Source organism: Lagopus muta, chromosome 5 (assembly GCF_023343835.1).
Source record: "Lagopus muta isolate bLagMut1 chromosome 5, bLagMut1 primary, whole genome shotgun sequence".
Taxonomy (NCBI): domain Eukaryota; kingdom Metazoa; phylum Chordata; class Aves; order Galliformes; family Phasianidae; genus Lagopus; species Lagopus muta.
The window spans coordinates 14,897,936-15,042,114 of NC_064437.1; the positions used below are offsets into that span (position 1 = coordinate 14,897,936).

At 41.5% G+C, this 144,179-nt stretch overlaps 2 protein-coding genes and 1 long non-coding RNA gene across 14 annotated transcripts; all 3 read left to right on the forward strand.

Moving 5' to 3' along the window:
- Positions 1 to 994: 994 nt before the first annotated feature.
- On the forward strand, positions 995 to 7,474 carry LOC125693455 (uncharacterized). Of its 2 annotated transcripts, XR_007377105.1 has the most exons (4): positions 995 to 1,127; positions 1,393 to 1,531; positions 1,816 to 1,919; positions 3,315 to 7,474. It is a non-coding gene; the product is annotated as an uncharacterized LOC125693455 (long non-coding RNA). The 2 variants fall into 2 exon arrangements; XR_007377104.1 differs by lacking the exon at positions 1,816 to 1,919.
- Positions 7,475 to 14,926: 7,452 nt separating this feature from the next.
- Positions 14,927 to 60,935, forward strand: LRRC8D (leucine rich repeat containing 8 VRAC subunit D). 10 transcript variants are annotated; one of them, XM_048944128.1, is made up of 4 exons: positions 14,927 to 15,103; positions 20,484 to 20,553; positions 24,266 to 24,400; positions 55,714 to 60,935. In XM_048944128.1, the coding sequence occupies exon 4, from the start codon at positions 55,716 to 55,718 to the stop codon at positions 58,284 to 58,286; it is 2,571 nt and encodes an 856-aa protein (XP_048800085.1). In that variant the 5' UTR covers positions 14,927 to 15,103; positions 20,484 to 20,553; positions 24,266 to 24,400; positions 55,714 to 55,715; the 3' UTR covers positions 58,287 to 60,935. The 10 variants fall into 10 exon arrangements, with proteins under 10 accessions (XP_048800085.1, XP_048800083.1, XP_048800088.1 ...); XM_048944126.1 differs by lacking the exon at positions 20,484 to 20,553; XM_048944127.1 differs by lacking the exons at positions 14,927 to 15,103; positions 20,484 to 20,553 and adding an exon at positions 23,585 to 23,690.
- A 17,184-nt stretch (positions 60,936 to 78,119) lies between these two features.
- ZNF326 (zinc finger protein 326) lies at positions 78,120 to 99,171 on the forward strand. Of its 2 annotated transcripts, XM_048944135.1 has the most exons (13): positions 78,120 to 78,303; positions 78,777 to 78,851; positions 84,079 to 84,205; positions 86,276 to 86,681; positions 89,296 to 89,494; positions 90,030 to 90,064; positions 90,970 to 91,057; positions 92,513 to 92,627; positions 93,787 to 93,934; positions 94,145 to 94,244; positions 94,790 to 94,920; positions 95,786 to 95,881; positions 98,459 to 99,171. In XM_048944135.1, exons 1-13 carry the CDS (start codon positions 78,288 to 78,290, stop codon positions 98,618 to 98,620), a joined length of 1,698 nt encoding a protein of 565 aa, XP_048800092.1. In that variant the 5' UTR covers positions 78,120 to 78,287; the 3' UTR covers positions 98,621 to 99,171. The 2 variants fall into 2 exon arrangements, with proteins under 2 accessions (XP_048800092.1, XP_048800094.1); XM_048944137.1 differs by lacking the exon at positions 78,777 to 78,851 and having other exon boundaries at positions 78,121 to 78,303.
- The last annotated feature ends 45,008 nt before the right edge of the window (positions 99,172 to 144,179 follow it).

Below are 144,179 nucleotides of genomic sequence, written 5' to 3' on the forward strand. Positions count from 1 at the left end.
CGGGTGGGACGCTTCATTGTGTAACAAACTCCCATTTGATCCAAATGGCAACTGCAAATACACCAGACACTAGTTAATCTGATGTGTCGTGGTAGGAAAGGCTCAGGTTGGATATTAAGAAAAGTTTCTTCTCAGAAAGAGCAGTGAGGCACAGGCACAGGCTGTCCAGGGAGGTGGCAGAGCGAATGTCCCTGAAGGTGTTCAAGAACTGTGGAGATGTGGCACTGAGGGATGTGGTCAGTGGGCATGGGGGGGAGGGGTTGGATCTGAGGATCTCAGAGGTCTTTTCCAACCTTAATGATTCTATGGTTCTGTGAAATGCAACTCCAACTCTGATGATCCATCCAAAGATGATCTCTGCTCCTTCTGTCCTGTTTCCAACACCACACTGGCACGTGTCCTTTGTTGGGGGCACAAACACATTGGGGCCCATCTGGCTGACCCCAGTGGCTCTGCATGGCCACACAGACGCTGCAGCCCACCCTTGGCACTGTGGAGCTATGTGGGCATCCGCAAAGGGCAGAGCTGAAGTCTGCAGGGAAGAGGAAGGAGGTTTTCCTGCTGCTTTGGTTTCTGTTCTTTCTTTTTTGAAAAAATCTCAAAGCTGTCTATTCTTGCTGCTATTCCTCCTTAAACCATTCTTTTTCTCCTCCACTTGCTTTGAAAGATTTTTATTCCCTCATCTTGTTTCTCAGAGCCTCTCCTTTTCCTGGTTGCTCCGTCACTGAGGGTAAAAGAAGTCCCAAAAACAAAAACAACAACAAACAAAAAACCCAGACTTACAGGAAAAGGTCGGCTATTTCTGAACTTCCTCTGCAGCACTTTATTTCTGGATCCTTCTATACCCGGTGCCTTCTGCCTCCTACCTGCGGGGCCTCAACACACTGACATCCCAAGTGCTGTGCCTGGGGGGGGTGGGGAGGGGGAGAGGCACTTACGTTGCTCTTAAAAGCAAAGGAAGAGCCTCAGCTAGCTGAGGAAATGTAACCTCTCCTGGAGAGGTGCCAACCTGGGGGACGGGTTCTCTTCTGAAAGATGCTGGAGACATCTTGTACAAGCTCCCCCTACAAGCACAGAGGAAAATGTCTCCATCAGCTGCCAGAAGGGACTCACGCAGGAGGAAGAAGGTGGGTCTAAAAGCAAGCTCTAGGGGAGGGATGGAGGGCTGCACCTTCCTCCTTCACACTGCAGGAAGAACATCAGGATTGAAAAACAGCTTATTTTTCTCGAAACAAATTGCAAATAACTGGAGGGCTTGAAGTGCCTGATCTATTTATAATAAAGTCAGTGGGAGGTTTAATTTGCTTATTTTCCTAACACTTAATAAAATATCTGGCAAACAGAAGTGAGAAAACCACTTACATTAAAAATTTTGCATTCCCAATTCTTCAGCAAGCCTTCAGCTGCAGTTCTGGTCATCAGTGGGGATCTGGAATTCAGAGTCGAAAAATAAATGCTCCAGAAAAATGCTGTGAACAAAGCTGCTAGGCCTATTTCCTGTCAACAGAAAGCAATCCCCAGCTCTTCCAAGGTAACTTCATGTAACTTCAGCAATTTACTTATGCATTTATTTATTTATTTAAAGGAAGAGTTGTTATGAAGCTCAGCCCAGAAGCTGATGCAGTGCCAGTGGAGCTGATGACGTTGTCAGCCCCAAAATGTGCTGAAAGTCCACATAGGGAAGGAAACATTGTCAGCAACTATTTGTATTCACAGAAGCCTGTGAAGCATTTCAGAGCACTTAAACGAGATTGGGTAGAGGAGCTGTATTTCTATCGTGTGTGTGATTTGTGATTTTCCTTTCCTGTGTACCAGCCACGGCTCATAAAGAAAGAGGGACTTTGCATCAGAGCTGTGAGAGCCGTGCTGCTGCTTGCTCGGTGCTGGAGCAGGCTGTAGGGCCGGCCGTGCTGGCGCAGGTAGGCTGGGTTTCTCAGTCGTTTGTCACTGTCTCTGTGCCCTGCTCCCTTGGGCTGCAGTTTTCTGTGGTCTTCCTTCAGCCAGTGGTTCCCACACTCTCAGCACTTTTGTAATGCAGATGAGCCTCACTCTCCCTCTTCCTTGAACTGCACTGTGCTTGGAAAGCTCTGAGAAACGTTCATCTCCTGAGGGCAGGAAATTCCCAAAGCCCCCTGTTAGCAGCCTATGATCAAATCCTGGCAGGCTCTTCGGCTCTCTGTCCTGCTTTCTCTCACTCACCTGACGTTTACCCGTACTTCCTATTGGTGCTGCAGCAGCTGAAAGGCATCTGGTCAGTGTCAGCAGTTATCTGCCTTTTTTTCTTCCTACTGTGCCTCATTACATATGCTCACTAACTCAATTCTGTTTTGAAAGGAAACATATGAGAAATTGACTGGCAAGGCATCAGCAGCTGCCAGAACTCCAAGGGAAAAGAAATCCATGAGCTAATGGAGTTAGTAGCAACGCAAACCTGGACACGACTACAAACTGCTTCAGCACGTGTGATCCTGAAAAAAGAGAGAGAGGGTCAAGGGAACTGGGAAAGCTGGGAAGAAAGCTGGGGTATTGCCCGTGGTGTAGCACAGCTCAGTATTTCCACTGCCTTTTATTTTTTCTTTTTTTTTCCTTCTTTTTTCTTTTTCTTTGGGGAGGAAGGGAGCAGTGTGGTGGGAGGAGGACATGTGACACAGATGTTCCCTAGCACTGGGGAGACATTTGTTGTTTTAAGACTATCCATCCCTGACCTCAGTGCTGGGGCAGGTTCCTCAGTGTGCTGCAGTGAGGGCCTGGTGCTGCCAGGCAGCCCTCAGGCTGAGGACATCCCACAGGGCTGTGGGAGAAGGCTGGGTGCAGCCTGAGTGACCACAGTCAGCACTCAGAGCCCTGAGGTCTGTCAGCTGCTGCTCACAGTTACAGTTCCTGTGCTCTCCCTCCCCAGCAGCCTGATTGTGTTTCAGCACAGAGAGGTGCTGCTCTTTCCCACCTAGCTTTTTGTCTGGCCAGAATGGAGAACTTGGGTACCTGCAGGCTGATGGCATATGGATGTGCTTCCTGGGACAGCCATACAAATGGTGCAGCATGAGGGATGACAACTCTGTAAACCATTTGGCTGCAAAGCAGCCCTGGATCAGCAGCTCTTGCAGCAGCTCTGTGCTGTGATGCTATTGTGGATTGTTCTTCTTATCTTGCTGATTGTAAAAGCAACAGCAAAGCTTTTCTTAAGGCTTTTTTCTTCTTCTTCCTTTATTTTTTTTTCTTAAAAGAAAACAGATGGTCCAGTGCTCTGCAGGCACTGTGGAGATAAGTGAGTGTCCTTGGCCACAAAATAAAATCTCCTGTGTTTTTTTTTTCAGGTCCCATTTCCTGCAGCACTTGCCTGGCTCAGCGCTGAGTCTGTGCTGCACACTGGGCACAGGGAGAAATCTTTCCTGGTTGACTCTTCTGGACTGACTTTCCGAGGCAGGAGCTGGAAACCACCACGTCATCAGCGTTTCAGCACACAGAGATGCTATAAATCCCAGTGAATGAGGCCCACTGTGGAGTGGTTACTTTCAGGCATACTGCTACCAATCTATCCAGAGAGAGCTGGTCTCTGGGCATCACTGACAGGACTTGGATAACAGAGCAGGAGCAGGGGAGAGATGTACAGGAGTCATTTAAAAATAGAAAAATATAAGTTAAAAACAAACTCTTGGATGTAACTTGAAAAATAAGCTAGTAGGAAATATGAAACAAATGCAAATATCTCCAGGTTTCTAGTTCTTCAAAAGTGATGATGGTTCAGGTGGGTGATGAGAAGCTACAGAACTATTAAATCAAAGAAAAAAAGAGAGTGTACGTACATATGTATGCATTTTGAAAGACTAATGCTGAATTATAAATACTCCTGAATCATAAAATATTGAGCTTGTCAGGGGTTTCTGTTGAAGGCAGAACATCTGATTTCATTTGTTCCCAGCACAGCCTGTATGAGCTATCACATTAAAAACAGAAAAAAGGGAGAAAGACACCACGATATCCTGTAGGCTTAAAATAATAATAATAATAATAATAATTAATGGCAGCTGAGTAATTATTAATGGGAATCTCAGCATGAATGGGTGTATGGAATCAGCTCTTTCCATGCAATCATCAGTAGATGAGCTGCAAGAGGCATGGTTCTTTCTTCTCTTACAAAAGCAGTAATATTTATCATTGTGAAGGCTTATCCATAATGCAGGATAGTGGGGAGGTGTCACATTTGTAGACACAGCCTGAGGAGCACAAGGATCTGCCCAGGAAGGAAGAAGAGCCGCGAGCAGCTCAGGGAAGGTGGAGGAGGAAGCAGCTCTGACAGAATCAGTGACCTGCATTCTCAGACCACTGAATTGCAGGAAGACTTGGAGTCAGAGCGAGCAGACAGCAAATAAAGCAGAAAATCAGATTAGAGTATAATGAGCAACTGAAAGTCCTTCAGCTAGCAGCAAAGCCTTCTGCTGGAAGGAGAGGGATGGCACTGCCTGAGAAAGCAGTCAGCTCTGGGATCAAGCTGGACAACAACAGAGGTGTGTGTGATAGTATCATATGGGCTTCTCTTACTGACTTCCACTGAGTACTGCTGAAAAGAAAATGGTGTGTGGTGAAATCATTAATGCAGGGAGATACGTGAATTTCTAGCAGCAAGTGGAAAACTGAATGGCGCTCTACCAAGCCAAAACCTTACTGCTCTTGAGGGTGTGTGCATATATTTGTGATGCCCAGAAAGTCTTTGAGATGATCCAAATAACAATGATGCCCAAATAACCAAAAGGCCCACAGGAGAGGCTTATGGTGCAGAATCCTTCAGATCTCTGCATTGTAACTGCTGCAAACTCTCATGTGGATGTGTGTATTGACTAGAGAGATTTCTATGTATTTAGCTTCTTTTTGTGGATGCAAAGAGCAAGTCAAACCAAGGTAATGTTGTCTGGATTCAACATGCATCAGATACAGAAGCCATGCTTGTTTAAAGCAGTACCTCGAGGGCAGGTTTCTTTCATCTTCAGTGAGCAGGGTGCATGACTTGGAGCTAAGGACTTCCATGTACAATGCTGCCCACGGCCCTTCTGCCTGTTAGCCTGCAGCTGCACTTTGTCCTGCCCAACGGCCGCTCAGCTCTGGGAGCTGCCGTTAATTTCCCCAGGGCAAGAGAATGCAGTACTGGGTAGGAACAGAAGGTTGATTATGCGTGTCCTGGTTAAATGTGTCCACTGGAGGCTGCTCGTGCTGCTCCCTTAACAGAAAGTGCCTGAAAGTACTGAAGCTGGAGCCGTGCTTGACTGCAGAGAGGATGTCCAGGACTGAGAGATCCATCACTGCCGATGTGAGATGGACAGGCATAACTGAGGTGGGGGACAGACACAGAGTGATGCGCATTGGGAGACCTGGCAGCAGAGCAGAGTGCTGTTAGCAAAGCCTGCTGCAAAAGGCTGCAGGTAGCTATTACCTCATCATGTAATGCTCGCACTAAACGGGGCTGCGCTGTCTCTCAGGTCACTCATGTAGCACCTGGTAATGCTGCTCTGTTCAGCCACAGAATGTTGCCTTTGACAGCACTGGGTTGCACCCCCTTTTCATCTGCCATTCTGCAAAGCATCGGTACACAGAGATAGAAAAAAAGGGAAACAGAGGATATACAGAAGTTCACTACAAGAGAATCAGACTGCTTGCTCAGATGTTTTTCTTCTCCCCCCTCTGCTTCTCTGAATTAACCCTCTCCAGTTGTCTCTATCTCTAGAGGAAGATGCTGGTGTCCAGCGCTATTTTAGACCCCCTAAGGTGCCACTTCTGCCCTCCAGCTGCTGCTTCTGCACTGACTGGTCTCTGGAGGTGCTTTGCTGGATCCAGCAGCTCCGTGCTGCCTAAGAAATCTCAGGGTGCCTCAGGTAGTGCCAGGCACCACTGGCTGCTTAGGCAAATTCTGATGGCAGCTCCTTCTCTTTTTTTTCTATGGCCCTTTCCTGTTGTTTCCTTTTTTCGTTCAATTCGGGCCTCGGTAGCACCCCAGGAAGTGATGGCTGGTGTTTCTGTAGAACTGCAGCTGCCAGCAGTGTTTGTGTTGTAGCCACAGCCACTGCAGCAGTGCAGCAAGTGGAGATAAGCAGTGCCAGCTGGTTGTGGCACAGAAAATTCTCCTTCCTCTCCTTGAAAGGAAAGAGCAGGAAGGAAAATGATAAAGTAGAGAAGCGTTCATTCCAGCTGTGGATTCAACTGCCCTGCACAAGCAGTAATCATCAGCACTGGAGGGCAAAGACCTTGCACAACATCTTTCCTTTGCTTCAGCAGATGTCCAGAGCCCACTGGTGAGTGAGGACAGGGGTCTGAATGGGACAGATCCAGTGAGGATCTCCTCTGAGGGAAGGACTTGCATAACAAGCCCTTGTCACCTCCTTTCTGCTCAATATTAGGAAAATTTTTATGATAAATCCATTAATGATATGCAGTTCTTTCCCTACTGCTCCCCTCTCCCCTTCTGTCCCTGTTAGCCTTTTTAAATGTGCAGCTGCGCAATGCTTTCCCAACCTAAAAAGTAAAATCAGAAAGAAAACAGAGGTTAAAAACCCAATGTCACTCTGCAGCTCAGGCCTGATGTGGCACCAACTTAACAGTGCAGGCTGCCTGTTATCAGTTATAGAAATGGGAAAATGTTGCTTTTTCCAGATCATCATAGTGAATCCTCTGCAGTGCTGGGTGCAGGAGCGCACTGGCAGGGCAGCAATGTCCCCATAAGGCTTTGCCTGCCTGTGCTGCGTGGGGATTGTGCAAAGCTGTGCAAAGACTTATCAGATAATTTGTGAGCAGCTGTGACCCAGACAGAGAGCGGTTGTTTTCCCACTCCTTCCTTGCATCCTGTGAGGGAGATGGGATCCTGGGCAGGGATGTAAGGGGCAAAGAGGATGTCAGCATGCATCTTCCTAAGGAATTCTTCATCTGTTTTGAAGAATTGTTCTCCCTTTTCTGTTAAAGCATATGGTTAACAGAGAAATCAGCTGCATTGTGCCCTAAATCCATGTGGATACTATTTTTTTTCTGATGCAATGAAGCATTCAGTGTATAGCTCCCTATAATGTGGTCTGATAGAGCATCTTCTGTTCACCACTGTGTATGTGTTTCTTTGATTGCTTTGTGACTAATGCAATTGGAAACATATTCCAAACACAATGATGGGAAGAAAGAGAGGCCGAATTTCCCTTCAATGCTTGCCATGTGATTATCTTTACTCGTGCGGTTTTCTGCAATCCTTTTGCATACGCTACTACTACTCACTGAGTTGAGAGTCTCCCTGCCTTTGTGACATTAAAGGAACCATTCTTTCACAGTGTGGGGTTTTCCAGGTTAGCAACAGAAGTAACATTGCATTTCTTAAAGCAGACCTTCTGCAAGTGAGGTTTGTGAACACTGGTGCCATGGGTCAAGGTCTGCTCCACCTCCACAGAGGAAGCAAACCATGGCCATTGACCCCACAGTAACCTGCCTCACCCCCAGTTGCTCTTCCAGCAACAGAGGTGTCTCCAAGGCTCTGTGTCACACCAGCATTCTGGCTGCTGACCTGTGCCCTTCGTGACACTGTGTGAGGCAATGGTTTATCAGAGGCACAGTGAAATGCTGCAACTTACCCTAAAAATTCAAAAGACAGAAGGTGAGCTCCTAAGCTTTGATCTGCAAGTATCAAGACACCAATCTGCCTGTCCAGGTGGAGAGCTCTGTGCTCTCCATCAGTGGTATTTGGTATTTGAGGCTTTTAGGAACCCACACGCCACCTTTTTTTTTTTCCTGTGCAAGCATGAATTGAAACAAGAAGAAAATATCTGTAAGACTTCAGAGAGTGGACTTGGGAAAGAATCCTGAAATACTAAAGAGCAAATCCAGCGCATGTGTATCTGATACACTCTGGCTTTTTCAGGCACTACTGACACCAGCTTCAAACTCTTTTTCAAATGATGAAGCCCTGGAAGGGAAAACATAAGGGTCTGACACTAATGTGATTTGGGGATGTTGTTGTACATCTGGTCTCTGCTAGCTGAGCTGAATGGAAACACCCACTGCTCCTGCTTCTGTTCTCTCCAAGCCCAGTAGGAGGAGGTGAGGGCAAAGCCCACCTGTTGTGTGAAGGCAAGTAACCCTGGAGACAAACCCAATCCACAGCAAGGGTCAGAAGTTAGATGAATTTTAACTCCCAACCTAAGCCATCCTGTGATTTGATGATTCTATGATCTCGTGTCTCCATTGACGCTGGTGCCATCAGTGGTGCCTCCTCATCTTTCTGAGATGCTGCTCTGCTCACTCATATCCAGGAACTCCATACAGGAAGAACAGATTCAAAAAGTGGATGAGGTAAAAGAGACATGGATGAATGAAAGGGATCTTCAGCTTTAGTACAAACCAGTTTATCAAGCTGAGACTTCATCCCAGACCATTACACGCTCAACCAGGCACAGCAGAAATCAGCTCTTCCTTCCTGTTCGTGCAGGCCTGGGCAGAGATGCTGCACGTTGTTCAGAAGAATAAACATCAACCAGCATCACAGACAGCTCATTTCTACCGTCATCACTGATCTCAATCTGTCAACTGCTTTTGCTACTTCTTATTTCTTGGCAAAGACACCCAAGCCAAAGTTCCTTTGGGAGATGCAAACACAATAGAAGGAAGCATTTGCCTGATGGCTGATGTTGCCACAGAGCTGGCCAGCGCACATGGAAGTATTGAATTTGCGATGGAAAACTTCATGGGAAAATTGCAAGGATAAGACCTGCATTTCTAAGGACCCCTCTGCTTCCCAGTGCATGCTCCAATTCTGGCTGGCATCAACCTTTCTTGGCAAAGCTCCCACCTGTAGCACTGAATGATTTTGGGGCTCAGGTAGAACTGCAGCAGTTGGTTGCAGCAGTTCTCCCACTTGCTCTGTTTTCTACTCCTGAGCCCAGTGTGTCACAGATTTCTGAGAGGGATGTTCTGATGTGGAACTTAATTTAAACCCAAAGTAATGCCTGACATCTTCCCTGGGGCTCTTTCTTCCATGCATTTTGGCTTTTCCCTCTTTCACAAGAAACATCCTCATTCAGACACAAGTGGTGACTGCTCAGTGTTTCTGCTGCTTGTTAGTGTGTCAGATCCCTTTGTACCAAAGAGATCCTATCCATGAAATGAAACCCATTTACAAAAGAACTGAAAAATGTGGATTCTCTGAGGGTAGGGACAAGGCTGTGGGACTGTCTTACGCTTTGGTGGATGCATTTCTTTTTCTGTAAACAACCTCTAAGTGGGAGATACTCCACGGTGGAGCCAGCTCTTCCCACAAGAAGAGATGCTCTGAGACCCACTGCATGTGAAGGGCTTACCTGGGTAATATTGTTATGGACCACTGTCAACAGAGGAAACCTACCAAATGTTACCTACTCAGCTGGTATCCACTGGAAAACCAAACTGTTTTTAGTGGGCTACTGTAGATTTGGGAAGAAGTTGTTAGTTTACATATGCTCAGGCTTATTGATCTGTTTTCCAAGCAAAGGTATCAGCAATAGAAGCAAATGCAGATCAGAACCATGTATCTGGGTACAAGAACAGCTCCTTTTACAGCAACATTATGATTAGGGTTATGTTATTTTGAATCACCATACCTGTTTCTCAACTGCTGCTGCACCAACTTTCATTTGCTTTGCAGATGAGCACGTACAGGAAAGTTCTGCATGGTTTTTAAAGAGTAAAGTCAGAAATTCTTGTTGATAGCACAAGGACAAGGCTGCAAACTCTAGAAAGGGCATGCAAGGGGAAGTTAAGGATGAGCTCAGAAGAAGAAACTCCTCAGGAAGCACAGGTAAGAAAATCTATGGAAAAATGAGAGCTGAGAATAACAGCACAGAAGGAGATGGGGTTTATTTCCAGAGATTTGGAAAAAGGGAAGGGAAGAATGTTCAGCTCTCAGTCTCCACCAGACCAAGTATCATCACAAAATGGCATTTGGAAACTAGACAGGTACCACATATTCTCAACTACCAGAATTTGGGAAAGAGAAAGTGATAAAGCTAATTTCAAATGCACTCAGGATGCTGTCCTAAGAGACAGTGAGGATACAGAGCTGGAAATTTGGAGCCCAAGTCTATGGGTAACAGGGCAACACAGTGTGCAAAAAGCACCTAAAGGAGCACTGCAAGCAGGCTTAAAAAGACCCAGTAATTGATCGATCTTGGGGGCCAGGGATATTGCTACGCAACAGCGAAGCGTCGTTGCTGCCTGCAGAACGCACAAAAGCTTCTCAGGCTGTGACAATGGGAATGCATGGAGCTCGGACTACAGCCGTGCGTAGAAAAACCGAGCTGCCAATATGGGCTCGAGAGCCGTGGGCGCAGGGAAGAGTCCCGGGCACGGTAAGTACTGAGAGCTTACTGTGAAAAGACGAGCAAAATGGGAAAGCGCGGGAAAACTGCCAGCGTTTCGCTGAGTTCTCCGATGTGAGCCCGCTACGTTAAGGTTCAAAGTTAGGCAACGGGACGCGGGGCCAGCCGCCCGCCCCCCGCCCTACCTTCCGCAGTCGCGCAGCGCCGTATGCGGGCCGTAGGCCGCCTCGCAGCCGTGCGCTGGGACGGCAGGGGGCGCTCGGGCCGAGGAGTGGCGGCCCGGCCGCGCCGCGGGGCTCCGGCAGGGGGCGCTGCTGCGGCGGGCTGGTCCGAGAGCGGTGCGCCTGGGGCGTGAGCGCTGGGGTGTGAGAGCTGGGATGGTGCTGCGGAGCTGTGAGGAGGGGAAGGGGTCCTGGCGGCTAGGGAGTGGCTGTTGTGTATAGAAAAGTCAAAAGCCTGGGGTTTTGTTTTCTCCCCCAAGGAAAACGGCCTGTGTTGAGCACTGTTCGAATTCATTTCAGAAAATTTCAGTGACATTTTGGAAAGCCAAAGCAATGAATTCACACCAAAATCAAAGCCATACAGCAAACATGCCTTGTAGCTGTGTAATGCACCCGTGCTGGAAGACAATGGCGGCTGTGGCCGCATGTGGGGCGGTGGCAGTGCCGGGCGGCCCCCACGGCCACACAAGGCTGTGCTGTGGCTGTGACACTCTGGCCACAGAGAGCTGAGCCGGAAAATGAATGCTCTGGTCTTCCCATGGCTCCTCACATGGCCCTGGGCTGCGTGCGAGCATTCATGATTCACTCCACAGTCTCTGGGCAACCCAGGGGAGAACCGCCAGCTAGCTGCAGGGCCTGGTGTCAGCAGGCACAATTGCTATGGCAAAGCAGAGCCTTGTTCTGGGCTGAGGCACAGCCAGATCCTCCTTCTGACCTTTTCTGCATGGTGATAACATAAAGCAAGAGGCAGCTGGAGCTGGGCAGGTACGCATGTTGCTGTCCTGTGTGGCTGCACAGCGCTCGTGGGCAGTGAACCCGCAGCCATGTAATATGTATCAGTATGGTGAGAGCTTCTCCTATTATGTTCTGAAGGAAAACAGAGATGCGGTGATTTTAGTCACTGGCTTCCCATCATGATACACGTGCAGTGCTCTCAGATACATGTCTCAGAAGCAGGAGATGAGCAGGTTGCAGAGGAGCGTGCTGGCTGTGGGTGGGAGCAGCAGGGCTGTGTGATCTGTGCTGTGAGCAGCGTGATACTAAATGGACTGTGCATACCTAGCTGGAGGATCTTTAGGGACTTCAGATACTTTGGTTCTGTTGTATTTGAAGAAGTATTGGGAAGACTTTGGGGCTGTAATATCTGTTGTTACTATATTTTTCCATGGATATGGTCTCTAGAATTGAGCAATTGATTTTGTTTGACCAATAACGTGTACATGTAACTAGCAGAAGGTGCTGCAGTGAAAGTGAAAAGATCAAACCCTCTGTTTTGGGCATAACCAGCTTCTCTCATAGCTGGGTTAGCAAATCTGGCTTTTGCATGACCCCAGGCAAACACATACTCAGTTACTGAGGTGGGAAAGGAGCCCACATCCCTACAGATCCCTGTTTAAGCACCTCTGTTTTTAAATACGCTTTCTCTACCTGTCTACAGAATGATTGGAGATTTCTTTTCTCCATGGAAAAATAGGAAGACAGAAAATATGCAGCATGTAAGAAATAAATTATATACTATTTCCTCCCTCTTCCCCCCCACCCCCCTCCCCCTCTCCCCTGCTGTTTTTGCCTGGTCTTTCTCAAATCTTTTTTTTATATTTATTTTTTAATGTTCCAGCAAGGTGAATCCTTAATCTCCAGCCATCTGATTGACTGCAATCAGTCATTTGCAGGCTCTCAGCACTTTCGCCCCACATACGTTCTCTCTTTTTCCTCCTGCTGTTCAGAAAGCCCTGCCCAGCTGCACACCTCGTTATGCCCTGTGGCTATGCTATTTTAGGAAAACTTCTTCTAAAGAAATAACAAAATCAACAGGCTCTAACTATTGTAACTATGGGGCTGGGAAAGTAAAGTCTAAGTGCTAGAAAGGTATAGCAAAGCACTCAGAAGACAACTGGCTTGTCCTTTCTCTAAAGACAACCATCTTCCTAGATCCAAGTAGAGCACTTTAGATTTTGCATCATGTCATTTGTACACAGTGCCTCAGCCATTTTACAGAGAAAGCCAATTGCAGCCTGAAGAGGAAAGAAATGTTCTCCGTCATGATTTGAAGAAAGAAATAACAGACTGAAGTATATTAGGGAGGCAGGGAAATAGCCCAGTGAAAAGGGCTGGGGAAACTGTGCCAGCTAAAACTTCCTTTGAGTTCACTCTGCTAATTCAGGCTATCGTATGTTTTAACATTTATTTCCTATTCAGGCTTCATGGTTAGTGTTTAGTATTTGTGGAAATGAGTGTGGAGCAGGGGTAGTAAAGGTCATAGAAGAAGTTAAGTGCTAACTTAAAAAATGGGAAGAGGTAAGTAGATTAAACAGCCTAATCCAGTCCTGCTGGACATGGACTGATCTCTTTCAGCCCTCACTCCGTAGAGCTGAAATCACTCACCACCATAGAGGTGGGACCTGGTAGCTGCCAACTGGTTTCCTGAGAAGATGCACTTAGATGCCATGCTGACAGGGCCGTGCTTGGCTGAGGATGTGGACCCTGTTGTGGGATGACCAAGTGATGTGCAGCCTTATTCTTGTTTCTGCCAAGTTAAGGTCCTGCTCACATGAGCAGCAAGGCTGAAAGACAGGTAATGGTGCACGCCCACCCCAGGCTGAGCATGGGCAGCTGCTGGGCAACGCCACAGGGGCACAGCGTGCAGCATGCCATCCAAAACAAAGCTCCTGCACCCAAATTCAGACGTATGCTCAGATCAAAATAACAAGAAAGATATTTCATTTGTGAAGGGCCAACTCCAAACCTGTGCAAGAGGAGTGCTGCCATTTTCCCTCCACCGTCTGTGCTTTTCTATCATCTTTTGTGACATGGAGCTGGCTAACTGGTCCTGTAGGAAAACGGGGCAGCGGTGGCATCGAAGCCTCCAGCTGTGGCTCTCCGTATTGTTATCCCCCTCCCCTCTCCCAGATCCCACTTCAGCATGATTCAGAAGGGCCACCAGCAGTAATGTGGAAAACTGCCCCAGAGCACTGGGACTCAAACCTAAGATGAGGGAGAAGACACAGCTGAAAAGGAAGAATGTGGAGAGTTTTCAATTAAAGAAAACGGGAATTACCTTTGCATGCCTATCACAACAGGGGGATAAGACCCCATCAGAAATGTGCTCAGCAAGGTGTCTGTGATTGCCAAGGACAGCAGATTCAGCTGGTTTGGACCAACTCTGGCATTTGAAAAAATCCTTTTTCTTCTGCTTGAATTTCTTTACCAGCTGCCTGCAAGTCAGGGTTTCCCAGCCAGCAGCTCTCACTGTTATCTGTTTTCACTGGCCTTGACGTTTGCCATATCAGAGTGCTTTTCCTCCTCTTAATCTCACATCAGTGGGATCCCACTAGTGCAGACGTGGGGTGGGCTGGGCACCAGGTCAGGGCGACAGTAAATGAATAAGCAGGGAGATGCATTCGCTCTGCTGAGAAAACAGAGAGGTCTGAAAAGCTGACCAAAAATAACACAAGAGCTGCTGATCTCAGAGAAGAAAATAAATGAAAGCTCAAATGAAGGTATTGAAAATCAGAGATTAAAATAAGGGACAACTCATTAGACTAAATTTGAACTGTGCTAAAATTCTACCAGATGAAAAAGCTGCTATGGAAATAGTGCTGAGCAGCTGGGAATGGGATGAGTTGCCCTGGTTTCCTTCGGTCTCCAGAGCTGAGTGCTGCTGAGGAGTGCTTTCACTACAACCCCAGATACGTCTCACAGTCACTGAGATGGGGAGGGCTGATTAAAAAATGCTGCTGCTAGAAACATAAAGGGAGAGGTTCTCAGTCTCCAAGGGGCCATAGAGCTGTTCTGAACCAGCACGCACTGGTTGTTTCCCATCCCCTCCCATTCCTAGAAATCATAGGGAAGGAAATAGAATTTGGAATGTCTGTATTGTTAGCTTTTTAAAAATTCTGTTCTTGATCACGTTCAATAATAATTCAAAAAGGAATGGGTCAAATTCAGTTTTAGTTAAAACAAACAAGCAAGCCAGCGAACCGGTACAGTTCTGGTCACTTCTCAGTGCCCAGCACAGGGCACGGAGCCTTCCGAGCTGCAGAAGGTAAGAAGAGCTCCAATAGTTTTTGGGGTGAGAGTTATTGGCTTTCAAGAAGCTGTAGATGCTAGAAGTTTGTTTGTTTGTTTGTTTTTTAATGACGTTTTAGGAATTAAAACATAGAGTTTGAAAGCGACGCTCTTTCCCTTCCCCGGCGCACCGCAATGAAGTAAGGCGGCGGGGGACAGCTCCCAATCCCGCTTCCCCGCGGACGACCTCCCAGCCGTGCTCCCGCGGCACCTGAGCGCGGCGGGGCCGGGTCGGGGCGGGCCTTCACATGCGCGGCGCCGCGGGAGCCATTGGCCGCCGCCGAGCCGCGGGCGGCGCTGGGGGCGCTGGGCCGGGCTGCCGGCTGCCGGTGCTGTCCGTGCGCCGGGCCATGCGGGTGCGCGTCGCACGCGGGGAGCGCGCTGCAGGGCGCCGCTAGGAGCCGAGCCCGCCCGGCCCGGCCTCCCCTCGCCGCCCGCAGCCGTCCGCATGGCAGTGCGGCGGGAGTGAGCGCCGCGGGAGCCAGCCGGAGCCCCGGGAAGGTGCGTGTCGGCGCTCGGCTCGGTTCGGCGCGAGGGGTCTCTGTCGCTCCTGGGCGCGGCAGGCGGGCGGCGGAGCCCCGGGCGGGGGCGGCGGAGGAACCGCGTGGGCAGCCCCGCGCCCGCCTCCCCGGTTTCCCGGCGCCCCGTTCTTTCTTTATTACCTTTTCATTTTATTTTCCGTTTTATTTCTGTTCGCTGTAATTCCGCCTTCGGAACGGCCGGGCTCTGTCTGCCCCCGTTCCCGCCGACGCCGCGCGCTCCGGGGCCGCACACGCCGCCGTCCCTCTGCCGGGCCCCGGGGCGCGCCCGTAGCACCGCGCGCCGTCCGCTGCGGCTCTGCGCGGAGTGCGGGAGCGGGGCCGCGCCGTGGGGGGCAACGGGGTGGCGCAGCCCTCGCCAGGCACCGTCCGCGTTTTCTTGAGGCGCCCTCTCTGTCCTTCCCCTGCTCCCCTCTCCCTGGTACGCGGCGATACCGATCTCTCTTTCCCCGGCGACCCGTGAGCCGGGCGCAGCCTCGCGACCTCCATTTCCCCCCGGCCCCGTTAGAAGCCCCGCCGCCGCTGCCGCGCGGCGTTCCGGCATCCCCCGGCGGGCAGCCCGAGGGGCGGTCCGGCAGCGCCCCGCGACCCGTCTCCCCCGCGGCAGGTTGCTGGGGCTGGAAAATGGAGGGCGGCGGCGGCGAGCGGCCCGCCGTGCGCTGGGGATGGCTCCGTGCACTTCCTGTAATGGTGGTGCTGAAAGTGATGAGCTGCTCGGCTCAGCCGCCGCCGCGGGGAGCGGAACGTCCTCGCTGCTCGCGCTGGGTGCGTGCCGCTCGCCGGCGCTGTCAGCTGCGGCTTCCAAAGCAACACGGGGAACGAAGGGCTTTCTTGGCAGCGGTGGGAAGCAGCCATCCTTTCGCCTCTAGGACTGGAGGTGGGGATGGCTGTGCCCCCATTAGGGCACTGGATCAAAGCTATCAGAAGGCGTTCACAGACCAGGCAAGGCCACGAGGTCCCCTTCTGTTTCTTTCCCTCTTCAGAGGAAGAAGAGAAAGACGCATTTATTCACGTCTCTTCAACTTGGGAGTAAAGGTTGGTGGTACAGGCAGCATAATTTGCACTTGATTGCCATCTTAAATGAATGCAGCAAGGCTTGCTCCAAGGCCAGGGTCACGTTTGTTCTCTGTGATTTATAAATCCCCTTGGATCTTTTGTTGTTGCATGAAACCAATTTATGGGGCCCTGACCCAGGGATATGCTGCCCTGACTGTATTTTTTGTGCTGTGCACCATTTTCTTTGATGTTTCTGTGCGAGCGTTGCCTTCGTAGCAAACTCCTTTGGAGCTCTGCTTGCATCTTGCCTGGTGTGAAGCTTCTCTGCTATGTCTGCTGGGTCTGTGCTTTTGCACATAATAAAAAGGGAAAATTGAAATCAATGCTGTTATTTGTGAGCGTGGTCACTGTGCTAGAGCTGGCAAGCTCATGGAGCCTACCCACGGAGAGGCCGAGCAGGGAACAGCGCTGAGCAGCGCTCCAGGCTGTGGGATGCAGATGTGCAGAGGGGTGCGGATGTGCAGCAGGTATATGCCCCGGGCCCAGCTCCTCGGAAGGCAGCAGACAGCTCTGTGCTGTGCTCAGCACTGGGGTGGGAATTGAGAAGCAGCAGCACAGCAGCTGAGAATGCCAGTGAAGAAAACACTGTGTGCGTTCCTGTGGTCAGGAGCACTTGCGGCCACGTGTGCTGTGCTGGGTGCGGTTCTGCAAGAAGTGACTGCGCTGAGGCTTCCGGCATACAGGCAGTTCTTCTCACTCCTCCACATCTTCCTATTGCTCCTTGAAATGTGTTCAGGTCCCATTCAAACCCTGCTGAAGGCAGCTAACATAAATGGAACTGAACCAAGCGCAGTGTTGCTGACTGAGGCGCCCCTCGTGTTGCTGGCTGTGTCAGCTCCTCGCTGGGCTGCCGGGGAGGCAGTGCTGGCTCAGCGCCTCGGCCGGGTCTGCCGTGCCTCCCATGCTCCTCTGGCTGGGGACGCTGGCTGATGGCAGGGGACTGATGGGTGTCCTGTGGCTGAGGCTGTTTGATCAGTGGGGCTGGTGATGGTGGTTTTACCAAGAAGTGGTTTAGTCACTAGCAGTGTCATGGCAGATGCCAGGAAACTCTTTTCTCAACTGGTACAAACAGAGGAGAGTTCTGTGTTAGTGGTGTGGTGGTTGGTTTTGTTTTTGTTTTGTTGCCAAATAATGAACTTGAAAGTTTTTTTTCTTTATTTCAAAAGCACAATCTGTATCTTCAACTAATTCATAAAAATACCCCAAATGTTCATAAAACACAGTAAGCAGTATTTACCTTAGACTCAAATGCTACTGTATAAAATGGAAAGAATAAAACGTTAAGTTTCTGCAGTTTAAATTTCTCTTTTATTTTGTTGTATTGAAAATAGAATGCAGCGTTCTCCTTTTGCTTGTTTCATTTTCTTTCTGTTTTATTTGATTTTATTGTTGTTTTTTTTTTGTCTCTTTGCCATGGAGAGGTGATACCATTATGCTGTTGATACATTAGGAGAAATGGAAATAAATTCAAAGTTTCTGGGGAAAATTATGTAAGGATTTATTTGTGCTTTTGCATGACTGACACATTAAACTTTTTTTTTTCCTAACAAGCAGTGAAAAGCCTGTGGACTTCACCATGCAAAGACTTGTGGATATGACTAATTTTCTGCACGTGTGCAGTCTCACAAGCATGCACGCTTGCAGAAAGCTCTCTGGGATCACAGCAGCGTTGCTTCATCTTGGAGTGTTTTCTCTTGGCTGTGATGTCGAGCTGCCATGGGCCTGGACCTGGAAGTGTTTGCCAGAAAAAGGCTGAAACACAGAGAAGGATGCCTGTGAAATACTATTTTCTAGGAACTACCAGCATTGCATTCATAAAAGCTGATTACAGTTTTAAAGCAGTTCCACACCTCTTACCTTGAGGAGGCTTTGAAACACGCTTTTTCAAAGTTTGGCTTTCCTGAGCTGGGGATGGGTTTGGCTCAAGATCTTTTGGTCTAAGCAAATTGAGTGCAATTTTCTTTTAACCATGTAACAAAGAATAGGTACTGATTGCTTGCCAAACAATGTTTCCCCTCAGGGATTCCATACAAATTTAGGAAAGAACAAAGCCAGCATTTCTAGTGTTTAACTTGATGAGAATCATCCTGGGGTTTGGCACATTAAAAAGCAAAGTGCGTCACAAGTCAAGTTGGCACTTTCTAATGCCATCAGTAATACTCATTTCCACATCACTGAACTTGCGCTGCTTCCATCTTTCCCTCACCACAAATCTCTTTAACTAAAAGATTTGAGGCTCTTTTTGGTTATTTCTGTATTCTTTTCAACAATATTCTTCCAGCCCAGCTCCCTCCAGGAGTGGATACAGAAGGCAGCTCAAAGACTGCCATGCAGTGCCTCCCCGAGTTCTCAGGAGGCATCCCTGGAAGGAGGAAGCTTGTTTTCTTGGAGTTACCCAGCAAAATGCCTTTTTCCTCAACACCTAGAGGGAAGTAGTGCTATGGAAGAGAACTTGTATGTGCCAAGAACCTGTTTGCTGGCACTGTTCTAAAAGAAACACCTCCCCTTTTCTTCCTCCTTTTCATGTGTAAACCAGGCTATGAAAGCATGTTGTTCGTGTAGTCTCAAAGCTGCTCCTACCTGCAATTTTCCTTTTTTCCACTTGAGCTCGTTCCTCAGAAGTGGTTCGTACTCGTGATACTGAAGGTTTCTGAAATGATCCCTGTATGAAATTCAGCCACCCTTAGGGAAGGAGGGAACAGTTATTTGTTCCTCAGTTTTTTTTTCCTTGTCTGAGACCACTCGGTGAAGCAGAAAAAATAGCCAGGCTGTAGATGTGTGGCATCCAGCAGTGGGTGAGGGTAGCAATCGCCTTTATTCCCTGCGGTCCTGCATTTTGCATTGTCTCATCCATAGAAGAAATGGCCCAGTTCTTGCGACCCGTCTTATTCCTTCTTAGTGTTAAGATTGAGCTCTCACTGTATGAGGTCTCTCTGTTAAAGAAAGTTGAGCATCTCAGGTGTTTCTCATGGAGGCCTGCCTTGAAGGCTAAGAAGCTGCAGTGGAAGATTTCTTTGACCCAAGAGTCGACATAACAGATAAATGTTATTGCTACCTGTTGTTGTCAAATGGCTCTTAAAACTGGAAAAAAAGGCACAATTCCCATACCGGAGTTTTAAACAGTCATAATATAAATCTCTTTCTCCTCACTTGCTCAGAGCTGTTCTGCCTGGATTGTGTCTCTGTATTTCCCCGATGCTGAGACCATGTGTGGGGCTGCCCCATGCAGGTGTCCCTTGCTGTGTTGGATGCATTACCTGTGTTGCCCCCATGGATGTGGCAGACATGAGGAGATTGTTGGTGGGCCGTGTCCCTGAGTGTCTGCTGGATAGATCCATTAGGTGAAGATTGCCCCAAATACAGTGATTCTTCGTAGCCTTTCCAGGGAAGCAGCAGGGCAGGCTCTTTCCTGCCCCCACACAATTAAATGACTAAAGCTTCAGACAAGATGCAAAGAATGAAGTCCAAGGGAAAAAAAACAAACATGCTAGTCAGCACTGAGATAAGTTTTCACTATAAAGTTGTTTGCCTTGCCCTTGGATTCTGCAGGAGACGGGGCTGCCGCACCTTATATGTTTTCAAGCCTGGCTGATGCTGTAGATGCCAGCATGCCCCTAAAAGCAGTGTTGGTTCGTTGATTTGGTTTGGGTAGGCTTTGTTTGAAGAACTTCATTTTTGCTGCAGCACTTTTCCAACTTCCGGTTATAGCTGTGAGGAGAAAACATTGCAGGTGGAGTCTGTGCGATGTATCTGTTCTTAAGCCATCACAGCATGGGGAGAAAGGGACACTTACATGCTTCCAGTTGGTGTGGGATCTCAATGAAGAATGCCTGTGCCCGCAACTGCAGGAGTTGTGTGCTGGGGACAGAGAAGGTTCAGTAACCTTGTAGTACTTTAAGGTCAAAAGAGACACTGGTCATGCCAAGGATATCTTGTGTGTACCTTTATGTGTGTATGTACAAAGTTGATTTGTGGCACCTTCTGTCAACAAAAGGTATAGGTTGTGTTAAATACAATGATTAAAAAGAACCTTAAGCTTATACAACAGTACTTTGCTAGTCACTGAAAATAACCTTTTGGTTCAAAAGCTTCTTCTCTGCATATTAATATTTTATACAGAAGTATTATGTAACAGACATTTTGTCATCTTTGCAGTCTTGCACAGAGGAACACATTATCCAGCTTGTGTCATTCTGGTTGTTCAGTATAAATTTGCCCACTAAACCAAAGCAAATGTCAATGATTTTTTTTTCTTTTTTCTTTAAATCTATCTTGCATGTCTCTAGGTGGGGTTCTGTGTACAGACCATGGAAAGGGAGGACAGGAATCACGATCAGATGGTCACTGTCTGAAAATGTGAGTGAGAAGTGGGAAAGGTAATGAGTGTGCTGTCCATTCAAGCTCTGTTGTGGTCACAGACACTTTCTGCATGCGTTAGCAATTGCTTTCATCAAGGATGCACAGAGGAACCAGACTTCACGCTTAGTCTGACTGGTGTTTAAAAATACTACCTCACAAATCTACATAGAGTTACTCTTGGTGGCTGCCATCCAACTTACTTTCTGTCTAATTAAGTTAAGAAATAATGCTTGAGCTACCTTAGCCTGAAAGAGGAACTGACAAAAGGAACACGAAACTTCTTCTGCGTTTGAGGTTTTTCTTCTGTCTTAACTCACTGACGTTGTTAGTAGAGGGAAAGGGAAGACAGACTCAGTAGTTCTGCTCCCCACCTCTCCTGTCCCTCTGACAACAACTGCACTGGCGCCTGGAATGAGGAAGCAGTGGAAGGCAGATACACGGGGCTGCAGGGCTGGGTGCTCAGTGTGAGTGCCCCAGTGGGCAGCAGTTAGCAGAGGGTCTAGGTGCAGTGGAGAGGAATGGCTCTTGGGAGCAAGAGTAAGCTGAGAGTGAGACGCAGGTGTATGGATAAAATGGGAACGTGGAAAATGTGGTGGTTTGGATAAGACTCCGGTGGTTGCAAATTATGACTATGTTTTGTATGTTTGGTTTTAGTGTGATTTGATTGAAGATGCACCTAGATTGAAAGGTGAATTAATAAGGGTCCATATTAGCATCAGTTGGTTTAACCAAAATGAGTTTTTTAAAGGAACTGCTGAGCCAGTGTTCTGGTAGAACAAGAGTGGTAGAGCATACTTGAGAACCAGAAAATAGAAACACCAAATAGGTGTTTTGAAACGCAAAAGATAATAGCAACAGTATGGCAAAGGCAAGGAGAGGGCAGAATCATTGAGGTAATCGTGAGTAAATGCAGAAGAAAATCTTGAAGCATTAGACTGTGCATAATCCTCTGCATGTGCAAGGTGTTTGAGTGCTGGTTGTGCTGGGGGTGAGGCCTTCTCCAGCAGCAGTGTTCTGTCTGGGTGGCCAACTTCTGCTAAGAGAAACTAGTTCAGAAGTGTACTGCAAAGCAGTATAGACCTGTGTGTAGACTTACACATCCATTACAGTGTGTTTAACTGGCACCTGAAGGCTTCAGGCTGGACTGATAAGAACTTAGCTTCACCCCTGCCATATCTGTGCTGTGAAGCTGCAGCGTCTGTGTGCAGGGCAGCCCAGAGCTGCAGGCTGGCAGGCAGTGTTAGCAGTGGGGCAAGGACAGACACAGTGTGCTCCTCCATTTCCTTTCCTCCCATCGCTTCCTCCATCTTGGGGCTTCCTCAACAGCTGCTTGCTGACTGAGCTTGTAAGGTCTTGTACTTAGCCTGCTGTGCAGTAAAGGGTATAACACTAGAGCTGCCACTGGCAGCCCCTACTCCTGCTGCCTGAGTTAGTGAGCGGGCTGCCCGCAGTACTAGAGCATCCTGCCTGCTTGCCCAGTGGATCTTGTTTTGCTGAGTCTTAGTTGCCTTCCTGGCTCTGGAAGCAGCAGGAGAGGCATGAAAAAGAAAGGGTGGATGGTGGGGAGCCCCTGAAGTGGAGAGTTGACGTGGGAAACACTGCAGCAGAGCTCAGGTGTGTGGGCTGTGATCTGTGGGGTGGGAGGGTGGGTGGTTCCTCGCCTGGCTGCAGCAGGCTGCTCACCCCACTGCCTGCCTGCTGCCCTGGGCCTTGTGCTTCACCCAAGCACAGCTGGGGAGCGGGTGGGGGCCTCTGGAACAGCGGGGTGGCCTCTGTGAGCTGGAGCGGCTTGTGAAACCTCACTGGGAGATAGCAGCAGAATCTGGTATTTATCTGGTTGGGTTACATGCTGCTTTTGACAATGCTTCTGGAGTAGGTTTCTGCACTGGCTTGGGGGTTTTCTTCACTCGTCGTAGCGTGACATTTTTCCTGTGTGGCGGCTTGTTGTTTGTCTTTCTCATGCAGCAACAAGGGAGGAAGACGGCATTTTAGCCAAAGCGACTGTCAAATGTTGGCTGCTGGTTGGGCACTGGGAGAAGTGTGGAACTGAGAATTACTCAGTTGTTGTGAAACTCAACATCGTAATGAGTGAAACGGCTTCATTTGTAGTTATTTTATTAACTGAGTTATTTTCCCCAAGATCTGTACTTCTTCCCCAAAATACTGTGACTTCTCTCACTTTTTTTTTTTTTTTAACAGAATTCACAATAATTTGGTCTGCAAATGTGTCATCTGATTTCCTTTTATCACTGTGCAAGCAGCGATTGTTTCTCTACTAAGCACAAGAGAAGTAGTGCTTTTATTAGTGGGAAAAGAACGTTTGATTGAGTGACTGCAAATTGGCGCAGCACATTAGCTGCAACGTATAGGACATGGTGCATGGTAGTGGCACGTGCTGTGCTGGAGGTGCCCAAAGGCTGATGGGGTGATGCCAAGTGATGCCTGGTGATTTATGCAGCATTTCCTATTTTACTATTAGTATTTTTATTTCTTTAACCAAAATCTTATTCTTGAGTGGTTTTTCTTGTGATTTGTTTCCTTCCACCTCTCCTCCAGGCATGTTCCAATTTGTGTGTTTCTTTTGCCCTGGAAGGGGAACGAGGCTGGTGGTGGACCACAGCAGGCTTTCAGATTGAAATAGAACTCATCTGCAAGGGCTTTCCTTCTCTTCATGCTTCACTGTTGCGGTCCTGGTGCTTAGCCTCTGCTGACACCTCTCCTTAAAGGCTGATGTGTTTTCCAAAAACACAGTGCTCTTGCTTTGGCAGCAGGAACTGCCTTTGCCTTCTGTTTTCAAGAGCAGATTGTTGCCTTTGGCATGGCTGCAGAGGAGAGGCTGAGGTATGGCAAACCCTTCTGCTATGGATCTGTGACCTCGCAGGAGAGGTTACGGAAACAGCCAAGGGGAACGGCCCCATGGCCATCAGAGCATTCTCTGTCAGAGCTCAAGTACACTCCAAAGGTCTGTCCTGAAATTGCTCGCTGCAGATGTTTGTTCAGTCAGGGCTTTTTTTCCCATGTATTTAAAAGCAACAAACAAATTCTGAAGCCTCTGTTTCTGGTACTGCAAAGAGAGCACATTCTCCCAGGAGACCACTTGGCCACTTCGCAATCCCCAGCCCCTCTGACAGAGGGTAAGGGAAGCCCTTGTAGTTTCTGCCCTGTAATTTCCTGGTGTTCTTGACAGCACCTTCCCTTCTCCTTATGCAGGTCCCCGTGTGCATCAGGGCCTGGTGCAGCAGCTCCCTGCAGGCTGCAAGGTGGGCTGTGCTGGGAGCGCAGTCTCTCTGGGCACTGGCTGGGAGGTGACATTGGCACACCTAGCAGCTTGCTCCATGTTAGCTGATTGGAGGCAATTACTGTAAAATACTTGATTTATAATGAGGTATACTTAAAAAGCAGCAAATGAAAATAAATACTCATGAATAACGTGCCTACACGTGGCTGCTGGCTTTGCTGAACTGCTGCTTTCTGTCCACGGACTCCACTCAGCCTGAGCAGCTGGAGGGGACCAGAAGGTAACTCATTTAGGATATTTCTGAAATTATTGCTATGAGGGTGTGCTTAGCCTTCCCCAGAGGCCAGGGGTTGTGGTAAGAGGATGACTAATGCACCATTTCTGTGCGGTAAAGCTGTGTTTCTGTCCCTCCGCCCCCCTGTAGCTGTACCTTACCTGTCTGCTTTGATTCATATCTGTTTGCTTTTGCAGAGGAAGCATCCGTGGCACTCCTCATCATGAGCCAGTGACCAGCAGCGCCTGGCGTGGTGTCACCAGAGCCTTCTGGAGCCACAGCTCAGCCCAGCTGCAGCCAGAGGAGGGAGGAGGAAAGCACAGCCTGGTCAGGTATGGGGCCGGGAGCGGGACAGGCTGCTAGATGCTGACCTGAAGTGAGGTTGTGAACGATCCTTAATTTAGAAAAATAAAATACGGAACTCTGTTCCTTAGGAGTGTTGCAAATTCACACAATGGCCCAGGAATGACATCTACATCATCCCTGTGCCTGGCATGGGTGTGTACTGTAAGCTCCATTCTGTACTGGATTGGAGGTGAACGTAAACAGACGCAGCTTCATGTTTTCTGGGACATTTGATTTAGATGTTCAATGTGTGATGCAGCCCAGTGCTTGCCAATGCTTTACCAAGGCTTAGTGTGGGTTGGAAAGAATTGGCTGGGAATGCTCATAGTGAGTGTTTCAGTGTTGAAGAGTAATTTCATGTCTTGAAGGACAGAAATTTTTCTTTGTTAAGTGCCAGCTTTCAAGAACCACAAAGTTGTACAGTACAGAAAGGTAGCAGTCTGATGAGTTTTAGTACAAAACCAACTGTCAGCTTGCTAACTGTTTTTTTCCTTTTTTTTTTCTTTCTGAGATTCCCTCAACTGTTCTGGGAAACTGGTATTTATTCTTGTGTGCACATCTTTCAAACTGTCAGGCATCTAGAGGGCTTTGTTAGGCTCATCTTTGATAAAGACAGTCAGAGAAGTTCAAGGTTTCGATGTACTGGGTTTTTTTTTCCTTACATAACTGCACTTTTCAGTTGATGTGGAACTCCTGTTCTTTGGACCGTGTTCTGAGAAGACGTGCATATTCTCTGTGCACATCAGAGATTCAGGAACAGGACTACCACTCGTGCTGCTCACACAATAGTTGGGATGTCAGTAGCCCACAGTTTTCTTTTGGAGGGAAGTATTATTTGAAGAGGCACAGTGATTTTCACCTCGAGTGCTACTTTCTTTCTAGAAATATCAGCATCTGTCCCTTATATTGTCTGAATTTATTGCAGTCACAGGTTGATGTTACTTTTTATTTATTTATCCCACATAAAAAAAGTTGAATTTTGTTTGGATGATCCGTTTTGAAGAATATTCTTAGTATTTTTGGGGTGATTTCCAGCTCAGTCTGATTATATCTTTCCTGGCATGGTTAAAAAAGGGGAGTCTTTTTCTAGCATGCTGTGGGGAAGCCTTCACTATTTTGTCTTGGGAAATAGGAATTAGCATTTATTTGATTCAACAATCAGCTTCCTGTTTCACAGGGAAGAGTTAGTATTTCATTTGCCTGCAAACATCCCTCCTGTGGAGCATCTTTGTCAGGGAGATAGAGGAAAGCTGGTAGTGACTGGGGAAATAGCTGCAAAGCAGGATGAAGAGGGATTACTGAAGCATTACTAGAAAACGTATAGCTATGTGCAAGACCTCATGTACTCCGCAGACAAGCTGACCTAAATTCTGCAGCCAAGCCTTCCTGGTTTTTGTATTGATGCGTTGTGGCAGGCTGGATGGATAACCCGCAGCAGATCTGTGTTTAAAGGAAAAAAAAAAAAAGAAAAAAAGAAAAAGACTGGGAAAATTTATATTTGAGTGTAAACACAGAGATGGCTGTCTTTATGACTGTGCTTAATCTGCCTAACACTTGTGTTGTTTTTTTTGTTTGTTTTTTTGTTATCCATTAGTTCTCTACTCAATTTTAAGTACTACTCATCGGGATGAGACTGTGGTATAAGTATTCTCATTAGGAAGCATGGAGAGGCTCTTTAATCCTGGATTTAAAGTATGTGGATGGTTTTAGCTATTAGAGGCTTTTATAGATTATTTAGCAAAGAAATGCTAGTATGCATCTTATATGAGTATATCCTATCAGTAAAGATGCAATTAACTGACCCAACATTTAGCCATCCCTTGGAGGCTGTGTGGAATAGGGTTAGTATTTGCTTGTCAAAAAATTGAATAGCTTCCACGTATGTTTTGAGACTGTATGTTTATTAGTGAAGGTTATTATGCACAAAAGTACATACAGGAAATGAAATGCCATCTGTGTCAAAATAAAGTTGTTGATTCTGACCTGCATGCAGAGCTTTGCTGCCGTTACTGCTTATGGTAGGGTTGTGACTTTGCAGTTTGGTTTCTACTGGCAAAGACCCGGTGTGATGGCAGTGACTGTTTCCTCCCTTCTTCTCTGGACAGAAGCTATACTGATGCAATACTCTCCTTTTCCTCAGCCCTCCCACATACATGCTTTCTCTACTGTGCCTCACAGCTTCCTCCTGAGATGCCCCTACGGCAACAAGGGACTTTTCGGCTGGTGCTGCTTGAGCTGGGTTTGAGGAAAGGAATGGTTTATGCATGCAGAAAAAAATTTGCAGTCATTAGAAGTCATTCTGCAGTAGAGTATTTGCTGGCAGTTGTGAAGCCTTCCCCTCACCAAAAGAGGAGAGATTCTTGACTCATACAGCTAAATCAGCAAAACACTGGTGTGTTGGGGGCTTTACTGTGCAACTGTTCTGGTCTGGTGACTGGGATCAAGTGTGAGTGTAGTGTATATTATATATAAACTGACATCTGGAAGCCCATTTCACAAGAGCGTAAGCTTTAAGCTCTTTTGAATTTAAGAGGAATTTCTGCAGTTGCAGACTGACGAAGTGCCAGGGGAAATAGTGATATCTTCAAACACAGCTCGTTTATTTTAAATCACATTTCACTGATGTGCTTTTAAAAGCAGCTCATTTGTATGAGCTATTTGTTCTACTCTATACACACAGCAAGTGGCAGTGCCACTGGAAGTAGAAGGAAGGAGGGGACCTGAGGAAGGCAAAGATTTGCTTGGTTGTTTTCTTCCTTTGTTTCTTGCTGCAGCACCAGTGAGCAGGGCACATGTTGTCCCTCTGTGTGGTGTAAAACAGAACATTAGCTCTCCAGAGGCAGGTAAATCGAATGGATTTACTTAGCACACATCAGCTCAGTCTGTGAGCAAACTGTAAGTGCACTGATACCATGCTTCCCATTCAGAGGTAATGTGAGTCAGCGTGCACTGAGCTGCACACCGAGTGCCAGGGTCAGCAGTGCTGGAGTCCTTGGTGCCCTGTGTGCCAGAGCTGTGAGCCTGTGGCAGGAGGGGATGGTGGCAGTGGCTGCTTGCTTCTGAAAGTAAAGGGAACGTGCTCTCGCAGTAGCTTTGACTGTGACTCTCCCAGGGCAGAAATGTGTACTGAGGAGCTGTGTGTTTCTAAGTGACCCCAGGCTCTGGGTTGGGGCTTTGCTGGCTTCCTCACCGGTCTGCCTACTCCTGTGTTATGTGGCCATTGATGTCAGCAATGATGTCGGTGTTGCCCGTGGCCGGTGAGTTGCTGGCAGTGCAGTTCCAGCCAGTTCCAGCCAGCTACTGCTGGGTCACAGCCAATTGCACCGGTTTTTGGAGCCCACGGCGCTGGGCGGTAGGCAGGGCAGCAGGCAGCACGGCCTGGGCAGGAGGAGAGGCCACTGCTCTGCAGGGCTGTGGGGCACGTGGTGGCCTCGTGGAGACAGAGAGCTCGGCTCCAGCACATTGCTCCACCACTCTGCTCCTCAGGGCAACAGGAAATACGGTGAGAAAAGGCTCTTGGGTTGGGATAAGGACGGGAAGACGGCTCAGCAGTTGCTATCGCAGGCAGCGGACTCAGCGTAAGGGAGATTAATGTAATTTATTACATGTTGATAACAGATGAGAGCAGTGAGAACTAAAAGCACCTTCTTCTCATCCACCCTCTCCTACCTCCTGCCTCCAAATGGCACAGGGGAATGGGGAATAGGGTTGCAGTCAGCTCCTAATGCTTTGTCCCTGGTCACTCTCTGCCCGTACTTCATGTGGTGTCCCTCCCATGGGATGCTGTCCCTCCCAAACTGATCTCGTGTGGGCTTCCCGCAGGCTGCAGCTCTCCAAGCAGTTCTCCAGCATGGCTCTGTACCACAGAGCCCATCCTTCAGGAGCGTGCTGCTCCAGCATAAGCCCCCACAGCAGGCTGCTCTCTGTGGGCTGTACCTCCTTCAGGCCACACCGCTGCTGCACCGTGGGCTCTTCCATGGCTGCACATGGAGATCTGCTCTGCACAGTGCCCCTGGGCTGCAGGGAGCAGACTGCTCCTCTGTGGGCCTCTCCTGAGCTGCAGGGAGCTTCTGCTCCATTCCTGAAGCACCTCCTGCCCTCTTCCTGCACCAACCTTGAAGGCTGAGGGCTTCTTTATCCCTCATTTTTTTCTTTTTTTTCTTCTCCCAGCTGCTTTGCTTTAGTGCTGCCATGGTATAGCTATAATACTGTGTCACTCTGTTCACAGCTTTTCCTGGGCTCCTTATAGAAAACTTTTACATTTAAATAAATAATGCATTCCTTAGTTTTATTTATTATTTCAAGTGCTAGAATTTGTTGGCAGTTAGAACTTTCTACTGCCTCTAGTGATTAAACGTAATAAACCTGGCTTTTGCTGTCAAGTTTCCAAACTTTTCATGCATCAAACTTTGCATTTCATGAAGTAACTGTTGCTCTGTGTTTTAATAGAAGCTGTAGAAAAATTTTCTGTACATAGTTAGAATTAGTTTCATCAGTAAGGCATCAACCTCTTTCCCGTGCCCTTAATACTTCCCCAGGAGCTGGACAGAGGAGTGTGAGAGGTAGAGCAGGGAGGTATAGGATGGGACAGCAGTGTGGAGCCAGGAACGTGGGTTGTGTGTTGGTTTGGTGCTGTGGATTCTGCTGTCCTGGGATGTGTACCCAGAGTGAGACAACCTGGCATGTCTGGCTGTTAGCCTGATGAAATAATCAGGCTGCCAAGAAATCCATCATTTTGTTAAGCATCATTGGAGATTTGTGGCGTGTTCATTCCTCTTTAATGCAGCTGATTTAAGATATGCAAATGTGTTTCTAGCATTCTGGCTGTAGTTTTTCTCCTTACAACTCTCGTAATTTAAATTTTTTGTTAGCTTATTTTGCACTCCTGTTCTGTCTGAACCAGAGTTCAATCAGAAGGCAGTATTGGAAGAAGAGTTCTGTTTCTTCCACTAAAACAGTATGTATAGACTGTGGGGGGTGGGAAGATGAGAACTGGTGTTCTTATCCATAAGCATTTAGCAAAGCTAATTTCAGTTGTGACTTATGTCCTTGTTTTAATTACTGAAGTTGTACTGAACAAAAAAGGCCCAAACCTGCTTTTCTTAGACATTAGGCTAAATCCTTACAGTAATATCCTAATGAGGGGAAGAACTGCTTCTGTTTTCCTTGTATATTGGATAGACTTACATACATAGCTAATAGAATTAAGGTGGTTTTTCTACAGTCGTAAGCTTCTCTTGTTTGTGTGGGTTGCTCACATACCTATCTTAGTAGGAAGAGACAAACACTTGAAATGGAAGAACATGATGAGGCAAGGGCTGTCATGTGGTGGGTATATATTTTATGCTTTGCATGTTGAGGCTCTGACCTATAAGTGTTAAGCAATGATAAACTGCAGTAGCTGGCAGAGGGATTTGGTGTGCAAGAGCAACACCTGAAACAACCTTTACTCCTTTCTTTGGAACGAGCCAGTTTAAAGGTTTCTGTTCCTCTAGCAGGGGTTGGACAAGGTGTTAGCCACACACTGCATGGCAGCATGATATTCAGCAGCCAGTCCCTTGGCCTAATGATTGTCAGCAGTCATATGATTTAGTTGCCTGATTTGACCTCTGGTTTTCTGCAATTGTTGCAGTAATTCTTTTGAGTCTGTATTAATTTTTCAGAAGTAATCAATAATAACAAGAGAAGCCATAGTCACTAATGACATCTGAAAACAGCAAAAAAAGCAAAAGACTAGAAAGCCCCCAGCAACAAGTTATAATCCGGTCAACAAGAGAGCTGCATGCAGCAGAACACACTCACTGAAGGGAGGTGGGTTAGGAAAGCCTGACTATCTTAAATTTTTTGAATGAGAACAAAGTTGTGCTTTCTGACTAAGTGCTCTGAGTAACCCTGTGGCTTGATGTTATTTCTAACATTAAATGGCTGAGTTTCACAGCTTGTCACAAAAGGCCTTGGGGCATTCTTGGTTTTCTGAACGATTTGATCAAAGATGATGGAACCAGGCAGGCTAAGGGGTCAAGGCGTTTTAGAAGGAGATCCTATTGAAAAATAACTCAGTGACCTTTTTGAGTTGGAGGTATCCCCAAGATAAGTTGCTTCTGATTGATCTGAGGCCAGGGATATGTGTGGCTCTTGCTTATTGAGTGCACTGAACATGGACTGATGTGAGTAGGGTTAAAAGGCTGTGTGGGTTAGCACTTGTTGAAAGTGTTTTCTGAGTTTGAATGGGTTAAACAGTGCTAGTGGTGTCTCTTGATTTATTTATTTTTTGAATTATTATTTATTTATTTGTTTGTTTTTATTTTGGAGTATTACCTACCAAAGTAAATGTGTATGTAGGAGATGGACATGTTTTCATTCTGTATGACTGGAAGTTACACCAGCAGTGTGTATCTTGTTTTCAGAGCACAGACCAGACCTTAGGAGCTGACTCACTGCTGTTTTGTAAGCAGGGTTCGCCTTTCTTTCATGTGATTCTGCATTTTTCCATTCTCCAGTCCATGGCAATTCAGATCTTCCCTAAGTGTGCTGGTGTCAGAAAGCCTGCTTCCTAGCACAGAGCCTCATCCTGTCTGCGTGGTTTGTACTCAGCCTGATTGATACCATTAAATTTAATATTTGGTTGTTTTGATTCTTTATAGATGTGCCTTTGTCAGGTTGTGCTACAGGGGGTTTTCCCTGTAGCTGTGTAATGTGATGGTTAAGAAATGACTACTAATCATTTGGAGGGGGGAGCGTATTGTAATTAGTTTGTTACTGTTATAGTCTTACTTCTGTGGGTTTGTTTTCGGTTTTCCCTACGCAATGATGGAGACTTTTTGTTTTTCAGACTAAACGACTTGTTTGACATGTATTTTATGTGGGCTGCTGTGCTGGGATACTGTGGGAGGGTGAGACAGGGAAAAATTGAAGGAATGGGGGGGGCATGGCTCTGTACAACTTGAGCGTTCAAGTTACAATTTCTGGTGTGCAGCACACCTTGAATTATGGTGCTGGAGTCCGCTGACTCTCAAAACCACTGAGGCTTATTCTTATGCTGTGGTAGCACTTTATTTAAGGTAGTACAGGTACTTTCCTATGGTTTGTAGTAACATTTTATTGCTTCCCTTTACTTGGTTCAATTCACTTGTTTTTTGGTTTTTTTGACTGGCAGTTTAGAAGTTAAGGTGCCAGAAATCTTCAGCTCTTTCATCTTTTTGTTTAACTGAGAGCTTTTCTTTAAATAGCTGTGCACAATTGTGTAAATCGAGCTCCCAACAGGTGTACTATTCATGTAGATTTGCTAGAGCAAAGTAAGAAGGCCTAATTAAGTGATATTACTGCAGAACTTGCGTGGCTGTGAAACTGATGAGTGTCATGTGAATTTCACATTACTTCTGTATGATTGGAATTGAGAACATCAGTGTGGGTTGCCAGTGGAGATATTCCCAGGGAAGCTATACATGAGAGATGAGAGAACCCAACAAAGGTTTACTTATTTACTTATTTATTCCTGTTCCTACCACTCCGCTGTAGCTACAGCAGTAGGGAAAAATGGAAGCCATTCTGATGGAAAAGGGGTGGAGTGATACCACTTTTCCTGATAGTAGCCCTGAGGCTGTGGAGAGAGGAGAAACTATAGGAAGCTTTTTATTTCCTGGGAGGAGTTTCGCATCTGGCACTGATAAGTGGGACGCCGATAGGAAGGCATCAGGCTGTAGAAGGGAGCACCTTCCTGCAGTGGCTGGACTTCGGTCTGGGTGTTCCTGCAGGAAACTCCACCCTCTCATTCCCTATCTGTCTGGTATGTTTTCTACTTGATGCTGTTCTCTTGTTATTGCTGGCAAAGAAACTCGGTGTGTGTGGGAGATATGCAAATGTGTTGCAACATTCTGATATAATTTTAGCGTAGGAAAAGAGCGAGCTCAGTACATAGGTGTCTCCAACTGAGCTCCAGTCATACAGCTGAGTTTACAAAATAGAGCTGCTAACTCTGAAAAAAGGTTTAGATGGATATGGAGTGTAGGATCAAGCTCTTAATTCTGTAAACATAAAAAGAGACTCCTGTCAAGGCGTGTTTCCATAAAGCTTAAATTCCCCTACAGACAATTGGAACTGTCTGTGTGAGTAAAAGAATGGATTATTTAATGGCATGTTATTGAGGATTTCTGGTGATGTGAATTTTATCATTGCTTTCAGCACATGCCATCACCAGGAGTGTACTGCTTTTGCTGTGAATAACTGAGGCAAGTCTTCTCTTCTCTTGTCTTCTCTTGTTTCTCTCAATGTAAAAATTCTAAGTATTGCTTTTCCCTATTTTTTTTTAAATATTATTTTTAGGATCAATGAGAACATGATCTTTCCATGGGAGAGAGAAATTAACCTCCAAAAATTCTTTCTCATACACAAATTTAAATATTGCTCTCAGGAGAGTGATGTAGCACTGGAATTGCTATCTTCTCCCAACAATTTAGACTTTGGTAAAGAAAATAGATAAATCACTGTAGAGCTTTGATGGCTGAAAAGATTGATTAATAATTAATTTAAAAGCAAAAGACCTTTCCTTTGTGTCCCAGATTTCAGCCGCTCAGAAGATTCTCACATGTAGTTTAGCATTTGAGTGCTGTGGACATGTTTGTTTTGATGGCCTTCCCTACACTGCAGATGTTTTCTTCCTTTGCTTTTATTTATGCATTATTTATAAAGATATAAATGTCAAATTCATTCTGAGTGTTTCAATGAGGTTACGACATCTTGAAAGAGCCAATATGACAGCCATTATTTTGAGTGTGAGTATGAAGGCCTATTCTACTTGTTTTATAACCTTTTTTGGGTGGCACCGGCACACTGGTTGTTTTCGGGATGAGCATAGTCCTGTTTTTCGGTGTTCACCTGCTCTTGCATGCAGTTTCATTTGCTTTTCCTCTCCAAATGTATGTTTTGTCAGATTTGTGTTGAGCTGGACTCCAACAGGAAAACCTAAGTCTGTATGCTGGGTTAGTGGTACAACTGGGGAACTTTGCAGACTGCAGTCACCTGACAGGATGACTCGAAACTGGCCCTTTGAATTCAGTTAAATTAGCTTAAGTAATCTTGACTTCACTTTTTCAGCTGCAGTGGGCCTAAGACAGGGGCTCAATCCAAGCCAATTTGTCGAAGGACAGAAGCTTCAGCATCCTTTTGAAATCTTTTCAGATGTACTCAGAGTGCTTCTACCCCAGGCAACCTTTGATTTGAGATACTCATGTGACTGATCCCAGAAGAGGCAATAAGCTGAGTTTTGTCTTTCTTTTAATTATTAATTGTCCTGTGCTAGGCACTTTTGATACAAAATATTGAATATCTTGTGTGGGTGAAGACATTTGTTTGCTGATGGTGTACAAACTGAAACACTCCAACTTTCTTTCACTTTTACTTATTTATAAATTTAAATAATGAATTAAAATCTGTAATAATTTTAATTTGGGTTGTTGCTATCATTCATAATTTACACCTGAAATGCTTTGTAAAATTCAGTTCAATAGTTCCTCTTGTCATTAAATCCTCAATTATGTCCTAGCTATAGTCTTCTGACCTCAATCCTTTAAAAAGGGGGATGGCTGTCAGATATTTGGCACTGAAATGTAGCTACAACCTTCTGGTGTTGATATTCATGGTAGTGCATCTTGTCAGGTATGCAGGGTGCAGCAACTTCTCAAGGCCTGAGTCTGTGAAGAGCTGTCTAGATCTTCTGGCTTACAGAATGAGAGGCACTTCAGCCTGCTTTAACCATGAACTTTATTTACCTTAGTCAGAAGTTAAGATTTAGTTGCAGTGTCAGATGAATTCTTCATAATGTGCTTTATGTTTCGTACAGCAATACTATGAGTAGGGTGAAAAGGAAAGGGAAAGGGTGCAAGACTGCTTTGCAAGCATAGCATTGGAATTGAACTCCAGTTTGCTAAGAGCAATTGTTTGTCTCAGTAATAAACAACAGCTTGTCTTGATACAAAGTAAAGAAGGAGCTGTTGTGTTGAATGGAATGGAGGTGGGGAAGATGAAGGGATCTTAGCTGCAGGGAAGGATCCTCAATTTTATCTATGAAACTAGAACTTGAATGCCTTTGTGGGTAAATGCCGTGTGCAGGGCTGAGTGGATGTTCACTGGCTGGGCCTCAGAGGAAGGACGGGGGAGCAGTGTGCTCTTTGGGGTTCTGAGAAGCACTGGATGACTTCTTGGCTTCGTGAAGATGAAACTTGCTCTGGCAACAGAACGGTCAGGGAAATTTGACAAGAGGTGAGAAGGGATAAGAGTGTGTGACAGGGCTGTTTTTACATTGTGGAAGGAAGAAGCGAGAGCTGGAATTCACAGCCTGACATTTCTGAATGTGTAAAGTAAACCAAAGGAAGCTGGTGGGTGCTGACCCAGAGCTGATTTGCTCCCGCTTGTCAAGTGATGTGGACAGGAGGACAGCAAGGAAGCATTGGGCTCTGCTTGAACTTAAGGGGCAGCTAATGGTGTGAGGGCACTGTTCACTAAGAAACATCACAAAGTGCTCTGTGCTGCTCTGGTGCTGGTGTCTGAGGCCAGCAGTGCTGTTGTGCTCAGTTCCCAGCTCCAGAGCTGCTTCTCTGCTGTTGGAAATCTCCTAATGCAGAGAAGGCCCTAAACAGTCATAGATGCAATTACTTTTTTTTGTTCTGTTGAATCAGCTCAGAACCCCTGGAAAAATGAGATAGGGGATACAGGGTGACCTGTATCCCTTCCAGACTTTGATTTCTCCTGCCTGCATACTTGCTTGTGGGGAGAGATGTGTGGCTTGAGCAGTTGGATGGCAAGGGGATCCTGTGGCAAAGGGATGAATCTGGCTGCCAAAACCTCCCCTGGGAAGCGGGCCCCACCAGAGGCGCTTACCTGGAATGATTGATCCAAAGAGTGCCTAGCAAGAGTTAACACTACAAAAATAATTGCAGAGGCAATACTTTTGCATTATATTTTGGTAACTTTTATAGCAATTTATCTCCTACTTATTTCACCCGTGAACAGGAAATATGTGAGAGTTTGTTTGATTTTAATAAACTGCAAGTAGTCGGTTCCTGTAAGTTTCCAAGGCCAGCTCCAAGAATGTTACTTGTCATGTGGAGTCACATGAAGCAAGAAATCCCAGACAGTAAGCCTGCCTGTGTTATCTAATGCTTGTCTTTCTCCTATTCTTGTCACAATTGTTGCAGTTACAGTGATGAAAAGCCTCTCTTGATGTTCATTCAGCCTGACTGCTCTTGTATGTTCTGGTGATGGAGGTAACAAAACCTGTGACTTTATCCAGGAAAAAAATAACACTCTAAAATATTCCTTTGGCTTTTCTAATGGAATTGTTTTTCACTGTATATTTCTGTTAATAGCAGTTGGCTTCTAGTTAACAAATACAATGCCCTGTGAAAATAATTGGTTATTAGGATTGGATTGGTTCCTGTGGTGCCCTTAGTGCTGCAGCTTTTGCTGGCTAGCTGTGACTTTGCTCATGTGCACAGCAGAGTTGTTTACATGCTTGGAATATGCTAGAGGCAAGGAGAAAGGAACGGCCTTAATGTGATGGAGCTAGATGCTCTGTGGGGGAGGCCTCAGCTGTTTGTAACAGGATCAAATGTTGGTCAATGTTTTGGGAAGAATGAGGTTACTGTTTATTAGAAAACTTAAGAATAATATATTACATGTTTTCCAGCCATCCTTAAAACGATGTATTTCTGATCCAGTCAATGAACATGTCACTCTTCTGTATTTTTGAACTCTGAGTGTCAGTGGTGTGCAGTAGGAGCATCTATGCAAACCACTCCTTTTTGGCTCTGGCTGCCTCTCGATGCCACCTTTGGTACAGAAACAGGGAGATGCCAGGTTTTCTTTCATGAAAAGCCCAGTGATGGCAGTGTTGAGGGCGTAGCTGGAATGTTGTGACTACTGTTGGGTTTGTTTTAAAGGCAACTGTGAGGATATATTGGCTCTGTAGAATAAGAAAATGGCTATTCTAGCATCAAGCCATCAACGTGAGAAAATGGCTTATCCCTTATTGCAAAGTATAAAAGCTGGAGGGAGAAGAAAGAAGAAACAGCTCTTGAAGACTGGAGAAAACAGCTGAAAACCTCCTCCTCTCCCTCCAGAGCTATTTTTTGTCAGTGACAAAACTGTGGGATGAGCAAAGCTGATTTGTATCTGCAGCAGGTCGTGGCTGTGATCTGAAAATGTATCCCCAGGAAAAACAGCAAGTGCCTGTCTGCGTGGGAGGGAGCACACCAAGTTGAGCTGGCTGGCTCTGAACCCGGAGTTCCTGTTTGCTTTCTGCCATCTTCCAGGTGATGCTTAAAATCTCCCAATAAGGGCCTTAAATCACAGTGCATTCTGTGCTAGGCTGTTCACAGCCCGTCAGCTGTTGCGTGGCAGGCTGGGCTTTCAGCAGGGTAGGTCCTGAGAGGAAGGAGTTGAGAAACGCGGTTTGCAGGGTAGGGCTGGGGATGGGGAAGGAAGGAATGGAGAAATCTCAGAAAACTGTGTCAGAATAAGAGGCTTCTAGAACTAAGGCTAGGTGCCTGTTGGAAATCCCTTCTCTAAAACAAACCTGACAAATAGTCTTGTACTCATTTACCAGAATTCAAGCTTGTTGTTATGGTTGCATGGTTTCTTGCATTCTTAGGCTGATTTGGTGTTGAACCAGCAGCATGGTGCATTGTGTTGTCTGGGCCCATCTCCCAGGGGAGGTATTTTGAATGGTTATTCCCCAGTAAATCCAGTGTGTGGTTCTGGAGTTAAGGGCTTGCCTTCACAGGCCACTGAGAGATTATTCAAGTCTGTCCAAGGTGTGAATTTCACGTGGGTTGCTTTATATCCAAGGCAGAATAATTGAGAGAGTTACTCTGATTCTGAGCAAGAATGAAGCAGTTTAACCAATCCATTTTTTAATTTATATGCTTTTTGTCTCTTAAGAAGTAATCCAAAGAGCTTTGTGCAGACAAAGCCTCAAAGTGGATTGTGTTACACAGGAAGGCTGCTCGTAAGGATTTGGGAAGGTTTATGTGGACATAGGAGCATTACTGCTCAAGAATAGTACTTACGTTTTAAAGGCACTCTGTTCTTTCATCTGACTTTAATATTCAGGCAACTCCTTCTGGCTCAGCTAACCTTAAGCAGAAATTACGAGAGGAATGTGGACTGACTTCAGTCTTTGCAACAGACCTTTGAAACATTGTTATGACTTCTTAAAACCATCATTAACTGTGTGATTACTGATGCTGCCTAATGTTGGGATAATTTGTTGCACAAGGTAAGGACAGGCCTCTCCATTTTGCTTATCAGTATACTGCTGCAGTCTCTTTTCCCCTCCTTCAGCTTCCCTTTCCTTCTGCTGCTTTAGTAGGAAGGGTGAAAGGCTGAACTACTGTATGAATTTTTCCTTTGTCATTTTTGGTTGTTTAAAATAAGCTGTGGTGTCTGTGCAGCAGCACCTAGTTTATTTCCTTTTTGGCTACTGAGTGTGGGCAATTATTAAACATCATAATGAATTTCTGCTCTAACTAAATGCTTATAAGTAGGTGCTTATAGGTGTCATGTGGGGCTCTGGATTATGAGGGAAGTCCATGTGTGCTGCAGCGCAGAATTATCTCTATAGACTATTGCCATGCTTTAGGATTTATTGGATATGAATAGTTAGCATGTTTATTTAAATCAAGTTATGCTGGAGACTGGAAGGTTCTGAATGTTTTTCCTGCTATAGTGGCAATTACAAAACCAAATGTTGTGGTTTCCTTGCTGAATATATTAAGTTTTATTGCCCTATTAAAGACTTGGTCCTAGAGGCTGAGGATTGATTCTGTACTAAGGTTTAATCCACCACATGTGCAAATCTGGGCAGAGGATGGATGCTTCTCCCTTGAGCAGATGAGGAATCTTTCATCTACACACAGAATGTGTGCTTTGTGTTGCCTTTCTTCTCCATTGAAACTGCCACACAGTAGTTTCTGTGGTAGTGCTGCTCTGAGAATAGGACTGAGGGCAGTTCCTTTTGCATCGTTCGTCAGAAAAGCAGCAGATGGCTGCTAGTGTGCATAAGCTCTTAACCTCAGGCTGGTGAGGAAGGGCCTGAATGTGTGTGTTGTCCTCTTTGGTTGACTCATCAAATTGGTGATTTGTTGAATGCCTTACCTTTACAGTTAAAGAAAGTGACAAACAAATACATATATTTTTTTTCTCTTTTTGTAGGTATCTAAAGTGGCTAACCATCAAACCTCCCTTTGTGCATTCTTGTTGGTTTTGTGTTGTTACTCCCAGACTTACTTATGTACAGCATTGATAAACAGAAGCAACCCCAAGGAAATGTGTATTTAATGCCTCAAAAGAGCACAGCTGTCATGAAGTTGAACTTAGTCAATGTTACTGTAGGAAGAAAAGTGTGAATGGAAAACAGAGACCTCTGAGAGTACTTGAAATGACCAAAAAGCTGAAATTCTGGTGTAAGAAAAGAAGGAAAAAACCCCAACCAACTAGGCTAACAGCCCTCTTGCTTCTGGGTACATCTAGACTTTTCAAAACAAAATGCAACAATGAAGGGGACAATGGATACATGAGAATCAATGAACGTTAGAAATCAGTAAGTAAGGGACTTAACTCTGCTTCTATTTTACATTTTAAGCATTAGGAAACATAATTCAAGTCACTTGATGAAGATAATGAAACAGATCATGCAAAAAAACCATATAAATATCCTTTAATACTTCCTTGTATTCGTGAAGGTGCAGAATGTGATATTGTGTCATTCTAACAGAAGATGAGTTTCTTTAAATCCATCATAAGGATTTGATATTCTAGGGATAGAATGCAAATCAGCAGTGCTGCAACTCAGCTGTTAAAAATAGTGTACTGAAAAGTTTGTGGGCCTGCAGACAACAATCTTTTAATAACTATTGACACAGAGGGTCTTAAAATTAACAGTGGCAGAGTAGAGAAGGGGAGGGTAGGTGACTGTGTTAGCTGTGTTCCAGACAGGCTGACGTTAATCTTCATCAAAGTACTGGAAAAGTTACAGCTGTGTTCAGTTGATTAAAAAAACCAACCAAACAAAAAAAAAAAAACAACCCCACAACGTTATACAGTTTAATGCCAATCTACATCACTTCATGGGAAACACATCTTAGTGACATGCTGGAAACCAGATTTGACTTGGGAAAGGGATTTGTGTGAGATGTAAGACAGGTACACCTTCCAAAGGCATGGGATACAGCTGCAGGAAGATGGTCCTTCCCTTGCAGGCCACTGCTGCAACCTGTCTCCATCCTTCTGCTACCTGTAGTTCCCTTCATCAACAACAGCTGGGGTAGCTAGCTCGGACTTCAGTGTCCCCCTTGGAGGCTCCTGTTCAGGCATGTTAGAGCATGTGCTATTTTGCAGAAGTAAATGAACTAAGAACTGACTAACTGGCATTTAACAGTTAGTCACTGGTGGTGAATCATTATCAGATGTGAATGCTTCCAGAAATCTGTCTTAAGGGGTTGAAACGAGGCGAAACTCTACTGAAACTTTTCATCATATGTCTGGAGACAGGACAGGGTCCGTGCTGATACAGCCAGCAGGTCTTGTTGCGGTAGGCAGTGCTGTAAGTGAGGGCAAGGCTGTTTATTCAGAGGATTTTGCACTGTGTGCGTGCGAGTGAGTTGGAGCAGTGGGCAACAGGAGATGAGAGCAGTGCTGGAGTTGTGTATGATTCTAAAGTTGGAGCAGCTTCTTTGTACGGAGCACTGGAACAGGCTGCCTAGGGAGGTTGTGGAATCTCCTCCAGACATATTCAAAATCCACCTGGATGCTTTCCTGTAAGGAAAGCAGGGGCTTGGAGCTACATGATCTCCAGAGTCTCTTCCAACCTCTACAATTCTGTGATTCTGTGGAAGTGTTACGTTAGGCAAGCAAAGATTTTGTGTACATTTTAACTTAGTCTTCAGGGCTAAATGCAGCAATAATAAGAGTGCAGTGGTCTCTGTTGTCCCCTTGGCTTCAGTAATTCATAAATGATAAGTAAGATGTTCCTCATATGCTGAAATAACCAAGCTCCAGCAGGCATTGCTTGGTAGCATATATATTGCACATCTCTATTAATACACGTGAACCATATGCTTGCATAGTGCCTCCAGTAGGTCTTATGTTAGGTGTTCTGAGAGCCATGGAAGAAACTATGGTCCACAAGTGATTATGAAGTTTCTTGACCATGTGGTATGGCATCTGATGGACTCTCATGCCACGAAGTAATTCCTGCCTGCAAGGTGGATGAGCTTGTGTGCAACTCTGTGCAAACTGTGCTCTCCTGCACCTGGAGTTGATCCTCCTTACATATAACCAGATTTGGAATCTTTGTGCTGCTCATCTCTTGTGAGGTAGTATGACTGATCTTTTTGCTCCTCCTGTTGAAGAGCAGTGACAGAGACAAGTAGAATGAATAGAACATGTGTAGTGGGAGGCCTTTGAGTAATGAGATTATAGACAACAGATTTTTTTGTTTTGTTCCAAGTTTTTTTCCATAGTGGATGGTTAACTTCTGGATCTCTCTGCCACGTGATATCATTATGGGTAGGAGTTAATTTGATCCTAGAAAGGATTAGAGATCTCAGAGAATGAAATTGTTTGTTTATTCTGTGAATAACGTGAATTTATAAATTCTTGTTTTAAGGTTTAAAAACAATTGGCAACAATGGGGTCTAACATAGTGGACAGATTATTTTATAACTGTTTACTAGGAAACTTATTTTGCTGTAACATCTGTTTCTAGCTACTCCCAACAACAGGAACTAGTGATTCAGAGATCTGTTTCTAAATTTAATATGAGAAGGAGCATAATGGTGGCTTCAGGAGCACTGAGGGTGTGTGTGTGAATAGGAGCTGGTGATAAAGGCAGAACTCACCCTGTGTGAAATGTGTTGTTGTGCCTCTGATTTCAGGGCACAGATGCTGATACACAAACAGGATACTTGTGTCAGAGTAACAAACTGGTTCTGAGCATTCAGCGTTTTGGTCATAGTATTGTACAGTGTCACTCCATTGTATTTAAAGTAATTGATCTACAGAAAAACTGCACAGTCTTTATTTTGAAGATTGATGTCTTTACAAGTGAATGAAGGAAAGGGAGTGAAGGAACAAGATTTAAGATGTGGAAGGAAGAAGGCCTGGCTGTGTTTTTCGATAAGCAAAAGTCTCCAGATTCCATCATTAACTGCCTCTTACATTTGCTTTGGAGAAAGCTTCTGTCTTTTCTTAAATGGAGTTAAAAATGTTTCCAACTTCATTGCTCTACTTTTTTTTCCTTTATTTTTCCTCCCAAGGGTATATGCAGGCATGCATACGCACAACCATAGCTTTCTTTATGACAATTACATCTGGTAGCTACTACTGGGCAGAAAACCTTGGCAGGCAGGTATAGGTGCAGGCATAATGCCTTGTGAAGGTTTAAATTTCAGCAAATGCAGGACATCAAACTCTCCAGCCTCTCTGTTCTTCCGGGTAGGATTGGTTATAGGAGTGGTCATGCCATTCCTGGCCCAAATGGGATCCGTGAGAGGACTTGCTTTGACAATCTGTGTTAGGATGAAATGAACACCTTAGTAGTAATACCTCCTTGGGCTGCCTGTCGAGCTTGGATTGGTATCCTTTGGCAATCAAGCAGGGAAGGCGGAACTTTGAACAGAGGCAAATACAGCTGAAGTCATAGGTGCTCTGAAAAGCAGCATCAATAATCATAGGCTGAGTGTGATGTTTTGTGGCTCTTATATGAAGGCTGCATTTCTCCCTGTGTACAGTCACTCCACCACAAGTTAAATTCTTTGTTGAAGAAAGCTCTATTTTGAAATGCCGAGTCTGAAGCACAAATGATATGCTGGAGCAAAAGACTCCTGGGGGATTTTTTTTTATGAGATGGATTTTATTTGTTAAATGGGTTTTCAGTAGTTGTTCAGTACGTGCTATTGTATTGCTTGCATGATGTCTTACAGTGTCACTGGTCTGATCTGGACTGTGATGATTGCATGAATTGCATCATTTGCTAACTGTGGAAAGATGGCTGGATCCAAGAGACATTTGTGTGTGCGTGTATTTTATAGTGTAATTGTAAATTGTAAATTAAAGATATTCAGTTAATGCCAAAGATGAGCAGTATTCATGTTCTTGGTGTTCTTGTCTGCCCACAGGAGTTCCAAGAGTCAAAGCAGATCACAGAGGAAGCTGAAGTTGCTTTTGTATTTTGTTTGTGAGCAGGAAGTAATGAAATAAGTTATGTAGTCTTAAGACATCTTGGAAATTGAGACTTTTAAGTGATCTTTGGGCTTCTACCAAGGAACATGCTTCTGGCAATCTGGTTTTGTGTATTAGAAGAAAAAAATAAAAAACCACTAGAAATCCCTTGGCTTTAATTTATAGAGAAATAACTGTACTTTGCTAATATGTTGGCCACGTTGGTTTCTAGCGTATGGTTGTGGCAATTCATAATTTTATACCGTGTGGTTTTCAGTGACTTAAATTACTAGGAAGAAATAGTTTGGCCTGTGTTGATCTGTGAGATGGTGTTACATTTGGCTGGGAGACCTTGTCTAGGAGCTGGAGGATCAGGCCTGTGGCCTGTTGTGGCTTTGACAGAGACAGCTGTCTCAGGGCAGGCTGGTGGCTATAGCCTTGGTGTGTAATAGGAGAATCTGATGGTCCCTTGCTGACCTTTGCCTTCCTCAATAGAATTGCAGCACTGCTAATTGTAAAGCTTAAATGCAAGCTCAACATTGAAAGCTTGAATTTTTCGTGTTAAGCCTTTTGCTCATTGCAGTAAAACTTTCATTTTGATTCTGTGTTATACAGTGAGGGGGTAGAGGGATTTTTATTCAGATCTCTGTTCAAATTACAGCTATTCACAAGCAGCAACTCAGAAGAAAGAGGTTATTGTATGTAACTGGCTAATTTCAAATGTGCCATCATCACATTTCTTTTTGTGTGTGCTGACTGAAGACAGTAAAGATTACTTAATAAATGACTCATTATTACTCTTATTTATATAACTAAGATCCTGTAGTCTAAGTCTGTTGGCATTTACTTCCACGAGAGTTCTGACTTTTGGTGGGGGTTTTGTTTTTGTTTTAAAGCTACTTCACGATTACTCATTTTGTTTGTACATTTTTTGTATGTGTACAGCCAATTGTATCTCCTCTTTATAGGGATGGAAGTAAAGCTTTATTACGATCTATCTAACTTAATTTGACAACACATGAATCAATGATTTGGCACTGCTTCAGCACAAAACCTATGCTGAAGTCTAAGAGATCTTATTCCCAGATTAACCAAAAGTGGAAACCTCATCTGTGCTTTTTGCTTGAAAAGCATGGCTGCAGCCCGTGAGGCCCTTGTGCTGCTGAAAAATATATGCAGCTGCTCACATAGCTAGATAAAGAGTTCTGGTGTGGATGGGGTGAGTGAACACTGTTGCAGGCTTACTTTTGAACCACAGGGAACATACTGATATGAGGAAGAGTTCCCAGCTGTAAAATGTGTGTGTGTATGTAAGTAGCAGAATTTTCTACTGGGTTATGTCCTGCTGTGAAATCTTTGCTAAATCATGTCATGAAACAGTCACGTGATAAGGAGTAATTCCAGCACACTGCTAACATTTTAAAACTCTTTTTGAATGTCTTGATTTGTGACTTTTCTGGTGATCAAAATGTTGCTAATATAGAAGATAAAAGGATTTTGTTTCTAACCCATGGCATAGACTTAAAGGTTCTTCCTTTTACAGCCAGTCAAGCTTGAAACTGTTGCCTCCCTCAATAATCCTGACATGTTATACAATATGAAATGTGGTGCAATTCAACTGAACTTTCGGGCTGTAATCTTTCAGAGGCAGGATACTTGGATTGCACAATGTAAGGCCTTGATACAGAATGGGAAATTGAATCTTTTATACAGTGTAAGTATTAAGTACTAGCAGTGTGTAGATGTTTGTCTAAAAGTTACGATTTTTTTGTTTGATTACCAAGGAACTCTGACCAAGACCCAGGTCTGAGCCTTGCAAAAAGGGATAGGATAAGGAGCACAGAGCATATAGTGCTACTATTGTGAAAGGCATCTGATGCTTGGAGTAATGAGACAGAGGGAGGATGCCCCTCATGAGTCAGGAAGAGGATTGCCATAAAGGTCTGTTATATAAAGAATGTTTTAACCCAGTGGTAACTCTGACTCTCATGTCAGAGCAAGCAACACGGCGAGCCAGTAAGCCTATTTTGGGACAAGGCTTCAACTTTCCACTAAAGTTAAAGAAAGATGCTTGTCTGACTGATAACCAGCTGTTGTACTGGCCTTTCCCTTTCTCCAATTCAAACCAAGAATAGCAGCCATACTGTGCCTGCTTATACGTGATTCAACTTTGGTATTCCTGTAAAGGCCTTGAGGTCCAGAATCAGTTCACTGTGAGCATGGATATGGCTGTGTCCATGTGCAAAAAAACCCTGCAGATTCTGCAGCTTGCAGTAGGGATTGAACCTTCCTGCCAGTATCCCATTGCATGTTGTTACCATGTGTGACAGATGGCATCAGAGGAGCGCCCTGACAAAATGGCGTCTAACTTAGAAGTGCATATGCAAATGTAAATTGAGTTCCTCCATGTGGAAAAAATGGCACCCACTGACATTCCTTGATGCTTATTGGATGTTTATGGAGACCAAACAGTGAATATGAGTGCAGTGAGGCAGAGAGTGTTGCGTTTCAGCAATGGTGGCAACAGTGTGAAAGACAAGCCATGTTCTGGGTGACTGCGCATAGCTGTCACACTACAAAATGAAGAGCATCTTGATCGGCTCATCTATGTGAATCAGCAGGTTACAACCAGGGAACTGTGTAAGGAGCTGAATATTCACTTCAGTGCATTGAAAACAATAGTGGCAACATTGGAATGTTGCAAAGTTTGCGCTACGTGGGTCCCGGGAACGCTCACACAGAAACAGGAAGAATACGGTGTGCAAGTTTGACAGGCCTATTGAACCAATGTGAAGTTGAATGTGACGGTTTCTTGGATTGCACCATTACTGGTATTGAGATGTGATGTCACCACTACAAGCTGGAGTCAAAATGGCAGTCTGTAGAGTGGTGATGTGTGAATTCCCCATTGCAGAAAAATTTCAAGACATAGGTCGTAGTGGGTAAAATGATGTGTACTGTCTTTTGGGATAGGAAATGGATAATCCTTCTGGATTTCCTGGAACTTGAACAAACCGTCATCTCTGACTGCTATATCACAATACTGACCAAGCTGAAAGCTCAAACTTCCCGTGTCTGGCCAGATAAGAAGACAACTTTCTCTTTGCATCGCAGTAATGCCAGGCTCCATATCAGTTTGAAGACCATAGAGCACATTGCCTGTCTTGTCTGCACTGTCCTACCACACCCACCATACAGTCTGGATTTGTTGCCCTCTGGCTTCTGTCTCATCAGGCTGATGAAGGATAGACTGTGTGGGCAACATTTTCTCAGCAACAATGCTGTCATAGCAGCTGTGGAACAATGGGTCACTTCCGCTGGTGCAGATTTTTACGAGCATGGCATGCAAGCTCTTGTTCATTGCTGGCAAAGATGTGTAGTTAATGGTGGTGACTATGTTGAAAAATAACGTCTTGTAGCTGAGAATTTGTTCTATCAAATAAAGTTATTATGCTCTTTATTGTAGTTTCTATGGAAAATAAATAGGAGGCATTACTTTTAGAGCAAACTCTGTGTGTGCGTGTATCTATATATATACATGCATGCATATGAAAAAAGATATGTATATTGTTGGTCAAAGGCAAGTTGTTGCAGAACTTTGGGATAAAGGAAATGGATGGTTTCATGGTTTGGTTTGGCCATGACTGATGATTATGGGAACGTAGTCATATGTATATTATTGCAGTACACCTGCATTCACAGGCAGCTATCCATGTGTGCAGAGGAGATAGTAGGAACATACAAAGCAACTGGCTGGTTGTCCTGATGTTCTTCACTGGATTCATGTTAAAAAAGTACCAGTCAAACATAAGAAATGGATCTGGTGGTATTTAAGACTACTTGAAAAATGTGATTGAGGTCACTGTATGGGCACTTTTTGGCCATTTGGTGTTTACTTCTTGTTGAGTTATTGATTTCAGATGTAAACAGAGCACTGAAGTAACCCCTGCATGTCTCCTGATAGTCACAGGATGCCTCCAGGCTATTTCGTGCTAAGTGAGGTATGTGGCTGTGCCACCCCACCACTTAGGGGGCATCAGGTATGACTGTGTGTGCCTGTGGCACAGAGCTGCATCAGGGAAGGGCCAGACTGAATAATAGTAAAAGGTTTTGCACTTTCACCAGGGTGGTTGAGCACTGGGACAGGCTTCTCAGGGCAGTGGTTGTGGCACCAGCTGCTTGAGTTCAAGAAGCATTTGGACACTGCTCTCAGAGATAAGGTTTGAAGTTTGGATGAAGCCAGGAGTTGGACTCAATGAACCTAGTGGTTGCCTTCCAACTTGGGATATTCTATGATTCTATGGTACATGATTCTAGAAATACTGCTGGAAGTGAAGTTACAGAGCAGTTTTTCTTGGGACAAGTCCCAGGTTGTCACCTTGCACAGGACACAAGACCAGCAAGAGGTTGGTGGCACCTCTCTGCAGAGTCCTTGCATTATGGGAGGCACAGTCAGAGCCAGGACTCTGAGATCAGCCATAAGGTACTAGCACAAGCACAGGCTTTCTGCCTTTGCCCTGCTTTCCAAAATCTTGGCGTGCTGATGGAAGGGCTAGAAGACAATTTAAGAGAGGAGAACCTTCCTCCCAGCTCAGTGTGATGCTAATGCTGCATGGTGAGCTTGCCTTGCTGTGTACTCGAGCTTGCTCAGGGCCTTTTGGGCTCACTGAGAAAGTTACCTGGTTTGGCTATGTGTGGAAACAGTGGCAACAGCAAAGACCTGACTAATGTGTTTTCCTCCAACAAGAGGACTATTTTCCTTTTATTTCAAGAGCAGCTGGAGAGCAGCAGTTATGCTGCTATAAAGGATGAGTAACTTGCCAAAACTAGTTCAGGAATCGAGCACCTGGGGTGAGGGGAAAGCATTGCCTGCAGAAAGTGAAGAGCTGCATCTGTGACCTGATTTGCCCATTTGGTCAGCCAACCAGCTTACACATCTGTTGTAGGAGTCAGTCGGTGGGATGGTGTGTGACTGGATGGCTGTGAAGGCAGCTGCAAAGGTTATTGTGCACATGTGGTCATGGCTGCATTAATGGTGGCAAGGTGCTAGGGACAGGAAAAGAAGCAGGAGTTGTGGAGGGGCATCTTTTCCTGGAGGCAAGTACTTTGTGTTTTCACTTGTGCTGGGCTGAGCAGGTAGCTGGATGTCGCCCTGGAGCAGGAGTGAGATATACCCGCAGATTAGCTGGAGTCACATTTCTCCTTTCTGTATTTTTATGTTGCTTATTTGGAGTTAAATTGAAGTACGTACTCGAATTTTCATTGTCCTTGATACAGCAGAAGCGACTGAAAAAGGTAGGTTTCAAGGGTTGGTACATTTAATGCCTTTTTCTTGCATTCTTTTCTTTCATCATCCTCAAACAGTAGAAAGGAGGATGGCTAAGTATAGAGAAAAGAGGTAACTATAAACTGATTTGTCTGTAAGCATAGCAATGTTTAGCCTTTGCAAAGATAGTGCATTAAATATTAAATTTGACTTTATTTTTAATAACGCTGTTATTTCACTTTTTCTCTGAAAGCCTGGTGGTTTTTGTTTTCTTGCTTTGAATTTTACAGCCCTGAACATGTCATCACTTAACAAATAATCAGTTTTAGATTGTAAGAATTCTGGGGCAAGGGTTGTCTGCCCGCTCGCTGCTGGAGAGCCCTCGGTGCAGAGGTTACAATTTCAGCTGGAGCATTTGGGTCAAACCATAATATAAACTTAGCAATAGTAAATATTTAAATTGGAGGCTGAATGGCTATGTTGGTGCTGGTGATTGGCAGCAGGCAACACAATAGAGCTTTACTGAACCCTTTTGCAGAGCTGGAAGCTTGCTTGTAGGTATGCTGCAGTCTACAAGTCCTTTGGAACATTTCTTTCTGTTTTTAATGCAGCGTTTTGAATGGGATTTGAAAAAAATCCAGCATAAAAAGAAAGGAGGTGATGTGAATCCATTAGCAAAATTTCAAAGTGACAGCCTCCAGGTGATGTGTGGTAGTGTAATTCCTTTTTTTATGCTTAAGTACTGACAGTGAAGTACACACCCTGAATCAAACAATTATGGGACTAAATGGACTTAAGAAAATAACTTACCTCTTACAGAAAGGAGCTTAAGTTTAGTCGAGGGAAAAGAAATATAGTAATCTTAAATCTCTTGGAGGATAAATGCTGGAGCTGAAGGCATTTTGTCCTGGCGTGAAACCACTGAAGTTTCAGCTATTGGAAGCTTGGCAGGAATGTGGAGACGTTAATAAGTCACAATTCATCTCTTGTTAAAGTTCTTACACGAGAAATCACCGTTGTTACCCATCTGACCAATATGCCCAAAGCACAGAAGATTTATTTGCTTGGTAAAGAGCAGGTAGGGATGCAGCAGCCTATCTGTTGCTGTCAGGTGTCTGCCTGTGGGATGGGATGGGGGACGTGGGGCAGGGGGAGAGGGGTGAGAGGCTGCTCAGTGTTTGTCCAGAGTACTTTCTGTGATGTGGCTTTACAGCTACTCCTTGGTTTGAGTGAGGAAGTCACTTCTCCCAGGGGAGAGAAGAAGCTGCACGATGTTTAAGTAGGAACATAGTTTGAATTTTGTCCTGTTAAATGTGCTTTCGTACCCTGGTTCTCAGCTGAGCTGGCACACCTTTGTACAGATCTTGGCAGGAATAGAGGAACTCTGATACATGAGTAGGAGACTGGTGTTACGTGCAGCTTTTTGTGTTTTAATTTGCCTTTCTTTCAGTTTTTTTAGTTAAAGTGTGACCCTCTCCTACATAAATTCTGGCTAATGAAAGTGCCAGTGTGGGCACTTTAACTGCAGTATTTCATGTGTGTGCAAATCATATGTGAAAGTTCTGTTTAATATGTAAACCAGTGAGAGTCTGTGTTTGCTCTTCTGTCTGCAGAGATGAACCAGCTCAGATAGGCAACAATGGACCCTGTGCTTTCGTTAAAGGAACTTTTTGTCTGTTCTTGGCTCTGAATCTCTGTGAAGGTGCTGTAAATGTTCTAGTGCAAGGTCACTGGCACATCTATTAGAACTAAAATAAGGAAAGTATTCATTCAGAATAACTGGTGTTAGTTACTCAGTAAACCTGCTTACATTCTGATGGAAATGTGGTCTGGAAACGAAGTAAACCTAGACTCCTAGGTGTTGTGAGTTAGAGTGGAGGGGTTGCTCCTCTCTGAAGAGGGGCTTTTAAAGCCTGCAGCAACATGAATATCAGTGATGCATTTTGTTTTCTTTGGTAGACATTCCTTCCTAGTCTTTCTGTATGTTTTGGGTATGTAGTTAAAGGTACTAATATCTTCTGTATTAAGATTTGTATCTTCACAGACTGTGGCTTAAAATCACCAAAGGAGCAACTCAGTGCCAAGTTTAATTTCTTACAGCTTTTGAAGTTGCCCCAGTTCCTAGTGAAATCCACAACAAGATGAGACAGACTGGCAGTGTGTGTGGCTGTAGACCAGAAAAGAATATTTTTCAGAGGAATTGTATGAGTCACGGAGTGCTGTTTCTACCTGACATCAAGCAATTTTATATAACAATCTTTGTAGCCACAAGGACATACATATGTAAAAGCAAACTTAACTTATTGATTTGTTTTGTCTTTCAGATTTCTGAGCTAAAAATAAGATTTCATTACACTTTTTGTCTTTTTCTCTCCCAGTTCCTGAAATGACTTTTTTAGGGACTAAAAGCAGTCTGTAGGGACTGGAATCACCAGATGTGCTTTTATTTTGGTGTAGTTTGCTTCTGCATCTTGATAAATTCCCAAAGTGCTCTGGCCAGTAGAAGCACCAGATGTTTGCTGTGTTTCTGCACTTCTGATGGTGGTCAGGAAAGCACTGCAGAAACATCACTGGCAAGATATGAGGATAGCAGATTTTGGAAGGACAAAGGAATTAAACATTTAACACTGAAGTGCAAGCAGCCATTACGGTCTGTGTTGTGTAACTGCTATGTTTTATGTCCATGTGGGTTAAGTCAAAACTATCAATTTGAGTAGAAGTGCTTTGCATTGAACTGTGAGTTTTGTGCACATGAGTTAAGCTGTCTTGTTGGTATTACTGGCTTGGGTTTGTGTTAGGAGTTCTGTGAACTGAGATAGGAAGCATCTGCTCACTGTTCTTGTTCTTAGGTAAAAGAGAAAATGCTTTTTCAAGTTTGATTCCCTGCCTGTCTCTCACTGTTGCCATCACTAGTGATGTATCTGTCTTGGGTAAAAGGAGGGTGGGATTACCAGATGTCCATTTTGCTTTTGCATCTTGCTGAATTCCTGGCATCATGTAAGCGGTGGTGTTTCTAGCAGCAAGCTAGGTTTGGCACCGGTGTGTGCAGCTATGCTAAGGTGTGGTTTTGCCATCATCCTCAAGGTCCATTTGTTACTCTGCTGTAAGATTTCTATAGACAAATGTATACTGCAGACGATTCATGTTCTCCATTAGAGAAGAAATTGCCTGTCAGTGCTCTATGTGCTCATGGACTGTTGCTTGCAGATATAAAAAGCATAAGTTCCTGCTGGGTCCAGCCTCCATTGATCAGTTCTCCTATATTCCTGCCTGTTGCCCTGCTAGGTGGCTTGTTGCAGAATGGTAAGAGTGTATGTGATTGTCAGACCTGAGCTGTCTCACAACTTGTTATGGCAAGCTCTTTGCTGGCTATGCAGAGGGATGCTCGAGGGCCACTCTCATTGTCTGCTCATTTCCTTTTCCTGGCTTCTCTCTCAGAGCCTTTGTGGTTTCTGATGCTACTGAAGTGTGAGCAAGGAGCTCAGTGTTGCTGGACGTTCACCTTAGGATCTCTCTGAGCTTTTCAAGGTCAGACACTGACTAGTCGTATTCTGGAAGAGGCTGAGCCCCTCACCTGCATCCTAAAGCCTTGGGATAAATGTGACTAAAAACTTAAGTTCGCACTTTTGGTCAAAGCAGCTCCTGTCACAGACTTGTTCAGGAATAGCACAGCAGGCTGAATGGGAAGTAGTTCATTTTCTGTGCTCTGTGGAAACAGAACTCACATGTGGCAATTGGCAACTTAATTGTGTTAATGGCCTTTGGGTGCTTTTAGGAGCTACTCAGCAGTGCAGTGTTGGACTTCTGTCTTGAAACTCATCCTTAAACAGACCTGGTGATTTATAGCAAGCAAAGACTGAGGTATGATTTGAGAGTTTATTGTTAGGGAAATTATAGCTGCTAATGCTGCTTCTCAAATACCACATTGATTACAAAACCATCTGTGTAGGAGTGATGTATAGCACTAGACTTCCAAAGAGCTGATAAACAAGGAAGATTGAGTGTAAACACTTAAATAGCAGCATCCAAAAGTAGGTTAGAGTGTTATACAACCAGCTTTGAGGGGCAGAATTTTTGAAGATTTAAAAAAAAAAAAAACAACATATTTTTGTAAATGGGTACTAATTTGAAACTAGTTCTGTGAAGTGAGAATCTTATTTCTGTCTCCAGCATACTGAAGCCTAACGTGTGCATGTGCAGCCTGAGAGGAATTGTGTTTTGTTACTTGTTCATTTACTGTCAATCTGGTCAATATTTTACATAAAAACGATGATTTCCAGTTGGGGAATTTATTTACAGTCTGTGTCAGAGAGATGATATATTTTGTTTCAGTCAAATTCCAAAATTATAATGTGGTGAAGGAGTGGAGGTGCAATTCGGGGTGAAGAAGTGGAGTGAAGGGGTGTAGGGGATGCACTGGTGGTGGGTTTTCTTGTTCTTTTATTTCTCAGTGTGTTTGAATGGTGTTAATCCATCCTCCTCCTTAATCATGCAACTGTCAAATAACAGCAATGTATTTTTCCATACATTTGAGTGTATACATTTTACACATGTAAAAGGCATTGTGAAACCTCTTGTCCTGTTGTTGGAAATCTCCTTTGCCTTTGTTGCATTCTCCTTATTCAATTATCGCTAATGATGCACACAGAGCATTGTGTGGTACACCATCTCTGAGTTCTACCTTTGGATTGAAATACGGTTAGTTTTAAGTCACATAACTCTTCGCATAGCAATTTGCTTAGCCTAAAGTATAAAATGGATAAGTAGGGCAGATGCTGCACATGTCTGTGTGTGCAGGATACATTCATTTAGTTCCTTGTGTGAGGCACAAAGACCGGATGGTGCCATGGTGGTGGTGGTTGCAGCTTGTCTGTGGATCAGCTAGTGCTCGTTGCTCCTGGCTAGAGGCAGTTCATACTGTGTTCACAGCACATCCAGGCCCAACTGGCTGTCTTCATAGGATTCTGCAAAAGTAGAAAAGCAAAGGAAGTAGGAATAGTTGGTAGGAAGAGAGTAAAATATACAGAGGAAATAAGTGGAGCTCTGTGGTGACTTGATCAAAAGCAAGAAAGCAAAGTTATGGGAAAACTTTTCTTCTCCAAAATTTCCTGTGGGAAGGAAGCAAATGATTTTGGACAGGGCACTATTTTTTCTTTACAACTAGAAGTGTGTTGGTTTTGTTTTGTTATTTCTTTTTTTTTATTCTTAAAGAATTCTTGACCAGTTGTGGTGACAAAGCTAATTCAAGAATCTTCTTGTTTCTTGAGACAAAGTGCTCTTGTTCAGAGTCTTGGGAACCTGAGAGTGAAACAAGAGGTTTATGTGTTGTGATTCTGTTTTTATTTGTTTGTTTTAACTTTGAATTTGCTTTAACTTTAAATATGCTCTTAAAACAGGAGGGCCAGTGAATTACAGGGTCAGAAGATGAAGTTTTATCAATAAGTACAGGAAGAAGTAGGATGTAAATAAACATTAAAGTGACATACCAATCTGCTGCTTCCTTTTCCTCTAATTTCTGTATTTAAGCTGAAATATTTGTTAGGAAATAAACCCGACACATTTACTTTGTATTTCAGATTTTATAGTCTGGAGTAAATTAGAAAAATTCAACAGGTTAATCACATTCTGAGCTTTATTATAGCTTTGCCTTATGATTAATGAAAGTTTGACTTATGCACTTAATTGTCACTCTTGCTGATTTAACTTAGCATCTAACTTAGATTGTATTGTGATTGTCAGTTCTCACTGCAGTTGCATCTTTCTGTGATACATTTAAATAATTTCAAACTAAACAAGGTCATTTTAGTTTTAGAGCTCAATATTGTTTTAGCAGTGGAAAGGGAGATAGCATTTCTCTGCTTTGAGAATTTGCATTTTTCCTCCTTAGGAGGTAGGAAGAAGCAGTTGCACTTAGAACAGTTATATTAGCTTATATCAAAGAAATATTTTCTAGAGAGAAACACCTCAGTGGCTGAATGGGGATATTGGATTTGGAGCTAGGGGAGTCTAATGCTATCCTAGAGAGTCATCCAGCTTACAGAACTGGAGACAACGGGTTTTGGAGAAAAGATTGTTTTGCTTAAGTTAGAAGTCTTCCTTATTTTGTGTAGCTGTGCAGCCCTGCATATTGTACTGTAACAGGCTTGACTCAAAATTTGTTCTTACTAATACTGAACTAACGTGCTATTTTAAAAGGAGACTATGTCCCTACATTCCGTATCGGAAACTGAAAGCTTCTTCTCTCCAGGAACCACAGTTTGGAACTAGATCTCTGTGTCTTCTGCTGATGCTCAAGGTCTGTTTGGTGCCTTGTGCGTCATGAGGACGTGATTTTACTGTGAAAAATCAGACGTTTCATCTGCATAGTACTTACTGAGTTGCCTGCTTACAGTTTTTGCACTGATGTTGTAAATGGAGCCCACAGTGGCCTTGAGGGGAGAAGGCACAGGACAGTGAGTCACAGCTCATGCAGTCAACCACAGGCTCAGATTTCCAAGTTTGCCTCTTACTCAGCCATGCCATCCCTACAGCTGGTTGTGAAACCCCAACCCCAATGTGGCACCCATAAAAGGAGGTGAAAATTAGCAGTGAAAAGGCTTCATATCAAATCCAAGGAATAGTCCAGTCAATAAGCTTGAAGAACAGGTAATAAAAACTTAAAATAGTCTAAATTCAGTGTTGGCATAAGGAAAGCCCAAAACAAGGTACTGTATTGGATCCATTGTTCTGAGTACCTCTTAATATTTTGACTTTTCCTGGGCATCTGCAAGTGCTCACCATCACCACACTGTGATAATGATATAAAAAATATATTTTCCCCATAAAATTGAGGACATTGTTTTTCCCCTAAGTAGAAGAGAAGCGATTTACATTAGACATTAAGAGGAAATATTTTTACTCAGAGGATGGTGAGGCACTGGCACAGCTGCTCAGAGAAGCTGTGGGTGCCCCATCCCTGGAGGTGCTCAAGACCAGGCAGGATGAGGCCCTGGGCAGCCTGAACTGGTGGGTGGCAGTCCTGCTTATGGCAGGGGTTACAATTAGATGATCTTTAAGTTTCCTTCCAATCCAAGCTGTTTTATGATTCATTAATTGGGGAAACAATATTTGTATGCATTACCATTTGATCCAGTAACTACATCGTAGCTTTCTCAGTATAAAACATCATAAAAAACATCCTAAAATGAAATTGTACTGGGTTTTCACATAGTAATGGCAAGACATTCTCTTGTGGGTTGATACTTAAGGTGAGGGACTAATCCATCTGGTAGTCATTGTGGATGCTGAATAGCAAGAAGTGGGAGATAGACTGTTACTATGTTAGACAGAAAGAAATGAGAAGCCTTGCTCATAATGGTACAAGATGCTGTGCGAGTCATGACCAATGTGCAAAGCATCTAGCAAGTGCTATCTACTTTAAATACAAGGTACTACAAAAACAGTTAATGGTGAATTTCACATCTTCAAAGACCCAAGCAGTCATTTTTACAGAATCAGATTTTATACAAGGTAGTCAGTTTTTTCTGTTTGTTGCTAATACATATCAGCTACAGATGTCTTAGATATTTCAGTTGCATATACCAGGCCTCGGTGCTTGTACTGTGACGTGATAATCTTTCTGTTTTGGTCCTAAAATAATGACTCATTTCTGTACATATCCCTTGAGAGAAAGGTATTGGGTGAAACGATAGACAACGTGTGATATCCAACAAAATATAATGAAAACTTACATTTTTTGAAGCTTATATGTCCATGGCGTGATTGTTTTTCAAATGGTAAAATAACCTGCTCACTGGTTTCATTTTTGTTTTCTTGTAGGAATGTTTACCCTTGCAGAAGTTGCATCGCTCAATGACATCCAGCCAACCTATCGTATCCTGAAACCATGGTGGGATGTATTTATGGATTATCTAGCGGTTGTGATGTTAATGGTTGCCATTTTTGCTGGAACCATGCAATTGACCAAAGACCAGGTGGTCTGCTTGCCAGTTTTGCAGTCTACTATAAACTCAAAAGCACAACCCAGCACATCAGGGAAGGCTGACTTTACCACTGTTGAAACAACCACTGGTCAAGGAGAAGAAGCATCAACGAGAACGGTTTCTTTTGGAAGTGCCCCTACTGTAACACCTGATGTACCTCTGAGCAGAGCTACCTCTCCTCAGTATCAACCCACTGAATCAAGTCAGGAGCTGAAGAAGGAGCAGAAGGATTCTTCAGGCCGCAAAACAAATTTGGATTTTCAGCAATATGTATTTATTAACCAGATGTGCTATCATTTGGCTCTTCCTTGGTATTCAAAGTATTTTCCCTATCTTGTTCTCATCCATACCATTATTTTAATAGTCAGTAGCAATTTTTGGTTCAAGTATCCCAAGACCTGCTCAAAAATTGAGCATTTTGTGTCCATATTAGGGAAGTGTTTTGAATCCCCTTGGACTACAAAAGCACTGTCTGAAACAGCATGTGAGGACTCTGAGGAGAACAAACAGAGGTTAACTGGTGCCCAGTCCCTGCCCAAGTATGTTTCCACTAGCAGTGATGAAGGAAGCCCAAGTGCCAGCACCCCCATGATAACAAAGTCTGGCTTCAAATTTTCAGCTGACAAGCCAATGATTGAAGTTCCCAGTGTCACTATTTTAGATAAAAAAGATGGAGAACAAGCCAAAGCACTGTTTGAGAAGGTCCGTAAGTTCCGGGCTCACGTGGAGGACAGCGATCTGATTTACAAACTCTACGTTGGCCAGACTATCATCAAGACTTTTAAGTTCATATTTATTCTCTGCTATACTGCAAACTTTGTCAACACCATTAGTTTTGAACACATCTGCAACCCAAAAGTGGAACACCTGATTGGCTACACGCAGTTTGAATGTACGCACAACATGGCTTACATGTTGAAGAAGCTGCTTATCAGCTATATTTCTCTCATTTGTGTCTATGGTTTTATCTGTCTCTACACGCTCTTCTGGCTGTTCCGAATACCCTTAAAAGAATATTCCTTTGAAAAGGTCAGAGAAGAGAGTAGTTTCAGTGATATTCCTGATGTGAAAAATGACTTTGCGTTTCTTTTGCATATGGTAGATCAGTACGACCAGCTTTATTCTAAAAGGTTTGGTGTCTTCTTGTCAGAGGTAAGTGAGAACAAACTACGTGAAATTAGTTTAAACCACGAATGGACTTTTGAAAAGCTGCGGCAGCACGTTTCCCGCAATGCCCAGGATAAGCAAGAGTTGCACCTTTTTATGCTATCGGGGGTCCCTGATGCAGTCTTTGATCTGACGGATCTGGATGTGTTAAAACTGGAGCTGATTCCTGAAGCGAAAATCCCAGCAAAAATCTCCCAGATGACAAATCTTCAGGAACTTCATCTGTGCCACTGCCCTGCAAAGGTCGAGCAGACTGCCTTCAGCTTCCTCCGGGACCATTTGAGATGCCTTTATGTAAAATTCACAGATGTCGCAGAAATTCCTGCGTGGGTGTATTTGCTCAAAAACCTCCGAGAATTGTACTTGATAGGCAACTTGAACTCTGAAAATAATAAAATGATAGGGCTTGAGTCTCTCAGAGAGTTGAGACACCTTAAAATTCTCCACGTGAAGAGCAATTTGACCAAAATCCCCCCCAATATCACAGATGTGGCACCACATCTGACAAAACTGGTCATTCATAATGACGGCACTAAGCTTGTGGTACTGAATAGCCTTAAGAAGATGATGAATGTTGCGGAGTTGGAACTGCAGAACTGTGAACTGGAGAGAATTCCCCATGCCATCTTCAGCCTCTCTAACTTACAGGAACTGGATTTAAAATCAAATAGCATACGCACAATTGAAGAAATCATCAGTTTCCAGCACTTAAAAAGATTGACTTGTTTAAAGCTGTGGCACAATAAAATAGTCAACATTCCTTCCTCCATTACCCACGTAAAGAACTTAGAGTCTCTTTACCTCTCCAATAACAAACTCGAATCCTTACCAGCCGCAGTGTTCAGTTTACAGAAACTTAGATGTTTAGATGTAAGCTACAACTCAATTGCAGTGATTCCAGTGGAAATAAGTTTGCTTCAAAATCTGCAGCATTTTCACATCACGGGAAACAAAGTCGACGTTTTGCCAAAACAGTTGTTTAAATGCATTAAATTGAGGACTTTGAGTCTGGGACAAAACTGTATTACCTCAATCCCAGATAAAGTTGGTCAACTGTTGCAGCTGACTCATCTGGAACTGAAGGGAAACTGCTTGGACCGTCTGCCAGCCACGCTGGGGCAGTGTCAGCTTCTCAGGAAAAGTGGGCTTGTCGTGGAAGATCACCTCTTTGACACTTTGCCCTTGGAAGTTAAAGAGGTATTGAACCAAGACACAAGCATTCCCTTTGCTAATGGGATTTAAGCTGAGGTGAAATGCTCAAATAGCTAACTTCCAAACAGTAAATGCTAAAAAGTGTGGCTATTGTGAGACCATGCGTTTTTAGAAAGCAGATTTCCTTGGAAGGCGAGACTGCTAGTGGGATTATAAGAGGTGTAACCGAGTGGTCAATGTTTGCAGTGTTTTAAAAAGATTATTTCCAAAATTTTTGAGAGGATAAAAAGAACCTTAATAATCTCAATTCTTTTTTCCTTAAATTGTTTGTAACTTGGATGCTGCCGCTTTTGAATGTTTACAAATTTGCTTGCCTGCTTAAAGTAAATGATTAAATTGATGACCTTTTCTTACTATGCAAGTTATTCTTTAAGGTCTGGATTTACTTTAGTGCATTGTGGGAGGAAAAACAAAGATAAGTATTGTATATGGGACGGTTCTAATAGCACTTGAAACACACGTTGGTGTGTTGTTAGTGTTTAGCTACTCTCAGCAAACGAAGCCACCATTTTCCTGCACTAAGGTATGTGGTTTGCATGGGGCCTAATATGTTTGCCCTCGTTCTTCATTCTGAAGGCCTCATGGTTTTGGATGAGATTTGTCTATGACTTAGTGTGACTCCTTCAGAGCTGCGAGGACCTGTCCTGTTCCACGGCTCTTCTACCCCAGCTTCCGTAAGGCTCCTTTGTCCTGAGTAGCAGGGAGTGGTAAAAGGGAGAGTAGTGCCACTGGCCTTCCAAGCTGGGGATAGTTTTGATGTTTGACTGTTCTGCACGATAACTTCTGAGAGTCATTAAACAGCAGGTGACTTTATTGCTGGTGTTTTGCTTCTCTTCAGAGTTTCCGTCTGGGAAACTCGAGACGTTTTACAAGAGTCAGTGATTATTTTGTTTCACAGCCCTTGCCCAGGAACAGGGTTGTCTGCTCTATTTTCCAGACTAATGACAGAGACTTAGAATTACCCAAACGTGATTTAGCTTTATCACCTATTGTAGCATATCTTCCACACATAGACTTTAACTGTAGGATACCCTTACCCCAGCCCTAGTAATTTGATATTTTTGAACATTTATGCACTGTTAGAGAACCCTAAATGTGTGCCAGCTGAGTCATCAAATAAAGAAAAAAAGCAGACAGCGGTGAGTGTGGGATTTTTTTGTTTGGTTGATTTGGTGATGTTGGTTTTTGTTGGGTTGTTTGTTTGTTTGTTTGTTTTTTGTGTTGTTGTTTTTTGTTTTTTGGTTTTTGTTTTTTAAACTGAGATTACATTGCCAGAACCATGAAAGAAATACAATCCATTAAATCTGCAAAATCATCAGTTGTAAATCCTGGCCATTTACATTCCATGTCTGCAGAAAAGAAGTACTATGCTGGGAGATGATTACATGATTACTCATGGTTTAAACACAATTCCCTATTGTAGTGCGGTCAGGACTGAACTAGTCTGATGTTCAAGGGACTGTTCTTCTCACACACAAATCCTCATGCACAGCAATTTTTACTGCAGCTTCACCAGAGCTGCCCTGACTTACACCACTCTTAATGAGGGGATAGTTTAGGCCTAGGGGCATTGAGCAGTCAGAAATAATTTAAATACTACTCTTACGATTCTTGCACATTTTATTGTTAATCATTTACTATCAGTCATGCTAGGATGACTGTTCTCAGCTGTAGGTAGCAGTCTCCGAATACATACCTATGCCATATGTTTATGTGTACCAGGAGGCTGGTTAGTGAACGGTGGTTTTCCCACTTTTGAGGTACGGTCTATTTTCTCCTTGCCAGCTGCTGGTAAGCTTGTGATGCTGACAGTTCTGCAGCACCAAGGCACAGATTTGGCACAACACTTGCAGTTACTGATCTCTTCTGCACTGGGAAATGTTTGTGCTAATTTCAGATTATTTTTTTTTTCGACTAGGAGTTGTTAAGGCTGCAGCGGATTTTTTGTTGTGCTTTTAAGAAACTCTTTCACATGTTAATTTTTTGCACATAGATCACTTTAAAATGGCTGGACTAATAACTCTTAGAAAAACTGGGATATAATATTGGTGTGTGAATTGTATTTGATGTTGACTGTCATTTCAGTTTCCAAGAAATTATGTATAGGAGGGAGGAACAGTTGGAAGATGGCAAAATAATTAAAACGTTTAGAACTATTTCTACATTTTTCAATTTTTTTCCCCTTAATTTAATAGCAGCGTCTCACAGAATGCAGCCATGGGCTGATCCTGCTTTTTTAAAAAGCTTTTTTGGATGTTTCTGATGCTCCTAGTGTCCCTACTGTTGTTCAAAAATAAGCCCATGTTCACTTAATATGAGTACAGTATGAATAAATTAGATCCCTGTATGACTAGTTATTAGCCAGTTGTACTCATTTAGGCAACTTCCTCCAAATAATTGTGTTTTAACTTCAGGCTTGTGATGCTTACTCATCATAACCTCCATTCCTGTTTTTAGGAGAACTTTCTCAGCGTGGGGAAGAACTGCCCATCTTCCCCAGGTCGCCTCCTTCCCCAGTCCTTCCTCTCTCTGTGACTGTTTATAATGTTCCCATTTCCTGCCTGTCAACTGACACACTCTTGCTTTAAGGTCTTGGAAGTTCATCTTTTTTCCATGTAAGGCATGTGAAACATATTTTGCATTTCTATTTGATTTAATAAATAAGATGTTCATATCTTCTTCTAATCTATTATTTCTGGGGGGAAAACATGTTTGCATAGTGAAGTCTCCAATTTCAAGTGTCTTATGTTGAACTTGCTCTCTGGTGCCTCTAAATTTAAGGAGAAGATGTAAGGAGCTCCTAGTAAGTTCTGTAGGTATCACTTCTAACTACAACACATTATGTCAAGAAGGGTGGGATTGTTTCTTCATTACTTAACACATAACTTAAACGAGGTACCACCATTTTTACTTGACTAGCAGATTTTTGCACGGTTTGCACAGTACCTGTGACTCTGGAAGAAAAATGTTTGTGTTCCTTTAGATAAGAGGAAATAGGAGTTGCCTGTTCTGTTTGTTTCCACCTCTGCAACACAATTCTGAGAAGATCCTTCAGTTTTCCAGTAAGTTGTCCTTTTGGAACACGTGCATCCTGTGGCACAAACTGAGATACTGCATTATGAGCAGGCTGGAAGATGTTGTACTAAGCAAAGGCTCTCTGCTGCTAGATAGATGGCTTTGCAGTCCTGAGCTGCTCCCTCTCATCTGGGCTTCCCCATTTGCTACACTGTTGTTCATGTCTGGTCATAGGGGATCCATTCTCCCCTCTTCAATGTTAGTGAATGGACTGTGTTTTAATACAAATCTTAGGGAAATAGCTGTTCTTTCTAACGTCATTCCATGTACACAGAATGTAAAGGTGTTACATTTATGTGAAGGCAATGATTGAACTGTTGTTCTTAAAGTCAGGTCAGGCGAATTAGGTGCTGCTACAGCAGTGATGTTGGCTGTCATCCTGACTCCTTGCAGGAATAATTTTAGATTTCACATCTCCCCCATTCTCAGGACAGTAAACTGTGTGCAGGAACCTGGCAATACTGAGTAAATCTGTAGCTTGTGATCATGCAAAAATGAGGCTTCTGTCAGGTGTGTGGGATGTGAACCTGTGAGGGTGCTAAGGATGAGGATAAAAGCCTTGAATTTGCTGAGGTGTTCAAGTGTGAATGGCAGAGCCCATAGGGCACAGCAGCAGTGAGCTAAGGGTGGCTCACTGGGGCTCGTGTGGCCCCATGTGATGGAATTACTGGCCTTGCAGATATCTGGGAGCACAGCACTGCAGTTCTGTCTGAACTGAGCAGGGTGGCTAAAAAGCCAGAAGAGTGCTGGACCCATGGGAGGACTGGGGACTTCTTGGGGGTTCTACTACGTGGGACTTACTTCTGGTTTTGTCCCCATGTTTGCCTCAGCTGGGGAAACAGGTATCAAAAAGATTCAAGTTTCCTGTTTAAAAAACAGGGATTCTTTAACAATCATTGATTTTATTTTTTTTTTCATTTATTAAAAACACCAGTTATGTAGCAGTGAGGTCATGTAGCATGATCAAATAGGGACAGGCAGTCTCTTCATTAACTGCCTAGCAGAGTCTTATCAATGCATTTCTCATGTGTGATCCCAGAACAATTGATTCAGACAAAATCTCAGAGGTAAGAAATCTCAGGATGTCTTGAAGACTGTCACCCTGCTTCATGCAGAAATACTGTTCCCTAACTCATTCCTGCCAAACATTTGCCAAGACTTAGCAGCAGGTTAGTGATGGTGATTCCAGTAATCCTCCTCCCAGTTAATGCAGCACAGCTGGAACATGAGCCAGACAGCAACTGCTTATGTGCTGTTTGTGCTGAATCAAAAGATAAGAAATGTGTTTACAGAAGTGCAGACCGAGACAGACTTCTGCCTGCATGTGTTGATTGCCAAGCAGCTCAGGAGGACTGAAGTTTGAGATTCCTTGGAAAAGAGCTCTGAAGATGTGTTAGCCCCAGTTTTGTTACAGGTGTAGTGTGAGACATTGCATTCCCAAATGACAGTAAGGCCATCTGCAACCATGGTGCAATGCTGTAATGGCCAGTGAGCCTCACTGCAAGGCAAAGGTTGGCAGCAGTGCCCTTCGCAGCCAGGGTGCTCTCTTTTTTCAGATGTAAATTTTGTGAGGGCCTTTAAATTAAACATTTCTCAAGCAAGTTTGTTTTTGTTTTTATTTCGTTTTTGTTAGGAACATGTTAAGATGGTCCTTAATGTTACCAGTCACAAAAGAATTGAGAAAAAATGTTGTGTTTTTAACATTGACTTTAACCTCTTGTCCACTGCTGTGAGTTGTTAAAATTGCCACCTGGACCGCTGATTAGCTTACATTCAGGTTCCCTGAATGATGGGTTATTTTAGCAGAAATGTTCCCAGTTCAGGCTGGCCACTTGTGCTTGTACAGTGTGTTCAGCACTTAAACCAGTGGCATCAAGCACTGATGTTGCAAAACCCTGAGGGCTTATGCTGTGACCAATTTCCCAGGACAGCAAATAATTTCCCATGCTGTTAGAGGGCGGGAAAGCTGTATCAGTGAGTAAAGTTGTTTCTGTAGCTCGACGAAGACAAAGCTCTGGAATTAAGCTCAGAAACAGATTTTCCAGGCTGATTACAAACAAGCACCCATTCCACGATAAAAGTCATGGGAGATGTTGCATCTGGCAGAGATGCTGAAAATAGCTCCTGCAATTCAGCCGGGCAGAAGTGGCAGCTCTGCAGCAGTGCATTTCCACACAGTGCAGCTGAGGTTGGGGTCAGTAAAACCACAGGCACTGGAGCCAGGCTGCATTTCCTTGCCCTGAAGAGAACAGCCCCTAAACCTCTCTTACAATTGCTGGAGCCAGAACCTTTGTTCTGTCTTGCCTCCAACATCACGTTGCCCCTTGATGCTGGAGGTAACATTGGGTTGCTGGTTTAATAATGACTGTTTGGGAAGAATGCCATCTTCTAAATTAACACCATAGTCTTGCCGGAAGCCTTCCAGCGCAGAGCAGGTCTGTTCCCATAAAATGAACATGTTGTGCCCATAAACTACAAAATTGTGGATTAGGATTGGGTTGCATAGACCATTAGGAATAAATGCATGAACATGCTGCTGTTCTGGAAACCAGTTCTGGGTAGTTCTGCAGCTTCAGGTGGTTTTTAGAACTGGAGTTTCAAGACCTTTTCGGTAACACCATTCTGTAGCACCTCTGGAACAAAAACTGCAGCCTGGGGTGGGCTAATCTGGAGTTGCCCTGCAACAGCTGTGCTGGGGGTGGCTGAGGGGGCACCAGCATCTCCTTGCTCCTTGCTGCTGGGCTTGTCTTGCTCCTCTGAATGTGTTTCTGGGAGATGCCCTGTGAAATTGTGCCCCTAGCTGCAGCACTGAAACTGCCAAGTCACGTGTTTGGAAGATGGGCATCCTGATAATGGGATGAAATGCAGATAAGAAAAAAAAGAAGGAAATCAACTGTCCTGAGAGGAGATGTGGCCTCCATCCTCCCCGAAGTGTGACATTTCAGAGGTTTTAGGCTGTATGGACTCCTGCCTTCTGCTCCTGCCTCAAGGTGAGCTCAGTCTCTGGGCACCCTGAGATTCTGTTTTGGGTTTTTTTTTTTCCCTTTTTGCACATCTGTGTCTCAGGACCTTCAGGTGACAGTGTTGCTGCTGCCTGCACGCATCACTTCCCCTCCCACTCCAGCCCCATTACCTACAATAAGCTGGGCCCTGCAAAGCCTTTAATGCTCATTGCCAGCATGGCCAGAACCCTGCCACCAGCACAGCCCCTGACTGAGTGCCCAGCAGCGCCCTGCAGGGAAACCCCTGTGCTCTAAGGAACAGGCCCTAACTCGGCCTGCAGCTTCCTCTTGGGGTGGGATTGGGATCCTCCCAGCTCCCGCTAGCAGGTGATGACCACACAAGCAGAGGTGAGGTCTCCTGGGGAGGCTGCAGTCCCCTCCCCAGCTCTGGGGCTGCCCCATGGGAGTGCTGCATGGCTGGGGGACATGCAGGGCCTGTTCGCCCCAGTTCTTAATAGCAATAGGGAGCTACAGCCCACTGAGGGAAGTGGTCCCTGTAACATCACTGCCATAGTTGGGCTCATTCTGTTTTGTGCTCTAATAGTTTTCCCCTGATCCCTGTTGGAAATGGAGTTGGGTGTTTCTTATATTGTTTGCAATGAGTGTAGAGTGCACCTGGTGCCTGTCCTCATCACAGCCCCCTCTGCAGTAAGTGCATCTTTTTCTCCCTTGTATTTTTTTCTCTGCAGTGGATTAAAACCCATTTCTTCAACCTTTCTTCACGTGCTGCTTGGGCGTGTTTTTTTCATAATGATCACCACTCCCATTGCTCTCCTGAGTTCTCTCAAGTTATTCAGTCTGTCAAACTTGGCTAGAGTATGAACCGCATTGGACTGGGCACAGACCCTCTGCAGGGCTTTCATTAAACAGAATGCCTGGCATCCCAGGTGGGAAGGGTTCAAATTTTATTTCTTTCACTGCTTCTTTTGGTCTGATGGTTTCCAGGAAAGAGTGCCAGGGTATTGCATGCCTCAGTGCCCCCACCCGGGGGCAGGTGCCTGCTGCTCGAGTTTGCTCTTCACCTCCTCCACAAGTGAAGGAGCGCATCTGAAGGTGGTGGTTGCCAATCCCATCTGTTGGAAGCATTTTGTTGTGGGCTTCTCCCCACTCTGTAGTGCTTTTCCCTCAGGGAGGCTGTCAGGCCACTCCCTGCCTTGGCTTGCAGGCTCAGAGGGAAGCACTAGCCATCCTGCTCAGAGCAGGGCCAGGTGGGTTTCCTGTCCCTGAGCAGGCTGCCATTGCTGAGGGAAACAGGGGCAATGCACTGGGAGGGCAGCATGCCTTCAGACCATAGCATTTCAGGTTGCCTTCCCACCCGAGTGACGTCCTGGTGCCTGCAGGGCTTTATTCAGCGTTATGCTTGTGTTGATCAGCCTTAGCAACATGTTTAACTCGGAATATATTCATTTAATTAAATGCTTTTAGCATTCATTTTGCTTTTAACGTTTCTAATTGCTGACTCGCTCAGAGGAGCAGAGCAGCAGGCATGGGGCCTCGTGCGGGCTCCCGAAATGAGTGTGTTAGCCCCACAGCCTGCTGCTCCACCCTCACCAGGCTGAGAGGGGCTGGCTTACAAGACCTTGGGGGATCTAGCACCACTGCAGCTTTGCAGAGCAGTGCTTCTGGAAGCCTGAAGGCTGCTGCTAATGTTAGAAAACATCTGCAGTGTGATAAGCTCCATGCAGGATATGAGTTCAGAGAAGCTTAAAGGATAAACAGCCACTGGATGTAGGCGCTCTAGCAGCACTATGAAATGCAGAAAAACCTGTGTAGGCACCAGTTTCCTGCTTGCTGGACTCTTAGAGCTCAGTAGCAAACCAGGCCAAGTGCCCATCAGTACTCCTGGCACAGCACTCAATGAAGTGAGGTGGAGGGGAGGTAACTTGTGCTGGGACCCTGGGCTGCCCTAACAGGAGAATGCCCCAAGGCCTTTGCCCTCAGCAGCTCCCCTGCCAGCAGGACTGGCTCCCTTCCTGCCAGTAGCTGTGAATTACACATCTTGGTAAAAACAAACAAACAAACAAAATAAAACCACCACAAAACAAACAAAAGAACAGCCTCCAACATGCTTGCTTTAGCACAAGAGGAATGGTGGGTTTTTTTGGTGCAGTTCTGTTGTAGAGGGTTGAGCTGTGAAATTCCTTGCTGTAGGATAGCAGGGTGTCATGAGTTTTTGAAGGCTGAAGAGGAAGCAAGGGAAGTTGGTGGGGGAGAAATCCAGTTAGGATAACTACTACATGGAAACCTCCTTTCAGGGTCCTGCAAGGCATGGATGGAAACGCAGCTCGTGGTGACAGGCCGGAGTGATGCCATGTGGCTGATAACCATGGACAGAACATACATTCCTGTGCCATGACAGCATTATTATGGGCTACTTGTGATAACTCTGAAAGAAGAGCTGGTTTCTCAGCCCTCTGCCTTGCTTTCTTCCACCCTCCCTCTACAGCATACATCCCTCTGGCTTTTCCCAGACCAGCCCGTGGTGTTGGCACAGAGGTACCACCTGTCGGAGCTGCTGCGTGGTGCCCGCTGCAGCCTGGGACAGAGCCCTCCCACCCCACCTGCCCCAGGCAGGCCCATGGCTCACTCCACTCCACTTTGCTGTTCCGCAGCCAAGGAAGGACATGCGGGTATCCATCCCACTGTGCTTGTCACACAGTCCCCATGGCCCCCTTCCCAGCAGCTCTCCTTTCCCTGGGCCCTCTGATAGAGCAGGTGCTGGCAGCGGTGTGTTCATCGTCCTGCAGAATTCTTCATGCAAAAGACAGTGGCTAAATGGTTGTCGAAGTCAGGGCTGGAAATAATCAGTTTCTAATGTTGTAGAATTGAAGTCAGGCACAGCTTGTGAGATGACAGGGAGTTTGGAATCAGTCCTAACGCCACAAAAAGCAAAGGAATCCTGCAGGTCAGCATGCCAGCTGCTCTGCCTCTTTGCCATTCATCTTCTGAAGCCCTATCATACAAAGCATGTGGAGTTAAATGAGATCTGCTTGAGCCATCCTCCAAAACACTGGGCTGCTTCTCAGGGTGTGATCAATAGTTGGGGTGGAGAGACGAGCTGCTTCTGTCCTGACCCTCTCTTAATGGATTTCTCTCTGTTCCCATGATATTTATTTTCCCTTCCTTTGGCTTTACAACCAAAGTGATTCTGATCTTGTTTTTTCTAGTTGCCTCTCTTGAAAACTGCACTTTCGAGCCACTGTAAATGGGAACTCCTATTTTAACCTGCTAGAAGCTTGACAACAACCTCTGCAGTCTTTATTTTCATTTTCCTCATGTTTTTTATTTACTTACTTTATTTATTTTTCTCATTTATTTGTTTCTTTTCTGCCAGAAATTTTTTCCCCACAGTCAGATTGACAGTGGCCTGTACTACCTTTATTGGATTAAAGAGCCTATGGCACCTGGATTGGTCTTTTTATATATTTCTGAATTTCAATTATTTCCATGTAAGAAACTCAAGGCTGTCCTGGAGCTGCTGAGATAAATTACTCAGATAAACACTTTTTCTTTTTTCTTATTGCCAGTCTGGAACGTAGAGTCTGTCTACATCATTCCTCCCTATTAAAATCTGATGCAAAACTTCCATTAATTTGGAGGAACCAAATTTTAGTACAAAGGAGTTTTACCACAGCACCTTATCAGTTCATGGGAATACTTTTTTTTTTTCCTGAAATGATTTTGCAGTACATTTATGCTATGTTTCCCAGACAAAGGTGCGCTCTAAAATTTGGGGATGAGACCTCAGCTACTTTGGAGGTGCTACATCTTTCGTTAACTAATTTGCTGGTTTATTGAAACCATAGACTCGTGGGGAACATTTCCATCCAGACTTTCTCAATGGGCTGTTTGTACTGTAGGAGCTTGGTGTTGTCAGAGTTGCACAATCCAGCCCTTCGGATCCTGTAACAATATCCTTTTACAAGCTCTAGAATCAGGAGAAGTACCTGCAATATTTAAACTTTGCTGCAGTTCTCTGCAGAAATGAAGGGGTGTGTATGTGATGTTTACTGGGCAAACACCATGGCTTGAACCTTCTACAGGTAAAGCTGCAGTGATTGATTTTCATTGTCCAAGGCACGCAAAGGGCAAATACAAATACCATACAGAATCAGGGTTCTTAAAATGTCACTAGGGTATAAATGTTTACAAGTACATGAGTAACAGGAATAGAAACGTGCTTGCGGACAAAGATGTTGGAGCTGCATGTTGCCCCTGCCTTTGCTGATCTGATTCAGATGGGAACAAGCAGCAGTGGCTGCCACACAGCCCTGCCCTGGTGCCCTGAGCCAGGAGTGGGAGGAAGCTGGGCATGAGGCTGAGAAGGCAGAGTTCTTTATTTATGTTTGCTCCATGAGTTGTCATCAGATTTCCAGAGGAGAGCCAGGCAGTGCAGTTTGCTGTAGTGGCTCAGAGATGTGGGCACCAGCCTAATGGGAAAAGGTCCAGCACCATCAATTCATTTTCATTTCCCATAAAGCTGTTACGAGGTGAGAGCACCGACTTAATCTGAGAGCTGAAATTGACGAAGCCATATCCACAGTTGCTGATATGTAGCTCTGCCCTTTTTGAGACATACAGCTTTATAGGCAGCATGTTTTGGCTGCTTTGAGGAGAGCAATGGCAAAGCTCAGTGCGTCGACAGTCACTGTGTTGCAGCCCTCTCTGGGCTGGATGGATCCTGAACAGGTGGTACATTGCCTTGCTGGCTGTGATCAGTGTAGAAGCAGCTTAAATTTGCTCAAGAAATTGGGTCTGGAGAAGATGAGATCACAGTTCAGGATGGTGCCCAGTGCAGTTCCGGCTGGAAGTGGTGCAGGTCAGCAAGGGGTATGGAGATGCTCAGTACTTCAGTGTCAGCAAAACCACCTTCACTCATGTCAAGTGATGATGGCAGCATTGACAGAAATCCCACCTTCGCTTGCTCAAAGATGGCTCTGATTCCTCATGCCAAGGAATTTTGCAAATCTTTTTTGTGTAACTTGGATGGAAATCGGTATTTTGTTAGTTTTTTGTTTTATTTTGTTCTGTGATTGGAGCTTTCATTACCCTTCCCTGGTATATAGTTTGGAGAGTTTATACATTTTAATGAAATTATGCAAAGGGGATGTATTGCCCAGAGGAAAGTGGAAAAAAAAAACAACAAGTAATCATCCAGAAATAACACTGAGACCATTTGTTGTTATTTTTCTGTAATACTGAAAGCCAGTTCTAGACAGGTAAATTAAAATTGCTTCTAGTCACGTGCTGAAAAGACAACATAAGCATACGAGTGTCTGCTAGTATCCGCACCTAAACTATAAGCTTTGCAAGCACAGACATCATTTGCATACAAGCACAGGATGGGAAAATTCCCTTTCTGTGCCTTTCACATGATATGAAGGCACAAGCTATCTGTCCCCCATCATCTTGTGGGGCAGGCATCTCACATGTGGCTTTGAAACAGGGAGCTTGAGTGAGCTTTTGTATGCAGGGTCCAGCTCTGGGGTTTGTGCAAGGCACGTCTGTCTCCATCCACTGGGGCATAGGTGCATCCAGTGGTGCTTCTGATGGTAACATCCAGTGATATGTCCAATGATGTGTCCAATGGTATTACCAGCATTGTGGTGGCATCAGCTTATGGTTCATTGTACAGTTTGTGCTTGTGCTTCTACATGAATGTGTTCCCTCCTATGTGGCCCATAGGAGCAAAACCAAGTGAGAAAGACTGCCTTTGGAGCCTGTGCCTGCACCAGTGCTCATCCCTGACTATCAGAAAGTCCTCTCACAGGAGCTGACTCAGCTATGATGTGACTGCACATACACAGAATGATAAAATGAGATTTTAAAATGCCCTCAAAAAAAGGTATGTGTGCGCACATGTGCGGAAAATCCATTCTGTGCATCAGTGTTCAAGCCTGTAATCACTGCTAGATGGGGTTATCTGCACTTATCTGTACTCCTGCATTGCACCAGAGGGATGAAACTGGATCAGGAGGCACAAGCCTCTGGAGCATGGAGCTGAGGGAAATCCACATTTCTCCAGGATTTTTAAGAGACAGACAGTTCTGCTTTCAAGGCGCTCTCAGGTCTGGTGGGGCAGATGTTGACGAACGCTGAGATTCCCATGCTGCTGAGCTGGGTCTCTGTGCCACACCAGCAGCTGCTGCTCTGGCTGCTGACACATGGAGGCTGTGGAAGGTTGTGGAGGATGGCCCAGCACTTTCCTTCTGTGGTGAATGAACCTGCCTCTGTCTCCAGGACAAGGCTCCAAAGCAGGCTTTAATAACCCTGTTACTGAGCTAATGCCGTGTGCATGCATCAGATGTTTCACAGAAACCAGAATGTTTGGATGTGAGTCTTCTTGGTGCAGAGAAGTCAAAGTGCAGCAAACAGAAAGCACAGAGACACCTCACTTTCAGTATTGAATTCTCAGATTATAGAATAAACACACTATGTGGAAAAAGGTGATCCAGAAAGAGGTGCTGTAAATTCAGGTTGCTTGGGCCTTGAAAGGCAAAGTGCTGCAATTTTTCTTGTCCTTGAAGTGAATGGGAAGCAGAATGCATAAAGAGTGAGAAGCAGACTGCAGCTATTTACTTATCTACCACATTCTAAAGGATTCTGCATAAGTTCCTTGTTTTTGCAAAACCGTGTGTTGATTCCCCTATCAGAGTTTATTTCCAGTAGCCTGGAAATAAACTGCTACGTGAAAGCTTGACTGTATGCCAGTGGGTACACATTATACCATAAATCTGGCAAAAGCAGATAGCAATTTTCCCTTCCTGCACTATGGGAAAATACCTTCTGCAGACCAGCTCCCTCTCTCATGCTTACTGGCATAACACAGCTTAATGAAAAAAATGCTGAACACTCTGATGGCAGGATATGTTGAGCCACGTTGAAATTGTTCCTGGAACAGATTACTTTGGAAGTACAATAAAAAATATCTGAAACGCTATGTCAACCAGTCTGTTGACATTCTGGTGATTTTATCACAGATCTTGTAACTCCGTGTGTTTGCAGTATGACTCTGGAGTCTGACTCAAGAGATCATGGAAACCTGAACTTTAAATCACAATACTGATGAAAAATTAAAGATGAGAAAAAATGTCAGAGTCACAGGGGAAAGTTAAAGAATGAAGCCCAAGAGCAAAGGCTCAGAAAGTGGCATGCAAGGGCAAATAAATATACCTTTTGTTTGTTTGTTTGTTTGTTTGTTTTAATTTAACTTATTTTTGAGCTCTGTGTGAGATCCAGGGAGTTCTGAGGGTGGAGGCACAGGAGCATACGCAGCTCCTAACTTTTTGAGTGATAACTGTAGAGAAGTCTCATCTCTCAAAATATTTTAAGCCTGTTGCAGCACGGCAGAGAGAGTAGCCTTGTTCTCTTCTATCCAATTCCACATGAAACAGGAGTAACACGTATGTTACTGTGTGCCAGCAGCTGCACACAGAGAGGGCCAGGCCTTCTCATTGGATCCAACCATTGGATTGAACCCCACAGCCTTCTGTGTGTTTTCTTCTGTTCCTACGACAGGAATGAATTTTCTTTTCCTGGTAGGAGAAGTTATACACCTTCATGTCTCTCGTGCTCAGCATTCTTGTCTTCAGTCACAACAACAGTATCTTTGGTAATGATAACTTTTATTTTAAAGGGAAGTGTACATTGCATGTCTTTTTACTCCAAGATAAGTTGTCTGACTGCTGCTGTGTGATGCATTATTTATCTTTGTGGTTTTTATCATCTAGGAACCTCACAGCTTTTTATACATGCTTCTACCTAAAGAGTGATTCAAATGTATATGCCCATTCAAACTTCCTAGGAAAGCAGCATGAATAAACTCTTGCTGTGAATGGCACTTTGGTATCTCAGCTACCCTCTGCAAGAGAGGGGTAGCATCATTAAATCTACTTAAAAGCAAAGTTTCCTGTGAGGAAAAAGTAACTGAGTTTGTGATCTTTCTGATACATAAATATATACACAAAAGTTTGAAAAAACATTTTCAGTGTACATATGTGTTTATGTTCATTATATATGTTCATAGCTATGAGTTTCTCAGCATGGAGGCAGTAGGGAAAAAAAGTCAGTCAGAGGTCCTACACTTGTCCAGCAGCACTCTCTTGCAAGACTAAGTAATGCTAGAGCTGGTCTTCAAGGAGTGTAAAGGAAAAGTAAGTTGTAAACCAAAAAAGGAATAAGCATAATTGCTCCTAAGTATTTGTATGCACAAAAAGTAGAGCACTTCACTAATAATTTGCCAATTACTAATAGTTTGCTCTATAAAGATCCTTTTTCCTCTAGGGATGTATGATAATGGAGCCAGTATTCTCTATTCCCAACAAACCAGCTGCTGGTAATCATGCCAAAATCAAACCAAAGCCTGAAATGTGTTCTGTTACACTCAATTCTGTGCCATTGTGACTCAAAAGTTAAAGCAATTGCTTTTTCTGGTGACTGCCAGCTGCTGCTTGAGGGTTGCTGACAGAGCTCCAGCAGGGCCACAGCAACACACGAGCTCCAGCAGACTGGTGCTAAGGTGCATCTGAAAGTTGCTAGTCATTTTTGTAAAGGGGTATACAAGTTATGTTTGGTTGACTTTTCATCTATGTTCTGAATGCTTTATTTTTTCTTTTTCTTTTTCTTTTTTTTTTTTTTTTTGGCTTCTATTGTTTGCTTGTTTGTTTTCTTCAGTTTGTTTTTTGGAGGTAATAGATAACATCACTAAGATGCATCTGCTTTAGAATATTTCCACTCCCTCAGGCTAAATTTTGGGACACTTTTTATGCTTGTGTTGGACAGTATATGCATACAGAGGACATAATATGCCAGCTTTGGAAATATCATATTATGGCTCTGATTTATGCTGTGATGACAGACATCAGAGCCCACTGAAAGCAGCATGGCTCTGGATGGTTACCATGGTTCTTCAGCTAGGCTCAGATGGAAAGATCTGATTCTGTGTTAACATCTAAGGAAATTAGATTTCTAGAAAGAATCAATGTGGTTTTCATGTTTCTGTCTCATTCTCCACTGTCCTAAAATGCAAAGAAGGCTGTCTCTTGAAAATGTCACATGTGAGTGGAGATGTATGTTAGAAGTTAATACGTCTATATTCCACTGTTGTGAATGCTGTTTCAACAGCCTGGGTAGGCTTTAGAGCTGTACGCCTGTAGATTTAAACCTTGTGTCAGTCACAACTGTTCTAAGCAGGGTTAAGAGATACATAGCTTTCATCAAAGGCCAGAAGAATGACCCTCACATCAAGCATTGTCAATGAGATTTAGATCAACTTCACTGCATGGAAATACAGAGGATTTGTTAGGATTAGTTGCTAGTACCTGGTTGCTAACCACAGTTAGCTGCAGTTGATAGGCATTTTATACAGTTTCCTCAGGTCTTAGTGCTTTAAATGAAAGGTTAGTAGAAAACACAGCACTTGGAAAGTAGAGGAAAGGGTGTGGGTAGTTACAGCATCAAACTACAGAAGAGCTGTATTTCACAATAATTGTGCTGCTGTGTGTGCTTGGATAAATCACTGATTGTTCTCTTATCCCTGTACTACTCTGAAGAATTTACAAAAAAAAATCCACCAAAACACAACAAAACAAACACAAGGAAGTAGCAAAACATGAATTCAAGAGAAGAACAGGACTGCACAGGGAGGTTCTGCACTGAAGTGAAACATTCATGTTTTGGATCATCAGGAACTACTGAAGTACAATACTGTTCTGTTCCCTTTCTCTTATTATGTCTCCATTTTGTTTTGCTTTGCTTAGATTAGATTTTTCCTTTTTGGATTCCTGCAGGGAGAAAAGAAGGAGCCTTTGTTTTAAAAAGACTCAAAGCAACAGTGGGCCATTGATCATAATTAAGTCTAAAATAATACGCTTTTGCTGACCTGTTTGTATCGAATCCAAAGACTTGTATGTTATACCTGCTACCGCCACACTCTACCCTCGCATCCAGTTTCTTCTCCCAAAGTTTCTGCTTCTGGGGCAATAACATTAAAAGCCCAAGTATGTCTGTGTGTTTTCAGGGCTGCATGTGAAAACCCTCACTCCTCTGTCTGGTGTCCGGAGTGTTTATTTGGTGTAAGAAAAGTTTTTCATCATTGGATGTTCTCTTTTTCATGTACCCTCTTTTCTTTGTCAGACTGCTATCCCCCATAACAACCATCAGTTTTATCTCTAACTTCCTCAGATGATAAAACGACCCATAGGATAGCAACAATTCTTACTACAACATTTGGGTGTTGCATGCAATTTCTGAGTAACTTTGCCATGTAATATGTGCATGGGCCCAATTCATTTCAGCTTCCTGAAATTCATACAAATGTCTGTGCTGATTTCAATGATAATTGATTTCTTGGGGCACTGTATCTAAGCTTTTTTAGCCTGATTTTTAGTGTAACATAAGTAACATAATATAGAGGTTTAACCCTGTGATGCTGGGCAATAAGAAAAAGATAAGTGTGTATTCTTGTAACTGGAATGGCAGTTACTACTATTAGTGTTCTGCTTGATTTTTCTTGCCTCCTATTTTCCTTGCAGCTCCTACTGCATTTACTTTCCAGGATGCTCCAACGAGTAAATATTCAGATGAATTAGTCACAGAACAAATGTTCTTTAGCAGAATAATGGAGAGATTCACAGATGCTTCTTTTCACAGCATGTCCTACAAATGGAGACTGTTACATGCCTTTGTCCTGCTTCTCAGACACATTCTCTGTCTGTCCGGACACAGTTTAGCCAGTCTTATACATCTAAAAGCGACTCCTGAAATTAAACCGGATTGGTTGTGTTGGATTTCTAGGAATGTTTGGTCTCCTTTCAAGTCCAGAGGTATTTATGAAGATCTGCACAGGCACTGCAAATGCTTGGTACTGTTTACTAATTTGCAGTAGATCCTGCAAGTGCTCTCTGGTCCTATCCACCAGGAATTTAGAAGACTTTTAGAGTTCTGTGATAGTTAAGAGTAACTGAAAGTAAGGAACTGTAGGACCTTGGAGATCCTTTCTCTCCTAGGTGCATAGAGATGGTGGTTGCTCCTTAAACCCCTGAGTCATAACTTTATTTCTTACTTCCTTGCCTTTGGTCTTTCCCCTGAACATACATAATAATTTCTCTATCATCTTATCAATCTCCTATTCAACCCCAGCATTTCCCCTCAGGCACTCCCTTTTAAATCCAATTGTCATTTATGCGGTAGTCTCTTCATCTTGTGTAGCTTACTGGAGAGTTTCTTCTGTTGAATCCCTCAGTATGTTTTACAGCAGGGCAACAGCTAAATCATTTGCCTTTAATAGTCTTAGGAATAACTGATCCAGCTGAATTCAAGTTTTCTGGATCTTTGTGTTTATTTTAAATAACCATTAGACAGACATCCTTCCAGTGAACACAAATCTATCTATTCTGCATGGTGTCCTCCCTTCAGAGCTGCTTACTCAAAAGAATTTACATTAGCAATCTCACTTGGTCCAGCCAGATTCAGTGGAAATGGATGAGAATCCATTTAGTCCATTCCTTAGTAACTCATCCTGCAGCATGCACAGAATTACTCAAGCAGAGGTGGTACTTAAATTTGACTGTTGCAAGTTTCAGGCCTCCTGGGAAAATCAGTTTATTCTCACTACATTTGTACTGAATTGTTACCTGGATGCCCTTGGGTTCTGTGCACATATGTGGATTTATTTAATTGCTCACCTTGATGTTATTTAGCACAGAGAAAAGTGTATACAGCTGTGCCCACACATTATCTTGCATGGGGAAAAATCTTCAAGTATACTGTTCCTTGAGAAGACACAATGTTTGTGCCAAGCTCGCTGAGATAAGAAGCACCTGGCCCTCTTTGCAAGCGCCTTGTAGCAAAACCCCTTGTACTGTACATCAGTGCACTCATCTGCTCATTCCTGTTCACAAACACAAGACCATAGATCAGACAGTGTCTAGTAGAGTCAGAATCTGTGTTGCAAAGATGAGACAGAATCACAGAATTGCAGGAGTTGGAAGGGACCAGAAGAGATCATCACATCCAACCCCTGCTAAAGGAGGTTCTCTGTAGGTACTTCTATGCTTGCTCTTGGTAAACCTCATCAGGTTCTCCTCTGTGCAACTCTCCAGTCTGTCCAGGTCTTCTTGAATGGTATCACAGCATTCTGGTGTGTCAGCTGCTCTTGCCAGCTGTAAGCAAGGGAGGATGCAAGAAACTCATGTATTTTGCACAATAGTGTATATATAAATGGATGAGTGTACAAACAAACCTGTGTATGGAGTGTTAGGCCCTAGAAATCACTGCTTTGCCCAAGTGTATTTTTGGCTGAGAAGTAAACAATGAGGCTAGAGGAAAGACATATTTTGGATTGGACTGACAGTTTTATCTGCATGTATTTCTCCCGTGATCATGGGGAATAGCCAGGAGTTGAGCTTTAGCAGAATGCTCATCGAGGAAATCCGCAGCCTACAGCGCTCCTCACTCAGCCGCTTCCTAAGCCTGTAACTTCGCATCTGCTGCCATCTAGAGCTTGGGGAGGGAAAATGTCTGACTGCTGTACCAGACCCAGGTTTTCGTTTAATAAAAAGCTTGGACTCTGGACATGGGTGAGTCAAGTCTTCCTTTCCTGCAGTGAGGCTTTTATTACTTGAGAGATGCAGAACTGTAGGTTTTGATCCAAGCCTGTCATCTACTGAAGAATGAAATAAGTTCCTTTTCCCTGACAAGTTAAGAAATAAAGAGATAACGAATTTGCTTGACATTACAACCAGAAATTATGACTATAACTTGTTCTTAGAACCAGAGCCCCAGATTTTCTGTGTCAGATGTGCCCACTGCTGCTTTTACAGTCTTCCCCTCCATGCTTTCAGAGATGTATAAAACATAGAGAAATGAAATGTTTTTCAGCGTGTGATCCTCATACAAGACCCATTTTTCATTGCATGACGACATGTCTGGGGCAAAGTTATTTTTTTCTTTTTATTTATTTATTTATACAAACCCTGAAATTCTTGGCTGCTAAGAGAAGGGCAGCGGTGCCTTGCAATTAAGTTGAAACAAAGTCTGCGTTTACCTTTGCCCTGTTTCAGTGTTTCCACGCAGCCTGTTGTGTAAGATAAATGCCTCCTTCTAGGATTTAGAGAAACTGGATACATGTTAGGCTCACTGAAGGGAAGGAGATGGTTTAAATAGGAATATCAGTGCCCAAGAAGGGCTACGCTTCAACATGGGATTACTTGTGTTTACTATTCATAGCTATTCACCAGTTTACCCCAGGAAGGCCTGAGGCACTCCCAAGGGCCAGCAACACACGAGGGCAGTGCAGCCGCTGCAGGAGCAGAACAAGGGGACGGCGCGAACGCCTCTGTGCTGGTGGTTTGTAACATCACCAAGCTGCACGTCAGATACTGCTGAGATGAGTTGTGCCACACGTTGGCACAAAGCAGCAGCTAGCATAGCCCACGGGATAGGGCCCCCCACCACACTGCGTGGAGCATTGGCAAGCAGCTCCAGGTGCTCACTCCCATCAGATTGCCGGAGGAGAGTGTTTTCTGCCATAGCCCTCGTGTTTCCACTGAAGGCCGAAGACATGTTAGGGAGAAGAAAGGCGTGGCAAAGTTGCGGCTGTTTCGCCGCTGATAACCCCGCTTCGCCTCCAAGCACGACAAGGCTCGCTGCCATAACATAAAATGGCGGCTGCCAGCACCTAACATGGCGGCCGCGCAGCCCCGCGCATGACCCCGCAGATCCGGGCACCGCGCGCGGCACTCATAAAGCGCCGCCGCCGGCACGGACCTCCTCCTTTCAGGCTGGGCCGTTCACGTGACGGTCGCGCATGGGCCAATCGCCGCTCGCCGTAGCCCCGCTGCCGCGCGCAGGGCCCGCCTCGCCTCGCTGTGGTGGAAGGCGCCATTGACAGAAGCCGGAGCCGCCGCCGCGGCCGCCAGCTGTGCGGGAGCAGGGAGCGGGGCCCGCCGCCGCCATGGACTACGGGGAAGGTGAGAGCGCACCCCCAGATCAAGGGCAGGGCCCGGCCGCCGTCCCCGCTGCTGCCACGGGGTCCGGCTGCGTCTCAAAATGGCAGCGGCCGCTTTGTTCCGCGCAGGACGAAACCCCACCACCACCCACCTCCTCGTCCTCCTCCTCGCCGCCCCTCCCGGGCCGGGGGAGCTGTGGCGGCGGCCGGCGGCGGGAGGGCTGCGCGGGACGAGGGCCTCCCGGGGCGCGGGCGGGTGGGGGAGGCGCGGGAGGGGGCGGCCCTCGGGGGGCGAACGGGCGGCGGGCGGGTGGCGGGCGGGGGCGCGGGCAGGGCCGGGCCGGGCCGGGGGGAGCTCGGGGCGAGCTCCGTGAGGGGCCGTGTCAGGAGACCGGAGGTCCGACAGGAGAGAGAGCCGCTCCGCCGCGGCTCCCTGTCTCTCCCCTCCAGCTCTCGCTAAGCACTAAGTCATTCTCACTGACCCATCCTCTCCAGCTGAAGACAGAGATTGGAGATTCCCAGATACCCCCATGCATTGTGGTGTGAACATGCCCAGTGGGTCAGTCTCAGGTATGAGCTATAAATAAATCTAACCTGTAAAAAGCGTTGGGGCTGAACAGTCAGTATTTACAAAAAATAATAATAATAATAATAATAAAGGGTTATTAGAAATACGTGGCGCGGTATGATTGCAGATGTTGTGTTCTGGAGGAGGATAGCTGGCTTGATGTTCGTCTTGGGCATGTCAACATGGGCTCCTGCACGTTCCCAGTCAGAGCTGAGGTGTTCAAGAAACGGGGATGGGGGGATACAGATTTTCTTATGACTATGCTTTTTGCGTAAGTCAGTTATCTGCTTTCTTATGGACTGCTATATTTTATTCTTGTAACTTATATTGAAAAGAAAAGGGTATCGATGAAGTTTAAGGATTGCGGAATCCTTAAGGTTGGAAAAGATTACTAAGATTGTCTTATCCAACCGTCATCCCATCATATTGATGTTGGGGATGGTTCCTCCTTTTATACAGCTGTGGGGAAAAGCAGAAGCTACATTTTTATTTTTTTGAACTTACCGTGCAAGTTTGGGAAGGAAAACAGAAAGCATATAAATAAATGTGATAGAGCAGAACTTAGCCTTTGTTTACGTGTTATCAAAGTATTGCATATGTACAGCTGAAAGCAATGCACAGTTGTTAGACGAGTGAGGTTATGAGTTCAGTAAGACTCAAGTAATATTGACATTTCATGCCAGCATGCAAGCAAGTACCAAGAAATTGTTAACGTGTTAATATAAAACTTTTGCCATAAACTGTACCTGAGCTTCATTTACAGATATCACCAAATAACTATTTACTATTGGATCTCTTGATGCACTCGCTGGCTGTTATGTGGAGTAAACATGGATTACAGAAGCATCTTTGGTTGCATATGATTGTTTTTATGATGTACTCCTTGAGTCTTAGCTCTTTTGCCAGTAATACTGTTTCTGAATTATCTGTCTTCAGAATGAAATAAAAAAATAATGAAAAGCTCTGGCCCTATTTTTTTTTTTTTAAATTTCTGTATGAATCCCTAATTAAATTTCCCTTAGATATTTTGTAGAGAAGGTTCTTAATTGGCAGTTTTTAACATCTTATTCAAATGTTAACTGTAGTCAGTAACCAGAACCTGCTTCTCTGAGATCTGATGATAGTAGCATTAAAATGAACCTAGGCTCATCCTGTGAGAAGTAACTGATGGAACGCATATTGTACAATTGGAATATTGCTTCAATGTACCTCTGCTATACTCCTTCTTATGTTATAATTAAGCTGTACGTTACTTATAATAATTAAGTTAATTATGATGTATGCAGCTTTAAACATTTGACATTAATGTTTGTGCATTGTATATACATTAGTAAGAAATGAATGAACCTTTGTTTTACCCTGATTCTGTACAGTAGGCTAAGGGCCTATTTTGCAGGGGGTCCAGTAGATGGCAACAGAGGATGAATGTTCAGTGCTTTCATCTTTGCCTGGGTCTTGGCTGAGTTCTTCCTGTTGGAAATTTGTAGCCGGTTGGAAGCATGCCTTTCACTGGGTGGCTGTCGATGGCTGTGATTCTGCCATTGTCCCATGCTGATGGTTTGGTTGGAGACATGGGTGATGTGGCCTGTCAAATAAAATTTATGACGATGTTAATATTTTGGTTTCTGTAACTATTGTCCTTGTAATCTGGAGGGGTAAATGACTTTTGCTCTAAATCCTAACATTCATATACATGGTGCCTTGGCTTACATGGGACTTAATAATGCATTAAATCTTCTATATCTCATGATAAGTTTGTGATCTTAAAGTATTAAAAAACAAATAAGATGTCAATGGAAAAAATGCTGCTTATTGTTGCATTGTTGTGAACCCTTAAGCTTGTTGTAGTTACTGTGATTTACAAATGAAAAATATTATAGGCAAGTAGATTTTATTTCAGATCTATAATTGTTTTTTACTGTTTTAAGATTATTGGGATTAAGTTTTACTGAAACTTTTCATTATTCATTACTACAAGAACTTTCTCCCTTCTTACATGCTCCATGTGGATAATGCTGTTGCAAACTATATCACTTCTTTGTGCTGTGAACATTTTCATTGTCCTCTAATCCTATTTTCTTCTTTACAAGCATCTCTGTCTCCTAGAGTCATTTGTACCAATGGAACCTTATTCTTATCTACTACGTGTTTTGTCATCCTACTTCTCTTCCTGAGGAAAGCTGATTTCTCTTTGCTGTATAATGAGACATCATCTTGCAGCAATTTTAAATCATCCACTAGATTGGGCATTTTTTCATTTTTCTTTCCTTAAACTGAAGGAATACATGTACACGGACATTTTAATTTGTAAACTGAACTTGCCTTTTAGTGACCCAATTTTTTTTTTTTTTTTAATCCTAGAGGTAATGTATTTTTTCCCCCCTTTGTTTTAACTTTTCTCCCTTTCACCAAGAACCTTTAAATATAATTTGGAAATGGGAAGTGGAACTGTTGTTTGCTCTTCTATTCCTGTACTTTATCTCATCGTCTCATTCATCCAGCTGTATTTGTGCATGAGGCTGCTGATGCCAAAACCTGATGCATTCCTCCATCAAACTGTTTCAGATACTTTGTCAGTGACTTCATCGGATCAGAGATTTACTCTTTATTTTTAAACTTTAGGAGTGACTGCGAACCACTTCCTTTTTCCTTCTTTTTCTCTTGGAAATATTCATAGATACGCAGATACAATACTACTTCGAAGCTTTCCTTTCTAAACAGCTACTCTTTAAAGTTAAATAATAAGTAATACAATTCCCAGCTGTTTTTTTTCCCCCAGCATTTAAGTGCATGTTCTCTTAGCACATGAAATATCTTCCCTTTTTGCTTGAATAGTTCACTCTGTGCATTTCTGCTGGTGATGATTGCTGATGCAACAGGACAGAGATCAGGGAGCAGGCTGCAGGCTGAAAAAATTGTTCTGTGCGGTTGTTTTTATGCTCGCTGGCTGGCTTTAGAAAGCAGGAGAATCAAAACTGGTGCAATGGGATATTGATGTTGGTGTGGTCAGGTTTGTGAACTCACAGGCTATTTATGTTGAGACTGTAATAATCAAAGCTGTGCAAATGATTCATATTTGGCTATGTGCAGATAATATTTACTGGCTTCTGTATTTCCCCCTTTCACCTCTTAGGATAAAGCCTATCTGGAGAACACAAAGTGAGGAAGAGCTCAGTGCTTGAAAAAGCATTACACTTGTTATTTGTATGCAATATCTTTGCCAAGCTGGGCACGAAGCATAAATGTTCTAAATCTTCTTTGGTGAAGTTTGCAGCTGGCAGAATGACCAAGTGAGGCCAGTGGTTGGAACAATAGATTCTGCTCAACAATCTGGAGCAGCTAATGATAAAGATGGAAGAAGATGGTAAAAGCACCTGTTCTTAGACCGGGTCTAAGAGTTGGCTGCTTCTTGCCTTGCCCGTGTCCTGCATGTCGCTCTGTCCACTTGGGGATGTGGAATGAGTAACATGAGTACTTCTTGGATATACTTATATGCCTAGCCTGATTGGTAGCTTAGAAACTTTCTGTACCATGGAAATGCATGCAACTTTTCAGAACATCCTGCCAAAGAGCAGCTCTGGAACTTAAACATCTGTTTTGTGAGAAAGCATCCAATTTGTGGGTTTTTGTTTTAGTTTTTTCCATTTGTTACTTCCAGTTTCCTGTAGTGGGAAGCTGTGCAGGTGGTCACTGCATGTCACATCTTTGTACTTCTTTCAACTCCCTGTTAAATCATACAGTGTAGGGAAAGGCAGTGCAGTAAGTCTGGGTGGGAGGAATGTTGGATGCTTACATTGGAAGTCCTATCGGATTCCTTAGTTTAACTTCTTACGCTTGAAGTTGATGTTGTGTGATGCGTGATTAGTGTTTTCAGCAGCTTTTTTTCCTACTTTGCTGTGTCTTTATTGTAAGCTCCAAATGTGGGAATATTCAGTATGACTTCAAAGTTCTAGAATTATCATCCTTAACTTTCTGAAAAGTGCCTGTGCTCACTGAAAGAAAACAACAGCAACAAGAAATCTGCATTTTTTGGGAGGAGGAGTTCTTTAAGAATATCTGTGTAACAGTGGGATAATCACATAAATGCTACTTGTAGAGTTTCCTTTCTTAAGGGATGTAAGAGAGTAACTTGCAACATTGTTCTGATGTAATGAGAAGTTACAAACAGGAAATATTGTATATACTTAATTCATTGCTACTGTTATTGCTGTGAAATTGATGTGCACAGAATTATTGTGTTTCTTTAAATGGAGAATGTTTCTTACTGCTTCAGTTGAACTTATTGTCCTGTTCTGGAAAAGTCTGTCTTAAACTTGGAGATTTTGAAATGTAGAAACTACTCTTGTCACTGGGCAGATCTTTTTGTGGTTATACAGTTATTCTTCCTGCGTTTGCTGACTGTCTTTCTTTGCATTACCTTTTCTAAGAGGCTTGACTTGACAGGCTATTGCCAGATGTTAGTGTTGGTCAGCACTGGGAAACAGTTTGGGTCACTCAGATGCTGCTGAAGCAAAATGGTGTATGCTATGGGAGGGCTGGATCATGCTTGTTATGCAGCTCTATGGCACTGTCTTAGAGCTTTTACAGAGCACTTACAATGCTGGGGAGAATCTTGGTTCTTTTGCCTGACTTCCTTACAAGATACAAAGATGTCATAAAGTGACGTCAGTTCAGCTATAAAATACAACCATCTCTGTGGAGTTGGTCAGCTGCAACTCTGTGCTGGTTGTGGTGGGTTTTTGTTGGTGCTAGAATGGAGAAAATTCTTTTGACTGGAGCCTACATACAGTGTCTGCACAACAGCATGGTATGCGCTGTGAGCTTGAACTAGCACCTCTGTCAACATGTGTTTCTTGTGGCGTTGTATGGCCAGGTGTCTGTGAGCTGTGTGTACTAGACAGTGGGAAGTGGTCATCATTCTGTGCTGACTTCTGATGTTTTCATCAAGCTTCTTCATTTTAGTTCTCTTAATTTAATTTGTGCCCAAACTCCAGCTGATCTACTGGGAAAAAAGTGATCTTGACTTCAATTAAGAGGTGTTTGTACGATGACAAAGATGCACGGCTTCCCTCAGCACAGTATTGAAATTAACTCACAACTGAAAGTTTGGTATTTTGTTTGTAAGCACTGTGGCAAAAATTAAATGGTTTATTTAAGAATATAAGCTAGACTACTAAGTAAGACTTCTTTCTTGCTTTCTTAATAAACATTTTTCTGCTCTTTTTTTAGACATGGACCGTGATTATGGGCATGGAGGCTATGGTGGCCCACGATCCATGGACTCTTACCTTAACCAGTCCTATGGGATGGAGAGTCATGGAGGTGGAGGCGGAGGAGGTGGTGGTGGTGGTAACAGGTAAAACGATCCTTCAGTTCTCCCAATAATTGATTAAATCCAATTTTAAGTTTAAATCATTCTGCTCTCTAACTTAAGTGTTCCTGAGGCATGTTGTTATGATTTTTTTTATGAACACTTTTGTTCTGAATCTTCGTATTTGTTAACTACTGGCAAATATTAAACTGTAAAAGCTAGATTGTAACAATCAACACTTTTGTGGAAATGTTTGACAGTGAAACAATGTTTCTTTGAATGAAAATGGATTTTTTTTTATTTTTTTGTAATGGTTAGTAATTCGTAGTTGATTGGCCTGACATACTGTTTCTGACAGCAGACTAGACCTAATTGGTTTGGTGCCTTAGACTGAATCTATCAACATTCCGTTTTCAAGGAACATTTAGGATATGTGCTCTTTGGTTTGAATGTGGCGTGCTCAAATGATCTTGGTATTGAATCTGAAAGTCATGTCCAGATTATTTAATTGGCAGGTACTGATTACACTCAAAATTGTGTGCTTGTTTTAGGCCGCTTTGTAAGATGGATTGATCTAAAAATAAATTTTCTGATGCAGTGGTCTTAAAGTTGTGTATTTAATGCTAGGATATTATTCCTGTTGCTCTTTCGGATTAAATAACAAAAACAAAAACACCCCCAAAAAAACCAGTGAGAAGCAGCTGATTTGATTTAGGGTTCAGAATCATATTCAAAAAAGCATGCTTTCCAGAGTAGTGATTCTATCTCAGAGGAAATAACACGTGAAGAAAACTTTGATAATCTGATGGTTTTCTTGTATGCGCCTTTGAATTCTTGTCCGACTCTAGCCAGCCTACACTATGATTCCTCTTTGTAGTCACTGCAGTGCCACTGGGCAAGGACAGAACTAAGTAGGTAGGCTGGAGAAATGTTGTTTTGCTGCATGGTTCCGTTAAACATTTTAGTTCAGTTTAATTTGTTTACTGATGAGCATTAAGATTGACTTGAAAGTCTGAGCAGAGAATCAGGAATGAGCTGTACCTACCATACAGTAATCTGCATATGATTGATGTTGAATGACTTTGAACATGGAAATATCTCTTGCCATGTAACGTTTATATTGTGCATGGACTCTTTCTGTAGATAGTGTCATTTTCTGTGTAGTTCTGGGTCTTCTACAAGATGTTTTAAAATGAAGGTGTTCAGTTTCCTGTAGATCCAGGCACTGAGTCTGTTCCAGCTTGTATTTTAACAGTCAAGGGGTTGTCTATCCCAGCTCCTGCTGAATCACCTACTGTAACTCTGCAGGGATACTATGTGTTTCCCTTCCAACTGGTTACAAATGCAGATAATATTCAGCCTGACTGTCTCCTAAAGTAAAACAAACTCTTAGTAAATAGCTAAAGATTTCAGCTTCTTGTTTTGTTACTGTGAAATTTCAAAGGCTGTATTTTTGTTCACAGTGCATGGATTGTGATAGACTTCAAAAATCCTGAGTTGCTAGACTTAATGGTCTGCAAACAAAAGATACATGTATATTGAAGATGGTGAACCTTTAATGGGATACTGAATATTACAGGGAAGGAGATTTCTAAAAAGTATTAATATGAATGGAAGAGCACTTAATTTGTCTTTAAAATCAGAGTTCTGGGATGTTTAAGACTCACAACTGTACCACTAAAAAAAAAAAGTTTTTCTCTCAGATGAGAGCTAAGCCACCTTTTAACTGCTGTTTAACTGTTAAACTATGAGGGCATGATTTTGAAGAAGGGAGAGTTTGACTGGCCTGTGAATGTCTGCAGGTGATTATTGTCATGAGACTAGGGCTGGGCTCTAATCGTATCTTAGCAAATGTTGCCGAAAATTTTAACTAAGCAAAGTTCATGCATACTGAACTTTAGAATTCCTTGTAGCAAAAATGGCTCAGATAGCTTTCTATCTGGTCACAGTGTCATTTGCCCAGCCCTAATCAAGATTAAACAATAACACAACTGTACAGACCAGTATAGTAGTAAATTGATTTTAGTTGATAAATGTCAACTGATAACTTGTCTTTTGAAATGTATAACTTTAGTAAGCTTACTTTTTTTTCTCCTCACTGTGCAACTTTTCCAGGTTTGGACCTTATGAGTCTTACGACTCCGGGTCTTCTCTGGGTGGGCGAGATCTGTACAGATCTGGCTATGGTTATAATGAACCCGAACAAAGCCGCTTCGGAGGTAGTTATGGTGGTCGATTTGACAACTCCTACCGGAATAGCCTTGACTCTTTCGGAGGTAGAAACCAGGGCGGGTCTAGCTGGGAAGCACCTTACTCCCGTTCAAAATTGAGGCCTGGGTTTATGGAGGACAGAGGAAGAGAGAGTTACTCTTCCTACAGCAGTTTTTCTTCACCCCATATGAAGCCTGCACCTGTAGGCTCTCGGGGGAGAGGAACGCCTGCTTATCCTGAAAGTGGATTTGGAAGCAGAAACTATGATGCTTTTGGAGGACCATCAACAGGCAGAGGCCGAGGCCGAGGAGTAAGTACAGAATCTTTTCAGATTCTTTTCACTAGACACTCTTTTAAACCCTTTCAAGACCACTGCTATACAATTGATACACTGTTCAATACAGTGTGTTGTGTTTTCGTTGTCTCTTTTTTTTGTCCAAGCAAACTATCATGGTTGATGATGTTGTTTACCCCCCTTGAAGCTGTCTTCAAGTAGAACGCAGTCTCTTTCTCTTTCGAAAGTAATGAGTAATAGAAGACTAGTTGATAAGGTTTATTAAATCTCTCCTTTTGTGTGAAAGGTGAAGATAAAAGTAATAGGTTTGGTCTAAAAGGGATTAAAAGGACTTGCATTTTTCCTTGTAAACACTAGCATCCTTCTTGCTGGTGGGGAAATTTTTGAGTATTGTAAAAGTTTAATTCAAAGCCATTTGAAGTTTTGAGTAGGTTAAAGGTGCAATGTATATGCAAAAAATAAAAACCAGGTTGTGAATGCTAGAGTAGTTTTTGTTTCCCGTAAAGGTAAAAATCTTAGCTAAATCTTTAGTATGTTCAACATGTGCTTGTATATTGAAAAATGCACATGACTTGTGTATTGAAGGAATGATGAGGAGGAAATTGTGAAGGTAGGTGGTTAGCTGTTACAATGATTCTCATTTAAAATTGGAGCATCATTTAAAAGGGGCATCATCAACTTGAAATCAGATTCTTTCACAGACTTGAGATAATGTTCCTAGTCTTCCTAATTGTGTGTTTTATTTTGCAGCTGTGTTGTAACTTTTTCAGTGGCTTCCAGGGTAGGATGTAAAAAATATGTCAGTATTAAACATACACAAGTAGTGGATCACAGACAATTTGGAGCAGTAATGCTTGATGTTAAATGAGTTAGAGGAAAAATTGGAGAGAATTAAGAAATCATCTTGACAGAAGTATGAACTTTAAGTTGATGGTGTCCCTTTACACTGGTTTTATAATCTCAATTTTGATATATATATATTTAATTTCAAAGCATAAAGGGTTCAGTGAGTGCTTTTCTGTCTGTGCCTCCAGATGCAACCTCACTTTTAAAATTCTTGTGTGCCATATTTCTTTGGGAAGTGATTCTTTAATGTTAAACTTGTTTGTAGCTTGAAGTGTAGAGGAAGATTATTTGTTTATTTTTAATGTGTTTTTTTTTTTTTTTTTTTGAAGTGCCTAATTGTGTGTTGGTTTTGTTTCAGAAGATTTACTTTGCAGCATTCTTGTATACTGTAGTTGCCATATTCAAATTTTAGCTCAGGGTTGCACATGGCTACTAGCTAGCATGTAGCATGGTTTTAGAAATAGCCTGATCTTCTTATTTCTTTACTTGTCAAGCTGAAAGCACTTGATTCCTAAACTTTGATGCCATCCTTTCAGAACTTGTTTGGATCTGAAAGTTTTGTGCAAAATTTTGACCAAGCAGCCTTATTTCTTCTTTGTTTTTGCTTTTTAAAATCTATCTTTGTGGGCCTCTGCATTGTCCTTTATTACATAAGAACTAAACTACTTACTATATTTAAAATGCATTGCACCTTTAATAGATACTGTTTAAAAAAAAAAAAAAAAAAAAAGTACTTGAAATTATTCAAGTGCTGACTTCATGTCAAATTTATATACATGCTAGGTAGTTCTGTAACTATCTCAACTAAATAAATTAACGTGGAGATCTTGTGCATGGACTTCTGATTAAGACAAGTAACCTGTTCTGGTACATTCAGTTTGTGATTTAAAATCTGCTACTAAAATGGGCATACATTTTGTGGAAAGTATGTTTGAAGTTATTTTCATGTTTATTTAACTTTGCTAGTGTAGCAGTAATTTTCTTCTCACAGTGATGGGGATATTTCTGCTTATCCAATATACCCAACCAGTCAGTGGGCTCCCTTCTGCCCTTTATTAATCAAATAGTTGAGCTAGTGTTAAGAAAAGTGTTAGCGCTTTGGGAAAAAAATGGCTGCCTAACTTCTCCCTCTTCAGATTACTCAGAGAGGTTGTTCTTGTAAATAGATGTCCATAAATGTCTCTAGAGCATTTCAGATATGATAGAAAGGCTTAGTTTTTCAAATGAATTTTCATTCCTGTTGCTGGCATGGTTTTTGTACAAAGCACAACTTTTGAATTCACTGTCATGCATCGTCCTGGAATGATTAATTAAAAGAGAGACTGAGCTTCCTTCAAGTTTATCACTGGATGACCTTTATTAATTTTTCAGTTGCTGATTATTGGGCATAAAGAAGTTTGTCTTTTTTTTTTTAATGGCTGTCAACTAGAGTATAGGAGAAAATGATTTGGTTAGCTGCTTTTTCACAGAAGGACAAGTTTTATGTAGAAAATCTGAAGAGGGAAGCAAAGATTCTAGGCTGAGACTGACAGGCACGTTCGTCATCTTGGACAATGGTTCTGAATAAGCAGAAACACAATTTTTATATGTATGTGTGTGTGTATTTTACTGGACAAACACCCACACAGCCTTTGCACAAACATTGAAATTGGAAGCTTAAATTTCCCCTGCATTTTGTTCCAGAATGCACGTTTTAGTTTACAGTTTAATTGTAAACACTTGTGCCAAGTAATTGTTATGTCTATCTGTCATATACTAATACTTTTTTTTCACGAATTTCCAGCACATGGGAGACTTTGGAGGAATGCACAGACCTGGAATTGTTGTTGACTATCATAACAAACCCAGCCCTGCAGCAGTTGCTGCAAGAGGAATAAAAAGGAAAATGATGCCACAGCCATACAACAAACCTGGTGGGACATTTATCAAGAAACCCAAAATGACAAAACCTATTTTGAAGTTGACACAGAAAAAGTCATCTAGTAAGTGATAAAGAGCCAGCATTAAGTAAAAATTATTACAACTTAATTATCAGCAATTATTTCCTTTTAATATTCAGGAAGAAGTCTTCATGTGCTGTTTTGTAACTGTTCTAACTATTGAGAGGCCTAGTGCAGTTTATTAAGACCTACACTGAAAGGTGCTCTGAGCAATGTAGCTGAAAACTAGAAAAGTGGATTTCAAGTAACAGAAACCTGATGCACACAACATAGGCTGTATTTCAGCAAGTTTTTAAAAATCATTTTTAGTGTCTAACATGTCTCAAAAAGTTATTCCCTCCTTGGCTTTTTGGAGTTAAATAGCAGTGATTGTTTCTAAAAGTATGGTTTGTTTGTTTGTGTGGATATCTGGTTTAATTCTAGTGCTATTAAAATATGGTGAATTGTAGATGTAGACTGTCTTAAATGCAGGATAATATTTTTTTTTCTGAATAATTTAGCTGCTTTAAAATTAATTGATAGTGATATTAAACAGCAGTTTTGTATTATTTATTTCTTCCTTGTTTTGTGCTTATAGATATGAAGTCATCTTTCCAGGATTCTACTATAGAGGTAAGACTCTCCAAACTGGAAAATGTTTGATTAGTTCAGAAGTTTGTACAGCATACCTTAATGCAGGTAATTGCTAACCTAGAGTTATTTAAGAACTAAGCTCTTAATTATGAAAGTTCTTGTAAACTTTTTTTCCCATTTTATCTTAAGCTATCTCAGTTTGGTGGCCTAAAATCTTACTGATTTTGAATGAAAGGTATAGCTTGTGCTATACCTTGTGAAAAGTGAATTTAAAATGTGTTTGTAGGTGTACAGGCTACTCTTGTGATATAGCTATGATGTGAACACTCCCCATATTGTTATGGGCAGTCAGCTTGATTTCACATACCTGTGACCTGCTTGGGGTTAGGAAATTCAAGTAGAAAATGATGGGAACTACTACAGTGAGAATAGATCAGACATGGGCGTATTAAGGAGAGAAAGTGAATGGAAAGGAGGTCACTATTAACAGATGGTCTCTGGTAAGGTGCAATGGATTAGTTCCCACTTACAGGAACATCAGTTGCAACTGTATACAAGAAATGTGATTATTAAGCTCAGGGTATTTATCTTTTTCTCTGTGTTGAGACTGAAACATTGTTTCCTTCTCGTTGACTGGAGGTATTAATGTATTCTCAACAAAGTATAAGTTGGAGTTGAGAGTCAGGCTTGTGTAGAAGGTGGTATTTTGCTTATGAAATAAATTCATATATATATATATATATTAATGTATTAAAGATTAATATATGACTTGAGGTTATAAGTACTTGAGGTACATTAAGTCCATATGTAGTTACTCTGTACACTTTATCATATTTGATTAAAATGAAGACGTAACAAATTATTTGAATTAAAGTGACTTAAACTGTTATTTGGATTTAGAATGGCATTGCATCTTTTTCATGATATTTGTTTTTTTAAATTAGGAGATTGAAGTGGATACAAGTGGTGCAGTTGTTATATATGAAGACTTTACAAGAGATGCTTATGATGTTGGGTATCAGACTTTTGGAGGTAAGTCAGTTGGCTTTGTCAGGTAAGGTTTTATAGATTTTTTTTTTTTTGTGTGTGTGTGTGACTGAGTGAATAGATTTGGTGTGTTTGTGTGTATGACTTCTAGTGATTATTGCACAACATGACTCGTTGTTTTTAACAGAGTTTATGCATTTAGACCATGGAGGAGAATAGGGTTTGTAATATCTAACCATTGCTTATTTTGTCTCTGCATTGTAATTCTCATTTTGGATCCTTTATCCAAATTTAGGAATTTTAAAAATTGCATACATTTTTCTACTGCTTAAAAATTGGTGTAAGCACACTGAAGGAAAGTGGGAGCCTCACGGTGTGGTACCAGCTTGTATGTAGGCACAGGCTTCTATTTCCTCAGCTTGTAACTGTATGGGTGCATAAGTTTATGAGTTTGAGGAGTAAGATACTGGCTTTACTCCCCAGAATGTTGTACTGCTGCAGAAACAGTACAACAAATGATTCTTTGGATGCTTCTGGGATTGGTGGTAAGACAGTAAGTAAAATTGAAATACTGAGGCCTGTGCGAAGTGTGGGTGTTGATTGTTTTTGATTTGCCTTTTTTTTTTTTTTTTTTTTTAAATGAACTTTTATAGTAATAAAAAGAACCCAACAATTTTGGATAGAAGTTTTTCTCATGTCTGGATCAGATCAATTTTTTCAACTCTGCTACAAAACAATAAGATGTAGTGTTCATCAGGAATGAAGGGTAAACTGTTAGTCATTAGAAATGTTTTCAATCTCAGTGACATTTCTAAACCTGCAGAGCTTTTCACTAGTCTCCAGTTTTCTTATATTCCCCTGCTGTATGTTCCTTTGTTCCTACTGTTTGGATGCAGACAGATTATATTTTATGTATTATATATATTATATGCACAGGAAGAATAAGTGATTTTTTTTTTTTTTTTACTGCTCTGAAACAACTAACTGAATAATATTTTAATATTCCTACTGCATATAGGCTTTAGAAGTAAGCATAAGTACACGTCTGCAAAAGATCTATGTCTATAAGTCTTCAGTGTTGCAGAAACATTTTGTAGTCATTTGTCTACACTCCTACATATGTGCTAGATGATTGTTTAACAAAGCTTTTTTCCTGGTGCTTTTTTCTGTGCCCTTTTCTGGTTACTTACTTGGAAAGGCCTTTAATAACTAGGCACAACAAAATAGGAGTTGATTTACTCTGAATTTTCTTTTATGAGTGTAATCTAGAACAGTTTGAAGTAGATGTTTTAATTTGTCTTCTGTAATGGAGGGAAAAAACTTCTATGGCATTTAAATAGGCCTTCAAACCATTTTGGTTTTTTTTTGGTTTTTTTTTTCTCTGCATTTTTCGCTATTCCTTGGGTGTTTGTGGCAGAAATGTGGAAGGCAGGTGCTTTCCCTGGAAAGATGGATTTTTTGGGGGGTACGTGATGTTTTAAAATCCTTCTGTATGTTAAGATTCCAAAGGAGAAGCTAAAAGTGAAGAGGAGGAAAAGCGGCGAATTGAGGCAAGAAGAGAGAAGCAAAGGCGTAGAAGGGAAAAAAACAGCGAGAAATACGGCGATGGATACAGGTTTGTGTTGTAACTTGTCTTGTGTGCTTTGGTTTTTTCTGCCTTATTCTTACATAATAAGGATATGTCTTTGCTACTGACAGGACCTTTTGGACTGTTTTTAAATGAAAAATAGATCCAACAAACAAGCAGAAATAAACAGCACCCAAATCTCTTGATTTAGAAGACTGGATATTCAGCTCTGGGGCCCAAAGCATAAGAAAGAGGCACGGACCTGTTAGAGAGGGCCTGAGGAGGTTCGCAAGGATGATCAGGTTAAGGGAGCTGGGGTCATTTAGTCTATAGAAGAGAAGTCTCTAGGGGGGAAGACCTAATAGCAGCCTTATTGTACTTAGAGGGGCCTATAGGAAAGATGAGGGACTTTTTGTTCAGGGCTGTAGGGAGAGGACAAGGGGTAACAGTTTCTCTAACAGAGTGGATTTTGATTAGGAATTGGTGAAGAAATTCTTCATGATGAGGGTGGTAAGGCACTGGCGTACGCTGCCCAGAGAGACTGGGGATACCTCATCCCTGAGAAGTGTTTGTGGCCAGACTGGGTGGGACTTGAACCACTTGATCTAGTGGGAGGTGTGCCTGCCCATGGCAGGGTGGTTGGAACTAGGTGATATTTAAAGTCCTTTCCAACCCAAGATGTTTTATGATTCACTTGACCCCTACTGTATCAGGAAGTATGTGAATTACTAACCTCTTCCTGACAAACACATCACTGAACACTTGAGAACCAGCTTAGAATGGTACTGTTTTTGAAGTATATATTTCAGTTAAACAAATTTATGTTAATACTGACTTAAGCTGATATAAAACTGACCTCATTCAGTTTGAATATGTATAGCGAGCTGTTTTGTAGCAAAAATGTGTAGGTAGTTCTATAACTTATCTCAGTTTTGCTACAGTGAAGCATACTAATGACTTTAAAATGTCTAGCAGTTTTTCTCCTACATAGAAAGGTAATTGGTCTTAGAGTAGCTCTTTTTTGTGTTTGGAACTTGTAGTAGATACGCTTTTTATTGGTAAGATACTGGACTTTTTTTTTCCACTTAGGCTTTTGTAAGGAATACTTTTCCAATTCCGTTTCTGATTAGTTTTGTGAGGTCTTCAATCTTCTGAGGAAAGAATGTTTCTTTAATAGTGATATTATTTCTTGCATTTCTCTTGCTAGAATGGCATTTACTTGCTCATTTTGCAAGTTTCGAACGTTTGAAGAAAAAGAAATTGAATCCCATCTGGAGAGTGCAGCTCACCAGGAGACACTGGATCATATTCAGAAGCAAACCAAATTTGACAAAGTAGTGATGGAGTTTCTTCATGTAAGAAAAGATATATTTTTTTTAATTTGAAAAATACTTTTACATTAGAGTGCAATTAGAATATATTATTTAGTTTTCAAAGTATGCTTAATTGATTGTTATTCTTATATGTAATTTGATATTATTCTGAGTAATATTTCAAACATAACTTCCTACTGGAACATAAATACTCATGTTAGTTGCATAACTGTTTTCTTTGATTCTCTGTAGGAGTGTATGGTGAATAAGTTCAAGAAGACAGCTATGCGTAAACAACAGACTAGTAACCAAACAGAAAATGCTCAAACTGTTGAAAAAGATATCATGGAAGGTGAGCAAATGCTCTTTATGTGGTAGCACATATTGTGCATATCAGGTGTTGTGGAGAAACAAGGAAATGAACTATTAATATCAGGGCTAGAACTGATTCAGCTGCTTTGTGAAAAATTGAGGGTTTCAAGGTTTATTTGTTGTATTAAGATGTGCATTAAGAATATCGGTTATTGTAGATTTTAAAAACCAGGAGGTGTTGGAGAGAGTTTGAACTTCTGATTGCTGTAATGTTGTCTTCCTCTATTAGGCAGGTAATGTTCATGTTTTATAACCTCAGGCATCAGACATAATTGCCTGACTCTTATATATAGTCTGTGGAGAGAAGGAATTGGAGTATCCAGATGAAATACATCCTCTTTCAATGTTATCTTCAGCGAGCCTGGTTTTGATGCCTGAATTTGCGTGAACATTCCCCTGTGGTTCAGTTTGACGTGGTTAACAATTGAAAGTCCTAACTTTCCTGGTACAGAATAACTAATCCCTCTTCCAGTTGTCTGGAATGACACATTTCATGTTAATGACTTGTTATGTGTTCTTTGGCAGGGGTTACTGCTGATGACCATATGATGAAAGTTGAGACTGTTCACTGCAGTGCTTGCAGTGTGTATGTTCCTGCACTGCACAGTTCTGTTCAGCAGCACTTAAAGTCTCCTGACCACACAAAAGGAAAACAAGTAAGATATGGTGTATTACTTAAAAAAGAAATAATAGTAAATATATACTCTTATAGTAGGTGAGCAGAGTAAGTCATTTCTAAACTGTACTAGCATTATTTCTCTAGAAATCTAGAATGCCCTTTGTAAATGTCTCATGAAATAGCTGGCATTTGAATACCTACAGTTAATGAAAAGTTGGTGTACTTGATAGCTGTCAGTAGAGAATTCTGAGAAGGTTACTAGGAATAACTGTAAGTTTTTATTTCAGGGGATTTTATTTTATTTTATTTTATTTTTTTTTGCTGCCATGGAGTGTCAGAATCTTATTGGAATTGTAACTATAGAACAGAATACTTCTTTCCAGTAAGATAACAGTGCTGATGTCTTTCCTTTGATTGTCTATTATACTTCTAATGTGAAAAAGGTGAGAGTAGTGTAGAATTAGCAGCAGTGTGGATTTGGATCCTGTTACAGTTTGATATGCTTCTAATGTTGGTGGAAGAGTTAAAGAGTAGCATGAATAGAAAAATGATCTCAGTTGTCACAATAGGTTAGATTTCCAAATTAACTTATTTCTTGAGCTTTTATAATTATGAACTGTATTAGGCTGTGATGGAAAAAAAAAATAATGAATGTTGTCTATAGGTGAGAACAGGTAACTGGGAATAGACAGGTGCATCAGTGTTTGTAGTTTGTTGTGTAAGACTTAAATGCTATCAAACTTAATTCAGTTTATTATGGAGTTTGGACTTAAATACCAGGAGTAAGCATTTCGTCTTCTATTACTTTCATGCTTTACCTTACAGAAACAGACCACAAATTGAAATGTGTGGCAATTAGAACAGGTTTGTAGTAGTTATTCACCGTAAAATCTGTTTCCTAGGCCTACAGAGAACAAATAAAAAGGGAGAGTGTTCTTACTGCTACCAGTATCTTGAATAATCCGATAGTCAAGGCACGATATGAGCTGTATGTGAAGGTAAGATTGAATAAGGAAAATAAAATGCTGTCATCTGTAATATTAGTGACATCACTGTATGGATGGAATTTAACCTCAGTGCTCTGTCTCCTGTTTCTGCCATCTTGGTTGTTCACATGTTGAATTTACTGTAATGTATTTTTCCAGTTTCACATCATTGTCTTAAATCATAGAATCACAGAGTCATTGACAGGGACCTTCAAAGGTCAACTTGTCCAACTCTCCTGCCATGAACAGGGATGCACTGACCAGGTTGCTCAGAGCCTGGCCCAGCCTGGCCTTGAATGTCTCTACAGAACACACAAATCAGAGAGGAGGCAAGACCTCATCTTACAGGGAAAACAACTATGCATAGCCGAACAGCCATCTCTGAGTTTTAATTCCACACTGTCTGTGTATCCTAGCAAGCACATCAACCAAGGCTGAATGCAGATCTGCAGAGGTGTTCCAGTTCTGAGTACCACCTGTCCCACACTGGTGGGAAGGAGAACCAAGCTGCACCATGGGGCCACAGGCTTTAACTTCATTTATTTGCAGAAAAAATGACCGCTTTCAGATTTACCAGTTACATTTTTGGTTTTGCATTTATATAAATCTGGTCAATATTTGATCAGTCATTTCTATGAAGTCAAGTTTTAGGAAAATATTAGCGGAATCTTTACGCAGTACTCACTATAGAACACAAAACACTTTACAAATGCTTGTTCAGAAGCAAAAACTCCTTCATACACTTTGTAGTGAAGTACTCTATATGCTTCTTGTCTAATATTCCTCATAATTTCTAGAATTTATGGAAGTTTACAGAAATAGTTGTGATAAAAAAAACTTTGAAAGGCTTGGCAGCCTGCATTGCAAATTCACAGCTTGAGAAATACAGGTGAATTCATTCTGGCAAAAATGTTTCTTTTCTTCTCTGTTCAGATATGTATCTTTTTGTATTAACACTGTTGGTTGTTTTTGTTAATTATGATTAATTGGCTTATAACTTTCCTTGTGCTTAAGCAATGGATTCTTTTAGAAAGAGCAGTTTTGCCTTGCAGAAATATGACAGGTATGAGCCAATGCAGAATTTCACTGTAATCTAGATAATCAAATTTAGTTATGCTTTGAGCAGTTGTGGATGATGGGATGTACAAATTGGTTTTGGATGACTTCTATAGGAAGGAGAAAAGGTGACAACCAGCTAGCACAGTTTCAAATATTTGAGTGTATTTCCAACTGTCTCTGCTGGTATTTTTTTATGGTTTGATGTGTGTGTGTGTTGTTTCTTACAGCCCCCTAGTGGGGGATTGGTGGGATGAGGGACGGAAACTTGCTGTTTGTCAATAGATAAAGCCAAGATCACCTTTCTAAGGAGGACACTACCATTTCTAGAGTGCTTCATTGGTATTCCTTGAACATTATACACACATACACTCAGTGAGATGTGTACAGCTTCTGGTAATACAATTCCTCCTCATACTTATCTCAGTGTATAAAGAACTGCAGATTGAAAGAGTCTGTTTGTCTTATCCAGCACTTTATGAGCCACTACATGCCTGTAGTTTTCCTGGAGTGGAGTAAACCCTGCTTACAATTGGAAATCAGTTTTAAGACCATGGGCCATTGGGGTGGCGGAGGAGCCTACAAAAAAACTACCACCAACAAACAAAAAAAACCCCACCATTTCAGAAGGTTTTGTGTATCCTGCATATGCAGAGTAGAAAGAAAAAACTTGAGACAGGGAAGTCCTGTGAGACTGTTGAGTAGATGGTACAACTCTGAAAGGCAGGCAATGAATTTCATTAATCCCTTTGGCAAAAAAAAAAAACAAACAAACAAAAAAAAAAAACAAAAACACCACAGCTGGAAGTCAACAACTTCTAATTTTTTTTTTTGTTAACTGCTATTGATACATCTTAATGAGCAAAGGCATTCTTTTTTTTTCCCTATTACTCTGAGTTTCTCTGCAAAATTGTGAATCCTGATGTAGCAAGTTGGTGTTGTTTTCACATCAGAGTTGCTCTGTCGGCTATTCAAACGTGAAAGGGCAAAGAAACTCCTAATGTTTCATGTTACTCTTTATTATTGATTATTCATAGTGTTTAAACATCTGAAAGAAGTGAAAGTTGAGGTACATCTTGTGCACAATTATCCTATGAAATAGAGGAAAAAGGCTACTAGGGTGGCAATGTATTCAGAGCAGTCTTTAAGATATCTGCTTGATAATTTTTCTGGATCAGCAGTGAAATGAGTTTTAGTCTAGTCAGTGTAATTCCACATTTAATTTTTTTATTTATGGAATTGTTTGCCTTTGGTAGGGTTATTTGGAATTAGCAGTGAATAAAGAAAAGGAGGGATTATTTTGGTATTCAGATTTGATTTGAATTCTGGGGGAAAGGAAGCATCTCTAGAGACCTACAGATTTAGTAAAAAGATTCAGAAGTGTAAAAATGTAGTTTTAATTTACTGAGTGCTGAATTTTGTGTTTTATATACTTGAGATTTTTCTGTGTGCCACTTCAGTCACTGAAATGATAAATGTTGTTTTAGTTTGTTTGGAACAAATATTTAAAGTGTTTTAAATTTTCTCATTCAGGGTGAAAATCCTTTTGAAATCAGTGATCAGGCTCAGGAGCAGCAGACAGAAGAAGACAAGGCTGAAGAGCCAGCTGAGGGTGAGGAAGAAGAGGAGGAGGAAGAGGAGGAAGAAACTGAAGAGCAAACTGACTTTACTTTAGACCACACTGAAGATAATTAAATGCAAGAAAATGAGAAAAAAATATTGGGGAGGGGGGGCAAAACAGCTTTTTATTTCTGCTCTAAAGTGGCTAAGACTTTTTAATAGACTCAAAAGAACATTGTTAAGACTCCCCACCCTATGCATGCATTCCATTCTGTGGAGAACTTGTTCATATAATTTCTTGTGTTTCTGATTTTGTTTAAAATGAAATTAAGATTATTTTAGTTGAGCTTTTTATAGCAAACTGACTGTTAAAGCTGATTAAACATTGTGTTGTATATTTTTTTAAGCTTCCTATTTTTGATGTGTGCATTGAAAGTTTGATATAATAGTTTTTGATCTAATCATTTGGAAGGATGGTCTGGGGGTAAATATTTTAAATGCTGTATGGCATAAGCTTCTGTTTACCTCAGTACAGAAAGAGTAAACTTCAAAAATTGTGCTGTTGAGTGTGGCTTTTTTGGAACTGCATTGCACTCTGTATAATAGAATATGTGTTATAATATGCCTTGTAGCTTTTTGTGATAAAATGTACCAGTTTGTAGAAATAAAACATGTAAGAAATGTTACTGTTTGAAGTGTCTACAGTTAAGTATCTCAAGGATTTCCCCATGCAGCCTACCAAACAAGTTTTGAATCAATTCTTAATGGATGCTATGATTATTTAGAAGTTAATCTTACTGTTTGATGTTAGTTTTTGTTTCTTTCTGTGCATTCAGACTACACCTAGCCTTTTCATCTAAATATGACAATACTGATAGAAATAACTGCATAATTCCTTGCAGCCATTGTGGGGATTTTTTTTCAAAGTGTTATCATATAGGCAGTTTGTGCTCCTTTCCTTTGAGGAATGTTAAATTGTAACTACTGCTATGTGCATGTGACCAAGGCAGAGAGTGGGATTTGTTTGCTACTAGTTAGCATGGCTTGTTTGAAAAACGCCAAGCTTTCAGTTGGTTGAATAGTATTTCTTGCTTAAAATATTTTTATTTCAATTTTAAGCTTTTCTAAGCTTGAAATAACTGAGTACACCTTGTATCTCTTAAAAATTGTTCTCCTTTTTAAGATTAGCATAAGATCCCCATTTGCAATACTTCTTAGGATATAATCTCCCTTCTGCCTTAGAAGATGGTCACTTGATTGCTCATCTTTGTGTTCTGTTTTTAGATCTCTTGCTTTATGAGAAGATGACACTGATTTCTTCCTAGACAGTTTAATAAGAACTGTTCTAGAAACTGGCATGAGTTTTAGCATGGCAACTTTTTTTGTGATGTTTCAGAGAACTGAGATGTTGCCCAAATTTCTGCTTTTTTTTTTTTATTATTATTCTAGTCATTTTTGCTGTCACCTCAGGATCTGTTAACCCTATGCATTCTTGACTTAACAGGTAATCTAAAACGTTTGATTTTCTATATATTGTCAATTCTATTTATGAAGCATATTAAATGATAGCCTAAATGACTTTTTAAAAGGCAGCTGCTGATTATAGTGGACATAATTGCTTTTTTCTGTAGTTTTAGAAGGAACTTTTAGTAGTGCTCTATGTCTCTTCTGTATCTAGTGTTTCACAACATTCAATCCATTTCCTGCATGGTAATAAAGCATGGAAATGATTTCAGATGGAAAGATTGAAGATCCCTTTTCCAGATTATAAGCAGTCCTGGTAAGATGTGCACACACTGAGTTATTCCAAACTGAGCTGAGATTGCATTTGTTTTAGAATCTCAGAAACAAAGTGCACAGTTTTGGGCAGTTCCGGATGAGGGCACCTGAGGGAATACACAGGTATGTTTATTTACAGTTTCTTGTTAAGAGACATTTCCAGTTTCCTTTGCATTCATGAAGTACCAGCTCTATGTCAACTCCTGACCGTCCACCAGTTTTAGTTTCAATGATATTTGCTTTTTTCTATAGAAGCACTATTCCGAAGGCAATGCCTCCTATTTCATGATGTTGGCCCACGACATCAGAAGTAGATGGTGGTGTTGCAGGTAGAGGTTGAACCTTCCCACCAATGTTCTATTACATTTTGTTGCCATGTGACAGATGGCAGCAGAGGGGCAGCTGACAGAATGTGTTGTAAAAAAGGGGTTTGTAGCTGAGAATTTGCTCTCTCAATCAGTGGTATTGTGCTCTTTGTATCTGTTGTCATTTCCATGGATATAAATAGGAGGCATTACTTTTGGAGCAACCTGGACAGACTAAAATAATTTTTGGAATGTTTATTACCCTGAGTGATACAGTTTATAAGACTGCAAAAGATGTGGGAGCATAGTTGTATCCTCCCTCTATAAAGGACCAAGTGAATTAAATGAAATACTGGTGGGAAAACTTGTGCTTGAAATGTGGTGATTGATGGTTCATTTCATCTCCAAATGATGGCTGATTGTCAATGGAGTTCAGGCAGCTGGCAGGAGTGGGTCCTATCCTGGAGCTGGCATCAAAAGGTTTGATAAGGAATGTTGTGGCTGGTAGTAAATGTTATCAGGTGATGATGTGTTTCAGATGTCTTTAAGCATCTTGGGAACAAAACAAGGTGGTCTGAGATTACAGGTGACATCTTTCTCCAGTCTGGTTCCTGAGTGTGCACTGTGAATTTTTTATCATTTTAAATCAAGTCAAGAGAGATAATATGATAACTCTGATCTGGATAGCCAAAACTACATGGACTGTTTCAGGTGAGGATTTACTTTACACAGAATCTGTAAGGATTTGACCTGCAGAGTGATACTAACACTATTTTATTTGTGATGGAAACACCTTGTGTCATTATTCCCTGATGGGACATGGATGTGTGTTGTGGTGGTTGATATTTGTTATGACGGAGGAACACAAATATACTGGATGTTTTGCATATACTTATTTTCATACTGCTCTGTGTAACTGTGGAACAGTTACTATCACAGTTGTGCAGCATTTGTCTTCATGCTATTAAAACCTTTCATGCTATTAAATTCATGAAGTATGCCCACAGTTTCTCTTACTTTGGCTTTTCCTGTAGTGCATACAATTAAGTTTAAATTGAATTGGTTTTCAGCTTGCTGAAATAGGAAGCATGCATTTTCCTGGTGTTTTCTGCCCACAGTTTTACATTAAAAACAAAACAAAACAAACAACCAAAAACCAAGAAACCTAAACTGCTCTTTAAATGCCAGACCAATCTTCCAATATTTTTCAGGTGCTGAATTACCTTCTGCTCTTTTTAAGCAGCACCAGGTGGGACCGGAGCTGTTCTTCAAGTGTTTTTCTTTCAGCTAAATGAAGGTTTCACCCACTCAGCTTGTAGGACTGTAGGGAGGACCCTTATTCTAAAGAATATCCATAACCATTGGAGATCTCTCCTAGATGCTTTCTCCCAGCTTAAAGAAGGACATGGTAAGTCCCTCAGATCTGCAGCCTGCAATGAAGTCCTTCAGTTCTTGGGAGGAGATTTAAAAACAAAAGCAGGCTCACTAGTAATGAATATTTGTTATGAGAAATAAATATCATCATCTATTTAAATTGTTTTGAGGTAAAGTTCCAAAATTGTTGTGTGTTTTTAGGCTTCCATAGTTTGGTTGCATTTAAAAGTACCTGTAACTATGCTTTGTCCTGCAGCTTGACTTGGCTGTCTCTGGACAGATTTGATTGGTTATAAATATATTTAGTCAACATGTAAGTATTTCTATATAAAACAAGTGTATAAGTACTGAAGTCCAACATCAGAAACAAAAGAGCTTCTGATCTTATTCTACAAATCTTAGCTTTTCTCATCACGTACTTTGATTCTTCTAAGCCCACAGGAAAAGGAATAAACATGTAGAGGGTAACTGCAGCATCTAAATCTGCTGAAGCAAAAAGATTGAAGAAAAGGCTTCTCAACAGGACCCTAAGACCACTTGCCATCCCGTGACTCTTTACGATCTGAAAAGTTCTTCCTTCATGTAGAAGTGTGGCTTTCTGTTTTATTTTCGGAGTTGAAGGATGCCAAGTGCTGTGGGAGAACAAGGAATAAATAACCTGGTCACATTTGTGGTCCCCTGCAGGTCCAAATATTTGAGTCTTTGTTTCAAATATGCCTTTTCTATTGTGGAAGCTTGCCGTCTTCATGTATTTTTGCCCCGTGCATCTTCCACATGGCTCTGAAATGTGTATTCCAAACAACCTTACAGTCTGTGTATGGTTTTCTGTTAACCCAGAGCTATCAAGGTAAGTCATGATTGTTGGGAACTTCTGTGTGGTTCCAAAAATTGATTGAAATGAACAACATGGTGGAAAGGGGAGTGAATTAACACAATGTACTGCGTATTTATTAAGTATTTGTCTAAGGTTATTCTGAGTAGAATGGCTAAAGAGAGAGAAAAAAAAGAAAGAAAAAAAAAAAAAGAAAAAGGAAAAAAAAGACTCAAGTGTGCTCTGTTTAAATGGAAGCATTTTACTGTATTACTCCTTTGATCTTCTTGGGCAATCCCACTCTGATGGTATCAGGTGGGGAATCACTGTAGCCTATCCTTCCTCTGCAAAACTCTGCTGAGTGTCTAGAACATATGAACAGACTTTTTTGTTTTCCTCTATTGGTTGTCTTAGAACTCTGTAGGAGGTCAAGTTGTGCTGCAAGCCAGTGTTGTTAACAGTTACTAACTGCTAGTTGTTAGCAGCAAAATGACTGCATGATCTTTGGAGAATTCCAGTTCTGATTCCAAATATGCTCTTAGTAAGACATGATTGCCTTACAGAAATAAGTGTGCGTAAAGGATGTGCCTGTCCCTCAAATACTCTCATGTCAGTGAGGAGTTATCTCTGCCACTGAAATTCCTTTGCATCTTTTGAAAACATTATATTCAAATAATGTTGAGTAATTTAATGGGTTTTCTTTAAGTACAGCAATTATTATTTTGGAAGTATGCTCTATTCTGCCTTGCATGTCTGAAAGTCAAATCTCCCCCAGCATGTTCCATTAGAGTGTGCGGCAGCCCTATTGCTGGAGTTCTCATCCACCATGTACCAAGGGGTTAATTTGTTTCCATCGCTGGGGATTTGAGTTCCTTGTCAGTACTGAGGTCACTGTCACTGTTAAATGACAGATGTCTTTCTGAAAATCCCTTGCATCTTTCCTTGTGATGTAAAGTTCAGTGACTGCAATAACAGGGTGTTGTTCTTTAATAACTGTTAAATTTATTCTTTAGAGAATTTACAAAGATGTCCTATTGCTCCGGGAGAGCTCCCTTGATGCCGAATTCTGCATTTTCTTTTTGCATAATGCCTACAGATTTAGAGCCACTGTACTCCCAGTTGTATAGCTTCTGTATCCCTGGTTCAGTGCTGCTGAAATACTCGTAAATCTCCTTTCTTCTAGTGGCTTTGTGCAGCAGCTGGGGTATGACAATAAGGTCCCTGATCTATAATTCCAGACAGCCCCTGAGGGTGAACAGATTGACCAATCCTCATCCCCAACGTAAGCCCGAGGAGCGCGCTGTCCCTGGGAGGTAGTCGTCTAATGCTTTCTATTTGTATTCTGTATGAAACTCTTCTTGATGCCGGACTGTTGTTCACTTAGAGAATTATCCAGTGCACAGTATATAAATTCCCACTGGAGATTGAATGCATGTAAATAAAGCATGCCTTAAGTCTGGCATAATGTAACTATAAGTGAGAAGAAATAGACTAAATCTGAGTGCCCGGTAAGGACGCATTCACTGCTCAGATCTGCACAGTGCTGTCACCATCTGCATTTCTATGTCAAACGGATAGAGGAAAAGAGGATAGCTGTATAGGTTTCCTAATTTTGAGGATTTCCTGCCTTTTTATTCAATTTCATTAAAATGCAACACTGACTTTTTGAAATAACAGCTGTTTTACAAATGTTCCCGTGAAATAGCAACATTGATGTTATAATAGAAAGAGACATAGTTTGAGAAATGTGATTGATTGACCTTTATGCTGCGCATGCCAGATGAAAATGTTACCCTATACTCTGTGCTTTCACACCACCCACACGCCTGGCAGGCATTTCAGAGTGCAGACAAGAGATGATCCCTGCCCTACGGACTGCGATCTTGTAATCTCCAGCTAGATTCATTTTGGCTGCATTATATTCTTTTATGATTTCAATATCTCTGACATATTTTGAATATAAATTATTTAGGAAGGGTTTATGAAGCTAGTACTCATCTCCTTATGAGCACCCATTATCTGTTTTAAACTATGAGATTAATGAAACGTAAAGGGTTATTTTTAAATGCAAGGTGTTACACATATGCTATCAGCCTTTGATTACACTTGGCTTATCCAAGCAAGTTTAATGCTGACACAATTGCCAGACTATTTTTGTTTTCTGCAGCAGCTTTAAAGTAGATTGAACTGCTGCTGTTTTACTGGCTTGTTTTCTGGGGAAGAAGAAAGTAGTATTTTTATTGGAAAACAACAATTGTGTGTTTGATGGGAGCAGAATGCTCTGTGTGAAGTCCTTATTGCTCTGAGGCCAGTGGCAGAGCCCCCACTGCAGCACAGCCGGCGTGTTGCCCAGCCTGCTTAGCTTGAGTGTTGGGTGCTCCTCAGCACTTCTCTTACAGTACAGATTGCACCGTTGTAATATCAGAAGAACAATACCATGGGTGCTCTATGGAAGATAATCCATAAAGAAAATAAGTTTTCATTTTAACGAAGCAAAACCATTTTACTTTTCATGTATAATTTCACACTGGATTCTCACATCCTTCAGAACAGATAATATTTTGCACAACTCCATAATGGCAATGGGATGCTGATCTGTCAGAACATGTAGCTTACTCCAGAGGACAAACCAGTGAAAATACAGTCAGATCTGACCTGTGTTTGAGACTTCTCTGTAAAGACAGCTCTGCGTTTGTGGTTTTCAATCTGTTTCTTGTATGGTCAGCCTGTAAGGATTTTACAATACTTGAGTAAATGTCTGATGGAATTAATGTAGTCTCAGCTACAATGAATTTTGCATCAATGTTCATTTGTCTTTCTTTTATCCTTACTGTTCTCAAGAGATACCTTTTATCTAGAGATCCACAGCCATATGATTTTAGGATGCTGGAGACGATCAACATAAAGAGTTCAGCAAACAGAACTAGGTTGCTTCCATTTAACAGATTGGTCAGAAAATAATTATTTCTTTCAAAAAATGCTCACAAAGGCTTCATCCAAGCTAATGGAGGCTTCTCTCTATGCAGAATGGCTTAAAAGAAAAGTTGAAGTGAATTTTGAAATGAGATGCTTAAAATGTAAAAGGTAACCTAGCACAGGAAGTTCAAAATGCAGCAAGCTGGCTTTCTTGAAGTGTTATTCTTGCAGAAAGACCTTATTTCAAGCAGAATCAACAGCTTCCTTCTTTGTTCAGAGTTTGAATCTTGCCTGATAACTGTCTGGATACAATGGCTGTCGATTTGCTTTCTGCCCCATACCATAAATACTTACTCAATTTCTCTGGAAATACATGGAGGCATCGCGGTGAAATCAGAGGCAGCTAAATCCTACATCTTGGATAGGATATGTTCCTTTCTTTTGCTCTATTCCGAATCTTTTTTTTTCCTCTCAAAGCCATGGAGGGTGTTGTAATGATACTCCTAAATCTGCTCAACATTCTTCCTCAGAGGTTTCACTTGCTTTATTCTGCTTATCTTTAGTACTCCAGAGAACCAGTGGTAGTACTCAAGTGAAGCCCTGCTGTAAGTGCTGGAGGGTGCAGAATTTCTTGGGAATATCATCAAGAATGTCCACAACTGCAAACATTGTGGGGATTCTCCTTTTGGTATTCATTCTTTCCACATCTCATCCATGTTAACCAGATGTTAATTAGTATATTGATGTCAGTATTGTATATAAAGACCAGCTTAGCTTCCCTTCTGCTTCTCTGGCTTTTCTTCCAGTGTATTTGTTTGACCATTTCTGTTCTTGGATTTCTCATATTTTTTATTCTTTTTAAGTGTAGAAACAATATTTAAATATAGAAAATATATTTAAATGTAAATTACAACAAAGAATGCTGATCAGCAACTGTTAATATTGCTGCAAACGTGTGTGAATGTGGAGTGTTTGCTAGATGTCACCCTAGCAATAACCCGTAGAACTATTATGGTTCTAACTTCAGTAACCTTGACGGAAAGAGAAGTGTTGCTTTAAAAGTAACTCCATAAAGGTCTCAGGTTCTCTGCTTATATTTAGCTCTTCCAATGTTTTTTCATGTTTGCAGGAATTAGTAATAGCTCAAGTTCTCTCTTGGAGATGAGGGAATTCCAGCTCATAAAGCAGCTGGAATTATTCTGAGGTTCCAGCAGAGTAAGCCCAGTGATGGAATCAGGTACTTTCTTATTTCTGTAACTTAACTCCAGAATGTTTAGAATAGAGAAGCCTACTTGTTGAAGTAGACAGCTTTCATTTAACTACTGTGACTCCTTTTGTTTAAGCAAAAGCAGTGCTTGTTCAGGTGTAGCTCGCATGTTTCCCAAATGGCTCTGTGTTTTCTGTTCAGAAATTTTTATTTAGTGCCAGGTGAAATTAATCCAGTTTTTAGTTCCTCTTGAAAGCCACACATTTTATTTTCCTGCTTGCATAAATAGGAAGCTGTGAGAACAAGCATAACATGGAAAAAACTCTCTCCAACAACAAACCATGCCACAAAATCCAGTTGACTGGGTTTATGTGGCTGCCTGCCTTAAGGTTTTGTCTTGGAGCCTGCTGGTGTGCTTTCTGTGCAGCAGTGTGAATAGCGTAGAGATCCCAGGAGAGCTTCCCAGAGGCTTTGTCCTTTGTGGCGATAGGCAGCAGAGCCTGTTGTAATCCTGGATGATCAATGTTGATGTGTCAGCTTCACCGAGAGCAGCGCCTAAGCATGACCCAGAAAAGGCCTTGCCTCTCACTGGATAGTGTGTGTTCTTGCATCTGTCAGCTGCTTTCTGCCAAGCACCTCAGAAATTTTGCTATTAAAGCCCAAGAAAAACAACTTCATTTGTGAGGATTCTTATCTTTTGTTAATAATCTGGTCTAGTGGTGGTTAACATCGTGAGTGTAAAAGCCATTAAAGCTGTGGGCTCTGTGCAGAAGGTAAAACCAATGGTTTAGCTGAAGAAGTGTATGCTCCTTGACTTCATTCACACCAGCTCTCAAAATCAAAGAGGAAATAAAATGTATCTTGCTTGCATTTGCATTCCTGAGATGCTGAATGTTTTAAAATACAGACCTGTGACTTGGTGTACTGCAGCATGCAGGACATACCTTAGGGCTTTGTTAAAACGCAGTGCACCTTCGCTGTGTTCCTTGTACACCTACCTTTGCCTGATAGCTTTCTATCAAAAAGTGAGATGAAAGACAATGGAAGTTGTTTCCTTAGTGCTTTATTTTATATTTTATTGTCCCGCTAGCTTTTAACCACCATGCTGAGGGCATTGCCTCAGATTCCCCATTTTATACAACTAAGGGGATGAGGGACATTAGTTTAAATCTTTCTCTGTTCTTCAGTGAGAAGTGGGATGGGTAGGCTGCTGAGGACTTGGTTTTCCTCTCATATTCTAATTAAGTGGGCATTAGGAGAAACTAATGCACTATTAAGTTTAAAAAAAAAAAAAAAAGTGTAAGTTGTTGCCACGTAAGTAACAATGTTCAGCTTCTGATTATTGGTGCTGTAATGGTTGTGCTGATCCCATAGTCATTACCAGTGGTCAGCGCAAGTGTGGTTTGTGTTCCTGATAGAAGAAGGAAGTAAGGAAGAACAGATTTCCTCATCTTGGGTGTTTGCAACTGGAGATGTTCAGCACTTCTTAGTACATCAAAAAGAAAATGAAGGAGGGGCTCAGGCTGATTCCATCTGATGTCTTTTGCAGGTCTTGCCTGATAGAGCAAAACGGACCCAGAATGTGTGAAGAGTACTGCCTGTTAAAGTAAAAGGACTGTGCACTCCTGCAAGAGAAAGCAGAGGTAGAAGCCTGGCTGCTTTTCTGTGTATGCTGGACAAGGCATGACACTTAAGAGGAAAGGAAAGGCTTTGGCCTGAGGAAGTCACACTCAGCCCCTGCACCGAACAACCGACAGGTGAGTGGCTCAGGGGTGTTTGCTCTGAGCAGCATGCAACTGTGAGCCTTTAGAAATTCTTCTCATTATGGTCATGCACTGTATTTAATCATAAGCAAAAGAGCTGATTTTTTTTTTATTTATTTATCTATCTATTTTTCGCCTTAGACCTTTGTAGCATTCCATCAACTACAGTAAATAAATTGAGACGATGAACTTGAATTTGATTTTCCACTTAAGATCAAGGCAAATTACATAGTTGAGCCCTACTCAGTATTCTGAGAAATACCTGGGGCTGCCAGGGCGTACCTTTGATTTTTCTGTCCTCTCCCACAGTCTGGAAATTGACAACTAGGGGGCGGCAAAGCCCTACTTTTAAAATAAATTTCCCAGCATTTTTTGTCAGCATTTTACAAAGCTAAATAACGTCTGTCAGCTTGATACATCCATTAGAGCTCTTTCTTGTTGATAAGGAAAGAATATAAACTTTCCGTTAACAAAAAAAAAAAAACCAACCAAAAACAAAGAAAAAAAAGAAACAAAACTGCAACCAAAACACAACACTTAAAAATACAAATAAATTTTAAAGGAGACTTCATGCAATTTGTTTAATCTGGTAATGAAGTAGGTACAGTACAAAAATATTCATTTGCAGAACCAGTTACAGCTTTTGCATATTAACAGTGATTTTATTTACTTTTTATTTTACTTTTTTCCCCCAAAATCAATCACTACAAACTGCTTCCCGGATTGTCTACAGGAAAGAAAATCATGCTTGGTTATCTCCCGCTTTTTTTAAAGAAGGATGAAAAAAGGAAAGGCAGAGTCCCCTGCAGCTCCAGATTGATTCTGGATAAATGCTCCATCTTTGCCTCATTCATATCACATTGTGAAATTATTCATGCTATCCCACGGTGACATATTGTTATGCTGTGCTTCCTCAGGTGTGGTTATGAAATAACGGAGTGGTAACTGATTCCAAACTGTAAGTACTGCTGAAGAGGAACAAGAAAAGTATTAAAGCAAAAAGTGGAAGTTTAATTCTTATGAATTCATCCAAATGGGAGGGCCCCATGAAATACTTCAGCTCTTCATAGTGAATGTTGATCATTAATACTTCATTTATTTCATCAAATATACCAGAATGTTTATTTTTCTTTTTAGTGATTATAGTGCACTGATTAACTCCTGCTGCTGCTTGATGCTAGTGTTGCACTTTGCTGTGCAGTGGCTACGCAATGAGCTGGGGGCACTTTTGGCTCAGAGCACTGGGTTTGTAGTGAAGCACTAAGTCTGAAATTGGCAACAGACATGCATCACAGCTCTGAAGCAGTGCCATGCAGGCTCTTGTTCATCCCTGATGGAAAATGCATAACTAATGGTGCTGACTATGTTGAAAAATAGCATTTTGTATCTCTAGTAAGAGTTATTGCACTCTTTGTGTATATTGTAGTTTCCATGGAAATAAATAGAAAGCATTGCTTTTGGAGCGACCCAAGAGCAGATGTGTGCTTGGGGTTCCATTACTGTTAACAGATGCATCCTTTTGAATTGAAAGAGTAATGGGCCTCCATTTACTTAGTCTTGTTGTGATTGGCAGTTTGGGTTGTGTTGTATCTTCCCTCCGTCACTTGTTCATTCACCTGTGATTTCTGCAGAACTTTACACAATACTCAGTTTTAAAATGACTTTTTGGAGGATATTAATTTAGATTTTCCTCGTTTGTTCTTCACATGTCATCTGTCCCCCTTGGAATGTTTGGGCTGCAACTGTGCCTGGCAATTATTACAAGCATTTTGATCTTGATTTATTTCAACCAAGATTTTCAGGCATGTTACTTTGAACTCTACTTCGTATTAACAAAAGGAACTTAAGTTGTCACTAGATAATGAGTTTAAGTTTTAAAGTCTCATTGTTTATGAAACAATGTCATATATATTTTTAATTTATCAGAAATAAACATGTTTTTTGATGCTGTATTTTCCCCTGACTATTTAAGTGTTAGAATAGTAAGTATTTACATATAAGAATAAGAATAGTAAGCGTTGAAGTACTAGAATATTTACTGCATAAATATTTGGATCTGCAAAAGAAGTAAAGAAATGTAGGAATTTTATACATAATGTTATCATTCAAAAAAAAAAAAAATTACATAAATGAGAAAAGTAGCAGTACCTGGTGGGTTCCATTGTAGTGTGAAGTTATGGATATCCAGAATGCAACCTTTCTAGTGTAACAGCAGAAGGGAGCTCTAAGCCAAGTTGGCTGTTTTATTTTCTATATGGCTAATATTTAGGAAATACAATTATTGAATTTTTAATGTTTATTTTTACTTACTTTAAAAGGAGAATGAGGAGGTTAAAGCAAGACTTCTAACATTACTGCTTTGAACCCAAGGTAGATCTGAGATGCTTTATGTGATCAAATTGTATCATCTAAAAATAAGCTAAATTGAAGGACAGAACCACACTGGATCTAAAACATAGCTGCTATAATGTGCAAAATATTGTATTTTCCATTGGCAAGCTAAGTCTGTAGTGCTGCTGGTAAAAAAACAGATTGACACTCGGTCATTATTTCTTATCAAGGGTGTTTTACTTATAATGCTATTTGACAGCTATATTCTAGGTCTGACAGCATTGAACCAGCTTAATTCCCACTGAACTGCTCTAAATACGTGGTATTGCAATCAGTTTAACAACCCCTGGAGGCAATAAAATCTCTCCTTTGAACACACACAAGGGGAAGAAATCTAAGATTTATAAAGGGCAGCAAGTATTCAAGATAGGGGCAAAGTTTATGTGTGAGCCTATAATTGATGTTTCCTTTGTTGGAAAAGAAAGCTTGAGGATGCTTTAGGAATTAATCTTTAACAAGTTATAATCTGCACTAACAAGATCTGCTCAAGATGAGTGAGAGAGATGTATGATACAAGAGTTTTGTCAGATTCAGCCAACGATGAAAATTCAAAGGTACTGTGTAGTTCAGGAACACTTCTGAGCAGATAAGAAAAGTCTGCAATTAAATGTGAAATCTGCTGGAGCTCATTGCTGCAGGTGGGTGAGAGCACAACTGGTAGCCTGGGCTGCTTGTTCTCTGCCATCCAAACTATGGCTGGGAGCACTTATCTGCAGAGCAGTAATGTAGGTGGAACCGTACTGAAGGTTTGTGTGCTGCTCTCATTCTCACGATGTGTAATTTAGCAAATTGGGCAGTGACAAAACAAGAATGGATGCTGATGAGATTCCTTATTAAACCAGAAGATAACTTCCAAGGGATTCCTAGGGTTTTAAAATTATTATGGTAGATATCTCCCATCGAGAAAGTGTGGCTGGCTCTAGGATGAAATATGCTATCACTTTAAGAGTGGCACTCAGGGTTTAGAAACAGGAATGTAGAATACCTAATTTAATTGCAGCTGGCAAATACCCTTTATATCTTCTTTTGCTCCATGTCTGAAGGACATCATGGGAAATCTTTTAAAGATGAATGTCTTCTCTGCATTAAAGACACTTCTTTCTTTGTCCCCTGGTGCATGGAGATCCTATGTGGGACTGCCACTTGGTCTGCTTCATTTGTGAGATCTGAAGCTAGTTGTTGCACTGAAGGCCAAATTGCTCTTCTTACATAAAGAAGAGGAGAGATTGCACCAGCAGAGGAGGCTGACAGAATGTGGGTTACTGTGCTGTAGCAACTCACACAGTTCATCCAAGGAAATATGAGTATTATGCAAAACTATAAACCCTGTCATGGCCAGGTGATCTAATAAGGTATTATAAATGTCACAGGATCTCTTTTATTAAAATTCAAGCAAAATATTTTCCTTGCATGTATTGAAAGGCAAAAGGTTTTTCGAGTCTTCCTAGGTTCCTTATGCAGAACTTACACAGTGCAGTGTTAAAATATAACTGGGTGGGAGAAACCTTTAGGTTGCAAGTCACCACCCAGAAGGTGTAAATCATCACTCTGTGCTTGGCTGTAGTCTGTCAAGTGAAGTGGTAAAATAGCCATGTTGCTGAAAGAAGGAAGGAAATCTCAGCTTGTTGTAACTTGTAGGAAGATCTCTAAGTTTGGAGGTGTGCCTGTTTTCTGTGGTACAAAGGAGGAGGATGCTTTCATAGCAGTGGGTGTGGAGCTTTGTGCTGCAAGGCAGTAGGATGGCTGTCAGAACTTCCAGCCAAGGGTTCCAGCACTGCACAGCGATATGGTAACTATTCCAGTAGAAGCAGCTGGTTCCTGAATGTGATGTTTTGCTCATTTGGTGCTGCAGGAGTCTGATGTAGACAAATCAAAGTTCTGGTAATTCTTCATGTGATTTTTTTTTTTTTTTTGAGAAGTTACAAAGAGCTTACCTGAAGTAATTTGTATGTCAAAAATGTTCCCCTCTAGCTCTGATGCAGAGGTCATCTTATTTAAGTAATCATCTCCTGGAGTTTCTTAAGATTTGAAACTCCCAGTCTGCCTCTGTACTGGTTCATTATCCTCCAGAAAAGAAGGTAGCTTTCTTTTTAAGAGTTATATCAGCTGGCATTTCCTTTTCTGTACAAATTCAAATAAATATTTGTAGGTTTGGTGCTGGAGTTGTTTGCACTTAGTGTTTCTTAGTCAGTCAAAAACCTGATAATCCAGAGAAAGTGGCCACTTTAGTATCTGGGTAATGAGCTTCTGCTGTAATGTGGGAAAAAAAAAACAGAATCCCTCTTCCCTGTGGTGAATAGGCAATTACGAGGCAACACCTCTCTACAGTTAATATCTAACATAACAACATACCTGTGAGATGCTACAAACGGTTGGGCACTGTCTTCTAGGAGCATAAAGATTACATTGCTTCGGGCAATGCAATTAGAACTGAAAGTTTTCATTGCATGAGAAACCATTCAGTTTTGTGATACCTTTTTGTGTTCATCTACATTTACCAGGTATTGTATTAAAAAAAAAATGAAAAGTATTTCCAGGTTTGACTGTGTTCTGGCATGCCTTTGGCCACTATACTCTCTGCAAGTGAAAAGCTTCTATTCCTATATTACAGCTTTTGGATCTATGTACCTCTCAGTGGTTGGTGTGGGGGTGGAGCTGATATGCCTATTGCTGTGTGTGGGGCTCCCAAGTAGGCTCAAGAGTAGGGCTGTCTTGATCAGATCAAGTCACTAGCATCATTATCAAATGATACACAATGTAACACACAGATGCTTTCAGCTGTCCAAATAGGCCATCTCTTTGCTTCTTTGATTCCTTTTCTTACTGTACTTTTTGTGAATAATTTAAGTATGATTCTGTTTGTAAGCCAGTTCATGATTATAAAAATAGATAGTTTTGTTCTTCTCCTTTTAATGGAATATTGCTGAGAGTAAATAATTAAGACTTCATTGAATCTGACTTCAGTCAATCTAATGTTGCTAATCTGGTCAAAACCCAACATCATCTAAAATCAGTAGATTCATTGCTTACTGACAGTAGAGCAGATCTTAAGCTCCTGCTGACACAAACTAGTTCTAAAGAAGGAGACTTCTCTGCCACTTCCACTGAAGTTACAGTAAAAGTTCTGTTACCTCTTTTGTGTCCAGTAGTTCTCGCTTGTGCATGTGTATCTGCCACAGTCAGGCTATCCCTTTCATTACTGTGAATTAGCAAGGGTCTATCCTCAGTAATTAAAAAACAAGTTAAGTAGAGGCATTAAAATATGTCTCAAAAGAAGGTTTTAGAAGGGGAAAAAATATCTCAGTGGTTATAAAATGAAATATAAATGAGGTAGTGAATCTAGTGGATCATTTCAAGTGACTAATCCTACTCAACCAGGTAAGCTAAGATGGCTATAAATTGGGTTAATTACTGTAGCTTGAATTTTAGCTCAACAGCTCTTAATTTCAACTTTCAAAGGCAACACAAACCAATTTTGTACTCTTAGATTATAATGAGCAGTCTTTATTCTTTAATCAGTTCATCCAGTATCTGGCTGTCTACTGTAACATTCCTTTGAAGTCTAGAAAGATCTAACATAATTGAAGAAATGTCGAACTACTTGACTCTCTTTTTTAATATAAAAGAATTAAACATTAATCAGACTTGTGCATCTCAATTAAGCCAATTAAAACTATCACAGAATGTGCTGTGCAGAGCAATAGGTAGCTTTAATGTTTGAACATATTATAAACTTTTACCTAATGTTCCTTATTTAAGATGTTTGTTACTCAAAAAGAAAATGCATTAAAGAGTGCTACTGTTGTTTAAAAAGTTTGATTAACTTCCTTCAAGTAGTGTCCACGTTTATGCATAAGATATGTTAAAATGTGTTGCATTTAGTTAGAAGTAATGCCATGGATTACTTCAGGTCTTCCTACAGCAATCTAATTTGAATATTTTTATGTGCTGATTGTTTTGTTTGTAAGAAAAAAATTATATGCTCCATCTGAATTAATTTCCGTTGTAGGAAAGTATGGCTCAGGTTTTACTGACTGAAGTATATACACAAAGTCCATATAATTACTAATAATTTGTAACAAGTGTTAATTGATAAACAACTCCCTCTGGTAGCTTAATTAAAGCTTTAGGATAGCAAGGCGATTTACAACTGGGATTGATCTCAATTAGTCAACAAAATCTGTGTAGTCTGTTCAAAGAAGAAGGAGGAAATTTAGCCTAGCGAGACTTTGGGGATTTTATCTTAAAGAAAAAAAAAAGAAAGAAAGAAAGAAAGAAAAAGACATAGAAGAGGAATAAAATCACAAAGTATACGGATGTTTTCTGCAGTGATCTACCTACTGTATACTGTGCTTATTCTTTGCGCTCCGTAGCATTTGTTCTTTCAGTTGTTTGTTTGTTGTCAGGTTACAGAACAATATTCAAACATTTCTTTTCATTACACATAATGTGATAAAAAAGTCATTTCATACAGAGATGTACATTTTAGAATAACACCCTCAAGGGACCACAAACTAGAGAATGAAAAGCATTTAAAATATGTCAGTTTTTGATCTTACTTAGAGATTTGTTTATAAACTGGCATTATGCAGCCTTAATTAAAAGATAACACAGGAAAGATGGCATTAGGGAGTAACTGGAGATGTGGAAGCATGCTGATCTTATAAAGTCAGCTGTGCTGTTTCAGGATTCACTCCTCTTTTATCATTTGGACTGATAGTCAGAATATAATCTATGAGTACTCGAAATCGCCCATGTGGAATAAAAAATAAAAAAAAAAGTGTCATCTCTGTTTAAACTAGATCACAGACTGGCTGCAAACAGCTGCTGAAACATTAATTAATTTGTTTGCAAATAAATCATGGATATGTACTAGCTGCAAATACTGGTATAAACAAGCACAAATGTTGTGCTTCTTAGATTACCTATGGATCCCTGGTCTGCCTTCAGTTTTTAAGATGACTTCAGATGTGCCAGCAAAACCAACACAGAGACCAAATAATTTGGAAGAGCTGGGATTTTCATTAAAGTTGTCCTATGGATATGTTGATGTGCTGAAATGCAAATAAGTTCCAGTGCTTTAAAAAAAACACACACACACACATCCATTTTATATTTGTGTAGGACTGAACCTCATTTAAGAAAGATTTGTTAATCAAAGAGAATGAAATATTTTTGTGGAGGCAAATGAGTGTGGGTTTAACAAGTTTGCAGCTAAAAATATGGCTTAATGATTTCAGCTATGCAATTTATGTCCCTCTGTATCCTGAATGCTCTTTTGGTAGCTATGTAATACTCCTGTATAAATTCTGCATTACTTGGTGTACGAAAATACCAGGTTTTTGTATAGATTGTAGGATATGTTTAATGTCTTTGGACTGCTTAGGAGAACACGCTAAATGCTGGTTTTGTAGCATCACTGTCCCAGCTCCTGGGCAGATGTGCCCAGACCTCATGGCAGCACAGGTGTGTCCCTGGGGCTTGCCTGGTAGCTGCTCTGGTGCTTCTCATCATAAGGGTAAATCCTTGCCTCCCTCCAATGCTGCCCTAGACACTGCACAAGGTAGGCAGAGAGGAGGAGGATGATACTGTAGGCTTTGCCCCATTAACATAGCTTTGCTTTCAAGAATGGAAAGATAAGAGGTTAGATGAGATGGGACGAGACTTGCATGTGAAATACGAGTACAGGGAGAGTTTAAGACACGAATAACTAACCTTCATGAGGCCATCTGCTCTATTAGAAAACAGAGATGTGTTGGTAGAGGTTACAGGATGTGGCTGAGCAAGGTTTTGTGGCCCAAATCCTGCATTGTCAGAACGCCATCTGCATCACAGAGATGCTGGGGCTGGCTGACTTCTACAAATAGATTTTCACCTAAACATAAGACAAGGTTTTGTTTTGAATCTCATCTAATGCAGTGGGTGTCCTTTCCATGCTTTGGAAAAGTTCTTTACTCACAAGAAAAATCAGATTCTAACATGGAGGAAAAACAAGCAACCGCACAAAAACCCTAAAGAAAAAAGCCTTTCCTTATATAGAGGAGCTAATGCTGTGGTTTGGTGCTGATGTGAAGTTGATTTTCCTGCCATTCTAAGGTATACATTTTGTGTAGTCAGGGATTGTTGAATTGTTATGAAAAATTCTATTGCAAGGTAGATCTCACTGTCAAGATTTTCTTGTCAGTGAGGTTTTGTTAAATTTGACTGCTGATTGTTTGAGTAGTGCATCGGCCTTAACATCTCTCTGAGTGCGTGTGTTGTAGTGCTGCTGCCAAGAGCAATCCTTGACCTCAGAAGGAGTATTCCTGCAAAGCACTCAGGGTATATTGCTAGCATCCAGTAGGCATTCACACCTGCTTTCATTCTAATGGAGCAAGCTTTAGTTTGGTTTTGTGCTTCAATTAACTACATTTTGCCCTTTGTTTGGACTCTGGGGAAGCACTGGCTAGAGCACAAGTTCTTTTAGAATTTGGGGTCTGTTGGCACTTTTTCAGTGGTTAGTGCAATTGCTCCAGAAGGCATCGCAGTCATGTTTGCTTGCCAGCCCTGCCCCAGGATTCACCCACGAGTTCCTCCGGGTGAAGCTGTTCAGCTGCTTTGGCATAGTATATCTACCAGCCTGAATCGTCAGTGATGGCATTTTTCTAGATGTTGACTTTCATCTGTTTTAGGATGAAAATACTTTCACTTTATTTCTATTCCTAATGCTAATTTAACTCAAGCTTGTTTTCTTTGAACCTTTAGATTTTCCTTTGTGAAACGAGGGAGGAAGCTCTTGTCCGAATACACAGACAGCAGTGGAGAATAGCTGTGTGCTTTTGGAATTTATGTCTTCCCAGAGAAGATGGCTTCAGGAAGGCAGTTTATGATCACTGGCCAACCTGATTTTTCAGAGCAGGCGGACTCTAGAGAGAGAGGATTAATGGATGTCACAGGTAAGAGAAGATGTATTAGTTCTACTGCATTTCCAGCTGGAAACTCCAGAGAAAGCTAATTACTATCACAGTTTATGATGGAATTAGGGATACATAAGTTTAGAGAAACATTCTCAAGAAAGAAAGATTCCGATTTTTCAATATTTCGCGGTCTACTTAGGACTTCTGCTGTACATGCAATCAGTTAAGATAACTGTACAAGTACCGTATATTTTAAGTCAACTGTGCAGCCTGGGGTGAGCAGGGTTCTCAGCACCACAGCACAGACAATTGCAACTTGCATGTCTGCCACTCTAGTTTGCCTTACACAGTTCATGACTGTTAGCGACCAGATCCAGCTATGATGTCTCCTAACCTGAATATAACATACTGTTTGTGTGAAACTTCACTGTGTGCTTGCAGTCTGAACTCTCCACACTGTCAGCCCACTTAGGAGATGTGGTTAAACTACATCTTTTCCCATGTTATCTTGCCACAGCCCTGAATAATGCTCCAGTTTATAGCTTGAAGAAAGAAGATTGTTTTTTACTGTCTCACATTTTAGCATTTAATATAATCAAAAAGCAGAAACAACCTATGATATTTTGGGAAGAAGTGATAGGAATCAAGCTAATCTCCACCTAGTCCTTCTGGAGCTGAAGTTCCTTGTGCCAGTGGCACTATTTAATCTTCTTCTCACATTTTAGTTCCTGCTGAATATACTTCCTGGGCTATCACGTCACCTCATTCTCTGATTCTATGATCTTCATTTAAGGTTGAGCTTGATGTATCTTCAGCCTTGTAGTTTTTCAGTTTACTCTTTGCTATTGGTTTCTTTAAGAGCTCAGTCACCTCTGTGATCAGATTTAAAATACTTAATTTATATATATTCTTGTTTCCAGCTTCTCCTGGCTCCACGCTCTTTCAGGAGCCCAGGAGTCCCTCTGCCAGCACTACCCACCAGCTGTCTGGAGGGCGTTACTTAAGGGAAGGCATCGAGGCAGGGGGTCCTGAATGTGCTGTCATGGTGTAGCTGCCAGACCACGCGAAGCTGTACTTAGGGCCTGAATGCAGCCCTCCCTCTGGGTTTGGCTGCTCATTGCAGCTAATTATAATTGTAAATTTGCCCTTAAAATCAAATTCTGTTTAAAGAGCAACTTTTGCCTTGGGGCAGCCTTGTAAGCGGAAAATACTTATCCAAAAAGCAGTTTACTTGGCTTATGATTTCCTGTAATCCCTATATTGTTCTCTAAGATATCTGTAAGAGATGAAGAGCTGCTTTCCATGACCCAACCTCTCCCATCCCCTTTGTGCTTGATCTTGTACAGACATCATCACATTTTTCTTTATGATCTTACATCCAATTCCATAGAACTGGCTGGGCATTGCTGACCGTTACATCCCCCAGTGGGATCTGGCTTTCAAGCTGTCACTTCCACGAGAATTGGCTAGGACTTGTCTTGTCAGGAATGTAGGCTCTCATCATAGGACAACTTTCACAGAACTGCTTTTCCAATGACAACAGCTTATTCTAGGCTAAAATGTGATGCTTATTTAGCCTTGTGGCAATGCTACCCAGCAACTTGGGATCAAGCAGCAAAGAACAGATCATATATAACAAGTTCTCCCTAATCACTTGACTATCTGAAGTTCAGTTCTCTACCTGAAATTGGGACATGTTTCTTTTTTTTCTTTTTTTCTTTTTTTCTTTTTTTTTTTCCCCAGAGATTTAAAGTCCTGTGCTTTGGGAAATTTAGAGAAATCTAGATGCATGAAGTTATTTGTGGAAAATAGGCCATCGAATAATTGAGTGCAGCTGGTGCAGCCACCAGTCCTCCAGCAGGTCTAGAGGATGGGATTTCAAGTCACACAGGTTCTTACTGGGGAGTGAGCCACACAGGTACTGGAACTCAGTAGGAGGAAATAGAGCAGCTAAGCTTCCTCATTAGCCCTTCTCTTTCATGAAGAATAAGCTTCTAAACAGTTTGGGCTCATTGTAAACCTTTGCTTCTAGATTAATAAGTTTAAGATCAACAAATGCTTTCAGAGTCAGTCAGGAAAACAAAACTGCTCAGATCCATCTACAGGCAGTTTGGTACCAATTTATGTACAGTGGATTAAAATTTCATATAAGCTAAAATGAGCGTAATTTTTAAATCAGTGTGAATGTGCATGTAGGCAGCAGTTTAGTGCAAGATTTGGGTGCAAGCAGGTGGAGAATAAGCAAAATAAAACATAATTAAAAAATAAAAAGTCTCCCAGAATGCCTTTATATTCTAAAATGCCATATGGACAATTGCTTGGCATCATCCTCCCAGGCATGCTAGCAATACTCTACAGGTTGCTTAACACCAGTGCCCAGACAGGGGGCAATAGCTGAAATAGCATGCAGTGGAAAAGAGATCAGCTTGGATGCTTCCATCCACGTGTTAGCAACCAGGCAGTCTTGGAGTCCTACTGCTTCAGAATCTGACGGTTGTGCTCAGTTTTACTTCAGAAGGAACTGTTTGGCTATAAGTGATGGAATGACATTTTAATACTGTTCCATTGAGTTTAGGGGGCAGGTAACTACCAAACAAAGAAACAAGAAAAAAAAAACAAAACAACAACAAAAGAAACCAAAACACCTGTTAGTTTCCTTTTAGTTTCTTATTATCTATTTGCATAACAAATAATTATCATCCTTCTCACAGGGACCAAAGCATGCATCAGGCTATTTAAGGGTAAGATGTAAACAAGGCTCGTGAGTTGTAATATAGTCAGAACCATGCAGGGAAACAATGAGGGATATTATTGAAGCAAAACTAATTTCTGTTCTTTTATAACATTCTGACCAGAACAGTGAAGGACATCACAAATCCATTCATTTATTTCAAAATTTGCAAAACAAATCCCTTCTTATACATAGTATTTGTACAACATGAAATAATTATTCAATAAGTTGACATTTTAAACCTATTACTGCCTAAACCCATCTATTACTGAGCTATTCAGAGCACTAAGTTAACATTTACCAGAACATTCATCCTCACATCATGGGGAGATCAAGCTCAAATCCTTTATTTCATATTCAGATCTTGTTGGGTCAGGATTGAAAACTGCTACCTTTCTGATACTTTACCGAAAAGCCACTCGGAAATCCACAAAAGAATTATTATCAAGTTACTGCAGTTATTCAGCTAGATGTTGACTTTGATATGTCAACTCTCTGATCTTTAATAGAAAATTGATGGTCTTGCCCTGAGGGTCAGTCATATGCATGACCAGGACAGGCCAAGGCTTGCATTAAATTACACCCAGCCTTGCATTCTCATTCTCTGGCAGTCAAAGTCAAACAAAGCCAAATGGATCCCTTGTTAGTTTTGTTTTCTTCATTGTTTTGTGTTGGCATATGGATTTAATTCTGTAATGGGTGACTGCTGGGCACAATCTGTTTTATTGATTTTCTGGGGAGAGTTTTTGTGAGAGGACCCGGAAGTATAATAACATAAAAGCAACTGGTGCCATTTTATTCTGGCTGCAGTATGTGTTTATTAGAGCACTTTTCACACAACTTACTGTCATAAGAAATCAGGTTGAATTTCTGTTTCCAGCCATTTATTCTACAGAATTTGCTTTCTCCAGCCATGGGCTGAAGTTGTAAATCCCAATGTGGCTTTAATTGGCCCCTATAAATTTCATCCCAGTGGTGGCTGCAGTGGCTCACTCAAATTTTGGCCCTTCCACAGTGCTGCTGTTTGTCACTTCCCACAAAGCTGCCTTTTTAACTTTATCAGAGGGAGGAGTGCTATGTGGGGAAAAACTAGGACATCCATGGTCTGGGACTGTGTTTTGGATCCCAGCTTCTGAAGTGTCAGCTGAAGCCACAGAGGGTTGGGTGAGCTTCTGCTCCATGCATAATTTCTTTGATGGCTGCAGATGAATATGTTGTGTGGCAGCAACTAAAGGACATGAAAGAGAGGGAATACATTTTCCATTAAAAATAACCAAAATGTTCTTCAACTTCTGTTTCCTGCAACTGCTGCATTACGTAAACACCACATAAAAATGCCTGCAGAGATTCAGACAGCATAGCAACTTCTTTTGGTCTTATCTACATCTCCCTCCAAGGTACTTTGGTTTACTGTTCACTTTGCACTGTTCAGAATAGTGACAGACCATGAACACACCTTCTTCCTTTCTCAAAACATACTGAAATTTGATACCAAATCATTATAGAAGGTGACAGACGTGTTCTGACACATGTCTGTTTGGTATGGTGGTGAAGGAGGTGCCTTTCCAGCTGGAAGTTGGCCAGCGTAGTGGGCACAAAATAGAGCTCATCTGTACCATCCAAAGGTTAGCTGGAGCACCCTTTGTGCTAACCGGAGTGTTTCGTTCCTCTTATAAAATCTAGAGTGAGTCTTGGGTAGAGAGGAATTGTTTTCTAGAGATTTGTTAGTTTCCTAACAACTTAATTCTACAACAACTTATTTAAACTTAATTTACCCAACTTCTCTCTGTTATTTGTGTTCTTTCCACAGCAGTGTTATTTTGTCAGATTTTTCAAGGATTTTGCTGGGAGGCTGCCAGCTCTTGCTGAAATGCAATAGGGTCTAAACGTTTAGATAACCCAACAGGCGTAGGAAGACAGGTCTCATTGACTTTCTGTAGAGTTTACATTCTTAAGTCTCTTAAATGTTTCTGAAAACGCCAATCTTGGATTCCAAACATAGGTCCTCATTGTTTTTACAGAAGCAGACTGCTCAAGCACTGTAAGACCTCTTTGTTTCATAACATAATTGTATAAGGTGTTTAGCTGTTAAAAAAAAAAAAAAAAGAATGGCTGACCAGATTTGAAGGAGAATGCACACCACAGTATTAATATAGCTCTTAATGCCAGCTTAAGAGCATCAGTGAATGTATAGGGATGATTTTTCAGGAATTGCTTTTGTACCTGCTTTGATGTGAATCTCCTTGAAACTCAGAATTAATTTTGCTGAAGTCAATAGTCTTTGCACCCTTGTAAGTGAATGCAGTCAGGCAGCCTTCTAACTATATGTGCTATTATAGAGCAAAACATACAGATTATAAATAACATCACAGGGATACTGGGTCCATTTCATCTTTGCAGTAATTCTTCTGATACTCTTTGAGTTACATCGGGATAAATTTGGCCCACTGAGATTAATATAAAAAAGCAGGCAGTGTTTCTTAGGTAGAAAGGTGCATATAAATCCCCGTAACTCCAACTTTGATCAGCTTAACACTCGACTTTCTGTGTGAATCCTTTACTTTCTTTCTTATTTCAGAACAGCTAATGCTGGCAAATGCCTGTTGGACCTACAAAATTACAGTGCTGTACAGCGGAGGTGCTGTGAAACTCCCAGAGCATGGAAGTGATGCTCAGATCAAACTGGCTTTCTCCTCCTCTGTGTGTGTGTGTGTGTGTGTGTGAGAAATGGTGCAGACAACTCCTTCAAATCTCTCTTTCATTTGAGAGCCTGATCCTGTCACCCACTGATTCTTCTCATCTCCTGTTAAAGCTAATTAGAGTCAAAAGTGCTCATTGCCATTCATGGTGCAGGATTAGGCCCTTAATTATCCTTGGAGATAAGCATTCTGTTCTGGGCGATGAAAATGTGGCATATCAGCCTTACCTGGGGATGGTAATAATGCTTTGTGTTTGTTGAGGACTCCTAGCTATGGATCTCAAAGCACTTTGTCAAGGGAAATTTCTGCCCCCGCAATGTCGTACGGTTCATACAGGGACGTATGGCACCAGCCTATGTTTTTGGTTTGTCCCTTAGGAAAGAAATGATTGTATCCACTCTTTTAAGTAGCTCATCATTTAATACTTTTCTGTATAATTAGGAAATGATGTTCATCTGACAAAGTACATTCATTAAATAATTTCAAAATAAGCCAGGGGCATTGTTTAAACCTAGTGTCTACACAAACTACAAAAAATGTGCAGAATAGTTAAATTCTAGCCAAAAGTGTATGTTAATGGAGCCAGAACACTAAATGTTTTTTCTGCTTTTTAAGGCATCGAACCGTCTTTTAGTGCAAGTTCTGCCTCACAGCCAGATCTGGCCTCTTCTTCACCCTAGCCCTTTCATCTCCCTTTGTTCCGTGTCTATGCTGAGACTGAGATTTTCCCACCTCTCTCAGTCTTACTGTGGCTCTGAAAGATGATTGCCTTCCGGTGAAGCCCTTTCCCCTTCTTCTGTACCCAAGCTCCATGTTCAATGAACATCAAAAAGCCTTATCATACCCTGATGGTTTAAATCTTTAAACAGAGAGTAACAGCCTGAGTACATCCAGACCCCTCACATCCTATAGTCTTGTCACTATGTGTTCCTGCAACAATTACCAGGAGAGGGAGGCTGCGGAGTGAATCAAGTAGCGTGTGTTGTCTCCCTGGACTCCATGCTGATGCTCTGATCAGGACTTCAGCAAAATTCTGTTTGAAATGAGAATAGACTAATTTTCATCAGACTCTTCTCGGAGGAATCCCATGTGGGCTAGCATGCCAAGGGTCATCATTAGAAAACTGCCTTCAAAAGAGCTGAGGTTTCTTGTGGCAAAGCTCTCTCCCTTTGCTAAATTTATAAACATTTATGTAAAAATGTATACATTAATTGTTCAGCTTCCTTGTTTTTGGGCATTACTTTTCAGGCGTGCATACTTGGAGAAATATACTTGTAAAAATAGCCCGAGAAAGGACAAAAATATCCTTGTTCTGACTGAAAATTCAGAATACTGTGATCAAAGGATGCTCTAACTCCCAGCTGTTCAAAGGGACTTATATTAAAAAAAAAAAAAATAATAGATCAGATGTGACCAAGAATAGAAAATAACTCATTAAGAGCTTAACTAGATGATGACAGGTGAAACGATCAGTTGCTTAAATAGTGTAATGTTTTTCTAAGCAGTTTGTTATATTTTTTTTCCCCTTAGAATCAATTTACTTTCTAGAAATCATTATGAGATCAAGTAAAGTTTGTCTGCTATGGAAGATAAACACACCAGGCGCTGGGTTGTGGAGTAATGAAGACATCGTTGAACTGTGGTTGCAATTTTGTAAGTGTAGAGGAGAAATTATTGAATTTGTTTTACACTCCCATTTATCAATTTCCTTCCCAAATAGCTGCCGTTTTTAAAAGGCAAAAGAAGGATGAAGGGAAGTCTATAAGGAAGGGAATGATCTCTGGAAGTTTAAGCCTTCAGACATAAAGAAAAGGTCTTTTCTCTGTCTTTTGAGACTTAAAAGCAATGAATAGTAGGTGGATATGATTCTCTCCTCATTTTTATAGCCATTGTTTAGCTACTACAGTGCTTGTAAAATACATTAGAAAATTCTTTATAATTCTCTTAAGCAGCTTAAATCCCTTTTCACTTTCCCCAGGCAAAACCTGATTCACTTGCATGTTTTTGGGCTCTGACCTTCACAGTGCTGATCTCCCAACAGTAGTAGCCAGTTTCTTATTCTTTAAGTGCTGGAGGAATCATGAAAAATTCAGACACTGGGTTTCCCTGAGACCAATCTGGTGGCTTTGTCTTTGTGCTAACTGCTGCTTTCTATGCATCATTCAAAAGGTACATACTGTTGTCAGCCCCTGAACTGCTACTTGGTGTTAAACATGAATATTTGTAGCTTAGCAAGGGACTAAATTTAAAAAAATTAATATTTGACAACCTTTGAGAAGGCATTACTGACATGAAACTATATGTATGAAAGACTGTCTGTGAAAAATGAAAACTTTCTTCACTGGGGTGATTCCAGACGTTAAAAGGTTTGCTTTGAAATAGCTGGGATTGCAGGACGTTCTTCTGGATACGCAGATTGTGGCTGTACCAAAGAAAATACTGTAGCAGAGTTGTTTTTTCCTTCCTTGTATTCTGCAGGGGAAAATGCATTCTGTGCTTGTGCCACTAATCCTATCTGACCAGAAAGCAGATGAAAGATGGTACATGGCATATTCTGGCCACAGATCAGAGATGCATCCAATGGTAAAATTGTCTTTTTCCACGTTTCTTAATTAGAAATAGAATCGGCTTCAACTAATAGAATATCTTATTAGTAACAAAAAGAATTGCTAGCTCTCTAGTTCAAGTGGCCTATCTGCATAACTTATAGCCTTAAGAGCTTATAGAGTCACTCACACTCCTGGCAGAATGCCTTTTACTCTCCCATATTAATGAATTGTTCTAAATTTAGTCTACTGTGACAAACTAATATTAATACAGTATTTTATGGCCCAGAGCATTGTTAATGCATAAGAATGAAACACTGAATCAAAGAAAGGGGAAAGGAAGCAAGATTACTTAGTATGATTGTCAAGATACAAGATAATCCAACTATGTAGATATTAAGACTTAAATATAATACTCTGCTTATAGATTTATATTATGTGAAACATTTTCTATTATTTTAAATCCTTGCAGTATTACTTTCCTATTTTCAAGGGTTTATAACTTGGCCATAAAAATTCGCTCTGGGCTGAAACTTGGCATATGAGGTCTTAACCCTGAAGCAATTTTTAAGTAAATTTTCAAACAAAACTGTATTTGTCTTGGGTAAATGTGGGACAACAGTCAACATATGGCTACTGGCCTAAAAATCCTTTTCTCATGATGGGTTTCAAAAAACAATGGGAAGTGATAAGCAAAGCCAAGAAGAGCCCGTAGTAAGACTTAATTGCTCTTTTCGTATTATTTTCCTTGATTTTTTTAATTGCAAAATATTTGCAGGGCAATGTATTTGACAGATGACTGTTCTTTGCGTGTCAAAGTTTCTTCTACTGAAATCGTGGAGAGTTTTTTATGTTCTTTCAAAAGGACGTAGGATTGAATACTTGGTTTGGTAGCTATTTTACACTGACAATTTTTTCCATTTTCACACTGATAATTTTACCACTTCAGCATTATCTAAAGAGGTATTTGCATGACAATGTGTTTAACTTTCCCTTTGCAGTTTATGCAGAATTTTATATGGCTTAAATAGCTGTGTGTTATAAATGTGTTCACATGCACACGTGCAAGCATATTGCATTTGTGAAACCTAAGCCAAATCTGAATACAGCCGGTCCATGCAGGTGTGTGAGTTAAGATGAAGAAAAGCAAATGACTAATTGAAGGGAGGACCTCTACTTGAAACTATGAAAAGTGTGTGTGATGTCTGCTAGAATGGTGAGGTAGTGAGGTGCATCGTGGGTCTTCATTGTAAGTAGCAGTGAGCTACTTTGTGAGGCTGTAGCTGAGCAAGGGTGGAACTGGGAGATCAGCCTGGAATTGTGCACAGTGCCTGCCTACATGTCATTGATTGGGATCCTCTGTTTAAGAAGGATCAAGTGTTATGCATGGCTAATGGCACCACGGATATTTTTTCAAACAAAACAAGCTCAGAAATAGTATACAAGAAGTATTTTTTTAAATCTACTTTAGACTTTGGGTACAAAATCCTCAAATGTGACTACTTTTGTATTTTATTTTTCCAGATGTTCTTGGACTGCATAGCCTTATGCCCGGTGTTTATACAGATAAGCAGACTTGTTAGGGATTCTTGGGTAGATGTGCAACTTGAAAGGTCTGGGATGTACAGGTCAGGTGCACAGTCAGTTTGGTATGAAGACACTTCTTATTTCTGATCCTCACTTATGTCGTGCTGCAAAGCAATCAGGGTGGAATCTTTGTGCAGATAGGGGAATGTTCCACTTGGTGTTCTTCCCAGGGAATGTTTAGAAACCTACTTTATGGCTGCTGGTGTGAATTTAACCCGGGTCAGTTAAATTGCATTCATCCTAGTTGTGATGAGTTCCTTCAAAACAAGCAATGCAATCGAATGCTTGAGGGATAGGAAGATTAAATGAGCTTTCTGTGTGGACTATATTTAGTATTTCTGTGAGCAGTGGTATAATTTGGCAATCGGTGTCATCCAGGAAGGAAAAATCTCTTCCAGAAACTGTTTGTGGATGCAGTCATTAGGTGTTGTTTGGATTTTGGCTCTAAATAGCACAGGTGTCCAGATGTTTGTTTTGTTAATTTTTTGCACTTGTCAGATGGAAACAGAGAAATGAAGAGTCTTTGCTCTTTCTGCAGCTCAGTGGAGAGGGGTGGGTATCAGAATTGGGTTCATGGCTCTGCCCAGGGGCTGGCTGTCAAACTAATGACAATAAGTTTCACGGGCGGTGGCAGATCCATGCGTGACTGGGCAGGGGGAGCAGCAGAAGTTAAGTGTAAGTCACACAGCTTGGGTAACAGAGAACAGTGGTAGGGGGCTGTAGCTCGCTGGAGGCAGATTTTAACGAGCTGTTTCACAAACTGGGCAGAATCATTTCCAGCACAGCCCTTGTTTTGGCACTGACTCAGTCTCCTGCATGTTGAGAGAAAAACCCTACATGTTGACAGAGGACCACAGGCTAGAATATATCTAAAACTATCGTGTTTTGGAATAAACCCACAAGAACTGGCACCAGCGATTAGTTGCCTTGCATACTGTATTTCTTCAGCAGCTAAGGTGGGTAAAATGCAGCTAGGGTTGATTGCATCCCATTCCATAACACTGAGAGTATTTCTGCAAGAGTATAGCCAGTACTTGTTCAGATTTGCTTCAGCTTCATTGTGCAGAATGCTAATAGTTTCCATATTGTACAAATTATGGAGTTCATCAGTCTTCATATGGTACAATCAAATCTGTTTAAGTCTACATTATGGTCTCCTATGGTCTCTGGATTCTTTTTAGTGAGTGTTTGGGCAGGAATGGGCTGCTGCTTTCCTTACTCTATATGCCGGTACTTGGTCTTTTTTACCAAGCAGAGCTAATGATCCAACCAGCCAAGCTTGTCCCTTGAATCCTGCTCACATACATGTTCACTGGAGAGTGAGAATTCTGGGATGAGTTATTACTGGAATCTGTCTTGTTGCATACAAGGCAGGATGAAATTAAGGTAAATGCAATCTTTTGTCAAAACTGAAAATGGTTTCTGTGATTGCTTTGCACTCCTACAGAAATGCAGAATAGATCACTGAAATTTCCTGTATTTGGATAGTATTTTTATCTGTCTTCTGCTGGCTTTAACTTCAGCAATTTGGCTCTGTTTTTGTATACTCTTTTGAAAGCCTCTCAGTGGAGTCATGGCAAATGTCTCAGCACTGTATGGCCCATGCAGGCTATGAACGCACACTCATTGTCCAGTGCAGCATCTGTACAGCACCCTCGATAGCTATTTGTGTAACCTAAAGTTCTGATTTTGATACACCAAAAGGTAATTACAGATAAGAGTTCGCATTCTACACAAGACATTTGGAGCTGAAACTTGCATTATCTGATTTTAACGCCCACTTCCTTTTTTTTTTTTTTTTTTTTTTTTGGTAGAATGGACACCATGCATCTTGGTTGTGCAGCCCTACATTTGAGAATGCCTGAAAGGAAACTATTTTAGAGGTAAGCGCTAAGCATCTTCCAAATGCCAGGACTCTCAAAGAGGTATGAGAGTAGCCATGCAGATCTGGATGCCCTTAGATTTGCTAGCTCACCTGAAGTCTTGTCATTCTTTGATATTGTTTTGCTTTGCAGTAAAAAAGATAAGATGTATTGGTAGTATGGAAGAAAAAAATAATTCCACCAGCTGCCAAGATAGGGCAATTTCCCATGCATGGAATGCTGAAACCTCCCATGCTGTGAATCGATACTTTACTAACCATAAATTGAAGGAGTAGGCTTCAAACTAATTCACGTGACTACCTACTTGCTGTAATGGGCAGAATACCTATTTGGTTGCAGTGACTGTAAAAGTCCTTTTTAATGTTCTGTGTTTTATGTTGTACACCTTTAATTAAATGCAAGTTTTGTGTCTTTCAAGAAAATAATTGGGGGCACAGCCTTAAAGAAATGTTTCCTTATGTCCCCATTGTGAGTGCTCTTTTGGACTGTGGTAATAAGTGGAGGGTTATTCTTTTATTGCTGAAAGAGCTTGTTTAGCATATGCAATATATTCAAAATTACAAAAGGAGGAAAGCTGTGTGTTAAGTGCACACTGGTAATGTGCTCTACAGGAAAATTATCCCATGAAAAACAAACCCCTCTACTTAAATGCTTCTCATAAACTATAAAGCAACTAATTCTACCTTAATGGGTGAAATTGCAACTTGATAGAGAAATAAAACCAATACTATTAAAATATTGAGCTTGTGTAAATGTTAACAAGTTGGAATCTATTAAGTGCATGTTTTCTGGGAGCTGGAGAGGCTTATTTTTTGTTGGTTTGTTTAATTATACCTGTGGTTCATGAAAACTTCCATGCTTTTTTTTTCTTTTTTTCTTTTCTTTTTTTTTTTTCCCCCTAAGGGTGTATTTATCAGAGCATTTAATTTCCTCAATTGTAAAAATAAAATAAAATAATTAAATTTTGGGTAAGCAAATAGGGCATGGGAGATAACGCCTTCTTGGGAAAAGGAGAAAGAATTGTATGCATCAAACATCGTAGCAGACATTTTCCACAGCTCTTTTCTTCCTTTACATATTTCCAGGTAACTATACAATGCCATTGAACAGTGTGAACTTTAGGCTAATTTGGGATTCAGCATTTAACTCTGGACAGGATACCTGTGTGGCGATGGAGAGCCTCAAGAGCTTTAGCATATAAAATATAAATGCCTGGTGAAGGTTAACAATATGAAAAGATGGCAGAGATGTGAAGGATGTGCAATATGTTACAGCAATCAAATTAATTTCATTAATCCTTTTTGTAATGCACGAAGGATAAGCCATCACCACCATATGAAAACTTCATAATTGCTGCTAGTGGTCCAGCCATGTCTCAATTTGGTGTGTACTTTGGTTATTTTAGCCAAGTTTTTTTTTGTTTCAGCCATTAACTCTTGAATTCTGCATGTTCAACTGACGGCCATCTGTTCACTAGAGGGCAGCATTTGATAAACCTATAAAAGGAGGCTTTTTCCCGGGAAGTGAAGGAAGTGCACGCAGATCACTTCAGTAACTCTTTTAAAAGCTTTATCTGACGTAGGTTTCCATTTCCGTTTGTTAGCCTAGAACACTGTTTGGCTTGATGAGACTTTTTGAAGGGATTTTTTAAGGATTTATTCCACTAAAAGAATATGAATTCTTTTAGATGGATATATGAATTCAGGGTAGGAATCATACTTACCCTGAAGCCTCTATCTTCTATCCTTAGTCTTTTAAATGTACATAGATTACTATTTTAATTTTTTATATCTTTGTAAAAGAATAAAACATCGGTAGGGTCACTTGACCATTAACTCTCCTTCTTGACTAACCTCCCAGTGCTGACAGTACTACTGCTTTTCAGGCAGTCCTGTCAGTGTTATTACTTTATTCACCGAAAACCTTGATTGCTGCAGTCTCATGTATAGATCTGTATAGCATGGTACCTGTTGAGTCCTGTCTTGGTACTGGAAAACCAGCAAGGTCACTGGTCTGAAGTCTGCTCTTGAGCAGAGTGCTAACAGCTCCACACGGCCTCTCATCACCAGGAATGCAAATGCCAAGGAGACAGACTACTTATACTGACCAACTGGAGGGGAACCCCCAAAGAAAAATGTGATTTGGTGCTGGGTTTAGATAAGCAGGTATTTTCGGATTGATCTCTAGCCAAGAAAAGCCATTTTGCTTCTCTGAACTAGGTGCATCAAATGAAAAGTGACTCCTGCCACCAAGCATAAGGATCTATCTGAGGAGACTAAGTCACCCTCGGCTTTCTCTCTAGTTGTGGGGGAGGGATAGATTGTTAAAAAGGGCAGTTTGTCTGACCTACGACTTTGAAATGCCTTCTGGAGGTGCACATCCTTTCCTCTATCTAGAGGAAGCATTTGAGTGATGAGACATTTAATTCATTTGTGTCTAAAACTGCAGCACAATCTGGACTCCACAGCCACATATGTCACTTCTAACAGCGATTCCAGTGCATTTCCCTGGTGAACAAGCAGCAAATATGACCAGTGCTTATTTTGGAACCATTACGTGTGCTGGCATGTGCTCTGGTGGTCTAACAAACTTCACGTTCCTTCCAGGCTAAGCGGTGTTGACTTAAGTGAACTCTTTGCTAAATTACATCTTTGCTGTGATCACTAGCTGTGTGGGCAAGGTAAAAGTTGGATCCCAAGTATGGGTGTGCTCAGGCTGCAGCAAACACGCTGACGACACACCCAACTCAGAAGCTGGGCTGTGGTTAATCGTGTTGTGCTTCTCTCAGACTCTGACTGTCAAAAGGGTGAAATCCTTATTGCTTTCTACTGTAAACTTCTAGCCTCCAGTGTTGACTGTTACTTTATGGTTAAGGATATTCCTGTGCAGTTAGAAAAACACGAGGATTAATTTGGATGACAGGAGATGTATTGATAGGACAACATTGTTGTTATCTTTAGAACTACATTTTTCACATGCCAGGTAAATCCAGGAGGCAGTTAAACATTTTTCTCCTATGACATTATCACAAATGTCATACGGTGCTTCAAGACTATTTAAGCAAAATAAATCCAACAGTCAGGTTTGAGAGTGATGTGTTTGTATCATTATGTATGTGGTATTTTTCCCTGAAAGAGATTGTCACAAGCTAGATTTTATTTAGGCCTTTGAGACAAACCAATCAATGTGTCATTTTTAATTGTTGTTAAATGCCTCTTTTAATGTGTCCCAGTTCTGTTTTTGGAGGTTTGCAAGTGTGTTAGCTGATCTGGACATCTTTTCTGATTTCTGATTTACTCCTGGTAAGTGATGCTCACTTTTTCTGTCCTACTTGCATATTTCTAGATAGTGAATTGCTGTCTCTCCTCAAGATGTGCTGCTATAAATGAAGAGGAAAGAACCATCCATAACAGTTATGATAACCACAGCTTCCTGGGATCAATCAACAAAATGTTCAATTCCTTTCTGTGTACTGGCTAGATGCTGTTGCTGGCTGGTGATGGCTGGCATGCTAAGATGGCATGGAAGAGCATGATGACAGAATCGTTTACAAAATATATCTTTCTGAGGTAGATGTGACTTTCATTTGATCTTTAAAACAAAACAGAAAGAAACAAGCATGAAAGAACAACCATACAAAACAACAACAACAACAACAAAAACAACAGATAAACTCAAGGGTTGTATCATCCATCAGTAGAAAGCGAACTACTTGCTTTACCTTTTAATCTTGGTAAAAGCATACAGGAATTTTCATTTTTATGGTGGTGGGAGAGATTAGTTTCTACTTGGACAGCAAAGGCACCAACATACAGTCCTGTGCCTTCGTTTTAAGTGGCTCACCTCCTCAGTTTGAAGCTTGAAGATGAACTCCTACAAAGATGGAGGTATGTTGCAGAGCTGTTCATGTAGTACAGGAAGACTGAATTCTTATGGAACCTTATTTTCAGTGCTTCCTGAGGAGCACTGCCTCCTCTATGAATGCTACAAAAGTGCACTGTGCTGAAGTGCAACCAGCTCAAACTACTTATGTTAGCATGGTTCACTAGTGCAACAAAGAGCAGGGTGGCTAATGGAAACCAGTGAAAAGTGCTAGAGCCAAACCTTTCAGTTCAAGAGTGATATGAACTAAATAGTAATACTGAGTGGTAGTTCTCAGGCAGTTTTGAACAGTAGCTGCATTTGACTAAGAAGTAATTTCATTCCTAATATAATCATCCCTGACTCCAGGAGGGTGTAAATGTGATTTGTCCTTCCTAGAGCCAACAGAAAAGAGCATTTTAAGGCTTGATTTTCTTAATGCCTGCTCAAGAAAATTCAGCTAATCCTTTAGCTATCTTCAGCTGTCCAAGAGCTTTCAACCCTATCCTTTATCATGCACAGCGTTGTCATGCTGCAGTGTGAGCAGCCAAGAAACTACATCTCATCGGCAAAGTAAAGAGAAGAGTCCTTGTCATTAGCCTCTTCATCAGGCTGAGATACCTGAAAGAGGTTTAATACATATGTTCTTTTCCCACTAAATCTACACAATGCACTCATGCCAGCCTCAGATGATGGTGATCCCTGTCATTGCTTCAGTACCTTAGAAGATGACAGGCCCTCAGCCTCACCTTCCTGTTGTATCGTTCATTCCCTTGCTTTCTCCTGGACCACAGGAAAATGAGAGATTTACAGAATGCAGATCCCATTGCCTTCCAATCAGCAAACAGGAGGTGTGGCAGCAGTACCCAAAAGGGATTGCTGCAAGGAGCCCCTAGTGCTCTGGCTCCCACCTGGTGGGATGGGGGAGCCAGCATACCTCCCTCCTCTCCAGCCATACACTGCACTTCTGAGAATGCTGGCAAGGACTAGCAGCTCCTGGGGTACTATCCATTGCATGACACATGGCAAACTGCTCAAGACTGTGAGCCCAGGCTCTGGCAGTGTTAATTGTAACGGTGAACACATTCCGGTTTGTTTCTTATCATGGTGAAAGCTAGAAATGACTTGAAGATAGAAATTGTTTGGAAACTGTTGTAATCATATGCCTTCAGAAGTGAAAGCTTTTCTCTCAGTAATGGCCCATGCTGTCCATGCCTGAATTTATCCATGTTGGTCAGCTTAAAAGCAAATATACAAACAAAAGCAAATACCCACCCAACATACTAGAGCAAAGGAGTCCCAAAAATATAATGTTTGGCACTTTGTTTTTGGATTTTCCATTGGGATGAGGTATTTAATTCAGTCTTTTACTTAGATTATAAACTCAGCTGTGCTGAGAATATACAACAGTTCTCTCCATCTTTTATTACTTGTCACTCTTGTTTTCTGCAATCATGTTCATCTTGTTGCTGACAGGATAGCGATAGGCATAATAAATCCTCAAACACATGAAAAAGCTCATTTGAACAGATATTATGATTCTGTAACCATTTCACAGCTTTTTACAGGGCATCACAGACCACTAGAAAGAGATATACACAAAGGTAACATTAACAGACGTTGTCTTGGTGGTGGGAAATTCTTGGTGAGTAAATCTGTGACAGTGCTGGAGGATTGAAGGCTGAATACCTCTCCTCCTCCAGCAGCCTTTTCAGTACTGAAGCAGATTAACAAAAGAGGCAGATGCCAGTGACAAAGTGCCAATATTTGTTAACAGATGTGATCCTTGTAATGTAGCATGTGTTCTTAATTTGGCACTGCTTGACACCAGGAGGATCTCTGTAAATAAGGTGTCATTAGCTACATCCAATGGGTTTTCCTCCTAAACTGCTCTTTGATTAGTATCCATGCTCTGGTTAAAACTGGCATCCTACCTTGTGAATGGGCATTCTGCCACTCTGACAGATGGATATGACAGTAGACCAGCCAGGGAAATATTAAACTTGTCCAATTTGAGTATTAAGGGCCAAGCGGTCTATCCACAAATATCCAAATATAACATGAGCAGATTTGTGTTGCTCTAATCGGTAAAATGGATATGCTATCCCAACCTGAAGTACTGGATGATTGAACTTGCACATTCTCAGACCCCATTTTGTTTAATTACAGATTTTGGCTCTAGAAGAATGAATTAAAAAAAGAAAAAAAAAAAAGAGAGAATGAAAGGTCTAGAAAAGGCTTGCCTTTCTTTCTGACACACTAAAGCAAAAATGTGGTCTTCTGCACCAGAGGAAAGTCAGGTAAATTAGTTGAAGAATTTGAAGAATCACTTGCTCGAATGTTTTTAAGAGGAGAAAACACACTTGAAGAACATCCACTAAAAGATTTTGAATTCTGGAAAGGGTTCTTACTGTAAGAAAGCTGGGGCTTTCTCTGTAAAAACACACTACCAAGTGCTGCTCGTTTAACTCCACTTAACTACTCACCTTTACTTAATATTGTTTTTTATATTGACATAATATTGGTGTATTGTTTTAGTTAGGATGAAAACAAATTTTAACCTGAAAGTGAAAAGAGTTCTGCAGTGTTTTTGCAGAAATGATATCCTTCTGTGGTTTTCAGTAGAAGCTGTAGCAGGGAATAGATGAATGTTGAAGGTCTTTCTGCAGCCAAACTGAATTTCTGATCATTTATAGCACTGCGTTACATGAAGAAGCCTCCTTTTGATGAGAGAAACCCCTGCTCTCTAAAGTGATCAGTACAATTCTGGTATTTTTGTTAGACTGCAGGGTGAGTTTAGTGAAGTTTTACAATATCTGCATACCAGCAGAAATCCCTTAGATTTATTTATTATAAAGATTTAAAAAATAGATTAAAAAAATACAAAAAAAAAAAAAAAATTACTGAAAAATATCTCTACTGCACTGGAAAGAACAGGTGTTTTGCTTCCCCTCCTTTGAGACGGGGGCCGCAGCAGCAGCAGTCAGGGAACCCTGGGGGGCTACCCTTGCTATCTAGCAGAGGTTGTAGGGATAACACACGTGCAGACTGCTTTTGTCACCCAAACTCTGCAGTATGGGCACGTCTTCTTACCACAGGAGAATTCATGAGCTTCTGTAGCCTTTGATACAGATGTATACGGTAACTTGTTGCCAATTTTGTGCAATTAGGGCATACAAAATGGTTTCCCTGTTAGGAATGTTGCATGTGCTATGACACTAATTAGGGGTTTCTCTCTCTTACATGCCATGCCTGTCTGCCATTAATATTAATGGTGATTTTGTCCAAGCATAAGGGAAGACAAGACCCTTGAAACTGTGACTTAAACTTTTGTGTTGGAAATTCCCTGTATAGTTCTTCTTGGAACCTGCTGGCATGCAATTTGCTAAATCTGCCTGACGAAAATAGTAATAGATAGATGGTGCAGTTACCTTTTATGGAGGGGGTATTTTTCTTAATCCATCTGCAGAATTTTGCTCTTCTGTGTCTCTGTGGTTCAGTCCTGTGGTTATATAACATTAAAAATGCCACATTTTATGCATGTTTTATCAGTGTGGGGATTTTTTCCCCCGTATAGTGAAGATTCTGTTATAAATAAAAATCCTGATGTGTTTATATGCGTGTATAGATATTGGGATCATGTAATAAGGTGCATTGTGCAATTTCCTAACGGGTAAAGCTAAACAAACAAACCAGTATTTTTAGAGGAGAGATGCAAGCTATGGATTTTTAAAGGTACTTAGTGGTCACTTCTGCCCCAAAGTCACTTGAAATGGTTATTAAGATGCTGATTAATAGGATAAGTGTTGTAGGGAGGGAAAAGATCAGTCTGTGTTTCTTAGAAAAGTTAATTTACAAAGTCACTGGGTGTATGTCAAGGACAGCATATGAAGGTGATTTACAGATTGTAGTATCATCTCTTTAACCTAAAATAAGGGATTTTTTTTGGTCAACAATGCATGGTTCTGGATGCACATATTTTAATAGCTAGAAGTGATTGTACAGATTCACATTTTAGTATACACATGCAGAATTCTTTTTTTAACTTAGCTTTGGGGGCTCTTATGCAATTTTTTCAATGCTTTAAATGTGTGAGGCTGTGAACTGTTTCAAATAACTAGTCCTTGTCCTGCACAGCTGACCTAGAAAAACTAAGAAAACAACCGTATAAGCTAAAAGATAGGACTGAAAATGAACCTCAGATAAATGAAGATATTTCTTGAAGACTCAGAAGGTGACTGGGAGTTCAGTGATTGGAGTGTAACTTAATTTGTGAAGTGGGGTGATGTGGAAACTGGCATGCAACAGTTGTGTGTGTGTATATACTATATACATGTCTAGTCTGAACAAGTGGAGTCAGAAGTAGATGAGATGTTGCTTTTATTATGGCCTGGTCCCTGCAAAGTTAAGCTGTCCTGAAGAAGTATCCTGTTTGCCCCAGCTCTCAGTATGGCAGTTGAGTCTTTATTACCTCCTGCTTTGATTTTTTTAAAGTTTTTTCTAAACCACGTAGCTGGCAATTGGTTCTTTCACTGAGCATCACCATACATCAGTTTTTGACTGTAGTCACAGCCCATCTGTACTCTCCATCTATCTGCAGTTGGGTTCTGTGGATCTCAACAGGAAACTGAAAACATGAATATTATGATACCATTGTTCGGGGAGAAGAATCTGTGTTGTGTATGTAACCTTATCTATCTGAGTTACATTCATGACTGAGCAAATCATGGACTGAAGTATCTAGAGAGGTGCGCTTTATTATATAGGAAAAACATTTTAGATTCTGACTCATAAATCCCCCAAAATTTCTGGTGTAAAGAACAAGCGTGACTGTGCTAGCCTGGAAGATAAGATCTATGGCAATAGTGCTAGAAATAATTGCCCTTGCTCTTCTGAGGAAGGGTTTAAAATTATTAACATCAAGATATTCTCTGAAATTTCTCAGCGCTTCATTAATTCTTGTGGCTGTGAAGGCTGAAAAAGGGAAGAACATTTGCATTAAATGAGAGTTTGTATAAATTATCCTCTAAAATGCACCTAAAAATGCAGTTGGAAGCATAGATCTCAAGGCTGCTTTGCTTTTCTCTTAATTTCTCTTCAATTATCTTGCTTCAGACTTGTACCAAATTTCATTGGATGAGTAATATCAATATATTTGGAGGAAAAAAAAGAAGAAAAACACATATATGAGACAGGGTGAAGGAGAAAGAGAGGAAGGCATGGGGGGGAAAGAAAGTGAGGGATAGAGAGGAATGTACATGTTACTGAATCCAGAAAAGCAGAAAACAAGTTAGTGTTGATGTCCTACAAGTGTCATCAGAAATAGACATAGATGTGAGGCGCTGGGCAGGAGGTCCTTCATGGGATTTAATAGCTTGAGCAGCTCCTCACCATAAATCTCACTACTGCCTGTCTTAATTGTGGATTGTCATATTATTCTTTCTTTGCTTTTCTGAATGAGGCATAGTGTTTAGTCATTTCTGGTCTTGCATCTTTAGTACAAAGACTGCAGTCAGCTTGTGTCCAAATATCAAGGAAAAGATTAAAGCATTTACATTTGCTCACTTGCACGCACCCCACCCTAAATTATGACTTTCAAATGTATGTGAGCCTTTCCTACAGTGATGTTTCTCATAAAGACTTTACTGGGTTGTGTATGGCGGTCTATTCCAGAGTGAAGTTTTGTGGGCTGACAGAAACTGAAGAAAACTGGGCATCTTTTCTCAGCCATCCCCAGGGAATTTCACAGCCAGGAATCTGTTTCCTCTCCCCGGTGGTAGTAGTGTCAAGCTGATGAAATAAAGCAGAATTGCTCCTTGTCCTGTTCCAGACAGCAGTGAATGTCCACTGTCTGCTTCACAGGAGAAACTACAAGTTGTGTACGTTTGCTCCTTGTTACTGATGGGTAGAGAGCTATGACACATAAAATACTATGACATACAGACTGCATGAAAAGATTTCTCCTCAATTTTTTACCGTACTACTCAAAGAATGACAGCAGTATCAAGCCAGGGATATTGTGCATCTTCCCTCCACTAAAGTTGCCTTGTCTGCTTTTTTCCTCCCACTGCACTGGGTTTGTCTAAATGGCTGATACAGGGGTGGTGGCAGTGCTGCGGGTGGCTAGTGTGGCTGGATCAGGTGCCACGTCATTTCAGCATGAATCGTAAAATTCCATGGGGACACTGGATTGCCATTGGTTTGCTCAAGTCCGTGTTGGGGCCTTTTCCGGTTGTGGATGGTCCAGTTTTGTTTTAGGAGTGTTTTTACTAACAATTGTTCCTTTTTTTTTTCTCTTTTTTTTCTCAGATGAGGAGCAGAGCAGTCAGCAAGAAGATCTCCTGTTCCTCACAGCTGGGGAAACAAGGAAGGAAGTCACCAAGTCCTGGTGTAAATTTCTGAACAAGCGCTTCAGAGAAGGTAAATTGAGCTCAACAAAACATGAGATTAGGCTCATCAGTAATTAAAAACAACAACAGCTCCAGTCTAATGAAAAATACTGGAGATGTGTAAAACTTTGCCATTAAAATGTATAGATGCTGACCCTCTTTATATTCCTAGAGAATGCTCTTTACTTAGCTATAAAGGTTTAATGTAACTTAGCAGATCTGAGTTACTTCAGGAGAGCTTTAATGCTTGGCAGGTCTCTACATTTTATTTATGATATCAAAGCTGCAACTCAGATTTTTACTCAGTGGAAGACATAAAAGAGATTCAGAAGTCATCCAAATCATCTTGTAATTAATGTTACCACGCACGCCCAAGACATTAAAATGTTAACAGTGTTAGAATCGTGTGCTTTGGAATACAGAGTGAGGGCTTTATTAGAGAGAAATACACTGCAGATGTCATCCACCCTAATTGAGGACATTGGGTTGCCTGCTGGTTGTTCTTATCAGTGGTTCAGATTTTTTTTTAATTTATTCATTTTCCTTACTGCTAGGATCTGCTCTCATTATTAGTCTATCTTGTCACTCATTTGCATTTCAAGTGCTGGGACTGTGGGGTACCAGCTAGCTGCCTTACAAGAACACTTCAAGGGGTTACTCTATCAAATAGCAGCACAGTATCACAGCGAATTTGACATCTGGGTTATCTTATTCCCAGATGCTCCATGGTGTCATTAGCAGGATTAATCTTAGCTTTAATTTCATAATGATTCTTATTCTAATATATGTGAATGAACACAAAGTCTCTTGACTCATTATCACCAATTTACCCAAGATATGTAATCAGGCTCTTACATTCACCAACATTTATTTTTGCTAATACATCTAAAATTGTAGATTAAGCAAATACAGTTAGTTCCAGCTGAGTGAATGCCTAGTGAGGTAGCAATGTAGTATTTATGTTTTAATTAGTATATTAATGGTAGTGTCTTTTAAATACGTACCAGCCAAAATCTTTCTGCTGAGAACAATACATTCATCATTCAGGTGATACCAAGTAGTAAATTTAATCACAGCACCTTTTTCTGACTATTTATTATTTGGAGCCAGTTAGAAGTGACTCAAAATCTCATTTTATAGTATAATTTTAACCTTTAAAGATCAGAACAGAGTATTTTAGTCTTAAGAAAAATGCCTTGACTTCCCAAGCAAACATAATTTAATTTTTAAATTAAACTAAAAATTAAATCCAAAAATATTTTATGCTGAAGCTTTTAAATTCCTGTTCTAAGTTCAACTCTAATAGAGAGTGCTGGTTATTTTTACAGCAAAATAGGTAAACAAGAGTCACTTCCACATCACACAGTTTCTAAATATTGCATTTTTAAATTGCAAGGAAAAAAGCAAAATGTGAAATTCCTGTGCACTTTTTTTAACAATGTTGGACTAAGTTTTTTATTTACCAGCTGTTGTAGCACAGCAGTAAGTAGTGGTTCATTATTGATGGATAAAATGTTCAAACATTTAAAGAAATGAAAGTCAGCTTTGAATTTTTAATTAATTAATTAAAAGTACTGGAAATGCCAGCTTGTTAATTGCTTTGCACCTGCAAACCAACACAGGTTTTATGCACTCTTTCTCTGAATATTAATTTTTTGCATGTCTTCATAATGCTTGGAAAGTCTCCCCTGCAAACATATTAGTAAAGAGTAAATATTGAATCTAAGACAAAACTCACGACTTCATCTTTCACTGTACACAGAATAGGATTTAAAGGAGGATTTAGATTTCCAAGGCTTCTAATTAAGTAGTGATAATCAGGCTTTCTGCTGAGGGTCACTTCCTGGGAGTAATCTGAGTTATTAAAATGCATGTTTTTATTTGTTCTGCTTTGCGAGCTAAAACTGATCCCTTTTAATATAGCAGCAAATATGCAAATTGGTGTTTCATTATATTATGCAATTTATGGCAATCTTCTCTAATTTACTGAAAGGGCAAGAGCCTGACCTTGTCATTCAACTTTTTTCCTCGTAAGGTAAACTAATTATGTGGATCTTTTCATGAAACTCTGAAAGCATGCAGCATGATAAAAAAAAAAATGTGACAAATTTACCTTGATTATTCATCAAGATGGCCTTCGATTTTACTTGAATCCTCCTGCAGGGTGATGGATAATTTAAACTTACATATGGGAGCCAATTTGTTTCAAGGTTTGAGAATGGCTTCTTTTTTTTTTTTTTTCCTCAGAAATCCTGGAAAGAGCATCTGAAATCACTGAAATAATAAATGTCAGGATTTGAGCTATGGTCTAAAAAAAATTTCATTAAAAATACTTGCATGATGTATTATGAATTGGTATCACGATTTTTCTTTGTGCTATCCTTCAATACAACTTTTCAGTCACGTTTTTATTAGTGATATGCTCTACATTTTCACTTTTCTTCTAATAATTTTTTCCCCATTTACATTTAATAAACTCACCATTCTTTGAAGCCCCTTTTTCCTGCCTCCAACAGTAAATGTAAAGAAGTTCTCCTCTGTCAAAATCAGGAAAGCCTGGCTTAGTCTCTGGAAACTCTTGTGAAGATTCTACAATTGGCTTTCTTTTCTTTACAAACACCTTCCTTGCCACCCCTGCAGGCTGGTCAAACGTCTCAGACCTAACAGTAGCTCTTTTGACTCCCTCTCCTGCCCTGTAACAACTCAAGGTCACAGGATCATTTGGGCCAATATGACTGACCTGAGTGATGTGACTGGACCAAGAGAACACTGAACAGTATTGTAAGTACTGAAACTCTGAAAGTAAGCAAGTTGGAGAGGTCTCAATAGAACAGCTGATCACCAAACCTGAACTCAGGCAGCCATATGAATGTCTGTCTTGTCCCCAACAGACGTTTTTCCTATTTGTTCTTAAAGGTCTTCAGTGAAGGAGATTTTACATCTCTAAAGCAAACTCATGCCCTAAATTTAGTTTGCTGTTGTTTTCCCCTTTTCTGTATTTCTGCAATCTGTCTGATTCCTTCCTTTTAATTTCTGCAAAGAAAACAAAATTCCTTACAGTAGTAGAGAATTCTTAAAGCACAGAGGTAAAGTGATGCTCTTCACCAGGTTTTAATCCATGGAGTTGAACACGATTTCCCTTGACCACCATGACAGTAGTATTGCAGACATTGCTTCCACTAATGTAACCTCTCATGCTCATGTTTAAAGACAATGTGTATTTGTAATGCAAATGAGTCCTTAATACTGTGTGTCAGCTAGGTTATAGATGCTCATCTCTTCGCTGCAGACTGGGCTGTGAACTAGAGTGATAATGCTCGTTGCCACCAATGCTTAAAACTGCTTCTTGATAGAAATCATCCAGCTTCTGTAGGCGAAATGTTCTAGGTTATGCTGTGTCGGCACCGTGGGGGTCAGTGAAATTAGTCACCAGATTAAGGACAGATTAATCCTTCCTTTTTTTAGAGTGAAGACCATCCGCATTCTGCTTCAATCACAGCTTTGTTTTTTCCAGCTCTTGTGAATTGACCCTTTATTTAATAGTACTCTGGAAGGTAAGATGTGCATTGCACTGGAGGGTGATGCTCCAATTGTGGCGGTTTTAAAAGCTATGAAGCATCATTCCATGGATTTCTTTGTCTTTTGGAAATGAGGATCAATAGTTGGCATTCTCTGATGAAGAGGTGAATTTCGGTGATTGTCAGATCTGAATAGAGAGATGGAGGTCCTTTAAACTGAGCAATAAATTGTTCTGTTAATTACTTAATTCATGGGCATGTGAAAGAGTCCTGGAAGAGTTGGCAGAGCAACTGTATAACTCCCAGGTTCAGGTTTTTTATTACCATTATCTTCTAATTGCTGATTGGCACAGGGTTCTGCACAGTGCTCCCGAGGGGAGTCAGCAGTACGTATGTCTGAGTGGTGAGATTCCTAGACAGCGATTTTGCAGTGGTTTTGATAGATAGAAGAAGGCAGTAAGAGTTTATTAGCAGAGTATCATTGTTGGGGGGTTTGGGGCATATGAATTCCCTTGCCAATGAATGAAAAGAATAAAACTGAAATAAGAAGAGTAGCAATTGTGAGGCAATCATTTACTCTAGAAAGAAGGTGGAAATATTAGATTGTGTTTGCAGCTTTCTCATTTTGCTTTCTCTGCTTGTGACTGTTTCAGTAGGAAGGCTGAGTATCACTAACTAGAGGGGAAAATCAACGGTGTGTTTAAATGTTTAATTGTAATGCTTCTTCCTAAGTAAACCTCCATTTAATGTTTAAAGGCCTAAAAATGCAAAGTACACATCAATAAAACAACATAGTTTTAACTTCTAATTAAGTTTTAACTTTGTATTTTCACAGATGTCAAAGCTACTACGCTAATTAGTGTCTTTTTTGTTGTTGTTGTTATTTAGCAATTAGCTAACTTATTTGTAATGAACAATGTTCATTCCGGAGACTGCAAAAGAAATGCAACCCACTCCAGTGCCAATTTTGTTTTCCCTCTATCATGAGTTTTAAAAAAATAAAATAAAAAAAAATGTTTTCCGGTTAGATCTTGCTTT

Bases quoted from the DNA above. Each gene is read 5' to 3' on its own strand.
- LRRC8D (XM_048944128.1), top strand. From the start codon at position 55,716: ATGTTTACCCTTGCAGAAGTTGCATCGCTCAATGACATCCAGCCAACC.
- ZNF326 (XM_048944135.1), top strand. The intron at 86,682-89,295 runs GTAAGTACAGAA...ACGAATTTCCAG, and splicing joins GCAGAGGCCGAGGCCGAGGA to CACATGGGAGACTTTGGAGG. The intron at 92,628-93,786 runs GTTTGTGTTGTA...TTCTCTTGCTAG, and splicing joins AAATACGGCGATGGATACAG to AATGGCATTTACTTGCTCAT.